The 121,896-nt window shown below is 40.5% G+C and overlaps 6 protein-coding genes across 9 annotated transcripts in view; 4 read left to right on the forward strand and 2 right to left on the reverse strand.

Annotated features, from left to right (window-relative positions):
- Positions 1-4,830, forward strand: part of LOC117822738 (serine protease 53-like) — a 10,939-nt gene extending 6,109 nt beyond the window's left edge. Inside the window, exons 12-17 of the mRNA XM_034697625.1 lie at positions 266-348; positions 443-593; positions 690-940; positions 4,226-4,362; positions 4,462-4,563; positions 4,656-4,830. Coding sequence (XP_034553516.1) covers positions 266-348; positions 443-593; positions 690-940; positions 4,226-4,362; positions 4,462-4,563; positions 4,656-4,703 — 772 coding nt within the window. The 3' untranslated portion in view covers positions 4,704-4,830. The remainder of the gene's footprint in view (positions 1-265; positions 349-442; positions 594-689; positions 941-4,225; positions 4,363-4,461; positions 4,564-4,655) is intronic.
- Positions 4,831-7,160: 2,330 nt separating this feature from the next.
- On the forward strand, positions 7,161-8,499 carry LOC117823457 (trypsin-1-like). The gene is made up of 6 exons (XM_034698665.1): positions 7,161-7,205; positions 7,300-7,450; positions 7,548-7,798; positions 7,892-8,028; positions 8,128-8,229; positions 8,325-8,499. The coding sequence occupies exons 1-6, from the start codon at positions 7,166-7,168 to the stop codon at positions 8,370-8,372; spliced, it is 729 nt and encodes a 242-aa protein (XP_034554556.1). The 5' UTR covers positions 7,161-7,165; the 3' UTR covers positions 8,373-8,499.
- Positions 8,500-10,434: 1,935 nt separating this feature from the next.
- Positions 10,435-11,779, forward strand: LOC117823456 (trypsin-1-like). The gene is made up of 6 exons (XM_034698664.1): positions 10,435-10,485; positions 10,580-10,730; positions 10,828-11,078; positions 11,172-11,308; positions 11,408-11,509; positions 11,605-11,779. The coding sequence occupies exons 1-6, from the start codon at positions 10,446-10,448 to the stop codon at positions 11,650-11,652; spliced, it is 729 nt and encodes a 242-aa protein (XP_034554555.1). The 5' UTR covers positions 10,435-10,445; the 3' UTR covers positions 11,653-11,779.
- Positions 11,780-15,204: 3,425 nt separating this feature from the next.
- On the forward strand, positions 15,205-18,056 carry mrpl17 (mitochondrial ribosomal protein L17). Of its 4 annotated transcripts, none has more exons than XM_034698668.1 (4): positions 15,205-15,329; positions 15,429-15,621; positions 17,471-17,539; positions 17,631-18,056. In XM_034698668.1, exons 2-4 carry the CDS (start codon positions 15,448-15,450, stop codon positions 17,883-17,885), a joined length of 498 nt encoding a protein of 165 aa, XP_034554559.1. In that variant the 5' UTR covers positions 15,205-15,329; positions 15,429-15,447; the 3' UTR covers positions 17,886-18,056. The 4 variants fall into 4 exon arrangements, with proteins under 4 accessions (XP_034554559.1, XP_034554560.1, XP_034554561.1 ...); XM_034698669.1 differs by having other exon boundaries at positions 15,233-15,329; positions 15,403-15,621; XM_034698670.1 differs by having other exon boundaries at positions 15,234-15,349.
- Positions 16,769-84,522, reverse strand: tmem145 (transmembrane protein 145). Its single transcript, XM_034698660.1, has 16 exons — positions 84,121-84,522; positions 56,406-56,480; positions 55,848-55,925; positions 51,919-52,005; positions 51,099-51,200; positions 39,943-40,027; positions 39,297-39,368; positions 36,441-36,509; positions 35,731-35,811; positions 35,335-35,413; positions 33,828-33,921; positions 30,987-31,159; positions 30,166-30,286; positions 29,606-29,794; positions 19,040-23,761; positions 16,769-17,793 (listed from the first exon to the last, which is right to left on the reverse strand). Exons 1-15 carry the CDS (start codon positions 84,229-84,231, stop codon positions 23,522-23,524), a joined length of 1,656 nt encoding a protein of 551 aa, XP_034554551.1. The 5' UTR covers positions 84,232-84,522; the 3' UTR covers positions 16,769-17,793; positions 19,040-23,521.
- A 1,778-nt stretch (positions 84,523-86,300) lies between these two features.
- lipeb (lipase, hormone-sensitive b) lies at positions 86,301-121,396 on the reverse strand. Its single transcript, XM_034698094.1, has 13 exons — positions 121,258-121,396; positions 105,783-106,024; positions 104,691-104,975; positions 103,110-103,200; positions 101,762-101,907; positions 101,180-101,365; positions 100,057-100,209; positions 96,683-96,827; positions 95,814-96,041; positions 94,424-94,609; positions 93,162-93,343; positions 92,110-92,376; positions 86,301-90,515 (listed from the first exon to the last, which is right to left on the reverse strand). Exons 1-13 carry the CDS (start codon positions 121,346-121,348, stop codon positions 90,111-90,113), a joined length of 2,607 nt encoding a protein of 868 aa, XP_034553985.1. The 5' UTR covers positions 121,349-121,396; the 3' UTR covers positions 86,301-90,110.
- Positions 121,397-121,896: the final 500 nt, after the last annotated feature.

Raw genomic sequence — 121,896 nt, forward strand, 5'->3', positions numbered from 1 at the left:
ATAAAACATATAAACATGATGAGATCAGTCAGCAAGTACATGTCAAATATAAAGTGCATTTTCATTTAAATGCTCAAATCCATGTTTGCACTTTTCTTGTTCCTTAAAAGATTTCAAAGAGCTACACGTGTGGTGTCCCAGTGCTGACCAGTCAGCACTCAAGCAAATATTTGCTTATCTACCCCCTGAATATCCCAGGATCCTGATTGGTTCAAAATAATCTTTGGGGTGTGTCAGTAGAGAGGTACAATCATATATAAACCAGGACTCCAACCCAAGTCTATTATCCACTAGATCACTCAGCAACCATGAGGTCTCTGGTCTTCATTCTGCTCATCGGAGCTGCCTGTAAGCACCTGAACTTCTTTAATTGTTGACTGGTTCTAGTTTCTAAATATTGTTCATTTGGTTGTTAACTAATTTGCCTCTTGTGTGTTTCCAGTCGCCCTTGATGACGACAAGATCGTCGGAGGGTATGAGTGCACACCCCACTCCCAGCCCCATCAGGTCTCTCTGCAATCTGGCTACCACTTCTGTGGAGGCTCTCTGGTGAACAAGGATTGGGTTGTGTCTGCTGCTCACTGCTACAAGTCGTAAGCACAATGTTTTCCTGAGGTGTAAACAGTCATTGAGCTTCCATATTTGTGTGTCTCTGTTTATCTAATCTGCTGCTCTTCTTCATCTCTTAGCCGCATTGAGGTTCGTCTTGGAGAGCACCACATCAGGGTCAATGAGGGTACCGAGCAGTTCATCAGCTCTTCCCGCGTCATCCGCCACCCCAGATACAGCTCCTACAACATCAACAATGACATCATGCTGATCAAGCTGAGCAAGTCCGCCACCCTCAACCAGTACGTGTCAGCTGTGGCTCTGCCCACCAGCTGTGCCCCCGCTGGCACCATGTGCAAGGTCTCCGGATGGGGCGAAACCATGAGCTCCTGTGAGTATTAATCCTGCATTGTTTCCTTCATATGTGAGTCTGTACTGCACTGAAGCACCAGGTTAATATTTATGTTTCTCTCTTCATTTTCAGCTGCCAATGGCAACAAGCTGCAGTGCCTGGACATCCCCATCCTGTCTGAAGAGGACTGTGATAACTCCTACCCTGGCATGATCACCGATGCCATGTTCTGCGCTGGATACCTGGAGGGAGGCAAGGACTCTTGCCAGGTATGTTATTCGACATTAAGGCAGCAATACAGCTACTTCTGTGTGAATATCCTAGCATGACTTTATTAACCTTTCACACATTGCACTCTCTTTTCTTAGGGTGACTCTGGTGGCCCCGTTGTGTGCAACGGTGAGCTTCAGGGTGTTGTGTCCTGGGGTTACGGATGTGCCGAGAGGGATCACCCCGGTGTCTATGCCAAGGTAAACCTTCAATATCTCTTTGAATTAAGAATGAATGCTGAGTGATAATTAATTACTGTTGTGCTAAAACCTTGTTCTGTGTCCACTGACAGGTCTGCCTCTTCAACGACTGGCTGGAGGACACCATGGCCAGCTATTAAGTCTGACCAAGTGATGACCATCTTACTCTGCTGCCTCTATTCTACCATTCTCACTCCAACGTTGTTGTCGAGTTTGAACAATGTGCAGCCATTTTCCATCTGAGTCAATAAAATCTTTAAATTCAAAGCATCTCCTTTTCCATTATTAATTTACACCAGAATATATGCTGTCTAACGTGCCACTGATACATAAGGTGGTTGAGTTTCCTGATATGCATGTTGAAGCAGCACAGTTTCATTCTTCACAAACAGGAAATCTGAAAAGGTCAGATTTTTTATAAAAGTGATATACAGTTGCATAATTACTCTGATGATTGTGTTACATTTCCCCTAAATGAGAACCTGAAGGACGGGTCACGGTTTAGGAGACCAACAAAATCACTGCACATAAATAAAAATTGAAAGAAATGATGGTCCCTTGTGTTTTCTGAAAAGTGTCAGTGGAGGAATGTTGCTCCATAGACATCCACTGATCTATCAAAATGATGGACTACAAAAAAAGGACCAAAAACAAAAGAGAAAAACAGGAGTGACTGATGGGGAGTAAATAAAAATACTGATAAATACTCACACTCAGACATTCATATAAGTTTGAAGAAACATAGCAAACTGATAGTGTTGACCTCAGGTGAACAAAAACTCACTGAACTGAGAAACTCAGTCTCCTTATATAGCCTCTGTCAGCTTATTGCCACCATCTGAGAGAGGACATCACAGGTACTCCCAATATCTGCTGATTAGTGAAGCAACCTGTGGACCAGATTTGGATCTCTTTCCAGACAAACAAAAACACTCTTATTAGATTTAAAATACTAGATCCAAAGTTTATATATATATATATATATATATATATATATATATATATATATTTAAACGCTGCCCGGTAAGGTGACCTTGACTGCTCTAAGCGCCTTTACATTACTTTTATAATAATTAATATAAAAATCATTATTATCATTATTATTATTATTATAAGTATTTTTATTTTATTTTATTTCATTTTATTCTATTTTATTAACATAACACTTGCCATTGTCCACTGTGTGATTAAATGTATTTAAAAGCCACATAATCCAAACCTCTACTGCAGAATCTCTATCATAGTTGTACCTCAATGCAAGTGCGTGTCCATCAGCCCGGCCAGGGGTGGCACTGGCCCCACCTAAAATCTGATCAGCCTCTCCAGGTGCCACTATAAAATCCTCATGACTTATGTTACTATTTGGGCTTTGTTGGAACAAGCTGGTGGTCATTTTCTATGTCAGTAAATCTAACACATGTTCATATGTTAGTGCCTTTAATTCCTACTTTGGACTAACATCTTCACATGAGGTCCTTGAAGAATAAGGCTAAAATATATATATGGTGCCACTCTGTTATGTTTCTTTTTGAAGTCATAATAATTCCACACGTAAGGGATAATGTGCCTAGCAGGTAGTTGTGGGAAATAAAATCCTGACAGGGTGAAGCAAGACCCTGACACAAAGCCATGTCAAGGTTAACATTACCCTAATATGTCCTGTACTAAACACTAATGCAACATTATTTTAAAGAGTGTCATCTGCAAAGGAAGATACCTTTTATCTTTCTATTGTATAACAGAAGTTGCAGCAACATGTAAACCATCTAATGCAAAGGAAATTGTAGCTTTTGTTCCTTAGCTAATAATTGATATAAAACATATAAACATGATACATGATGAGATCAGTCAGCAAGTACATGTCAAATATAAAGTGCATTTTCATTTAAATGCTCAAATCCATATTTGCATTTTTCTTGTTTCTTAAAAGATTTCAAAGAGCTACACGTGTAGTGTCCCAGTGCTGACCAGTCAGCACACGAGCAAATATTTGCTTATCTGAAACCTGGAAAATTTTCCAGGATCCTGATTGGTTCAAAATAACCTTTGGGGTGTGTCAGTGGAGAGGTACTATCGTATATAAACCAGGACTCCAACCCAAGTCTATCATCCACTAGATCACTCAGCAACCATGAGGTCTCTGGTCTTCGTTCTGCTCATTGGAGCTGCCTGTAAGCACCTGCACTTCTTTAATTGTTGACTTGTTCTAGTTTCTAAATATTGTTCATTTGGTTGTTAACTAATTTGCCTCGTGTGTTTCCAGTCGCCCTTGATGACGACAAGATCGTCGGAGGGTATGAGTGCACACCCCACTCCCAGCCCCATCAGGTCTCTCTGCAATCTGGCTACCACTTCTGTGGAGGCTCTCTGGTGAACAAGGATTGGGTTGTGTCTGCTGCTCACTGCTACAAGTCGTAAGCACAATGTTTTCCTGACGTGTAAACAGTCATTCAGCTGCCATCTTTGTGTGTCTCTGTTTATCTAATCTGCTGCTCTTCTTCATCTCTTAGTCGCATTGAGGTTCGTCTTGGAGAGCACCACATCAGGGTCAACGAGGGTACCGAGCAGTTCATCAGCTCTTCCCGCGTCATCCGCCACCCCAGATACAGCTCCTACAACATCAACAATGACATCATGCTGATCAAGCTGAGCAAGTCCGCCACCCTCAACGAGTACGTGTCAGCTGTGGCTCTGCCCACCAGCTGTGCCCCCGCTGGCACCATGTGCAAGGTCTCTGGATGGGGCGAAACCATGAGCTCCTGTGAGTATTAATCCTGCATTGTCTTCTACACATGCGAGTCTGTACTGCACTGAAGCACCAGTTTAATATTTATGTTTCTCTCTTCATTTATAGCTGCCAACGGCAACAAGCTGCAGTGCCTGAACATCCCCATCCTGTCTGAAGAGGACTGTGATAACTCCTACCCTGGCATGATCACCGATGCCATGTTCTGCGCTGGATACCTGGAGGGAGGCAAGGACTCTTGCCAGGTATGTATTTCAACATTAAGGCAGCAATACAGCTACTTCTGTGTGAATATCCTAGCATGACTTTATTAACCTTTGACACCTTGCACTCTCTTTTCTTAGGGTGACTCTGGTGGCCCCGTCGTGTGCAACGGTGAGCTTCAGGGTGTTGTGTCCTGGGGTTACGGATGTGCCGAGAGGGATCACCCCGGTGTCTATGCCAAGGTAAACCTTCAATATCTCTTTGAATTAATAATGATTGCTGAGTGATAATTAATTACTGTTGTGCTAAAACCTTGTTCTGTGTTCACTGACAGGTCTGCCTCTTCAACGACTGGCTGGAGGACACCATGGCCAGCTATTAAGTCTGACCAAGTGATGACCATCTTACTCTGCTGCCTCTCTTCTACCATTCTCACTCCAACGTTGTTGTCGAGTTTGAACAATGTGCAACCATTTTCCATCTGAGTCAATAAAATCTTTGAATTCAAAGCATCTCCTTTATTGTTATTAATTTACACCAGAATATATGCTGTCTAATGTGCCACTGCTGCATAAAGTGGTTGAGTTTCCTGATATGCCTGTTGAAGCAGCACAGTTTCATTCTTCACAAACAGGAAATCTGAGAAAGGTCAGATTTTTTATAAAAGTGATATACAGTTGCATAATTACTCTGATGATTGTGTTACATTTTCCCTAAATGAGAACCTGAAGGACGGGTCACGGTTTAGGAGATCCACAAAATGAATGCACATGAATAAAAATTGAATGAAATAATGGTCCCTTGTGTTTTCTGAAAAGTGTTGGTGGAGGAATGATGCTCCATAGACATCCACTGATCTATCAAAATGATGGACTACACAAAAGGACCAAAAACAAAAGAGAACCAGGAGTGACTGATGGGTAGTAATTAAAAATACTGATAAATACTCACACTCAGACATTCATATAAGTTTGAAGAAACATAGCAAACTGATAGTGTTGACCTCAGGTGAACAAAAACTAACTGAACTGAGAAACTGAGGCTGTTTCCGAAACGGCCTGCTACATACTACTTACTAATGTAGTAGGCAGTAGGTATTGCCTACTACATACTGCATTTGAATTTAGTATGTAGTATGACTGTTCTGTCCGATCTGTCATGCAGCATGCTGAGCCAGACTTCGCTGGATTTCCGGTTTCGGAAAGCGGAAGTAAACAACGGCGAAGCCGATAAATAAAATGCTTATTTAGCATCCATTTATGATTTAAAAAGTTAGGAAGTGGTTTATATGTAATTTGATAACTTTCACAGCACCCAAAAACGGATTTCCCCCCGTCAAAAAATGAGGAAAAAGAAAAAGCAGAACGAGCGCTGTGCATTATGGGAAACAGTACGCGAGGAAGACTGGTCCGATGCACACTGAGATATTTTCCCGAATCAGTAGACATCCGGGGAGTTTTGGCATACTGCAGATTTTGCTCTTGTTCACATACTACTTACTACATACTGAATTTTGGACATATCAGTACGTACTGCTAGTATAGTAGGCGATTTCGGAAACAGCCTCAGTCTCCTTATATAGCCTCTGTCAGCTTATTGCCACCAGCTGAGAGAGGACATCACAGGTGCTCCCAATATCTGCTGATTAGTGAAGCAACCTGTGGACCAGATTTGGATCTCTTTCCAGACAAACAAAAACACTCTTATTTGATTTAAAATACTAGATCAAAGTTATATATATGTAAATATATGTATATGTTTTTTTAAACGCTTTCCTTTAAGGTGACCTTGACTGCTCTAAAAGGCACCCTCAAATTACATTTATAATGATAATAATTATTATTATTATGGTTAATTTATTTTATTTGACTGTATTTTATTATTATTACAACACTAGCAATAGTCCACTTTGTGATAAAATGTATTTAAAAGCCACATAATCAAAACCTCTACTGCAGAATCTCAACATAGTTGTACCTCAATGCAAGGGCGTGTCCAGCAGCCCGGCCAGGGGTGGCACTGGCCCCACCTAAAATCTGATCAGCCTATCCAGATGCCACTATAAAATGCTCATGACTTATGTTACTATTTGGGCTTTGTTGGAACAAGCTGGTGGTCATTTTCTTTGTCAGTAAATGTAACACGTCCATATGCTAGTGCCTTCAATTCTTACTTTGGACAAACATCTTCACATAAAGTCGTAAAAGAATAAGGCTAATATATATACATATATAAACATGGTGCCACTCTGTTATATTTCTTTTTAAAGTCCAAAGACATACACACGTGAGGGATAATGTGCCTAGCAGGTAGTTATGGGAAATAAAATCCTGACAGGGTGAAACAAGACCCTGATGCAAAGCCATGTCAAGGTTAACCATCCCCTAATATGTCCTGTACTAAACACTAATGCAACATTATTTTAAAGAGTGTCATCTGCAGAGAAATATACCTCATATTTTTCTATTGTATAACATAGAAGTTGCAGCATCATGTAAACTAACTAATGCATAGGACATTGTAGCTTTTGTTCCTTAGCTAATAATTGATATAAAACATATAAACATGATGAGATCAGTCAGCAAGTACATGTCAAATATAAAGTGCATTTTCATTTAAATGCTCAAATCCATGTTTGCACTTTTCTTGTTCCTTAAAAGATTTCAAAGAGCTACACGTGTAATGTCCCAGCACTCAAGCAAATATTTGCTTATCTACCCCCTGAATATCCCAGGATCCTGATTGGTTCAAAATAATCTTTGGGGTGTGTCAGTAGAGAGGTACAATCGTATATAAACCAGGACTCCAACCCAAGTCTATTATCCACTAGATTACTCAGCAACCATGAGGTCTCTGGTCTTCATTTTGTTCATCGGAGCTGCCTGTAAGCACCTGAACTTCTTTAATTGTTGACTTGTTCTAGTTTCTAAATATCGATCATTTGGTTGTTAACTAATTTGCCTCTTGTGTGTTTCCAGTCGCCCTTGATGACGACAAAATCGTCGGAGGGTATGAGTGCACACCCCACTCCCAGCCCCATCAGGTGTCTCTGCAATCTGGCTACCACTTCTGTGGAGGCTCTCTGGTGAACAAGGATTGGGTTGTGTCTGCTGCTCACTGCTACAAGTCGTAAGCACAATGTTTTCCTGAGGTGTAAACAGTCATTCAGCTGCCATATTTGTGTGTCTCTGTTTATCCTAATCTGCTGCTCTTCTTCATCTCTTAGTCGCATTGAGGTTCGTCTTGGAGAGCACCACATCAGGGTCAACGAGGGTACCGAGCAGTTCATCAGCTCTTCCCGCGTCATCCGCCACCCCAGATACAGCTCCTACAACATCAACAATGACATCATGCTGATCAAGCTGAGCAAGTCCGCCACCCTCAACGAGTACGTGTCAGCTGTGGCTCTGCCCACCAGCTGTGCCCCCGCTGGCACCATGTGCAAGGTCTCCGGATGGGGCGAAACCATGAGCTCCTGTGAGTATTAATCCTGCATCGTCTTCTTCACATGTGAGTCTGTACTGCACTGAAGCACCAGTTTGATCTTTGTGTTTCTGTCTTCATGTATAGCTGCCAACGGCAACAAGCTGCAGTGCCTGAACATCCCCATCCTGTCTGAAGAGGACTGTGATAACTCCTACCCTGGCATGATCACTGATGCCATGTTCTGCGCTGGATACCTGGAGGGAGGCAAGGACTCTTGCCAGGTATGTATTTCAACATTAAGGCAGCAATACAGCTACTTCTGTGTGAATATCCTAGCATGGCTTTATTAACCTTTGACACCTTGCACTCTCTTTTCTTAGGGTGACTCTGGTGGCCCCGTCGTGTGCAACGGTGAGCTTCAGGGTGTTGTGTCCTGGGGTTACGGATGTGCCGAGAGGGATCACCCCGGTGTCTACGCCAAGGTAAACCTTCAATATCTCTTTGAATTAAGAATGATTGCTGAGTGATAATTGGTCATGAAAAGTGTGCTAAAACCTTGTTCTGTGTTCACTGACAGGTCTGCCTCTTCAACGACTGGCTGGAGGACACCATGGCCAGCTATTAAGTCTGACCAAGTGATGACCATCTTACTCTGCTGCCTCTATTCTACCATTCTCACTCCAACGTTGTTGTCGAGTTTGAACAATGTGCAACCATTTTCCATCTGAGTCAATAAAATCTTTAAATTCAAAGCATCTCCTTTTCCATTATTAATTTACACCAGAATATATGCTGTCTAACGTGCCACTGATACATAAAGTGGTTGAGTTTCCTGATATGCCTGTTGAAGCAGCACAGTTTCATTCTTCACAAACAGGAAATCTGAAAAGGTCAGATTTTTTATAAAAGTGATATACAGTTGCATAATTACTCTGATGATTGTGTTACATTTCCCCTAAATGAGAACCTGAAGGACGGGTCATGGTTTAGGAGACCAACAAAATCACTGCACATAAATAAAAATTGAAAGAAATGATGGTCCCTTGTGTTTTCTGAAAAGTGTCAGTGGAGGAATGTTGCTCCATAGACATCCACTGATCTATCAAAATGATGGACTACAAAAAAAGGACCAAAAACAAAAGAGAACCAGGAGTGACTGATGGGGAGTAATTAAAAATACTGATAAATACTCACACTCAGACATTCATATAAGTTTGAAGAAACATAGCAAACTGATAGTGTTGACCTCAGGTGAACAAAAACTACCTGAACTGAGAAACTCAGTCTCCTTATATAGCCTCTGTCAGCTTATTGCCACCATCTGAGAGAGGACATCACAGGTGCTCCCAATATCTGCTGATTAGTGAAGCAACCTGTGGACCAGATTTGGATCTCTTTCCAGACAAACAAAAACACTCTTATTAGATTTAAAATACTAGATCCAAAGTTTATATATATATATATATATATATATATATATTATATATATATATATATATATATATATATATATATATATATTTAAACGCTGCCCTGTAAGGTGACCTTGACTGCTCTAAGCGCCTTTACATTACTTTTATAATAATTAATATAAAAATCATTATTATTATTTTTATTATTATTATTATTATTATTATTATTATTATTATTATTATTATTGTCATTATTATTATAAGTATTTTTATTTTATTTTATTTTATTTCATTTTATTCTATTTTATTAACATAACACTTGCCATTGTCCACTGTGTGATTAAATGTATTTAAAAGCCACATAATCCAAACCTCTGCTGCAGAATCTCTATCATAGTTGTACCTCAATGCAAGGGCGTGTCCAGCAGCCCGGCCAGGGGTGGCACTGGCCCCACCTAAAATCTGATCAGCCTCTCCAGATGCCACTATAAAATCCTCATGACTTATGTTACTATTTGGGCTTTGTTGGAACAAGCTGGTGGTCATTTTCTATGTCAGTAAATGTAACACATGTTCATATGTTAGTGCCTTTAACTCTTACTTTGGACGAACATCTTCACATGAGGTCCTTGAAGAATAAGGCTAAAATATATATATGGTGCCACTCTGTTATATTTCTTTTTGAAGTCATAATAATTCCACACGTAAGGGATAATGTGCCTAGCAGGTAGTTGTGGGAAATAAAATCCTGACAGGGTGAAGCAAGATCCTGACACAAAGCCATGTCAAGGTTAACATTACCCTAATATGTCCTGTGCTAAACACTAATGCAACATTATTTTAAAGAGTGTCATCTGCAAAGGAAGATACCTTTTATTTTTCTATTGTATAACATAGAATTTGCAGCAACATGTAAACCATCTAATGCAAAGGAAATTGTAGCTTTTGTTCCTTAGCTAATAATTGATATAAAACATATAAACATGATACATGATAAGATCAGTCAGCAAGTACATGTCAAATATAAAGTGCATTTTCATTTAAATTCTCAAATCCATATTTGCATTTTTCTTGTTTCTTAAAAGATTTCAAAGAGCTACACGTGTAGTGTCCCAGTGCTGACCAGTCAGCACCCAAGCAAATATTTGCTTATCTGAAACCTGGAATTTTTTCCAGGATCCTGATTGGTTCAAAATAATCTTTGGGGTGTGTCAGTGGAGCGGTACTATCGCATATAAACCAGGACTCCAACCCAAGTCTATCATCCACAAGATCATTCAGCAACCATGAGGTCTCTGGTCTTTGTTCTGCTCATCGGAGCTGCCTGTAAGCACCTGAACTTCTTTAATTATTGACTTGTTCTAGTTTCTAAATATTGTTCATTTGGTTTTTAACTAATTTGCCTCTTGTGTGTTTCCAGTCGCCCTTGATGACGACAAGATCGTCGGAGGGTATGAGTGCACACCCCACTCCCAGCCCCATCAGGTCTCTCTGCAATCTGGCTACCACTTCTGTGGAGGCTCTCTGGTGAACAAGGATTGGGTTGTGTCTGCTGCTCACTGCTACAAGTCGTAAGCACAATGTTTTCCTGAGGTGTAAACAGTCATTCAGCTGCCATATTTGTGTGTCTCTGTTAATCCTAATCTGCTGCTCTTCTTCATCTCTTAGTCGCATTGAGGTTCGTCTTGGAGAGCACCACATCAGGGTCAACGAGGGTACCGAGCAGTTCATCAGCTCTTCCCGCGTCATCCGCCACCCCAGATACAGCTCCTACAACATCAACAATGACATCATGCTGATCAAGCTGAGCAAGTCCGCCACCCTCAATGAGTACGTGTCAGCTGTGGCTCTGCCCACCAGCTGTGCCCCCGCTGGCACCATGTGCAAGGTCTCCGGATGGGGCAACACCATGAGCTCCTGTGAGTATTAATCCTGCATTGTCTTCTTCACATGTGAGTCTGTACTGCACTGAAGCACCAGTTTGATCTTTACATTTTTGTCTTTATTTTCAGCCGCCAACGGTGACAAGCTGCAGTGCCTGAACATCCCCATCCTGTCCGACAGGGACTGCGATAACTCCTACCCTGGCATGATCACCGATGCCATGTTCTGCGCTGGATACCTGGAGGGAGGCAAGGACTCTTGCCAGGTATGTATTTCAACATTAAGGCAGCAATACAGCTACTTCTGTATGAATATCCTAGCATGGCTTTATTAACCTTTGACACCTTGCACTCTCTTTTCTTAGGGTGACTCTGGTGGCCCCGTCGTGTGCAACGGTGAGCTTCAGGGTGTTGTGTCCTGGGGTTACGGATGTGCCGAGAGGGATCACCCCGGTGTCTACGCCAAGGTAAACCTTCAATATCTCTTTGAATTAAGAATGATTGCTGAGTGATAATTGGTCATGAAAAGTGTGCTAAAACCTTGTTCTGTGTTCACTGACAGGTCTGCCTCTTCAACGACTGGCTGGAGGACACCATGGCCAGCTATTAAGTCTGATCAAGTGATGACCATCTTACTCTGCTGCCTCTATTCTACCATTCTCACTCCAACGTTGTTGTTGAGTTTGAACAATGTGCAGCCATTTTCCATCTGAGTCAATAAAATCTTTAAATTCAAAGCATCTCCTTTTCCATTATTAATTTACACCAGAATATATGCTGTCTAACGTGCCACTGATACATAAAGTGGTTGAGTTTCCTGATATGCCTGTTGAAGCAGCACAGTTTCATTCTTCACAAACAGGAAATCTGAGAAAGGTTGTTATTTTTTACAAAAGTGACACAATAAAGGTACAATCTCTCATCCTTTCAATAGTCCACTTTGTGTTTAAATGTGTTTAAAAGTCACATAATTCAAACCACTGCTGCAGAATGTCATATCACTTATGTTAAAATCGACTGTTCCAGCTCTGTTGAACAAGTTTGGAGTCATTTTAGAATTAAGCTAAGATATATATGGTGCCACACTTTTATGTTTCTTTTTAAAGTTAAAAGAATTACACACAAGGATCTAACAACTGTTTGACACGTAATTTATAGTTTTAATGTAGGAGGTGAAGACAGCAAGGGTAATTGCTAGTAATGTGTGTACCCCGGCATATATCAGTGCCTCAGTTGGTCCTATCCAATAAAAAAATTCAGTAGACACCTCTAGCTATAGGCACTGTGCTTTGAGACACTATACACAGTGAGATTATTGGAACATGTTGAGCTAAATGTTTGCACAACTTTCCTTTTGTTTGGTTGTGCTTTCATTTTTTTTCTTTCATGAAAAATGGACATTAACATTCATCCCACTCAGAATGATCGAAATGCTTCTTTGTCTATTTATGTCTGCAAAAACTATCTTCCTAAAGAGAGTCAATTTAAACCAAAAAGCCACTTATTTTTGAGCACAGAACACTAATTTACTTAAACAAGTTTAATGAAAATGGCTCCAATGGGCAAACTAAAAGCACTGCAGTTTTGTTTTCTATTCAGAAATAATACAAATTGGGAGGCATATTTTGAGTGAAGGACATGCTGGATGAAATTTCTTAAAATACTCAGAACACTGTAGAAACTTAACTAATACCCAACTCTATGTGACCATTTGTACTGTTTTAGTTTAAGTAATTATTTTTTGTATTAATTTAATTAATGATAATGTTGTTATACTTTATCATTAACCCACTAAAAGTACATTTATCCAAATACAGTTAATTTATCTGTTGCTAAATCAGTATTTATCAAGTGTTTTAAGCCCATTCTTCACTTAGGTTCTGTCATATATTGTTGTCATGCAAGACCTTATGCAAATCAAATTGATGGACTAGATCGGACTGAACCTGATCCAACCAAAGAGAAATGTTTACCATAAACTTTAGAAACAGTTGCTCTGCAAGGAAAGATTTCCCTGCAGTCATCATTATCAGAGGCCATAGTAAGTCTGTCTGTGAGAGAAGCTCCACCTGGACCTGCAACTGTGGACAAGTCAAGGTCAGGGCAATGATTATAACCTGTACTACAACAAATCCTGTGCTATACTCAAAGCAGGCCGGATCATGCCTCATACAAATATGAAACACAAGGTTTCAAAGTGTAAGTTTGGAACAGAACTGAGCAAAGTCTTTAAAGCATGATTCTTAGTTAAAGTGTGAATCTGTGAGTCTGTAAATCCTAGCTGGCAAACAGTGCACCATGCAGATCAAGCTAAGCAAACCTTCAAACTGTGTGTGTAGCCTGTAGCTCTGCCCTCCAGTTGTGCCCCTGCTGTCACGGGGTGAAAAGTCTCAGTATGGTGTGTTACTGTAAGATCCTGTGATGGATACCTTCACAAAGGCAAAGACTCCTGTCAGCTTTGTATCTCAGCTAAGTGCTGAGTAAGCAAATTGATAGTGCACCAAGTGCTACTTTAAAGAGTAGACAGGAACAATCTGACATTTTACAGTGGGTAATTCTGGAGGTCCTTTTGTGAGTGTAATGGTGAGCTGCAGGGTGTTCTGTCATGGAGCTTCGGGTGTGCATGGAAGAACCAAGCAGGTGTCTTTTCTAAGGCAGAAAATAAAACCCATAATAACCCTTTATTTCTTTTTCATGACACAGCAATATCTCCAAAGCCTAGCATGCAATAAGTTTCCAATATTCCATTTTCCATGTGTAATACCCTTTCTCTTGCATCATACTTATATTTTCACAGACTTGCTGTAGAGCATCGTGGCCACTTTACATCTGCTACAGCTATTTCGGTTCTGTCTGTGAAATTTTGCAGGAAATATTCCAAAATCATTTTAAAGAAAAGTGTAACATCCATATTTCTTATAAGCACTCTAGCACTTTCTTGCAGTAACAGTCAAATGACTGATGAAAATGAGAAGGGAAAAAAACTGATTTAATGCTATTAATTACTGCGACCAACAAAAAGAAATATGCTAATAGGGGCAATACAGTTATAGTTCAAGACACACAGCTGACAAATACTGTTGACATCAGCAGTCAAATTTATCACTATGAAGTGGTTAAAACCTGAGCCCGCTTCACTCAGTTTGTGGTTTAAGAAGGTTTCTGAAATGTATTTGATGGAAAAGATAACATATTCTGTGAGACTGCAAAGGGATGTGTTGGTTGGAAGGTGGAGCCCTGCCATGACTGTGTTGGTGAAGTTAAGTGCCCTTTTTTTTATTTCATTTATTTATTTACTTCTTTTTATTTTCATGTTTCTCTTCCTTCCCTTTTCTCTATGTATGTATTATTGTTATTTTTCTTTCTTCAAATCAATATATTTATTGAGTTGTATACACATTTTAGTGACAAAACAAATTGATGTGTGCCTCACAATCAAAGCAACCACCAACATTAAAACAAACTTCTTCTCAGACCAAAAGCCATCTTTTATGCATATATACATATATATATATAAAATAAAATAACATGGAAGGGTAATACACCTGTATGTATAATTTACTCTTATTTAAAGGTATTTCTGTTATGTTTGTTTATTATTATATTATATTTTATGAAACTATATATCAACAGAGACAGTAAAGATGTATAAATAACTGTTTAAGTTGCCTAAAACAAAATAAAAAGTAAGTTCTTCAAAAAAAAAAAAAAAAAAACCCAGCTGTTTGAATAAACAATACACAGAAAAACAATAGTATCTTTAATTAACAATAAACGACAATAACAAGAATAAAATACTGATATTTGCCATAGACTGAGTACTTGTATTTAGATGTCAGTCCAGCAGAGTCGATCCCGTGTTTTATGTCAGGACAGCTTTTATTGTGTGATTTATTTAATTTTAGCTCTGATTTTAAGGGTCTGTTTTATACGTTTGTAAGGTTTAAAAGCTGTTATTTCATTTCATTTTATATCGCTTCATTTTGCTTTGCACTTCTTCTTGTTTGTATTGCCCACTGTACTGCACTCTGTTACTTGTATTGAAAAGTGCCATATAAATAAAGTATTATTATTATTATTATTATTATCATTATTATTAATAATAATAATATTATTATTATATTCCCTCTCGTTTTACTCGATTCTGATTACATTTAGTTTAGCGGAACTGTCGCTCGGTGGTTCATGTCCCAGGTCGGACATGTTTGATGACGCACCAGTAATGACAGCCCCTGTAAACTCCACAGTACTGACTTAACTGACCTCAGGGTTTGTTCCTCCTTTGAGGTAACTCTCGTATGTTACAGGTAGATCTGGTGAGAACATTCACTCGGTGTTTAGAGTTCTTCAGTGTTTGTAGTTTGTCTTCACGTTTCTGACTCGCAGGTGAATCTATCCGGACAAGATGCGTCTCACGCTGCAAATGTTGATCTCCCATGGCCGGGTGGCCCGGAGGATGGGGATGGGTCCACAGTCCCGAATCAACATTCTGAGAAATATTCTTACGGGACTGGTCCGACATGAGAGGATAGAGACCACTGTGGCCCGAGCAGATGAAGTCCGCTTCTACGCCGAGAGGGTGAGAACGACCTCTGCATGCTGCCTGCTAACAGCTAGCTAACAGACAGCTAATGTTACAGCATGAGACTGACTGTAATGATCCAGTGAGACAGACTTACATAGTACACAGGAGGCTGGGCATTATTTCACTCTTATTATAGCAGTGAAACTCTAATTCCATGTTCATTTTCAAAACCACAAATTTTTCATGCAGTCAAGTTTATTTTTGCATTTGAATGAATCATGTGACATATGGATCTGTGAATAAAGCTCAGGCAGTATATGAAATAACATGTTCACCTTACAAATGCATCATTAAAAGTTCAAATGCTACAACATGTTAAATACTATGTTTGAATGACTTGAAAAGCATAATGACTGGTCATACTTTAAGTGTAAACATACTAACAGAGGTGTCAAATGTATTCACATTCATTACTCAAGTAGAAGTATAGATACTAGGGTTTAAAAAGACTTCTGTAGAAGTTTGAAGTATCAACACAAGCTTTTTACTCAAGTAAAAGTGTAAAAGTACAGATTTCAAAACTACTTAAAGTATAAAAGTAAAAGTAATGTAAGGGGGAAAAATATGCCATTAAGGACAAAAGCTTAGACTGCGCCATAGGGGCCTATAGTGCATGACCCCTCCTCCCAAAAAAAACATGTTTCTAGAGGCCATAATGACTATAATGTTATATTAATATGTTAATGTTGAAATATTTGGGTTGCCGCATTTATGCCCATTGAAAATGAATGCATTTTCATACAATGCAAATACATTAATACATTATATGTGCATTAATGTGTTTCATGGAGCGGAAGATAATGAGGCTATTTTTAAAATGTGAGGAGTAGAAAGAGGGTACAGTCCTCGTCGCAGGGGTCGCTGGTTCGATTCCCGACCGGTCGACCATTTCCTGCATGTCTTCCCCTGCTCTCTACTCCCCATATTTCCTGTCTCTCTTCAGCTGTCCTATGGAATAAAGGCAAAAAGCCCCAAAAATATAACTTTAAAAAAAAAAAGAAAAATAATTACTTCAGTTAAGTATAGATACCCAAAGTTTCTACTTAAGTAATGTAACAAAGTATTTGTACTTCGTTACTTGACACATCTACATACTAATGTTTAAAAGTAGGTTACAGAATATGATGGAAACACCACAAAGTTTAAGCTTGTGATAAGTGTTGGATTTATTGGATTCATTTATTCAGAGACGCATATATTAATTTTCCGCTCTATATTTGTATCCACTTTTACATTCAGAAAATTGTAATTGATTTTCTTGAGCTCAAGTCCAGTGCTGTGACACTCTCCACTTCTCCTTCAATTAAAAGCAAGTTTTTCATCTGGACTTAATTCAGCAGGATGTGCATACAGCTGCTCTCCTTTATGGACGCAGTTCAATTTCAATTCAGTCATCAGAGACACATTTGCATTTAAATCAAATTTTCTCCAGGAGTCCAAACAGCAATAACACTTTATACTTGAATAAGTCTGTAGACACCCAAACATTACAACCACATATGAATACGGAACAGCTCATTATGAATCCACAGACAACACTGTGCTGCTAAAACAACCTCACCTTTTCTGCTCCAAGGAGTTAAGTAAGACTTGAATGTAGTTTTAAAAGAGTTGTGCAGACATCTTTAAATATATTTAGCCTGATATAAATCGAATGAGTCATAAAAATGATTTACTTGCTTCATTATTATGCATCTAAATCACTTTAAATTACAATCATTGCCAACTTATGAACTGGCACTCACCAAGAGTATTTCTTAAGATGGTCTTACTTTCACTTTAGTCTTATTTATTTATTTTTTCTCTTCATCACGATGCTCACTCTCTCTATTCTTTATCCCAGCTGGTTGACTACGCCAAAAAGGGAGACACTGATGAGAAGGCGATGAAAATGGCGAGCTTTTGGATGACGGTATGTATCTGCTGCTCCTTCTGCCTCCCTTTTGAATTTCAAATAGTCGTCAGGAAGCGTATTCTTAATTGACTCTGCTTCCTCTCTTCAGGAAAAGGATCTGGTCCCAAAGCTGTTCAAGGTCCTCGCTCCACGGTTTGAGACTCAGTCAAAGGGCTACACGCGAATGGCTCGCATCCCAAACCGACAGAATCTGGACCGAGCCAAGATGGCTGTCCTGGAGTACAAAGGCAACCCATTCCCTCCTCTGTTTCCTGTGAAAAAGGAGAACGAACTCTCTCTTATCAACCAGCTGCTCAAAGGCTACAGAGAGGAGAAGGCACAACAGCTAGCTGCCAAAGCTTGATCAAAAGGAGCTGTTTGCAGATGCTGCAGACAGAGGCTTTCAGAGACTGATGTATTTCTTCAGCAAAAAGAACTGTTCCAACTCCAGAGTCGACAGAGGAGAGGAATGTCTCTGTGAAAGGACATTCATGAGTGGTTGTATAAATGACAATAAATACTATTTGATAACAAATTTGTGCCTTGTTTCTCTGAACACATGGTCAGCAGGTTGATCCTGCTGATGGCTAACACAACAGCAGCACTCTTCTTTTACATTCTAAAGGGTCATTCAGAAGTTTAGTTTTGCACTGTCATGGTGTTGGGTGTCACTTTTGAAGCAGCAAAGGCCAAATCAGATTAGGTCAAGTTTTTAAAACTCTTTAGAGTCTTAAATAATAAGTAGAACATTCAGAAAATCTTTTATATTTAATGTTTCCCACACAGGGATGACACCATGGTGGTAATGTACACCATTTGATGCATCCCATGCATCCACTATCTAAACCACTTATCCCATTAAAGGTTGCAGAGAGGCCAGAGCCTATCCCAGACCCAACTCGTTTGAGGCATGATGGCTGTCCAACATGAGTCTGGTTCTGCCTGAGGTTTCTGCCTGTTAAAAGGATGTTTTTCCTCGCCACTGTAACTAGCTAAATACTGCGATGTGCAATGCTCATGGTGGATAAAGATGAGATGAGACTGAGTCTTACCCTGTCTTGAAGTTGGGTCTCTGTTCATAATTTGACATAGAGTGGTCTAGACCTCCTATGTTTGTAAAAGCATCTTGAAAACGTTTGTTGTGATTTGGCGCTATACAAATAAAGATTGATTGATTGATATCCCAGCTGTCATTGAGCGAGAGGCAGGGTACACCCTGGACAGTTTGCCAGCATATCACAGGGCTAACATATAGACACAAACAAACATTATCAGGCAATGAAAAGTGACCAATCGACCTAACAAGCATGTTTTGTTTGGATCGTGGGAGAGGATCCACACATGCACGGGGAGAACATGCGTAATCACAGCTGCATGTAATCACAGCTGCGCGTCATCCAAGATACAATACATCTCGTTTTGTTCCAGTACTCATTGATAAGCAGTGAAATAGGGACTCCAACACTCCAATAGTGATGCCGTTTTCCAATACAGACACACAATTTTTATTTCACGTACCGATGTCGATGAGCAGGTTACTTTGATTTCAGAATGCAGGCCGCTGACTCTGCAGGTTCCAATGCTGCTTTCTCCGTCTTTATCCGACGATCCTTTCCACAGGTAAAGTCACAGCTTGCATCCACAAAACGTCCACTTTAAAGGGTGTTTTTTTTACTTTGTAGTAGCTGTTTGACTTGGTCAACTTACAAAACTTAAATCTCAAATCAAAACCCGGCCACGGGGCACGGGGAGAGTGGATCTTACACGGTGTCCAGATAAGTGTCAATGTCCAGCCAAGTATTCAGTGTTTTGGTGGTTTATTGTATAACAAAAGGTTCACTCAAACAAAAGGTAGCGTCTCTTTCAAATTTCCCGGGAAAAAAAACATTCACCATCCCCGGTGTCCGCCCCTCCTATCTTACCTACCCATATATATAGACATCACCCGGTGCAAAACTATCTACCTATAAAACTGAGTAACAAAATATACTAATACCCCTATGGCATCAAAGTTAATTACCTTGAATTTAATAACAATAAATAAATCAATTGATTAAAGTAAAAATAATCAAACACACGAAACAATGTAAATAGCGCCAACACTCCTCATAGAGGGGGACATGACCAGCCAAGTGTTTAAACCAGGATCCTTCATGCTTTGAGGCAACAGCACTAACCGCTGCACCATTGTTTTATTGATTCATAAAATACATGAAAAATGATCCCAATGCAAAATACGTCTTAGAAATCAGCATTACAAGAAGTTTGAAATAACAAAACAAACTATTTCTTTCCCTTTTTAATCTCTGCTGTGGCAGCAATTAGACTGAAAGCTTTTACAAATGTGGCCCGTTAATGCAGAATGAGCACAGCTGAGCAGTTTGTTGTGACTGCACAGTCAAAGAGAGGAAACTCACAGTCACTGAAATAATTAGGCTAGCCTACATCAGACTGTGACCAGCCTGGACTGTGTCCCTGTGCTGTTTTACTTTAATGGACTCTTGTAATGAGAACACACTCTAAATATGATTTACAGATATTACATTGACTCCTCTGGACATATGCCCCTGTCCTGTCTCAAACACAGACACCGCAGCCAAATAACACACACAGCCAGACAAGGCCTCTAATAAAACCATATTTTTTATTGTTTTGGCAAAAAGTGTATATGTACAGCATATTTAGAATCATCGTTTGACACCATTAAAATGCATTTGAACAGTGCTTCAGTGATGTGCTCTTAACCAGATCGCTCTGAGTCACCTAAAAGCTGTGCTCTTTTCTGTCATGCATACATAACCTCTTTTCTTCAACATCTCTCCCTTAAGTGTGTCTCAGTCCTATTGTTTTATGTCAATATACACACACACATTTTAAGCAGTGTTACAGTATCAGTAGTCCTGTCTTTAAGCTGAGTAATCCAGTGTCTTATCAGTCGGGTCATGGCAACCGTAACAATAGGCAACAGCAGACAAAATGGCAGACATGCCTAATATTAACCAGACACATAATCAGCAATAACAAGTAATACTCAAATTCAAGTATCATTCTGTTTCACGTTACACCTCTGACTACACTCTTACAAATTACACACCACAGTCCTAACATCTTAAAGTAGTCCATTACAGCGACATCGCCAGTGATAAATCTGTAGTATTCACCATAATCACATGGTGGACAATTTCCTGATGTCACGCACAAGGTGGGAAGCTAAATGCTACTATAATGTTAAACTGCTAGCTTATGGTTGTTACTCTTATTTTGTATTGCAAAGAAATGCAATTTTTTTTCACTTCCAAAATGATCAGCATCTTAAAAGTTGTTTCAAGTTAAAACCACACGGCAACCTGTGGTCTAAAAAATATGAGTCCAATGCGGAAGTGCTGAAAACTGCAGTTCATCGAGGATCCGCTTGAGGCTGGCTCCGGAAGTACCGGAAACCACATACACACCAATTCAAGAAAGCCGATCTTTACAGCAGAAACAAACATGTTTACAGCCTGGTACAAAAGATGAGTGTAGACTGGATAGCTCATTTCTCGATCGCCACACACTGTACGAGGTGTGAATTTTTTTCTAACGTGACAATTTCAAAGATATTGAGATTACGAGTCTTCAAATGAGAGGCACAGCTGACTTGATTGACAGGCGGGAACACTGTAGCCTCTTTATGTCACGATCGTTTGACAGCAGCAATATGGCTGCCGCTGCCGCTTGGCCTCAAAACAGTGCTTCAGAAACAGATGGGTGATGTCACGGATACTACGTCCATATTTTATAGTCTATAGCCAAAACATATTTGATACTACTACTAGCTAGCTAGCATTACTGAACAGCTAATATTAGCAGTCAGCCATTCCTTTGCTAAGTGGAACATTAGCTAGAAATGTATGCCATTCCTACTGTCCCATGTACCACTATTAAATTGTAACGTAAGCACTTAGCCAATTTCTTGCTAATGTTTAAGTTAGCTAGTGGCTGAATGCTAAGATTAGCTTCGTGTGATGGCAGCTAAAAGGGTTTTACTTATGTTGTTTTGACTCCCTGTTATGTACCTCCAGATTTAGACAAAAGTCACCAGCTCTTTAGCCATTGATTAATCTTGGAGTGGTGACATTTTCATAAATCATGGCATCACTTTATCACTTGCAGCGAGGCATGCAGCAGTACAACACAGCATTTGAGCTTCCCACCCGGAGTGTGATACGAGAGAAAAATCGCCTCCATGTGGAAAAAGTCAATAAGCTGAGTACCACCACTTTTATGAATCTGAAATCAGTGACGGATTAAAACGAAACAGGTACATAAGTTATTGTCTTTTCCCAGATATTTATAGGCTCTGAACTGCAGGAAGCTGGTGGTAAACTCAGTTTCAATGACACTCTCACATCTAATCAACTTCAGTGAATCAAATGTTAAATTACATCGACAAAGCATGACGTGTTCCCTAAAATGTCCGGGCAGCCAAAGATCGTTTTCAGACTTATTTACAGGCGTATGCTTTTGGAATACTACAGGATGTGGTGTGAATACATTTTCAAAGCAGTCGTATAAAGGTGACATCATCACGAATAAACAGACTAAGACCAGGAACATTAAAGTGCTCCATGCAGGACAGACAAAATGTACAGTTGTGTTGCTGTTTCACATTTCATCTACAAGGCTTTCTTTTTTTGTTATAGTTCAATGTTTGGGGGATATGAAACTAGTTCTATTCATTCAATTTTACACAATAAGATTAGGCCAACATCGATTCAGGTAGTTGACAGGGGTGAGGATAAAGTTAGAAGTATTTTTCAGAAAGGCAGCCTCCTGCTCTTCAGAGTGTTACAGTGGAGAGCCAAAGGTAGAGAGAATAAATCGATAAAGGTGTAGTGTGGTGTTTCAGTAACTTGAAACCCACCCCTGTCCTTGTGCTGTATTGCATCAGTACATTCACCAACGTCTACAAACACAGACATTTTTCTGCACTCTAGTAAAAATGGAGCCAAAACAAACAGCTCTTTCACTGGTTTCATATCGAGTTCAACAGCGCGAGAGGGTTTTTAATTGGAATTTATCCAATCGAAAAATATACTGAAGCCTATCGTATGTATTTACAAACGTATAGATTTCAATACACACAATAAGCCAATATTGTATGGTCACATGGAGTACATAGATCAGTTTTTTTTTGGACGGGATATACATTACAAACATGCGTGTTTTTACGAGTGCCCACAGTAAACGTGACATTTTACATTTACACATCAGCATATCAATCCAGAATAACCAGCTGCAATGAATTATAGAAGAATATAAATCAACTCAACAAACTCCATTTAGAGTAAATATCTATGCTTTATCAAAATGTGTCAAACATAAAAAATGTTTTTATTTTTGTTGTTTTTTACATAAATTCTTTAAATGTAATGGCATGAGATTATTTTAATGTCCACAGCACCAACTGGAATAAATGATGTGAAAAAAAAAACATGAAAACAAGTTTCCTTTTTTTAAAATAAAACTATATAGAGAAGTAGCTCTCTCCAGTTTTAGCTATTTACAAACTCTGTCAGGCATACCATCAATGCCTCATGAATGTTTGAACAAAAGTATTTCAAGGATTTTGTTCATTTCCGCCCTCGTGCACTGCTATCATTCTATTGCTCTGGCTACATCCACTTTGTCATCCTCCTCCCCGTGTGCCTTTTACTGGTCAACATTAAATATTTATTGCTTCTTTACTCTTTAACAAGCTCAGCACTCCTATCTCACTGCCATTCCCACCTCCACCCCCCCGGGTTATTTTCATTCATAGGTGAAAAGGTACCATTTAGGGAATCACTTTTCTGATGATGTCTCGTCTTCTTCCATCCAAACTTTTTTTTTTCGTCTCTTTTGTCTTTGAACAGAAAAACCTTGATTTCCACTCTGCCTTCGTCTTCACTTTGTATTGTCAGTCCGTCCCTTTCCCTCTCTCTCTCTCTCTCTCTCTGTCTGACAGTCTCTCTCTCAGTCTCATGCCTTCGTTCCAAATCCTCCTCCTCCTCCGCCCTGCATGCTGAAGTACTCGGTGAACGAGGGGAGCCGGGGCGGCATCGGGGGCGAGCGCGTGGCTAGGCGTGGGGGTATCGGAGGTGGCGGTGGGGGCAATATTGACGTCAAATCAGCTGCGGTGGTGATGATCTTCTGCTCGCTGTTCCTCGGTACCTCGGGTCCTTTACGGGCCACCGTCTCCTCCACTGTCTTCACCGGGTCCTGGAGGGAGGAGAGAGAGGTCGGTGGTTTTAAACTTTTGACTTCTCAGATTCTCTGGATGGAGGTCAGAGAAGTGTCACATGGGTCAGACACTGTTAGTAACACCATAAATACCATTCATCACAGCTTGACAGCTCCCCCTGCACACTCACCTGTGCTGATATAGGTCAGATTAAATTACACTTACGCAAGGTTACCTGACCTCCAGTTCACTTACTTTACTCTCCACAAACTTCAGATCATCAAACTGCTGTAAGTATTTACTGTACTATGGATCTGTATGTAAGCCTGGCATAAAGGATTAAAATGATTAGCAGATATACAGTGGGGCAAAAAAGTATTTAGTCAGCCACTGATTTTGCAAGTTCTCCCACTTAGAAAGATGAGAGAGGTCTGTAATTTTCATCAGAGATACACTTCAACTATGAGAGACAAAATGAGGAAAGAAAATCCAGGAAATCACATTGTAGGATTTTTAAAGAATTTATTTGTAAATTAAGGTGGAAAATAAGTATTTGGTCAATAACAAAAGTTCAACTCAATACTTTGTAACATAACCTTTGTTGGCAATGACAGAGGTCAAACGTTTCCTGTAAGTCTTCACCAGGTTTGCACACACTGTAGCTGGTATTTTGGCCCATTCCTCCATGCAGATCTCCTCTAGAGCAGTGATGTTTTGGGGCTGTTGCTGGGCAACACGGACTTTCAACTCCCTCCACAAATTTTCTATGGGGTTGAGGTCTGGAGACTGGCTAGGCCACTCCGGGACCTTGAAATGCTTTTTACGGAGCCACTCCTTCGTTGCCCGAGCGGTGTGTTTGAGATCATTGTCATGCTGGAAGACCCAGCCACGTTCCATCTTCAATGCTCTCACTGATGGAAAGAAGGTTTTGGCTTAAAATCTCACGATACATGGCCCCGTTCATTCTTCCCTTAACACGGATCAGTCGTCCTGTCCCCTTTGCAGAAAAACAGCCCCAAAGCATGAGGTTTCCACCCCCATGCTTCACAGTAGGTATGGTGTTCTTGGGATGCAACTCAGCATTCTTCTTCCTCCAAACACGACGAGTTGAGTTTTTACCAAAAAGTTCTATTTAGGTTTCATCTGACCACATGATATTCTCCCAATCCTCTTCTGGATCATCCATATGCTCTCTGGCAAACTTCAGACAGGCCTGGACATGTACTGGCTTAAGCAGGGGGACACGCCTGGCACTGCAGGATTTGAGTCCCTCTCTGCGTAGTGTGTTACTGATGGTAGCCTTTGTTACTTTGGTCCCAGCTCTCTGCAGGTCATTCATCAGGTCCCTCCGTGTAGTTCTGGGATTTTTGCTCACCGTTCTCATGATCATTTTGACCCCACGGGATGAGATCTTGCGTGGGGCCCCAGATCGAGGGAGATTATCAATGATCTTGTATGTCTTCCATTTTCTTACAATTGCTCCCACAGTTGATTTATTCACACCAACCTGCTTGCCTATTGTAGATTCACTCTTTCCAGCCTGGTGCAGGTTCACAATTTTCTTCCTGGTGTCCTTCGTCAGCTCTTTGGTCTTGGCCATGGTTGAGTTTGGAGTCTGACTATTTGAGGCTGTGGACAGGTGTCTTTTATACAGATAACGAGTTCAAACAGGTGCCATTAATACAGGTAACGAGTGGAGGACAGAAGAGCTTCTTAAAGAAGAAGTTACAGGTCTGTGAGAGCCAGAAATCTTGTTTCTTTGTGGGTGACCAAATACTTATTTTCCACCATAATTTACAAATACATTCTTTAAAAATCCTACAATGTGATTTCCTGGATTTTTTTTCTCATTTTGTCTCTCATAGTTGAAGTGTACCTTGGATGAAAATTACAGACCTCTCTCATCTTTCTAAGTGGGAGAATTTGCAAAATCAATGGCTGACTAAATACTTTTTTGCCCCACTGTAAATAGGATCGTTATACAAAAAAAATATACAGAATACACAGAAAAATAAGCAACTGTGAGCACATTTTATGGCTGCAAGTTATGATTACAGTCATTATTAGTTAATCTGGTGAAAGTCCTTTAACTGTTTGGTACAAAACTTAAAATAAATAAATAAATAAATAAATAGAGCTTGAGATCTAATCATTGAATATCTTATTCCATCAGGCCAGCTGTTTGAACCACAAAGATATTGAATTTTTCATAATGTGTGACTGGAATATTCTTACATTCTTCAGTCATAGCTCTGATGGTTTGGTTTAGTTTGGTTTGGCTTTAATCATAAGCCACTTCACAAACTTGAAGATACATTTTCTATTGATCAACTCATTCAATCATTGCAACTCTGCAAAACCAAAGTCATCAAACTGATGAAGCAATATATCGCTGTGGTGGTACTCGAGTCCAGGACTATTTTCAGGACTTTTGACTCTCCTGTTATGTTTCGGAACAAACTGACCCTTTTTAAAGTCTATTTTAGGCAATAAGTGCCTTCCAAACCAGCTAAATGCAACATAAAAATATCGGCAGCATGTGACAGAAGAGGTGTCGTGTTAATTTATCAGCATCACTTCATAAAAAATAAATCTAAATTAAAATAAAATAAACAAAAATCTATGTCATGTAAAACTATTGTATTTATATTTATGGCTTTCCAATGTACATTAAAAAAAGTTTTAACACTAACTTTAATGAAAAACGAGTGAGATATCCTCCACCATGATCTGTAATCAAAGAACACCAATGGACTAAATCTTGATTTAAATGTTTAGTAATTGAGTTAAAAATTAGATTTAAAAAAATGTATATCAGGATTTTTTGAGGGTTCTGACACTTTATGATAATTTAATATGCCCCGGGTCAAATTGACCCAGGAATATTATTGCTGTTCCAGAGAAACGAACATAACGGGAGGGTTAAACTCAAGCACTGGTGACTGTGACTTGTACTCTGACTGGTGCTTTCACTGCATTAGGACTCAGAAGATGAAGAGAGTTACGGTTCCCGAATACAAAACCTTAAGGGCAGGGGTCGTGTTGTGGAAAAATAAGAAGTTGCAATAAGTATTTTATTTTGTGCTTTTGGGGTTGAGAAAAGCGTGGTGGATGTCAAGAAATGTGTTTTAGCAATTGAGAAATACTGTAATAACAAAATCCAAAGAAAAGAACAAAATTCTGTTTTCTGAAAGATGCTGTAGGAATTATTACTCCCCACAGACATCCACTAATTCTATCAAAGCATAGATTAACAAAGGAATTTGGCCAGAAACAAAAAGTAAATGGGAGTGATTCATCAGGGGTAAAAAGATGATCGTCAAATAGCACAAATTCATTCATTCATTAATTCATCAAAGAAAGCCAACTGAAGGTGTTGACCCTCTTGTGAGAAGACCCATCTGAACAAAGAGCTCCAGCCTCCTTACATAGCTTCCCTCTGCTGATAGGCACCAGCTGAGGGAGAACACAGGTGCTCCCAATAACGACTGATTAGTGAGGCAACCTGTGGACCAGATTCGGATTTCTTTACTTCCAACCAAAATCCCTTTAATCTCAATTAGAACTCTCGATCCATAACAGAGAGGAGGACTCAGAGGTATTTATTGATAAAGACTGTTTCATTGTTTTTGTTCAGATTTTTATATCAGGCCCAAATCATTTATTCAGTGTAGCGCAAGTTGGAACGTTTGTTTGCCTGCCTGCTTGCTCATGGCACCTGCCGTCTTGTTCAGCTGCAGTTCAGTTACAGCAAATGCAAGCAAGAGCAGGGCAACATGTGTGATAAGTAAAAGAGACACCAAGGGAAAGACAGTGCTAAGGTTACTTAGACTGTTGACTACTGCTATTGCTGATTTCTAATGTGAATGGTAAAAACTAAAGTGACTCCACCACTGGTACAAAATGTTTGGTTGGTTAAAATTCAGATTAACAGCGGGTGGGCTGCAGCTATTTCTGAGTTCGTTGGACACCCTACAGTGATCCCTGCTCAGCAGAATCAATGAGTCTGTCTCCTCATGAATAGAGCCACAGTGCACATTTCCGCATGACGTACAGCGCTGTAACTTCAATGACAATTTTAATCTCCAGACATGCAGACAGGATCAGTCTGAATCTGGTATTAATAGATTAAATGTGTTTTCTACACATCAAAAAATGAACACACAGTCAGTTCAGATTCATACAGTTATATAATAACAATAACCAGGACTCAACTCAGACTCTGGTAAGAGGAGTTTGACTGGGAGGATGACTCAGACTGAACTCAGACTTGAACGCTGAGGACTCAAGACTCGTCTCAGACTTGTGGTTTGGTGATTGGACTGCCAGAACTAAAACATACAGTGATCCGCTATCATCAATCCCGGTGTAAGAGACTCAACTTTAAATGTGTGTAAAAAAATAATGATTGAGCAATGTGTTTTTCCTCCTGAGGCAAGTTTAAAAAATCCACAGCAGCAAATTGAAGCCTGTCAAGCTTTGATTTTGTCATACCAAATTCACTGTTTTCTTCTATTTTTAAATCATGTCCAAATTCAGGACATAAAAGAGCACTTTTCTTTTATCTGTATATATGTTTTCTGAAAAACTCAATCTGGCTCACAACCACCTCACAGAACAAAGACAGACTGCTGTGATGAGGCCACCATTCATCCTCCAGATCAAATACCACATAAAGTCTTCAGAGACAACACTGCGTTCCCTTTGTTTTCCCTCCAAACAACCCTGGTCCGCTGCGTTAACTCTCAGTGTCAATGCATGCAATCATCTGCAACTACATTTCTTTCACTTAAAACAAAAAACGAGACTGAGTGCATTTCATTTAGCATCACAGAGGGGACGCTCTTCATGCGCACCTTGATAACAGGCTTTGAAAGAATGAAGGCCACGTTGAAATCATGTTTAATTGAACTTTCAGCCGCCAGACTCTCACAGTGTAATTTGATGTCTGGAGCAAACACAGCAATTTTGTTGCTAGATTACTAACCAGAAGCTGAAGAACTGGAGACATTATTTCTTTTAACACTAGCCTGGAGACAAAAAACTATTAATTTGAACTGCTTTCCTTACACCACAATAGACAACTGGCTTTTTTTGTTTTTAAGTTTGCAGGTCAATTCATGATGCACTTCAAGATGCCTCAGTATTTGACAGAGACTGATAACTTTTATTTCTTTCTCATGGCTCTAGTTTAGTTTCCATGACTTTTGTCAACTCTGTAGCAAGTTCCTCTGTCATGCTGAACAATTCTTACTAGTGGCTGCATGTTGTGTCATTTTGTTTGAATATCCTGGGGTCTTCTTATTTATGTGCAGTATGAAAAAGATTCCAAAAGTTTGTATTTAATCATTATTCCTTTAAGCCTGTGTGTTTTCATATCTGTGTGTGTTTGCTACATTGTTCTGTGCTCATTGTCATTCACCTGAAGCCAGCAGAGATGAGAGGCAGCAGTTTGAGCCAAGAAATGTTCCTTAAAATCAGGTCCCCATACTACCTGTACTCACACTGATGCTTTCTAATTTTAGGCATCTATTTTGGATAAGACACGGGTTAATTTCAAGGTAGAGTCGACACAGTGAGGTTTGCATTCTAAAAGCTTTAAAAAAAAAAAAAAAAAAGTTCAGCTAAGAGGAATTCAATTTCACGAAGCAAACACTACAAATGGTTTGAAGGTGTTGAAACTGAATACAGAGACAGGCTGGAAGTCTAATTCTGGTACCTTTAACCTGTTTCTGCTCCTTCTTTTACTTCACCTGCTCAGAAATAGGGACAATTAAAAAGAGATTAATAATTGTTCTCACCTCCTCACTCTCTTCTGCTTTTTCAGCTTCTACAGTTCAAGTCCAGGACAAAAGAGTTGCGGTTTAAAAAGTGAAACTCACTGATTGGATGGAGAACAGTTCGGTGAAGTTGGGTTGAGAGTCTCCCAGGAAGGAGCTGTTTCCGTAAGCATGGTGGGGGAAGCTCTCTGCACCCTCGCCTCCTTTCGGACTCGACAACAGAATCCCGATCTGAGATGTCCGCACATGGTACGGGAAGTTCTTATTGGCTGCTGAAGGTCTTGTGATAATCTTAAGAGCACAAAAAGAGGAAGATGACCTTCACTTTTCCTTTCATCGGTCATCAATAGATACAGTTTATTGAGTAGATAATAGAAAAGAAGCACGAGTAAGAAGTGAGGAGTACAATGAAAACTGTGAGCAGATATGTAAAAGGACATTTGCGAGTGCGGTGCAGCCCATTAGTGAAGAACAGCGTGTCAAGAAGGTGAGGAGGAGGTAGATAATGATGTGTGGAGGAGACAATCAGCATGAGGCAGTTATGACTCAAGGATAGTGAATAATGTATGACTGACAATGGCAATAATGACTCTTGAATGTGAACTATGTAGAAGAGCAAGGGTCTGCAAGAGCTTTTGTTTGTGTGAGTGTGCAGTACGAACGAGGAAAACGATGTGGGCGTAGAGGTGGATGCCAAGCTGAATGCCGTTGACAATCTTCTCTCGGGCCCAGCGAGGAATCCCAAAGTTGGCGATCAGAGCCATAACAGGCACTGCGAAGAACCTGAAGAAGACAAGTGAGCCGATTTAGGATAATAGCGTGGAAAAAACACATTAGAAGAAGAAAAAAAGATGAAAAAAGAGTTTGAGGGTGAGAGGCGGAGAGAGTGGAAATAGATGTAAAGCACAGAGGGAGATAAAGATGGGAGGAGAGGCGTAGATAATGAGGCGGGAGATAGTGGCAGCAATGAGAGAGAAATACAGAGATAATATTAGTCTTTGTAATCTACTCTTCATTTCAAGCTGATGCTATTATACTGAGTGAGTGAAGGGCAGAGAAGCTAAGCTGCATATGTAGAGGACTTTTTCTCAGGGTAAATGAAAAGCACTACTTCCCAGTGCAAAGCTTTAAACTATCTGGCACATACATATACAGCAGCATAAATTATTCTAATGGAAGAGACCTCATCAGCTGAGGAAAAATAGATATTTTCCTCCAGCAATCATTCGCTCAAGTACAATAATGGAGCACTGAGGTTGGGCACACAACGTTGTAGAAGGATAGTGTAGAATAAACAACTTTTCATTCTCGCACCGCTAAAGCATCAGCTATCTCGTGCACATTTTTACTGAGCGGCATAAATTATTCAAATGGAAGAGACCTCAAACAGAGAAATGTGTATCTTCCTACTCCTGCAATCTCTGGCTCAGGTGCTAATATCCACACAGTTAGGGCAGCGAGGCAGAAGCTGAGCAGGTCTCACCATAGCGTGTACGTGGTGAAGAAAGGGACGTAGAAGGGCTGCTTCTCGGGGTAGTGTTTCAGGGAGACGAGCACGGCGTAGCAGAACCACACGTAGGCCAACAGCTGCAGGCCCATCAGTCCGTAGCCTGCAGGGCTGTCGTAGGCGTACAGCACCTCGCCGGGGTCAAAAAACTGGCACAGGAATATCAGAATCAGAGCAAGAACTGGGTCTTGTTGCCAAATAGGTTCATGTAGAAGTAATTTGTCTTGATGTTTTCAGTCCATGACATTCAACAGAAAATAAACAGCAATAATCCTACAGTCCAGGTACTTAAAAAGATTCAATCAAAAATATGAAAATAAAGGAATAACACACAAAATATGGTAAATGGTAAATGGACTTGTACTTCTATAGCGCTTTCTAGTCTTTCTGAGCACTCAAAGCGCTTTTACACTACTCGTCACATTCACCCATTCATACCCATTCACTCACTGATGGTAGAGGCTGTTATGTAGTGAGGCTGCCATCAGTGTTAACTAATCTCATTCGTACACATTCACACACAACAGAGGGAGCAATTCAGGGTTCGGTGTCTTGCTCAAGGACACTTCGGCATGAGACTGCTGGAGCTGGGATCAAACCGCCAACCTCCCGATTGATAGACGACCGACTCTACCCACTGAGCCACAGCCGTCTATGTCTATATATCTTATCAGTGTAATAAAACAGCTGAGTATTGTGTACAGGAATGTGGGTGAAGTTTCAAAGGGAGTGTGCAGTATTTAATGTATAGAATCAGCATTATTGTGCAATGAGCAGTGATAATAATCCAGATTATGTGCGTTAATGTAATGCATGGAGTTACACATGAAGGCTTAATGTGATAAAAGAATGTATCAAAGCATTACATTTTTTGCCAAATTTGAATTCTACTATAAAACAAGCTCAAGGAGAAACAGTCTGTAAGCTTTAGGACACATTGTAGTCCAAGTCCTAATTAATAAGATGGATGACTGGAGATTGAGCTGATGCGCTGTGATGACCGAGCCAAAGCTCTGCGCGAGTCTTTGACATTGACACTCCCTCTTCGCATTTAGGTCGTCACTAAGTGTGTGTGCAAGTTCCTGGATGTGTGCGTGTGTGTGTGTGTGTGGAGCCTTTCTTGCATCTGTGGACTCAAGATTGCATTTCACAGTCCGGTGACTGGATAGCGTTGACCATACAGGGTTACCCTTGCTACATAATGCATTGGTTTGACAGCCCGCTGTGGAGGAGCTTCTTTGGATCCGACCAGAGCTTGTCAGATTCCCAGCTGCAGGGCCTGGAGCCAGAAACGCTCCTCAAGTCTTCATTTCAGTTCCGATTGTAACCTAGTTTGTCATATTTTTAGCAGAGGCTCCCCTGAGTTTGGCTCTTTAATAGCAGGGAGTATGTAAGAGGGCAGACGGCAGATAAATCACACTGCTTCACATGCACATATTGCAGTGAGAGAGTTGCTATAGGCTCCTGTGTTAAATTTAGCCTGTATCCTTCTACTGCAATATTCCCAGTGGGTTGTTCCCACGCTGTATTCAAAGACTGTGATGCACTGTCCCTTAATCGACCATCATTACATGTGACTGTGTGGAGGCCTCTGCACTATGCAGAGATGTATGGAGCCGTTACTCTGCTAGGTGTGTTAATAATTCATAAGCTGGGCAGTATAATTAATGAGAGGAGGTCTAACAGCACACTGATAGGAGCTTTAAACCTCTATATCCAGGAAACCTTAGAGAAACAGTCATTGATCTATTATTGAGCAGAGTCATCATGGAGTTTATATTCAGGTACAGTAGTAAGGACCTCTGTACTCGTGTTTATGGTTAGAAGCTACCTGTCAGGATCCATAATTTGTAACTCATTAAAGATTTCTCCCCCCTTAACAATCAACTTGATGCAAATTTATATTAAACAATATATCAAAGTAATGAGTGAGCTGACAAGGAAAGCCATTACAGCCCACGTTGATCTGTGGGCCTTACTCTTCCATGGATCTTTATGAGATTATTCAAAAAAAACAAAGAGAGCAATAACACAGGGGCAGATACTGTGGGAAGACAAATATTGCACTCAGTCATTCTCGTGTAGCTCAAACGCTACTTTCAAGTCACATCTGAAGAGGAGGAACTTTGAAGTGTTGAGATGTTTAACAAGCTGAGGGTCTGAGTTAACAAAGATTAATTATCAAACTGGAGTAGGCTTTGCTTCAAGTCACTCTTATGATGGTCATTTTAATAGTGCCAAATTTAGAACGAGAAATAAAGATTTTATATATTTGTTTGATTTCCCGAATTGTTTGAGTTTTCTATGTCAGACAAAAAAAAAAATCATTTGATTGTTCCATTAGAGAGGAGTCTAAATTTACATGATAGAGGAAGAAGAAAAGAAACATCTTCACATTGGAGAATCTGAAACAAGTGAAGACTGGAAATAAAAAAAACTGTCAAAACTGATAATGACTTTTCTGCTGTGGGTGAAAATTACTGTTAAGTGTTTTTGCTTCAAATGTGGTGGCAAACTTTCGGTGCTTTCTTCTTTTATGTTTGACTGACAGGATGCTTTTTTTTTTTTACAGTTGACAACTTAGATTAAAAAAATAAAACAATGTGGCACAAGAATGGTGATACTGATTAGGAGAAGAAAGGAAAGAGTGAAGAGTCGACTGTACTGAAACTTTTTATGAAACTGTTAATGATTCAGTCGATTTTTAATCATTCAACTGTAACAAAAATAGAACAGAGTCGTGAAAAAGTCATTCAAAGTTGCAACCCCGGTGTTGAATAGAGTGCAGTGTTAAGTATTGTGAATGCAGTACCGTACCTCTGCCTCATAGATGAAGAGGATGATGTAGGTGATCGTGTAGACTGTCATGTAGATGCTCAACTTCACCGACCCGCTGTGACTGATCCTCGCCCTGACACACGTGCAAACAAACACACACGCACATAAGACGGCTTGGCGATCAAATAATACGTCAGCGGAAAATAAGAAACAAATCCACAAACAAACACTCGATATCATGCATGTTGTTCTGTACACACAGAGCAAAGACAGCTTAATCTAACTGCAGCTCTTCACAGCACACAGCACAAAGAACTGCTGAGATTGCTAAACCTAAAGAGGATGCAGCCTTATGGACACGTCAGGTTTTCAGAGGACTGCCCGCACTAACAAACAGAGAGAAAGGCTGCTTCATTTGCACAGCAGCAGTCAACAAATGGAAGAATTTCTGCATTAAGCCTCCGTCAAAAACACGCTTTGGCGCAGACTAATTCAACAGCAAACATCAGAGAAGAAATATCAAAGTTGTCGGGTAGTTATCTCCAAACTGTCAACTTATCACTTACTGCAGATAAACAGCATTTTTAAGCTTGATGGAGAGGCAGTTTTTAGTTTATTCACTGGGGTTTATAGAGGGTTTAATAAGTGAGAGAAAGAGAGAGAGATCATAGAATCTTCTGAAGCCAGAGGAGGATGTAATCCTACAGTCAAAAAAGCCAGCTTAAATCTTGCAAGCTCAGTTTTGACTACATGAGTTCAGTCTGGAAAACATCCGCAGAGATTTAATTGTGCCGGAAGCAGGACAAATCTTCAAACTACCGGCGCTGGTTCAGATGATGACTCACCGCGAATCAAAACTCAAAAAACTTTTGAACAGCCGTTTATTTAAGCTGTTCAGATTTGAACCAAAAAAAGAACCGAGACTGTGCCGTCGTCTCACATAAAACCGACTCAGAGTCGTACTTTTGGAGTGAGCTTGGCAGAAATTGAGCATCATTTCCAGAACAGCTGGCATGTTTTATAACCAAACTTTTGGATTGGAACTGGACAACGGGAAAGACAGCTGACGGTTCAGCAGAGAGGGTGTTTGTCCAGTCAGGTGTGAGATGGAGAGACGCTGAAAATCCAGCCAAGAAGATCATCCGTAAATCATCCATTGTGAAATGATGCACATCCCACGCAAATGTCCACGAAGCCTTGCCAAAACGCAGCGAGGGAACCACAACAATTGTCAGCTGGCTCTGCGAGGATAATGTAATCGCTCAGCTGATAGAAAAACACAAAAAAGCAGCATCAGTCGATTTCATTGTCCTGACGTATCAGGGGGGGTCGTCCAAACTGCGACATCCTGCCCACTAACTGACTTTCTGACTGACACCTTACATTGTCATACAGCGAGATAAGGTGTTGTGGCTGTGACAGCGCGGCCTTGACAGTGAGAGACGGTGTCAGAATAAACACACCCGTACAAAGTGACAGGCGGAGACAGACACACAAGGAACGAATCTACACACACATGCACACACAAAGAAGTGTGAACCCCCACCTGGTGACAGTGAAACCTTTGCCCAACAATATGAGCATGAGAAGGAAAACCAGGAAACTGATGGAGAACAGTAATTTCCCTGGAGAGAGAAAGTGAGAGAGAAAGAGGAGAGAGGGGGTAATTAGGCTGTGGTTTCCAAATCTGTAATATCAGAGGGGAGAGATAAAACCAGGTCACTAAACACACATAGAGACAGTGCACACACACACACGCACTCAATATTATGCAGGATCCTTACAATGCCTGTCAAACCTGCTATTGCACTCTCAAGCCTGCAAACATCTGTCATCCTCCACTTATTCATTCTGCCTGGGCAGAGTGTGAGTGAGGCAGCGTCAGTCCATCCATCCGTCTGTCTTTCAGTCATTCAGGTGCTGCTGCAAGAGAACAACTTACCCAATAGTTTCAGGCTGCCATTTCCAACTCCTTCCCTTGCATACAGGCCCCAGTAGACACAATGGAACAACAGGCTGAGCACTGCCAAGTGGAAAAAAAAGGGGAGAGAGGGAGAAATCGGAAAGTAAGAGAAAAGGGGTAGAGGGAAAAGAGGAGAGAAGAGAAAACAAAAGAGGGGGGAAAGGAATAGTACAGCATGTCAGAGAAAAGAAGTAATGAAAAGATGTAAAACAGAAGCGACAGGGAGATAATAATGAGGGGAGAGAACGAGAGCAAGAGAGTAGAAGAGAGGAGGAGTGGGATAGAAAAGAAGAGGAATTGATGAAAGGAGCACAAGGCATGAGAGAAGTAGGAGGAGAGGGTGAAAGAGAATTTTAGGGATGGCAGGAGAATTGAGAAGGGATTTGGAGAAGGGACAAGCAAGCGAGAAAGAAGAAAGCAAGATGGGGGTGGAGTGGGGGTTGGAGGAGAAGAAGAGTGGGGTGGTGTTCGTAAGTAACAGCATGCTCCATTGAACACTGAAGCACAGAACGGCTGTTTGCTATAGTTCCCATTCAGAGGCTAATAAGGGCGATAATATCTCGTCTATTGAAGCTGGGATTAAGGTATGAGATGATGCAGCCGTGCGAGGCTCATCTCGAGTGTGAGTGTGTGTGTGTGTGTGTGTGTGTGTGTGTATATATATATGTGTATTATGGAAGACATCTCACCTTCCACACCTGCCGCAGTCATAAACATTTTGTAGGTTGTGTGAAGAAGCTGTCTTCCCTTCAGATTGTCTGCAGAGGGAAAAAAAAGGAATGAGATAGAGGTGATGGAGTTGTGTGTGTGTGTGTGTGCGCTTGTGTGTGTGTGTCGGGGTAGAGATAAAAAGGATGGAGATATGCTAACAGATGGTGAAGGAGAGTGAGAGAGGTACAGAGAGTGGGAGACAGAAAAGAAAAAAATAACAAGAGAAGGGGCCAGATAAATGGGGGGAGCGGCCATTAGTATGCATCTATCTTGTGACGCCCGGCTCGAGATGAGGTATTATATATCTCCTCTGCTCGCTCTACCCCTGATCTGGCAGGAAATATTTTTAATGCGTATTTAAGCAGGCAATTTTACTACCAAACACCCCTACAAACAGCAGAGGCTCAGGGGGAAATTTACAGGGGGGAGGGAGGGCCATAAACACACACTCACACAGCTGCCCTGTGTAACTACAGGCCTAGCTGCTGAATCCTCTGTGATTTCCCTCAAAGGTACTTGAATGATAGCTGCCAAAGGAACATTCATCCCGAAATAAAACACCTGTCATCCTCTCTTGGCTTGAATGTTTAATAACCTTTTAAACAGTTTTGCCTGTCTCCTCAATTATCTGCAAATCCCTCTGACATTGCTAAAATTGTTTTCATTTAGGAAGAGGTAATGAGTTAAGTCCCACAAGGCCTTTTTCCAGTATTTGCTCAACCCTCTGCATTCGTTTTTAACTCCTCCTGTTTGCTTCTGACTCGCACAGGCAAATAAAAGTCAAACTCATTAAAACCGAAGCCTTCATGTCAGTTTATATTCCGATGACTCTGACAGAAGAAGCACACACATGAAGTTTAGAGACACAGCAGCTAATTCAAAGGCGTCACCCAATCTGCATAAAATCACAATGAGATTCCAGTAGAGTCTAAATGTGTATTTGCAACTCATTATGTAGTCTTATTTTACTGCAGTATGGAAAGCAAAGCGAGGAATAAACTCTCCATAACCCCCTGTGTGCTAAGTTATGAAAAGACTTCCGTTCGCAACTTATATTCTCATTTTTGAATACAAAACAATTAAATGACTCTGCAGGAGTTAATTTGAGGATTTTAGGAGCTATTTCTGCTCCGTTTTGGAGTTTAATACCAAGATTACATTCACTTTGAAGTCTAAACTTCTTCTCTCGCATACCTTTTGTGGTATCTCATAATGCAGCTAGCTTTGCTTTGAGATTTCTGCACTCGCATCAATAAAATGGACTTTAAAATAATTGAGTTTGTCCATTCGTCATTCCATAAAAACTTTAGAGCAATTGAAAAGCAAAGGTGTCCTTGTTACCCTGTATAAAGTAGGAATATTAGTATAGATTGTATAGAATGTTTTCAGAATTATAGAAACATAACTCAAGTTCTAGGTAGTATAGTGTGTGTGTGTGTGTGTGTGTGTGTGTGTGTGTGTGTGTGTGTGTGTGTGTGTGTACACCTTTATTATAGTGGAGAGGACAGTCGATAGTGTAGGAAGCAGGGAGAGAGTGGGGGGAATGACATGCAGGAAAGAGGCAGCACGCTGGATTTGAACCTAGGCCAACCGCTTCATGGGCACGCAGCTTAACCATTAGGCCAAGTCTACGCCCGACATTACAATATTTTTAAGGAATTATAGCAACAAAAGGTAGGGAACGATATACAAAGTCCCTCTCAAGTCCCATTTTGTCAAGTAAGTCTGTAGCAGAGCAGACTGTTAGCTTTAAAAAATTGAGTCTCAAGATGTAAACAGGGTTTTTACCCAGAGCTGAAGCACCCTAAGAGGTCTCCTCCTCATGCAAACAAACAGATCCAGCAGTTAAAATCATTAAAAACAGCCCCAGTGTTCAAATCATTAAAATCAGTACATAAAGAGTTTGAAGTTAAAGTCAATGATTTTCCAGTGGTGTTCATCGGACTAAAGAAGTCTACAGAGTCTGTGAGGTTAGCTGTGAGCGTTTCTGAGGCGCTCAGCTTGCTTTTTGGTTCAAATTCCACATTGTTTTCATTGTTCACAGGTTTTTACCATGAGCCAAAGACTCACAGAGGTCACCTCCTCTCCAGAACAAACAGACCCTTTGATTAAAACCAGAGAAAACACTGAATAAAGCGGTTTGATGTTACAAACAACACTCAGGCAGGGCTGTGGGACCTGTGGAAGACTTATTAAGACAAAAACAACAAATATTTGCAGCTTCATAAAGAAAGGACAAATTAAATTGAGCTGACAGAATTCTGGGCGGAGTTAAGTACGAAGAAAATGGGCTCTCTAATAAGAAGGTAAATTAACTGTTGTTGAGTTTGGAGAGAGGAAGTTTTATGGCTGCGGAGGAAAGTCTCACATGAACAAGGAGGCGGATGAGAGAGTTTTTAATTGTGGGTAACTCTTTGCTCCAAGCTTTTGTTCTCTCTGGCTCCAGGCTATTCGAGCTGTGACCTTGGTGTGACAAACCCGCTTCACTTAGCTTCAGGCTAACGCCACTTTCTCCATTCAACCGTTCACCTTTACATGAAAACCCAACCCTGCACTCACCATCCTCTGTCAGAACAGAGCAGGAGCAACACAAGAAGCAGGGGACACACTCTCAGCGGCCAGGAAAAATAGGCACATGCTTCACCTTTTTACTTATCAGGAGGAACATGAAGACTTACTCATCGGCCATCAAGAAAACATGTCTTTTTGTAATGCAGTCTATGAAAAGACCACTTAATGACTTCTGTGGGCTTTGAAATTCAGAGGAAACTAGCGTTTTTCAAACCAGGAGAGGGAGAGACAAAGACACAGTGAGTGGAAAAGACAGTACTTACAGGCAAAGTAGCATGAGAGGAGGAACACCATGGAGAAGATGACCAGGAACGTGATGTCCGTCTCTAAGATACCTGTGAAGAGGGGGCGGAGGGAGTCGGAGAGTGAAGCAGAATAATTGATGAGAAAATAGGACGGAAAAAAACAGAGAAAAGTGGGAAGAGGAGAAATGAAGGTGCAAAAGAGGAGGTGGAATTGAAACCAGAGGGTAAAGGAGTCAATGTGGTTCAGAGAGTATCGAGGTGGGAGGGGATGATCGAGGGAGAAGTAGAAAAATGAAGGAATGAAAAATCCAGAGAGCCAGGTACGTGATGAGGATATTGGATTAGTTAAAGAGCAAAGAGAGAGAGAGAGAGAGAGAGAGAGAGAGAGCGAGAGAGAGAGAGAGAGAGAGAGAGAGTTAGTTACAGTAGAAGAAAGAGAGAAAGAGAATTTGGGATGTAGGAATAATTTATTTAGAAGCTACTTGGGTCCCCTCTTTTCATCCCTTCCTCACAGTTCATCTATCATCATTAATTCATTCAGCCGTCCCTTCATTATTGTAATTTGTTCAGTTCAGTGTGCTTTATTGGCCGTGCTAAGTGGTGTTGGCTTGTGCCATCAGCGATTCGTTCAGTAATCTCTCTTTTTCTGTCTAATCACTCTTACCGAACTCATCTGCCGAGAAATGCTGCGTCCAGAAAGACTGGCCATTGGTCAGCTTCATCTCGTACTCCAGCTGCAAGCCATCGCCCTGCAGAGAGGAGAGGAGAGGAGAGGAGAGGAGAGGAGAGAGAGAGAGAGAGAGAGAGAGAGAGAGAGAGAGAGAGAGAGAGAGAGAGAGAGAGAGAGAGAGAGGAGGCAGGTGAGATTAAAAATGCATTCTCTTACATTGATCTGAACAAAATATCCATTAATGCTTAAAGCTGTGCCAGACAATCCTGCAGGTTAAAACGTCCATGAGAGGTGACTTTTAAGAGCTATATTCCTGGATGTATTATTCCTGTGACATTTTATCTTTTTCATTATGTATCTGGTAATGGAGACATTTGGGACCTTTTAAAGGAAGAAAAAAGAAAGACATTAGCTGGACTTGAGGCATCGTTTTACATGGAGATTGGTGCAATAGATCACAGAGACAGAAAGAGTCAAAAGTAATGAAGAGGAGAATGATATCAAAATCATATTTCATGTCATACTAGTCTTAATAAGTACATACTGATATGATGTCTCTACGTTTGACACTGTAAGATGTTGGCACTGCAGGTCATGATCTTCTGCATATTTCTATAGCTTTCATTGCACATGTAAGAGCCATATTCATGTTCATGTTCAAGCTGTGAACCACATTGATTATTGTGCCACTGGGTGTCGTTGTCTTGTTGATTAAGGGCACAGGTATAAAGGTACGTCACTGCCAAGGTATCAGATGTGTGTCTTGACCATAGACTGTAAATAAAAAGTCTTGACCCAGAAGGGCACATGGTTTTTGACCGCTGTGACGGCAGGAAGCATGGAGGAACCGCGTCTGAATTGTTTGTTTGTTCAATGAATGAAACTTGTGGATGCTGTTATGACTTTGTATGGTGTTGCAAATAAATGGATTGTTTTGTGCTGCAAAGCAGAGTTACGCCTGAAGAATTGTTATTGAAAATCTACAGTAAGCGGTATCGTATTGATAACCAAATGACAGTACAGCACGTCAGCCAAGTCATTCCCAGGAGTAAACAAAACACATCGGTAGCTTCAGCACTGGACTAAGCTTCTATAACACATATTGTACATCTGCAGTAATATTGTTTTTAAAACATCTCTAGAATTATTTAGAAAAACTGATCATGTTACTATTATATAGTAGTTTTTACAATTCTCTATCTCTGCATACAGACCTATCTACATACCCATATATATGTATTTATTTATATTGCATCAATCTGTCATAGCCACACCATAATCACACCATGTCAGCCTGTCACTACTGAATAACACTTGCTTACTGCCTATAATTACAACGATTTTCACCATGTGTAACATTTGTGTATAGCTTAAAATTCTATTCTTATTTTATTTATCTATTTTTATTTTTTATCATTACTTTATAAAAATGTATTCTATTTGTGCTCTATTATTCTTGTAATACTCTTACTGCTATGTCTGTGTTGCTGCAATAACAGAATTTCATGCCAGGGATCAATAAAGTATTATCTTATATTATCTTATCAAATCTTATCTTATCTTATTCTGTATGGTTTATTTTTGTCATCTCATTCAATAAGTTTCTTGACAGTTGGAGTTTAGAATTACTGAACCGTCACTAAATCAAAGTTCGATGAATATTCAAATGTCATATCTCTGTGTGCTAAGTGCTAACTAGCTTAAATGTAGCTCTATTTTCCTTCAGTGTTGATTGTTTTTTGGACAAACACATCAAGATAAAAAGGTTTTTGTAAACCTAATTGCGATCTGATTCTGATTCCGATGTAACTTTGAACTTCAGACCTCTTGGCATGTTCAGCAATCCTTGCAAGCTCCAGCCCTGAGGCAAGGCAAGGCAACTTTATTTGTATAGCGCATTTCATACACGAGGGCAACTCAATGTGCTTTACATTAAAACATTAAAAGCATTGGAAACATTCAGACAGGCATAACAGAAAATAACTAAAATGACAAATATAATGAAAAATAGAAAAGAAAAGGAAAATTAGAAATATGTTAAATATAAAATTAGGTTAAAGTGAATTAAAATAAGCTAAGATAGGAAGGCAATGGCAAATAAAAAAGTATTAGTCTTTGATTTAAAAGAGGTGAGAGTTGGAGCGGACCTACAGCTTTCAGGGAGTTGGTCCAGATATGTGGTGCATAATGACTAAACGCTGCTTCACCATGTTTCGTTCCTACTCTAGGGAATGAAAGCAGACCAGTACCTGATGACCTCAGAGGTCGAGGTGGTTCATAAAGTAGCAGCAGATCAGGTTGACCTCCAGAATCCCTCTTGGTGAAGTTTAGTACCTGATATCAGGTAATTAAAATTATTCAAAAACTTTATCAAACAATTGATGTGTGATTGTGCTACAAAGATTTGATTTACATGACATGACTTGACTCGGGTTACAAAATTACATCAATGGACCCACAAGACTCAATAAAGGGATCAATAACAGTAAACAGTATTGATTTTCAAGTTCTAAAAAATATGAAACTGGGTTTTGACCCCGTTCCTAATGTCAACACGTCAAACTGCTTTGACTCCTACACCATGAAACTGTCTGACACCACCAGGAGCAAGCTGCAGAGTCGTGATGGAAAATGTCTTGCAGTTCTTGCTTACTAAGATCATTGATTCATCGCATTGCAGCAAAACTTCGCTATTATTAACCCAACTAGTGAGTGAATTATGTCAGGGTTAGTTCTGCAATGCAAAAGAAAAATCCTATTCACATTTTAAGATTGAAAAAAATCCATATTTCCCCCAAACTGCGCTGATACAAAGAGGAAGAAAGAACTCAAATCCTCCTCGGGGAGGGACAGTCTTTTGGTTTGGCTGCTCAGTGAAATCATTCCACATAGTCAGTCGGTCCCCCCGCTGGTCTGTAAGAGCCTCAGGATCCCTCAGGTGTGTGCAGGAAGTTGGAGTAACATAAAGGGATGTAGATGAATGAAATGGAGAGATGGATGTATCATACTAAAAGTTGGTTCTGGTTCACTGCAGAGTATTCCTGTTTTTTATTATTAATAGTAAGAGTGGCATGTGTATCAATTATTTGTGGGGCTCATTATAATTATATGTCGATCAGATCTAATTGTTCTCACTGTGGTGTTATGAGAGAACACAAAAGAGAATATTTAGGTAGGTAAACATGCAAAATAAAAGAAACACTGAGAAAAAAAAGAGTGTACCTGTGTGATAAACCACTTAATTTTTTGGCACTGACACAAATAAAAAAATGTCAAATTGAAAAGAATGTAGGAGGTGAGAAACAGAGGGATGGGAAGCTGAGAATAAAAGAGGAGGGGGACAGAGATGGGTTGACAATCAGAGCACAGAGAGCTCATTTCACACACGCAAGTTCAAAGCTGAGATGGAGCTTGAGCTTGTTGCGTTGGAGCGGGGGAAAAGAGAGAGGGAGGAGATAAAAAAAAAAAGACTTTGATTTCATTTGGCAGCCTGAAACTCCATCTCACTCCCTCTATCAAAAAGGGCAAGAAGCATGGAGCGTGCACTGCCACAAAATCAATACAGACACAAAGAGCAGGGAGACAGAGATAAAGAGAGTGATAGATGTGGAGAGGGAGAAAGTTAAGAAAACAGGTAGAAAGGGAGGCAGAATGATGAAAAAAGGAGCAAATGCAAATAAGGGAAGGAGAGATGGATGTAGAAGAGAAAGGATAGATAAGAGGAGAAGCAGCTCTTAACACCGCAGGGATCCTCTCTCTGTGGGAGTGACAGGGAGGCACAGGATGATTTGGGCTGTTTCTCTTTGGTTTCAGTCTTCTACGTTTGATACACTGTACTGATTTATCACACTCTGAAGGTGTTCTCACCCAAACACCTGTGCAGTCTCGAACATGGTGTGCTCCCCTGGGCTGCAGATAACTGCATGTAAAAGGATTTCTGAGAGTCTTTTGAGAGTGTCGATCTTGTCTCAGGAAAGTTAAGTGTTGGGTTAGAGCTTACAGACCAGGGTATCCATCTGAGAGTTAGTTGGAAAATTGAGTGTGCACTGTCTGGTGTGACCCGGGCAGACACCCAGATATTAAATCAGCCTGTGAAATTAATGTCTGGCATTAACTAAAAATCTATAAAGTAATGGTTAAAATGATGAAGGCTGAGGCTGCAACTTCTTGATTTTGTGTTCTTCTTTTGACTCAAGCTCTTGAAAAAATAGATCCAAGAGTTTCCATAATCTCAAATTAAAAAGGAGTCTTGGATCTAATCTAAGATAACCCTGGTTATAAAATCAAGACCTTATTTCAGGCACTTCCTAAGACTTGAGAGAGCTCCTCCAAAGCCTCAGACTTTATCATAAAACTGTTTTCAGAGGCTATGTGGCACTAAACATGACCCTTCAATATGATGTTGAAAAAACTTTCAACAAAATTGTTGCTGCAAGGATTTAACTCTGATTCAGCCCTGAAATGAGGTTGCAGCATTCATTTTGTGCTGTATGGACCGGCCTCTGGGTTACCAGTCTAATTAATCATGACATTTTTTATCTGTGTTCAGGTCAGGGCCAGACAAATTAGCCAACAACAAACTCAAAACATATTTTTTTTAGGTGGACATTTCTATGTGGACTAGAGTTATTTAAATACCAGTACCTTTATCTGATTCATCCTTTCATGAGGCTTGAAATGGCTTCAAAATATCATCCAGGAAACCAGCAAAGGTACTAACTAGTACCATAACCAAGAAGCCGCCCAAAAATCTTCTTGCTTCAGGTAAATTATCATGTTTTTTAATTATCATTGTTTCACCATTAACACTGTGTGTTTAGATTTTTCAGTGATACTAGTATAATCAAGTAATGCTAATACTTAAGTCTGGACAGAGAGAATGGTATTGGCTCGACTATATGCTCCCGTTTTAGATGATTCAATACCATTATCTCTGCCCAGACTTTAGTATTACTCAAGTATGGGAGCATTAACATGTCTGTGGGCTAAACTCTCATTGTATGCTACAGCATTAGGACTTCTCTTAATTCAAACAAAGGCATAAAAACAACAAAAGCAGACCATGATAATGCAGATGTCTGCATACTTTGGCAGTGAAATGTAGAGTGTAGTATAATATGGCATTAAAACAGAGCAAACTGGGGCGCCATTGGCCTCGCAGTTTAAGTGCGAGCCCCATATAAAGAGTCCTCGTCGCAGCGGTCCCAAGTTCGACTCTCGGTCTCGAACATTTGCTGCATGATCTTCACCTGCAACAATCCCTAAAGCTGACCTCTCTCATTCCACTCGCCACTTTCAAAAAGGTATTACACCCCATAACTCAACATCACTGCACTTGCTTTTAAGGTGTTCATTCCTGTCATATGTTTGTATTGTATTGTTCTGTTTCTAGGTTTCTCTGTATGTCCTCTCTGTTTTTTGTTTTGTTTTTATTTATTGTCATGCCATTTGTGTTGCCTTTTCGCCCAGGTTGTTACTGCAAATGAGAATTAGTTCTCAATTGACCTACCTGGTTAAATAAAGGTTAAATAAATAAAAACTTTCCCCACTTTCTACTCTCCACGTTTCCTGTCTCTTTTCAGATGTCCTATCAATTAAAGGAGAAAAAATGCCACCAAATATAACAAACAGAGCAAACTATTATCTGAGAATATCACAAAACAATAATATTAAATTAAGCCATCAATGAGAATAATGTTATAATGTCATCAAACCATATAAAGGCACATTTTTACACACAGTTTTTTCACTGTACACATATTCTTGTGTGATAACAATGTGAGGAACAACATCTATAAATCTATTTCCCCTTAAAGGTGAGCATCTATCCCAGAAGACCCGCAGCTCTGTCAAATATTCTGTTATTATTTTCTTTTTTATTATTATATTAAAAAAGAGAGCAGGGTTTACAAACTGGCACAAAGGGATGTCAAATATTGTTTTCTTCCATATGTTCAAGGGAGCTATATAGTTTACAACTTTGTGACTGAAACCTGGACAGCAAACAGCAGATGTGGGTGTGTTCGTTCGATATAGATGAGTCACCTGCCAAGTTAGCAGCTTAGACGTGTTGGGCCATTTTAACGGCCTGCGCCAATTTCCAGCTTCCTTGGCTCCCTGCTGAGGTAATTTTACTCATTATCTGCTCTTCAGCTCTGAATAATAAAGCAGAAGTTGATAACAGCCATTCACAGATTGTCTTCTTTTTTCTGTTTTGTCATTTCAGTTTGAGGCCATATGAAGAAACGCCTCATAACAAGTCGCGGGATTGATAGCGAACAATGAAACATTGTTATTGAGTCTTTATGTTTCTGTTTATTTTCAATTAATGGTAATGTAACTTCTGTATTAGTGTTACTTATCAAAACAGGCAGTGCAAGAGACATGAATGTTGTTTGGCCTTAGAGACGATGCTACATCTGGGAAACATTGTGATGTATTATCATAAGAAAAGCAGCATGTAAAGCAAGCTGCAGAATAAAAGCTGCATCAAGCCTGATCATTTTATTGAACTTTGGTTGATCCGGCAGTTTAGCTGTCTGAAAACATTCATCCAGAGGTCTTCTCCTTTGTAATTTGTGATGAACTGGTTTCATTTATAATGACTGCCTTTATTCCTGCTGATAAAATAATGATTATTTGCCTCATTGTGGTTTCCTGCTATTATTAATCAAGTGAAACTGCTTGGAAATATTAAATAATCATCAACGTCACATTTTTCTGTCTCATGGAGGCGAGGCAGGGTCTGGGGATTCAGAGTAGACATCCTTTGGCTTTAACAGCTTATGAGCTAATACAGAGTTAGAGACACTTTAGTACAGGTAAAGGCAGAGATGGAGAGGAGATGAAAGGAGAAAGGGATAAGAGAGAAATAGGGAAAGAGAGGAAAATAAAAAAAAGCACATAAAAGACAGGGTGTAGGGAGAGGGAACGCGTGAAATGAGCGAAAGGCGAAGAAGATATGAGACCAGTGAGATGGCAAGATGGAGAGGAAAAACACAATTAGAGGCAGGCTGACAGAGACACAGAGAGGTAAATAGATATGAAATGGCGTGGAACGCATCACAGCTTGGTGACAGGGAGCTGAAAAAGAGGTGGACGTAGCCAAAGATTGTGAGTGACAGAGGTAGGAGAGATGGAGAGGTGTGAAAGGAGGCGAGGAGGCGAGTGGTGGGAGACGAGGGTTGGAAATTGGCTGCGGGGCTCGGCGTACATATGTCCCCGGGAGTTGAGACGAGCTTTTATACTTTAGTCCAACAGCATTAGGCAGCGTGTCTATCAGCAGTTGCTGGCGTGACACTCAACCACACACTGCAGGAAGCATCTTTTCTAATCATATCCCTCTTCAGCCAGCGCTCTGAACCAACAGCGCAAAAACAAACCCACAGAAGAAGAATCCTCTCTCACACAAGCAAGCAGAATCATGACCACAGGCATGGCACTGTTGTAACCCAGAGCATGACTCTGATAGGCAGACAGGCAGTGATACAAACTCAGCAGGAATCTTACTTATTTATCCTTATGTGCTTTTAAACACATGAAACACTGCACACATAAATAAAACACACACACACACACACACACACACACACACACACACACACACACACACACACACACACACACACACACACACACACACACACACACACACACACACACACACACACACACACACACACACACACTTCTTCCTGAAATCCGTCCTTGACTGAAGTCCTCAGCGTAGGAGGATGTATCATCATGAGGCTGAGCTGTCATTATATGAGCTCATGATTTCTTCACAGAGTGCCCAAGTCCAGCCTCACAACCACAAACAGCACACACAGCAGCCAGCACTCTCTCCTCACAAGCTAGCACTCAAACTCTGAATCCCGTTATAAAACAACAACAGGCTTAAAAGTCCCCAGAGCCAGCTAATCAATAGGCTACAGTGGAGTCCTTGTAAACCATGTTTGGAACAGTTTAAGCAGAAAGTCGCATATTAAGAGACTCTGTGTGCTTTGTTGTAAAAAGTGTTGAAGCAATAGAGACAGATAAAGCACTTCAAGGTGTCCACAGGCAATCCAGGGAGATCCACAGATACAAGATCAGGTGTGAGATAGGATGAGAGGGATTAGGAGGTCTGAGACACACAACATTAGGTAGTCCTCAATAAAATATTAGTTTTCTGGATTGCACTCTAAAAAGGAGTATCTTGGTCTTTCTCCATTGGATAATTACTTTAAATTACAGGGTTAATTTCCTTTCAATTTCCCCATTAAGACTACTTAAAGTCCGGACTTTAACCTGGTGCAAAATGTTGGAAAACACATACTGGGGCGCATATTATGCTCAAGTTGGTTTTAACATTTAAAAAGGGAACACAAAAAATAGCCTTAAAACAGATCTTCCACACAAACATACCCACGGTTCCCCTTCCTCTATTCCCCTTTATGCAATCATCAGCTCCCCAATATTACAATATAACTTTCTACCTGTGCTATGTTTGTTTTACTGTGCTATCTGCAATCTCAATTTTCTGCTGTGCATTAATTATTAACTATGCAATCCACATTGTTTTTTGTTTTAACTCATATGCACCTTTTGCTATGTTAATCAGGATCCCTCAATGCTGTGCATTATAGGCAAAGCATTTCTTAAATGTTTTGTGCAGTGTTTAATAACAACGAGGGTTCCTTTTTCTCTCTTCTTCTTTTTTTTCGAAAGTTTCACAAAGTTTTCCTCAGGAGGAAGCTTTCCTCTGTATGTTTTAGCCGAGGAACTAAATAATTATGTTCATATATGTTTGCCTGAGTTAATTTATTCTATATCCACGCACTACCAAGGAACATTACTTACACTTCCTAATTGTAATTTATCAGTCAGAAGTTTGGACACACCTTCTCATTCAATGGTTTTTACTTATTCTAATTATTTTCAACATTGTAGATTAATACTGAAGACATCAAAACTATGAAATAATACGGTTTTGCCATAATATGGATTACAACAGTAGTCAAATAGGGCTATCCACTGTGTACTAACCCTACCTCTGAACAACACAACTGATGGTCTCAAACACATTAAGAAGGCAAGTCATTCCACAAATAAACTCTTGACAAGGCTCATGTTAATTAGAAACCATCCCAGGAGACCACTTCATGAAGCAGACTGAGAGAATACCACTACTTTACAGAATCTAAAATATAAAACATATTCCGGTTTGTTTAACTCTTTTTTTGTTAATTACATAATTCCATATGTTCTTTCATTGTTGTGATGTCTTTGGTATCAATCTACAGTGTTTCAAATAATTAAAATAAATGCAAACCCTTGAATGAGAAGGTGTTTCCAAACTTTTGACTGGTAGTGTATGTATATTCATATGTATGTTTATATGTATGTGGAAGAGTTTGTGAATGTATATATTGCTGCTGGGCAGTTTTTGAGCCAGTCCCAGGAGAGTTTTTTTCTCATTTTAGATCACAAACTCTCCTGGGACTCATGTGTTGATGCTATTTTTTAAAAGGGGACAACAACGTGTGTATTTTCTTAGGAAATTGAGATATTTTAATGTTGACAACACGATTTGAACTTTAATTGATAAATCTTTCATTGAAAGCATTCTTTTTTAATGTATTGTATGCTGGTATGGTCATGCTACAATGTTACAATGTCATTTAGCAGACGCTTTTATCCAAAGCGACATAGATACGAGAACAAGAACAACACAAGCAAAGAGCTAGACAAGAGGAAACAAGATCAGTATGGGTAACAAAGTGCTTCAAGTCCATTTGGGTGCAGGTACTGCCAAGCAGTGTAAAGGCAATGCACAAAAGTAAATAAGGATTTTTATTTTTTTTTCTAGAATGAAGCAACCAAACCATTTAAGACTTTCCGTTATCATCATCAACAATTAACATCACCACAATAATGACCAAAGTACCAAGTGCTGGGTCACTCAAGAGCTGAACACAGATTCCCAGAGCAGGACAGTGCGAGTCAACTGTAGCTGGACGACATGATCTGCTTCTGGGGACAACAGTGGAGAACAGTCAAGCTAAGTGCATAGTGCTTCCTAAATAGCTGGGTCTTTAGCTGTCTTTTGAAAGTAGAGAGGGAAAAATGCTAAAATTATATATAAAAAAAAAAAAATAGGAAAAATTGTATTCATCACACCCACTTTCAGTGGAGTTTCAGCTACTTAAACTGTGCTGTACCACAAATTGCTTCTTTGAGGACATTAAAAGTTTTTGAAAATAAACTAAACTAAAACTCTCTGTCATTACACCACTGACCTCTGACCTTTAAATTGCCCCCAGGGGACAAATAGCGTTTTTTTTTAATTGAATTGAATTATATAACTATATAATTAAAAAAGCCCAATATATTTATATGTAGCTCTAGCGAAAGTTCAGACAGGAAGACTATAAAAGCAATCACAGCAGTTGTTTAACTCTCCTCTCCCTCATTCAATAGCTCACCCACTCCAGCTGCATGCTCCGGAGCTGGTTAATCAGAGGCGGCTGTCATCCAACAGCTCAGTGGCACGCCCTTATCGTCAGCCTATCAACTTTCTGCTGTCTTTTTAAATGTGTCTCTCACTCCTGCTAGTTCCTTCTTGCATTGATGGTGTGCACACCTCCACCTCCCCACCTCCACCTGGTCTCTGCAAAGTCTTCAATTCTTAGAATTCATCAACCACCACCACCAGTGTCAGAACTCTGGGGGGATTTCTTCTGCTGCCAAATTCACACATCCTACACTCACAAAATTATCCCCATAGAGTCCTTACGCCAAAGATTTCTGTCAAGTCTCATTATTCATTAAGTTGTAATAAATAACCTTTAATCTTCAAACTGTGTCTCTCCTGATTGAAATATATATTAACAGGGTATGTTCTTCGATCATTTATAACCCAAAGGAATAATCTCTCTTCTAGTTTTTATGGAGAGAGGTTCATGATGTAAAGATGATGATGATGATGTCCGTTATCTGAAGAGTAGCAGATAACAGAAGCGGTGACGACACAGGTGTGTTTGAGCCCCTGAGTCTGTTGGTGTGATAAGAGAGACCTATTGCCATGGAAACCGCCCGGTAGTACACCTGCCCTTATCTGGAGAAACAGCCAGCGGGGGGTCAGAATGGCATCAGAGGTCAGTGCTTACCCCACACTTGCTGAGAGCGATGTACCACCATCTCTCCCTCACTGAGCGGAAACTACGGCCGCCCACGCAGCTCAGAACCTCTTCGTTCCCGTCTCCCTCCACCTGAGAGAGAAGGAGAGAGAGAGTTATACCAGGGGGGTGTACAGGGAGGATGTTGTTATCTGAAAAGGCATCGCGTTTTGCCTCAGAGACACTCTGAATTATCACAGAAGAGTGGGAGACTGAAATATCAAGACACAAACATATTTCACACCCCGATATAGCCTGAAACGTGTCAACAAAATCCACTAACAGCCACAACAACAGAGTCACTCTGGCAATCACACTTCCTAATGTGATAAACAAACACATTGTGCAGCTTATTGAAAAAGAGACAAAGGGATTTCTTTTCCTTTAAAAAAGGTGTTGCAGGAGAAAAAGATCTTTCGGACCCTGTCTGGTTTGCTGGATGCATCATCAGGGGTGCAAATGTGTGAATCAGTAAAATGTTAGAAAAACACATTAGAGACCATTAGCTGCCCCTGTGTCTCTGTTTTTTTGTTTTCTTCTTTTACATATTTATGTTCCTTTTCACATCACAAAGAAGCATACAAGAGGAAAGATGAAAATAAGTCCAACAGTACGGTGATAAAATGGAATAATGTAGAGCTCTGTAAGGCATACTCGCTGTATATGACAACACAATGAGATACAAGGTCAACTTCAGTTACATCCTAAAGAACATCCCTGCTTCAGAGTCGGTTGAATTCTCAGTAACAGCATCCTGTGCTTGGTATGTGTGAGTTTGTGTAGACACTTGAGTGAGAGTGTGTGTGCTTACCACACAGCCTGACCAGGTGTAGCGCGTTGTGAGGTTGATGACTTGGTTGTTCTCAGGCCTCAGCACAGCTTCTTTCTGGTAGCAGTTCTGACAGAGGAGACACGATAATAAATATATGAACAACATTTAAAGCTGAAGTCCAGTTGTACTGTGTCTTTCTAATTCTCTCTCTTTCAGTATTAGCATATCACTTTTTTTATTACAGTAAAGCTCAGGAGAAATGCCCAAGCTTGTTGCATGCAGCTCCAGTTCACACCTACATTCTGTTGTATGAATATTAAGTATTAACCAAGCAGCAGGGAAACATTAGAGATTTTTTTCCAGGCAAGAAGCTAATATGTGTGTTTAATCAGAATGTAATTGTAATCTATTGAAGCCGCTGTAAGAGGAATTAAAATTGATATTTTTGGTCTCCTCTGTGATGGATTTCTCTCTGTGTGACTGCTCAATGAATCTTATTGCAAAATGATGCATAAAGGCTATGGTGTTTGATTTTGGGAGACTGACACAAAAATCGGTCCGGGAGCTGACAAATGGTGTGCTGTTTTTAGCTCTGCCGGAAATATACATAAATAATGTCCCATCTATCTGTCAAAAGATGTCAGCAAGAAGAATACACAACCAAAAGATGACACAGGCCAAGAAACGAAAGGTTGTTCTATTTTCTGATAGGACTACTTCAACGTGGATTTCAGTGTAGTAAAAAAACAATAAATAATTCTTGAGCTAAACTGTTTTCATTGAGAAACTCAATCTGCTTTAATAACACGACCGTGTAATAAATCCATCAGATGCTACGTGGTGATAAAATCACACAGGGCCGGCAAACAGCTCAGCTTTAAACTGGGGGATTGGAGAGTAAGTAACGTCGTCTGCCTACAGAAAGGGTTGCTTTATACATTATTTAGTGAATGTGAAAGCTGTTTAATGTTGATGTTATAGACTGTATGATGTTGAATCCCACTGTACCAGCTGGCTTTAGAGTATACAGCTGAATGCAACACAGATTAAGGATTCATGCATGCTGCTCCTATAGGTGAATATTGAATGAATCCACACTCTCTGCTTTTAGAGCTAAAGATCTCAGAGACTTAAAGAGCATTGAGATCAACCAGATGTGTGAGGTACAATGGATTGTAGGGAAAAAGTTTGTGAACCAACCAGATACAGAAATAACTTCAGGTGAATAAACTGCACTGTGTTAAATCTGAGGAAACAGGTGCATTTTTTATAGTTTTGGCTTGATCTGAACCCTTGAATGAACCTGATTTTGGATCTACAATTAAATGTTGGGCATACGTGCACCCTGTGGGGTGTTAAGATGTCTGAGTCAGCTTCGGACTGCAACTCAACACAGAAAAGGTTCAATGTGTGAGTCTTAATCCTTGGGAAGAAGTTCTGAGATGAATTGAATAATTTAAGGTTAATTTGAGACAAGATCAGTTGTGATTCTTTGTCCGGCGGGACAGTAAGACTCTGCAAGTTACGGACTTCAGAGAAGTGAAGGGGGCTGATTATTTAGAATAATCCCTCCTAATTTAAATAAATAATAAGACCCAACACTATTCATGATGTACGTTAAGTTACAAAAGTACAGAGAGAGAGAGTAGATCAAACATAACTGGCCGCATATAAAATGTAAATATTTGAAGTGTTTGCTGTATGTTTTTGTTGATTGTTACTGTTCTGATTTTTGTTTTTAACTCTGTACAGCACTTTGAATTGCTCTTTGTATGAATGGTGCTTTATAAATGCCTTGCCTTGATCTGTACTCAAGCAGACTGGATTTGAAATAAAAGAAGGGCTGTTAGGTGAAGAGCTAGCTCTCATGTTTGAGGGTTATTAAGTATTATTCAGCCATTGATATTCTGGGTTGAACAATAACAATTATAATCAGAGCTTCTTTTGCATGGACACGGTTGCATTTTAACAGTGCATTAATATAAACATGAGTTTGTTGTTTCTCAAACGTTTACATATGATGGATGTAAAAAGCCCTTTATCACTTTAATCACTGTCTTACTGAAGATCTAATGTTTTGCAGTATTGGCCCAAAATAAAGTACTGACCAAAATAGGGATGTTAACAATTAATCAAGTGTTGACTGATTGGTTGTGACTAGGGATGTACATTTTAAGTATTTTCCTTGATTGATTTTTGGAAATGTTAACGATCAATTATAGATTAATCAATAATAATAAATAAAAATTCTTATGTGAAATACAAAGCCAAATAAGTTTTTTCCACGAAAATTATATTTTCTACAGCAACACAATGCATATAACTGACGGTATTGAATACAGGTTCATGTTTAACACTGATTATCAACGATCAGGCTCATAAAAATATTCTCCGTGGACAGTCTTATAAATTCAAGGCTCATAATACAAACAGAAAAGTACTTCAGACTCAGTGTCCAGTTTTCTGTCTACTCATTTTTATTGAGAAAAAAAAAGATGTGTATTCGGTCCGGTGTCAGCCGGGAGCTCAACCGGGTCATAATCAGTCCAGCTGCAGAAAAGCCCCGACGGCTCTGATGTTACTGGTCTGCAAACATAGCATACTAGCAATTCCCACCAGTCTGTTGGATTTGTATCTAAAGGTGGAAATGTCCTGTTTAAAGTTGTCAACCTTCATGTCGTTGTTGGCAGCAGTTGCGCATTGATCCTCTTTAAAAAGTGGAGACCTGACGCACAGTCACAGCTGTGCGTAAAACCTTTAACAGCTGATTCACATCGAAACATGCTTTAATGTAAAACACCTCCCTGATAGCTGAATGTAATATGAGACTACATGATGTTTGTTCCACGTGAAAGAAAATTGAAAACAAAAATGTGAGTAATGTCTTAGCAATCAATTAATTGATAATCGATTAATTGTGTGCATCCCTAATTGTGACTCGAACACATTTTCTGTTTCAATTTTCTATCACGTTGAACAAACATCATGTAGTCTCATATTTCATTCAGCTATCAGGGAGGTGTTTTACATTAAAGCATGTTTCGATGTGAATCAGCTGACTGAAGGGCACAGCGGAGACGCTCAGCTGGGGGCTGCAGCTGAGTGACAGGTCTCCACGAGCACTTTTTAAAAAATCTGCGCTGGACTGATTATAACCCGGTTGCGCTCCCAGCTGACACCTGACCACCTACACATGCATTTTCTTCTCAATAAGAACAAATAGACAGAAAATTGGACACTGTGAGTCTGAAATATTTTTTGTTGCAGTAAATCCACATGTATTAGTCTGAGTCTTTTAACCTGCTCCACACGTTGATATTCAGCCTGTTTAACATTTTGTGCGCCTCAATATGATCTGTAGCTATTTAATAGTGTCAGTTATATACATTGGGTGGTGAAGTAAAATTTGATTTAGGTGAAAAACACATTTTCTGCATTGTTTTTCAATTATCAATTTTTCATTTAAAAAAACACGTTTTCCAATGATTTTTTGAATGATGAATTGATAATTGATGGTTAACATTTCCAAAGATCGATCATGGAAAATACTTAAAATGTACATCTCTAGTCCAAAAATTAAAAGTTATACAATGATCAGTTTCTGAACCAAATACAGATGTCTATCTGCTTCTTATCTCCTTACTGTCACTTCTTGTGGAGCAGCTTCACTTACAGGCAGAGCTCTCTGTGTTCACAAATATGGATTGCACCATCCTTGATCACTGCACGTATCATCAATAATAAATCACTGCCTGCGAGTGAAAGGCCTTTCAGGAACTGAGAAAGACAGCTTTGTTTTATTCTGAGCAGCATGTGATCCTTTAGTTCAAGCTAAATGTGAAAATTATCTAAATTGGAGTCACGGGGCTTTTTCATTAAAGCACTGACGTGCGATAAGTAAAAGGAGCAGTATTTCTCTTAATAATGGCCTGTCGAAAGAGATGATGCAGAGGGTGTCAGTATCTCACCTTTTCAGGCCTCTTGTACACAGCTGGCCACTGAGAGCTGTCATCAAAGTAGAGCAATATGTTCTGACAGCAGCGAGACTGCACCGAGGAGAGACATAGAGAGGGAGCAGAGCGAGTACATAGATCAGAGGAGGCAGTGAGATGGTTTGAGATTTATATGACCAAAACTGTTTCCAAAGTCTGCAGGCTATGACAGTAAAGCAACGCACGGGAAAAACAAGACAGTGTGGAGGAACAAAACAGACGTGTGGAAATATAGAGCAGGCGAGAGCAAAAGCAGGAGGAGGGGATAGAAAAAGAGGGGAGGCGGATACAGCAGGAAAAGCCAGAGGAAGGAGGAGGAGAAATAAAGAGATGGAATGGATTTAGGAGAGGTGAGAGGAAGGACAAAGAGAATGAGCGGAGGGAAAGAAACTTAAGTGGAAAAAGAAAAGTAAAACAATTATGGTACCAGAGACAAGAAGTGTGGGCAGGCTAAAGCAATTTCAAACAATAGATAAAAACAAACGCATGATACAGACACACACAGACGCACACAGCTACATCAAGTCGTCCTACCTTTGGATAGCGGAACCTGAAATCCAGGCGTCCAAAGTCGGTGAGAAAACAGAAGCGAGTGAGGAAAACCCAATCCTGTAGAGAGAGAGAGATGAGCAGAAACAATAACAAAGTTAAAGAAAGGTAGAAACAACATTCAAACTGTTTAAGCCTTTGGGCTGTATCCTATTTTAAAAACCCTAACATGCTCAAACTTCAAAGATAGCATGCTGTTGTTTAACAGACTTCATTTTAAACACAAAATAGGGATATAATAACAACATCGTCTGGATACTGTTGTGGACCTGTGATGGTGAGAAACAACAGGTCTTCATGGCAAACTACTATACTGTACTATCTACTCCGCCTCAGGTCAAGTGCATTGAAAATGGTGGACACCAGCGTTAATGGGAAGGGAGTACAGAGAGACACGTTTCAAATTATGGAAGCTCATATCTGATGTGTGGAAGCATGTTGTTTCCAAACGAAAACACATCATGCAGATGCTTCCAGGCTGCGGTGACCTACAAGTCGAGATTACAAGTATGAGAAGTCACAAATCATCACGCTGATAAGATTCAAGAAAATGCAAGGAATAAAAATCCAGCTAGGCCAAAAGACTCAATGTACAGCCACAGCTCATTTCTGTGGCTGACAACAAAGGAATTATAAGATTAGTAAACACACTGGAACCAAAGTATAACAGTATGCCTACAGCATGTACTCCAAGTCTTTGTCTTCGTACCGTTAGAGTTTGACATTGCTACATCGCCTACTCAAAACTACATAATCTTAGTAATGCATGCTAACATCTGGACCTGCTAGTTCTTAAGGTTTATGAATGGGACATGATCCAGAGTTGGAAATTCACCTTTTTGCAATCCAGGATAAGATGATACGTCTTAGGTTTGTTCTGTTTTTTTCAAAGAAGAGCTGAACTGGATGAACCTTATTCAGACACAGATTTATAAAGATTACCAAATCCAGATTACTAGTGCTCTGAATGAGACTTCTTACACTCTTTGTTCACAGAGGGCTCAGTAATTAACACACAAGAAAAGATCTGGGCATTTGCTATGGATTAATAGGTCCTGTTTGTTTTTCAGTGACATATTTTACAGAGACAAAAAGCACTGTTTTTTTTTTTACAAACGTTATGATTACCACATCTTCTGGTACTGATTCAGCAAGTCAAAAGAAAAAAAAATTAAGATGTCGCTAAAGTGTCAGCATCATTGAAATGTTTTTTGTTGACCTACTTAAAAGTTTCATTACATTTTGTTACTATATCCCAGTGGTTCCCAAACTCTTTCAGCGGGGCCATTTGAGTTCTGTCAAGGTACAACAACTGACAACATGCTGCTTCCTGTTATGGCTCTTTCAAAGTAAAGTTTGCTGGACTGCGTAACATTAGGGGACTTTTATTGTGAAGAGTTTGTCAGAAAGGTAATGTTAACCACTGAAGTAGCTCAACTACGATTAGCGACAGCAATAGTGAGTTAGAATATTTACAGTTGTTCATTTGGCCTCAAGTCAGAAACCATCAATCCTACTCATATTGGACCGCGGACTAACAAGTTGAAACACTCTTTCAAGCAGGTAGGGCCAATGTAACAGAGATGCAAATCCCTGCAGCGTTCGTTTAGCGTGGCTCTGCCCTGAGGTGTCTCAGGGTACAGAGAGAAGGAGGGTCCAATCTATGTTGTTGTCTGTCACATATTACTCTGCTAAGCTACTATGTTTACCTGACACTTCACTAGGGTTGCAAAATTCCGGAAATTTTCAAAGTTGAAAACTTTCCATGGGAATAAACGGGAATAAACCAGGAATTTATTAAATTGAAGGTTGGCTTAATAGGGAACTTAAATATAGTTGGGGAAAATATATGTTAGCATAATCCTGACTAAAACAACCAGATTTCATGTACAGTTGAATATCTATGCTATTCCTCAATCACATGCACATTGCACACTGCTTAATGTAGGGCTATTGAGGCCACGCCCCCTACATGAACTGTGCATTCCTCCATCACATGCACAGGTGATTTCTAGAATCCTGCAGAGGCTAGGCTTGAGAAGCTCCTTGTTAATTTTTGAATGGGTTAGGTCAGGGGGATGAGTAATATTTAACTCAACATTCAATTAAATAATTGATTGTTCAATAAAATATTGATAAAGACTTGATAAACTAACACTTGATAAAGTTCTACTTACAAATAAATCAGTTTTAATTGTATTATTTTGGATGGATGTCTGCTTATAACAAAATCAATATTTATGCTTGGATATGATACCTTTCCATTAAATTACCCTCAATTCACATTAATTCCTATTAATTCCCATGGAAAGCTTCTAATTTGAGATATTTCAAAAATTCCCCAGCTTAATTTCCCATGTGAAATTTTCAGACATTTTCCACCCCTTTGCAACCCTACACTTCACTTCTATCACATATATACATAGTTGGCCTAGTAAGCAATGCAGAACTGGGTGTATTGTTTTTATGAATCTGTGCCGCGCCCAACACCCTACAGTTTGGGAAGCACTGCTATAATCCAACCTGATCCATGTCTCTACCAGCATCAGGATAGTTCAGAATGATCTCAATCCTATCCAAAAGTTTAAATTTTACAAACTGGAATCTTTTGTCTGGATAAAAAACAAGATGGATTTTATTTATTGTATTTTAAGCAACCCATTTCACAGGTTGATCCGGTTTGATAGCTCTAATCTGATCAGATTACATTTTAACAATTTGTCCTGATTATTAACACTTAACAGTATGATGCTAAGGCTTAGAGGCTTGAAAGTATTTGATTTGAAAAGAATAAATCAAAATGTTGAACTGTGACCGATTCCTCAAAGATACTGTTGACTAATCTGTAGTGTTGGTCCCGTCTCAAATTAGTCTTATAAAGACAATTTCACAAGAACAGTGCAAAAAAGTTAGCAACCCTTCTCCCTTGGCAGGATAACCTAGAACCACATCCCACGTTGCCATGGTAACAATCAGTGACACTCGGAGAAAAGCATGGCTTGCAATTTGTGGTTTGATAACAAAGTGGACAAAGCAAAGAGAAAGAAAGAGTCTGCAGATACAGACAGATACAGATCCATACACTTCAACCACAAACAGCTGCAGAGAATCTGTCAGATGATTTTGTCAATCTAAGGAAACTATCCTGGCCTGATGATGAGTTCAAGTACAAGTACGTAAACTGCTTCAGAGAGAAATCACAGTGGCTTGGCTTTTCAGCAGGTGTGCACTGCTGACGTTATACTACTAAACATTTCTAGTGCAGCTGATACTCTTTGATATTTTTCCAGTTAAATGTCCTTGTAGCTGTTGAACTCTTCAAACCAGCCCCCTCTTCTCTGGTTGATTGAAGAAAGTTGGCAGTTTGACACGATTGATCATCCAGCAGTGTTTTTATGTTGAAAAGTTTTAATTTACCCAGAATTATGACGAATGAGTTCACCTTGAGTTTGAAAAGGACTAAACAGCTCTGTGGCTTTGGCACTAAAGGAAATGTCAGAGTACTATCCAAGGCTGTTCCATGTATGCCAGGATCAGAATACATGATGGTTTTTTACTGTCAAGGCTCCTCTGAGAATTTTTCTGTTGATTATGAAAAAGACTGAAATAAGTACTGATGTCTCTGCATGAGCTACAAAAGCAATTAGACCACCAGCTTAAAGACTGATTCTTATATGGTTATTTTCAATGCCTGAAACTAGGGATGGGCGATGATTTTTAAATATTTGAATATGCATTCACTTAGTAAAAATCGAAGGTTATAGATTTTCTCATTTTAAAAGTACAATTTTTCATCGTCTTTACCGGTGCCTGGAAATTCCCACCAGACAGTGGCTATAAAATGTCTTAAAGCTGGTTGCTAGCCGCATTAAGTAACAGAAGAAGAATGCTAACAGCTTTAAATAGCAAAAGAAGAAGAAAACATTAGCGACAGTCGCAGCGATTTTCTGAATCGGAATCTCACACTATTACACATGTATTTCCAGAGACTGAGCATGGCTGTAAAATGTAAACAATAAACAAACACACCATGCCGTGTCACAGACACACCGACATAAAGGTCGAGACAGACGCTGTCAGTGCCCACTACTACCCCACAAATGGGCTGTTAACGGGACAGGTGTGTGTGTGTGTGTGTGTGTGTGTGTGTGTGTGTGTGTGTGTGTGTGTCTGTGTGTGTGTGTGTGTGTGTGTGTGTGTGTGTGTGTTGGGGGGGGTTATTTGAATAATCCTCGAATAGATGCCAATGATTATCAAATAGTATTTTGGGTTGAAATGCCCATCCCTGCCTGAAACCATTGCAGCAGGGTAGATGTTTGACAGAGTGAGTTACAGCATGCTGCCAGAAAAGATTCGCCATGAGCGAAACATTTCACTGTCAGAATAAGGCAGGGTGACATTTTTCTGAGGTGACACTGCTTTAACTTGAACAGCACAAAACCAGCAAAGAAAGAACAAGAGGTACTGCTTCGAGCACAGGAGTCATTAACATCGACAGATACCGAGAGTTCCTCACAAGAGCTTCAAGATCTTCATCTTGTCAGATAAGGTAGTTATGGATAGTTTAACAATGACTTGCCAACTAGACATATGACATACAAGATGGTGGGCTCTAAACAGTCACAGCATCAACATTCACTGCCTCATCGTGTCAGTTGGAATGGGGGATTAGGGAGAAAAACTTTGTGGAAATAGGGGCAAACAATGAAGCTTGAAACTGTGTTCAATACCGTACCTTTGTGCCAAAACGTAACATGACATCACATGATAAATCTTGAGATATCTTAATAAGGGATGCACTGATCTATCACTTAAATATCCCTGGCAGATACACGCACAGACATTGACCCATCAGAGAATAATGTGTCATGCACTGATGTAAGCACCTTATCTTTATCAGCATATTATCGCACCTCATCTTTATCGCATCACTTTATGCTAACAAGCTAATACACCTAACAGCAGATTTACAGAGGAGGATTTTCATTGTGCAGAAGACTTCACCTGTTGGACAAACTGAATTGTTTTCACAGTCAAAACAAGGAATAAAATGTCATCTTTGAGACAGATCAGCAGCATGCAGTTTGTGAGACTTGTTCAATTTTAAGAGGAACCAGGAGGAACTAGTTGAAAAACATCAAATCTCATAGTCGTTTGAAAAACAGGCAGAAAAAATTACAACGAGGTAATGCAAAAAGCATCTTTGTCAGAATATGCTATCAGCTGAATATCTATTCTAAACAGTGGTGTCCCATCGGCCCTGATTTTCGTTACTGGTGAATCTCTAATTTCAATATGGATGAAAGCTGCGTTGTAAATGTCAGACAAAACCATTTGCTAAGAGACATGAGGAATTAAAGTGATAGACAGCATTGCAATGAAAAAGAAAGAGCGGAGGAGTCGAAACAGAAAGGTTTAGGGACAGTGAAAGAAAAGGTGGAGGAGAATTAAAAAACTTTAAGACAGTAGAGGGAAAGAAGAAGTGGAGAGAAGTAGTGCCAGGAGGGTAAACTTCTTGGGAGGGGAAACAGAGAGAGCATTAAGGGCCTGCTGAGCACATTAATAACGTAGAGAGTTGGAGAAGAAGAAAAAAATATCCATTCTTAATATAATTCAGCCATAAGCTCGGCAGCATGAGACCAGATAATAGTGCTGATGGTGTACTTCACCGCTCCGCTTGCATAAGGCACTGCAGCAGCCTCAGCATGGCAGCTCAGTCACTGGTGGTCTATATAAAAATATATTTATATGTTGTGTACAGCTGTGTGCAGACACATTCTGTAGATATAGATCATAGTGCTGAACGCAGCACTAACACCACATCACTTTTAGAATGTTTACACACACTTCTCTCTATCTGGAGAGCTGCCCGCTCTGAGTCGTCTCTGAACTGAGGCAGTCGGAATGAATGAAGAGTGTCCAACCAGAATGAGACGTCAAATCTTTAGGAGAAGTAATGGCTAGTCTGGCAAAATCACTGCAACAAATGACATTACATTTATTCAGACAAATGACACCAGAGAGAGACCGGCACTGGATTCAGTTCAAAAGACTACATTTCTGTGGTGAATGCTTTCTAGTTAATGTGAAGCCTCGCTGTGGTATTCATTCTTTTTAATTATTGTAAGTATCTAAAGTGCGCGCTTAACAAAGTGATTGTTAGACCACTAAAGCCTCTACATTTGTGAATGATTGAGAAACAGCTGAGCGATGTTGACAAAATTCAGATACTAATAGGGATTGGTATCAAGTACCAGGAAGTTTATGTTATGTTAGGATTATTAAGAGGTGTTTTGGAGATTTTATGCCTTTATTTACAGAAGTTAGGACGGTGGATACAGTAGCGATAAAACGATTCTTCGACGTAGCCACTAAAAATAGATGACAAAATGAGTTGCAGACAAATCAAAAAGTCAATAAGTCGTTGGTGATGTCATCAAACATGTTTTCATGCTGTGTGGACATACAATGGTTTTCAGGAGTTGAATTCCTGAGCAGTGTTGCACATGCAAAACAGCGATTGGGAAACAACAGGTAAAAAAAACATAGCAACATGGCGGGTACTGACCATAGACTGTATAAATAATGGACGTAGTATCCGTGGCGTCACCCATCTGTTGCTGAGAGCTGTCTTGAAGCCAATCATCGGCGGGAGCCATATTGGCCGAGTCTAAGTGTATTGTGTGGGCCAGAACTGGGCCAGACCAATTTTGCTATGTGGGACAGTGTGTGCCGATAGAGATAGCTCTTCAGACAGTAGCCGTTTTTTTTTAACCAGGATAAACATGTTTATTAATGCTGCAAATATCGGCTCTTTTGAATTGGTGTGTATGTGGTTTCCAGTGTTTCTGCAGCCAGCCACAAGCAAACGCTCGATGAACTGCAGTTTATAACACTTCCGCATGGGCTTTATATTTTGACACTAGAGGTTGCTGCATTTTACCAAGTGGTAACCTCCGGCCGCGAGAATTGAAGCCAATGCGGAAGTGTAAAAAACTGCAGTTTCTCAAGTGTCCACTTGAGGCTGGCTACAGAAGTACCGGAAACCACATACACACCAATTCAAAAAAGCCGACCTTTACAGCAGAAATAAACATGTTTACAGCCTGGTACAAAAAACAAGTGTAGTCTGGGTAGCTCACTCCTCTATCCACACATGCTGTACGTGGGGTGATATTTTTCATAAGGCAGCAATTTCGAAGATAATAAGATTAGGAGTTTTCCAGTATTAGAGGCACAGCTGACTTGATTGACAGGCGGGAACACTGTAGCTGTTGGCTAGGAGGCTCAAAGCCCACTTATTTACCTCATACTCGCTCAACAGACATTAGGTTGAGTTCCAATATGGCTCCCACTGACAATTGGCTTCAAAACAGCGCTTCAGACACAGATAGGTAACGTCACGGATACTACAACCATTATTTGGTCAGTCTATGCATTTGACGCAAAGCTGCAAAGAAAAGAGCTGCCTGAAAAACATGTAAACCAGACCTTGTTTCTAACGGGAGCTTGTTAGTAAAGCACAAGCTTTTGAGGGGAAGGCACGGTGACATTGAACTAATGTTCCAAAGATACGGCCACACTGTATACGTTTTATATTTTCAGTTCCTTGTCTTAAAATCTTTACCAAACCTGCTGTCAGAGGGCTTGACCCAACAAAAACAGACGTAAAGACCCAACAGAAATACGAGTAATCACTGAATAGTTGCCAGTGACTATCGAGCATTATTTTGGCTTGACATGCTTATCCCTTCTTTCCATAGGCATCGCAATTCTGCCAAACAGTCGACTGCCAGCCAAACAGCCAACAGGTCACTTCAGTACAGCAGACTACTTGCTTCTATTATTGGTTGTAATAAAATCGTATTGTCAACAAGTTGCGACTGGCTTTACCCTGTCCTCTCCTCCACCTCAGATCAATACAAGCATGAGAAAGATGCCTGTCTCTCTGTCTGTATCAACACAGAATCTGAGTGAGTGAATGTGAACAGAGGGGATGCTCAGCTGAGGGGACTACAGTGTTTGATTGATATTGGCAAAATGATTTTAGACAAGAGGAAATCTTGCAATTCACTGCACAAAGGTATGTGATCGTAAGCTTTGGAGAGTTTTCCAAATAATGCCACACAGACGAGCTTATTTAATGACCAAAATCAAACAACAGGCGTAGGAGTGAGCGGACGATTATCAGACTTATTTTCTGTGTCCTTATGTCTCTTGTGCAGTACCGTCTGATGCTTATAGCATACCCAAATATGAAGGATTTGTGAGGGACAGCTTGTCTGACATTTCTAAACTGAATGGTTTAATGTAAACACTGCTCTTATGAGAGTGTTCTGTTTGCCATTGTAACACTTGTATGAAATAAGCTGAAGAGAATACAGAGTATTAAACTCCACTCACAAACATTACATAAAGGACAAATACGAAATATGTAACAAGAGATTTCACTATGAAAAGAGGGATTCACATTGGAGGTTTACGTTGCATATAAACATTTGTAATCTAAATGCATTTTACTTGAAGCTGATACACTATGGAAATATGTGCCTTTTTCAAAACACTTAAGTCAATGTGCTACTGACTGTATGAGTTTTACTTCGTTTTTATAATTAAATCATGACAGATTTTCAAGTCTATAATGCGCTCTATGATTGCATGTTGGCCCAAAGAGGGAGAGGAAGGGAGAATAGAGAGAGCACACATGCATATGGACAAAGGTGCAGACCTGAAATGAGTGACAGATGTCTCATAGAAACGATCCTCCACATGTTGAAGGGGCATCAATTGATTCCCTAGGAGTAAGGATCCACTACAGTCCAATTAGCTATGGTACTGATGCCGGTATTGATACAATCCCATCCCTACATTATACAGTACATAGCTTTAAATACCAGGACTTTGGACCATATATTCCTGTGTAGATGCTGATACAAAGCTAAACAGAAGTTTTAGCATCAACTTTTATATTTGTTAAATCAACAGTTTAATGGTTTGTGTTTAACATGTATTTCTACATAACTAAATGTTCTTTTTAAATAAAAGTCAATGTTGTATTTCATTTGGAAATCAAGGTCCTAGAGTCTGGAGGAAGGGTGGAGAGGCAGATAATCTGAGGTGTTTGAAGTCCAGTGTTGGCAGTCTGTGATGATTTGGGATGCCATGTCATCTGCTGGTAGTGGTCCACTGTGTTTCATCGAGGCCAAAGTACATGTAGTCGTCTACAAGGAGATTTTAGACCACCTCCTGCTTCCATTGGCAGACAAGCTTTTAAGAAATTCAGATTTTCTTTTACAACAGGACTTAGCACCTGCCCACAGTGCCAAAGCAACCACCAAATGGTTTGCAGTCCACAATATTACTGTGTGTGACTGGCCAACCAACTCGCCCAACCGGAACCCGTAAAACGTGTGAGATATTTGTCAAGAGGGAGATGAGAAATACCCATCCTAAAACTGCAGACCACCCTGGGCTTCAATAACACCTCAGCGGTGCTAGAGGCTGATCCCCTTCAGGCCACATTAATGCAGTAGTTCCTCATAAAAGGAGCCCCATCCAAGTAGAACAGTGTACAAATAAACATACTTTCAAGAAGTGTGACATCTCTGCATTTTGAATCCTGTTTTTGATTGATCTTGGGAGATATTCAAACCATATGCGATACTTGCTTTCTGATTTTCATGAGCTGTAAGCCACAATCATCAAAACTTGAAACAAAAATGGCTTTCAATATTTCACTCTGCTCACAATGTGTCAAAATCATGAAAGTTTAACTATTTAAATTTTAAAGAAATATCAATTAATAATTAATTCTCATGATATTCTCTTATTTTTAGCCGCATTTTTATATGTAAAGACCAGACGATTAAGGTTTGCGAAGATTTTCAGGACAGTGCACTGTTTAGGAGTGATGTCATTGTTTTTTTTTAGTAGCATTTCTTTTTGGCAGTACACTTTGTAGACGGTCCCTGCCCACTCGCCTCACCATCTGCAGTGTATAGAGACCAATGTTATTAGTTATCAACGCCAGAGACGGCCTATATTGATGAAAATTACGATGTAGCGCGTTGTCTGTCTTACACTGATGGGAAAGAGGTATATTTTGTGTTTTTACCTCATTTTGTTAATAATAATAATAATAATTTTATTTGTAGAGCACCTTTCAAAACCAGGTTACAAAGTGCTTTACATGGGCAGCAAAATAAAACAGGCAGATCAACACACAAGTCAAGATAAAGAAATAAAACATATTTTAAAAGACGTGAAATTCCCCTAAAAGAACTCTAAAGGAATACAATTATTTTAAAATATATTTCTTAAGTTACAAGTTATTGATCAGAGAAGGTTGAATCTGTATCTTTTTAACTTTACCCAACTGTGTTGACATACTAATATGAATGCTATCCACATTTAGAGACATTAATATTTTCCAGTGCCTCATTCCGAGAAGGAAATAAAAGCAAATAGAATCCGAAAGCAGCGCCATAACTACCCACTGTGTAGTGACGATTTTGAATATGTGAACTTTTTTCATAATAATGAGATCTGGATCGTAATTACCAGATAATGGGTCTAATTTTTCTTTTCTTTGAATGTGAATGCAATGCTCTTCCGTAATTTCCTGCTCTGTACTGGAAATAGTTTAAATAGCATTACCCCTATCAAAATAAAATACAATTCAATTCAATAATCACAGCTGCATTTATATGGAAGGTTACAAATTGCCCACAAGAATCTCTTCTCCTCTTTCTTGCTAAACGAGCTAAAGGTTGGTTTGTTATTAATTCTTGATCTCAACCCAACCACAAAGCTCCCCATGCACCATTATACTATAATTACCTCTGCCCTCTGTTCTCCCTACATAAACAAGCACAGTAATTTCTGTGCTGAGAAATAAAGTGCAACCAGAGAGCAGTGTAGCGTGGCTCGCACCACTGCCTCCATATATCACAGCAAACAAAACCGCAGCCATATTTCAGCCACCTCCAGCCCGCTTCATCCCTCCGAGCCTCTGGGTGGGTTATAATTCATGGCAAACTCCAAAAGTCACTGAAGCCTGGGACGAGACTCGCTCCCACCGCCGCTGTGTGTCGACCTGGGTGACGCTTAAGGCTGTAGCCATGACAACCGGGGCAGCAGAGGGAAGCAGTGACCCAGGGTTGAATCCCTGGAGAGAGTAGAGAGAGGTGGTCTTGATGGGATGGTGGTGGTGTAAGGGGGGGGAGGGGTCATTTAACTCACCGCAGGCTCACACTGTGAAAGACCCTGTTGTTGCACACAGAGTTCCCCATGAGCATCTGCCACACACAGCATACTATAGCTGGTCTGTAACAAACACAAACGCCCACCCACACACACACTGTACCAAAAGTCAACCCCCCTCCCCAACCGCTTCATTATCGTCATAGCAACCACAGCATGCTTTAGTTTGCAGCTGCCATAGAAACATCAAAAGGCCAAGCGGTTCAGTGAAACAGACACAAACACTGTTTCTCTCGTCGGACTGTCCTTCACATCACCTGCTCAGTAACCCAGCAGCAGTAGAAACTTCAAACTGTTCTCACAGTCAGGATCTCCGAGCTGATAATATACGAGCTCGTTCTTAAGAGTCACAGACACTAGAAGACGGCACCATCGGCCTCGCTGGAGCAACTTTCTCAACAATTTATGAAGATGAAAGATCTTAGGGAATAAATCAGTGGGTCCGGAGATTAAACCAAATTTAATTAAAAGCTGTAAGAATTAATCTTTAATGAACACAAGTTTAACATTTTATAATATTAAGAGTAAATCTATACAACAGGGCTCCACAATAAATAGATATAAAATGTACTTGTTTATCACACTGCCATAGAAACACTGAACAATGTAACTGGACGTTGCATATTTCTTATATAGTGCACGTCTAGTCTACAGACAAACATCCTAATGACGCCTCCACTCTTCAAAGAAAGCTCCATAAGATGTCTGAGCCTGGCTGCAGGAGTTTTCTCCCCCTCAGCAACAAAGCATTAGTGAGGTCAGACACTGCTGTTGTGTGATAAATCCTGGCTCGCAGTCGGCGTTCCAGTTCATCCCAAAGGTTTTAGATGGGGGTGAGGTCAGGGCTTTGAGCAGGCCAGACAGATATTTCCTCAAAAAAACTCCCCAAAAAAATCTTTATCGACCTGGCTTTAGTGCATTGGGGTGTTTTTATGTTTGAAATGGGACAGCAGACATGGGAGAACCTTTTCTTCCACTTTCTGGCAGCTGCTTTACAAAATAAGAGCATAGATGAAAATATTGTTGTTTGCAACATTCAACTGAACCATGGGGAGCTGCCTCAAAACATCAACAGTTTCCATATGCTTCTGGCCATATAATGACAAACAAGTAAATGTGCTATATACTGTATATGTTGTTTAATGTCTAATAACATCAAGCATGAAACTTATTTTGCAAAAACTCAAACTAAAACATGCATTGAGAGTCCATAAGCCCTCACTGAATCAGGCCTAGCAGGATAGACTACAGTGCATGAGCATTGACAACAACTTCATGGCTGCAGTAAGAAATGAGAGAACAAACAGCGCCCGGAGACAAAACACAGACACTACCAGTGTTGGAATCAACAGCCTTAGATTTAATTGCTAGACATGGATCACCCTCTCTCGTGTGGAGGCGGTTTGGCTTCAAAAAGATGGATTTTGCTCAAAAGATGCCAATCTGCAGACTACATCAGAAAGCAGACGTCATTAAAGAAAGGTAGGCGACTTCCTTCTTTCACCATCTGCAAATTAAACACTGCACAGAATATCAAGCATATGAAAAGATTTGGTAGACAACGGCTGATCATGACTAACCAGGTACCAGTCAAAGAAAAACACAAGCAAACTTTCACAGAGTCCCTCAGCAAACAAGAGCCTTATGAAATCAGTCCCCAAAAGTATTGAGGTAATATTTGTCACAAATGCACAGCCGTACCGACAGTCCTCCAGAGGAGATGAGGAGGAGACTGGGGAGCTCTGGTCAACTCAATTATTTATCTAATTTTCAAATTTGTAGTCTTCAGATCAAAAAACACAATTCCAGTGATAACACTGGAGGTAGTTCATGTGTTTGAACAACACAGAAGGCCTTTCAAAACTGTATTACATGTGTATATTTATTTATTTCACTTTGGTTTGCAAAGTTAGAAAAGCTTAATGTTACCAGAACATAAATTCCAGTCTCATGCTCACATTGAGGTATTCAGGTTGATCATTTGGTACTGATCAGCTGATACCGAAGATCAAGTATTGATATTTAGTTTCCGTGATGTCACCCATCTGTTTCTGAAGCGCTGTTTTGAAGGCAATTGTCAGCAGGAGCCATATTGGAAATGCTGAACTAAACCTAACTTCTGTCGAGCTAGTGTGAGGTAAAGAGGCGGGCTTTGAGCCTCCTCGCCAACAGTTACAGTGTTCCCACCTGTCCATTTAGTCAGCTGTGCCTCTCACAATGGAAAACTTGTATTCTTAATATCATTGGAATTGCAGTGTTACAGTGTGCAGATACAGTGTGTGTAGTCTGGGTAGGAATGAGCGACCCAGACTACACTCGTTTTTTGTACCAGGCTGTAAACATGTATATTTCTGCTGTAAAGATCGGCTCTTTTGAATTAGTGTGTATGTACTTCCGGAGCCAGCCTCTAGTGGACACGCGAGAAACTGCAGTTTTTAAGACTTCCACATGAGCTTCAATTCTGGCAGCTGGAGGTTGCTGCTTGGTAAAAAGTTAGGCCCCCTGATACTGTTGATCGAATATGAATTGATGAAGAGAAAGCCTAATGGCCCCTTTGATGCTGCAACTCATTGACAGCAGCCACATGTGCTGCCATTAGGGTTGCAAAGGGGTGGAAAATATCCAGTAAATTTCCATGGGAAGTTAAGCTGGGGAATTTTGGAAATATTCCAAATTTGAAACTTCACATGGCAATTATGGAAATGTATAGGAATTAACTGGGAATTTAGGGTAATTAAATTGAAAGGTATCATATCCAAGCATAAATATTAGGGGTGAGTATTGCCAAGAGCCTCGCGATACAATACGCATTACAATTCCTGGTTCACGATAGGATAGTATCACAATCTATCACGATATCACAATATTGTGATATATTGCGATATTCTTCACAGTAAACTAAGAGAAAATAGAGATGGTGTAAATGTAAATAACACAATATCACTCAAAATTGAAAGGACAAAGTAAATCAAAACTATTTGATTGAAAACAACTTTTCCACTTTATTGTTTTTGAAATACTGAAGTTGTATTTTAGTTCCAACTCGGCTAATATGTGAATTTTTATTATTACAAAAATATCGATATTAAGAGTTAAAATATCGATATCATATTGGAGATGCAATATATTGCTGTATCGATATTTTTTCACACCTCTAAAAAAATGTTGTTTTGTTATAAGCAGACATCCATCCAAAATAATACAATTAAAACAGATTTATTTGTAAGTAGAACTTTATCAAGTGTTAAATATTTTATTGAACAATCAATTATTTCATTGAAGAACAAAAACATGAATGGTGAGTTAAATATTACTCGTCCCCCGACCCAACCCATTCAAAAATTAACAAAAATGCAATCCCAACAAAGTCCCATTCAAAATGTTAAATTAAGAGCCCCTCTCCCTCCAATAAAAGTCCCATTCAAGTCCCATATATTTTCCCCAACTATATCTAAGTTCCCTATTAAGAGCCAACATTAAATTTAGTAAATTCTTGGTTTATTCCTGTTAATTCCCATGGAAAGTTTCCAACTTAAAAAAATCCCAAAATTTTGCAACCCTAACTGCCATCCCCTTTCCCAACATATTAAAACCTGGCCTCACAACTTGTCTTGGTGAAACCTTCCAACACCTGTTAACAGGTGTGATGTGTGAAATCAGGGGAGTTCTCCTTTTAAAGGCCGACCACTGAGTCTAACAAGATGCCATCAACAAACAAGTAAACCAGTCCCAAGCTATCCAAACCAACGTCAACAACTAAACAAAGCAGATTCTAGTAAGCCAGCAAAGCTTTGGGTGGTCCTGTGTGTGTGCCTGTGTGTGCGAGTAGAGCAGAAAAGAGACTAAGCCCAGGAGAACTGCAACAGTAGATGAGTTGTCTACCTTAATCCGCTTTTAGTCTTGTCTTTTCCCACATGGCCACAGCATTGTGATGCAGCATCACTCAGGCACCTCATCAGCGTGTGAGCGTGTGAGCTTGAACCTGCGCATGAGTGTGCGCATACGAACATCTCATTAATTAAGTGCTATGCTTTGACGCAGTATCTGGTCAGTTCAGCATCCCTCTGTTTTATTCCCTCCATCTGTTCTCAATAAAAGTTTGTGTCCCTTCATCTCTGAAGCGTTCTGTCATTTCCGTCTCTTCTCTCTATCCTTGTTTGCTGGCTAAGCCTCATTAACATTTAATTACCAATCAGCTAGTCAAGTCACCCCTGGACCGCCGGGCTTCTCAATGATTCATTAGTCAGGGTTACACAACGCTGCTACACATAAACACACACAGAGACAAACACTCGAGCCCCGTCCCTGTGTATCTCTTTAGGTGATTCATATGAACACATACAGACTTTTTGCACATGCAAACACACGCATATACCAAATATAAACATCAAGGCTAGTATATAAACACATGACACCGATCCTTCACCTGCACACACACACACACACCTGTTGACTCACGTGGTTCCTGTATCTAATCTCGATGCCCTCATTAAAACGACATGCAGGGAACCTGATTGAGTTTGAAATACTACCCACACAAGAATCTCAAAACTTACTTCAATGTCAGCTTGAAGGATCTTTAACCAACTTTAAAAGTCTTGTTTGCTGAAATTGGAGATTTTCAGAAGTGGCATATTTTGAGATAAGACTTGACATTAATTAAAACAAGACATCACACACTTGGCCTCTTCACTGCAAGATCCTATTAAGTCCAGAAATCCTGGTAAAATCATTTATTTCAAAACTGCGTCGACATCCACCCAACATCCATCACCTTGTTTTTCCTCTGGAGGTGAGATGTTGAATTGGAGGGGGATAAAAGCCCAGTGAGCTGAGGCACGCTGATGAATATGGGTGCAAGATTTTTAAATTAGGAAAAGAACTTTCAAGGGCATCTGTTCGTTTTCATTAATTTTCAAAGGACAAAAGTTTAAACACCTTTCTAGTCTAATCCACAAATTTTCATTAACTGTGGAAGCCAAAGACTAAAGACATTACAACCTGTCTAAAGCCGCTTCTTTTTCTACAGCAGAATGAGTTCTAGTGCTGATTCTCTAAACCCTCACGCCACACTTCCCCGGAGAATGCAGAAACAAGGCTGGAGTGATTAATCATAATTAACATAACATTAATTCTGAGGACCGAACAACAAAACAGGAACATTCCTGGTGGCTCCCTGGTTGATAAACTCTCCACATGCTGCTGAGGTAATCTGAGCTTCTGCTGTGAGTAGGCTGAAGTCTTTGACGGATCATTAATTGCCTGGTTTGAGAAAAAAAGACAAGTCTAGGACAATGTCAAAAAGGAAGTGCACTTATTATCAAGGCCGCAACTAAGGATTATTTTGATAGTCGACTTATCACTGATTATTGAAATGATTAACTGACTAATCAGATAATGAACTGAGGCTCTGAATAAATGGAAATGAATGAAACTCTTCCTTAAAAAAAAAATGAAATTCAAGTCATACTTTTTACTCTGGTTTAAACAAAAACTGAACGAAGCCTTTTTTCAGGCAGGCAACGAAGTCAAACTCGACCCCTAGTACATCAGCTGCTCTTAACACCAGCCCATATTAGGGATGGGAATTTACCGTAATCCTTGTAATCAATTACCCGAATATCTTAATGAACGATTACTCGAGTACTCGCAATTCTTTTTTTTTTTTACCATAAACAAAAATAGATAAATAAAAGTCCGTCGGACACGGACCTACCAGACCAGGATTGTAGTAAGTTCTGCTGCCTTTTCTTCAGACATCTTTTCCACTCTTGTAGTTGTTGTTCTCCGTGATGGCAGCTTGTACTCCGGCTCGACTAACGCAATCAGCTCTTTGAAGCTTTCTCCTTCCACAAAACTTAATGGGAGAATATCTCCAGTTACCATTTTGGTTATCATCAGGCTAATCTTCTCCGCTCTGGTTTCATCACAACGACGCGTGCTAACAGGGCGAGCAAAAGACATGATGCGAGACTGCCTGTAATCTGTCTCCGGTGTGTTCTAAAGCTGAAGCCGTGGCCGGAGAAGTTGAACGTTTATATCCCGTTCATTATTTTCCTACCTAGTATATTCATTTAGGCGAAAACAAAAAGCACATGGTCACACATGTAACGCTGTATGATTATCTTGCCAGGTGCGCAAATAACAAAATGCTATTCGAATAATCGAGTACTCAAGTAACCGTACCCATCCCTAGCCCATATCAGCTGACAGCTCTGCTTATTACATCTACACATCCGATTGGTATGTAGCTAGGGCTGGGCGATAATTCCAGACAATAATTATCGTGATATAATTTTTCTCAATATAAATATAACAAATGTTCAATAAAAATGAGATATATTTAAACCTGTAATTACAACCCCCAACCACTGGAAAGAGAAGTGGCGCTAATGTACACTGTTGGAAACATAATCACTCTGCCCGTTACCCTTAGTAACCTTAATGGGGAGCCCACTACTCAAAACTCTACAAACTGTTACACAGTACACAATTTGATATATATTTGTTGTTAATTTAATCAAAGCATGGAAACTATATGAAAAAAAATTGAATTTATAAACTAAAACTTTGAAACCGTCAAAAATGAGGGATTCAGGAAGTTTATCAGAGAACTAAATTCAGACTCAAGCTAAGAAACCGTCTTCAACCTTTACTCAGGGACCAAAATCTACCTTTAAATTTAAATGAAATAAGGATTTGATATTTATCACCATAATTATCCACATCGACTGATATGTAAAATGTTAAAGTGAGAACATATTTTTTCAGTATCGCCCAGCTCTATAAATAGCAAAATAGGACGTTCTTTAAAAGTGCTTTAGCCTGCTGTTGCTGCTTCCCCTGCAAACTGCTTTACAACCTACCTCCACCCCAGCACCTCCTTTTATGCCGTGTCTGATTTTACAACACATTGTCATATGCATTGTCTCTGAGATTTTGTACCCTGGGAGGTCTTTGTTTTGTTTCATTTTGGGGGGGGGGGTTGTTGGCCTTTATTCAATAGGACAGCTGAAGAGAGACAGGAAATGTGGGGAGTTGAGAGCAGGGGGAAGACATGCGGGAATCGAACCGACGACCCCTGCGACAAGGACTGTAGCCTCTGTATGTGGGGCGCTTAGACCACCAGGCCATCAGCGCCCCTGTTGCTGCTTTTAATGTATGCACATGAGAGAGAGAGAGAGAGAGAGAGAGAGAGAGAGAGAAGGGGGGGGGGGGGGGTGCTCTCCCCACCCTGAGCTTTGGCATTCCACGTAGACACATGGAAGGGCAGGGAGCTCCCAGCACCGAGCCACACCCCCAAACATAACCTGTTGCATGCAAATACAGTAATTAACTCTCTTTGGCGAGAGTGGTTCTGACTGATCTCGGGGTTAATGTATGACAGATGGTTTTGCTTCAATGTGTCGTGTGGTTGCTATAGTAATATGGTAAGAGTTTGCTTTAATGTTTAGCAGTACGAGAGTGAAAAAAGAGATGAGGAGAGAAAAAGATGAAGTGTTCTTGGGGAAAAATTTAAAGGTGAGAAACTGAAAACAGAACTGAGAAAAGTGACAGCATTGCTCTCGCTTTGGACTGTGAAGCTGAATGTCACAGTTGATGTTTAAAAGATAGACTTCCAATCTGTCTTCTCTACAAATGCTCGTGCATTACTGAAATGCTCCCACGATAAGCAAGGTCCCTTTAACACATTTTACAGGCAATCCTTTTCTTTGCAGCATTGAGGATGAAATGCTCCTGGAACTTAGAAGTTTTAAGGACGTGATTGTGTTGCATCGGGTCGCCACTATTTTTGCTGAGTGTTGTTTACTTGTCTCTTCACGGTCACTGTTAAACATGTGCAACACCCAGCAGCTGAAAGAGGGGGGATGAAAGATGGCTCACTCAGCAAATCAGCTCTGAATACTTATGCTGTGTCTGCTCACACATGATGACCTAACAAGCTAGTTATTGACAATTAAATTCATCTGCAACTAAATTTCATCATTGAGTTTTGTCAACAATGTGAAATCCCAGTGTTCCTTGTGAAGAGGCCTTCTTAATTATTAGACCCAAGCTGTGATCATCAGCCTAAATCACAGAGTTTCTAATGGCAGAAATGATGTGCTTTTTACAATTTGTTTAGATATGAAACTTTTTACAGATCTGGGCTGATTAACAAAGCTATCGTTCATTAAGTAAGGCTAAAACTCATTGATCAGAGTCCCCTGGACTATTGTTCTGTTGTGGTTTAAGATTATTTAAAGATTTTGAGTTTAACTGCCTTGTCATTCTTCTTGTATTTTCTATTTATTTATTTTATTTTATTTGTTTCATTTTGTTTTCTTTTAATAGTAATGATACTTGCACTAATTGTATGGTCTTTTAAAATGTTCTTTATTTTGCACCTGTCCTTTGAGGTATTGTAAAGCAGTTTGTAACATAGATTTTGAAGAGTGCTCTATAAGTTATTATTATTATTATTATTATTATTATTATTATTATTATTATTATTATTAATTATTATCATTATTATTTGAAACTAGGGTTGCAAAGGGGTGGAAACTTTCCATGGGAATTTATGGGAATTGAGGATAATTTAATGGAAAGGTATCATATCCATAAATATTTGTTTTGTTATAAGCAATTAAACAATTAAAACAGATTTATTTATAAGTCGAACTTTATCAAGTGTTAAATATTTTATTGAACAATCAATTATTTCATTGAAGAACAAAAACATGAATGTTGAGTTTAATATTACTCATTCCCCAGACCCAACCCATTCAAAAATTAACAAAAATGCAATCCCAACAAAAAAGAGCCCCTCTCCTTCCAACAAAGTCCCATTCAACATGCAAATAAAAAAGCATCTTCCCTCAAGCTTCTCAAGCCTCTGCAGGATTCTAAAAATCATCTGTGCATGTGACTGAGGAATAGCATAGATATTCAACTGTGCTTGCATGAAATCTGGTTGTTTTAGTCAGGATTATGCTAAAATATATTTTTCCGAAATATATTTAGTTCCCTAATAAGAGCCAACCTTCAATTTAGTGAATTCCTGGTTTAATCCCGTTTATTCCCATAAATTCCCGTTTATTCCCATGGAAAGTTTCCAACTATGAAAATTCCCTGAATTTTGCAACCCTATTTGAAACCAATCAAACTGGAACAATAACACATCCGTCAAAATGTTAACAGTGGACATTGTCAAAAGACAATTTCGTATGCATCCTCTAACTCTTAAACATGTCCACAAGACAGAGCTTGGTGATTTAGAAATGGTATTATCAGATAGATGGTCCAGCTGAGGGCTTCAACTCTATTGTAAACAATACTCAGCACTGCCTGCAGCTCATGTGGTAAGCTTGTCAAAATGTTCAGTTCTTTGATACTTTTCAATACCCCGTGCTATAAAACGAAACAATACCCATTATTTTTTCTGCATCAAAACGCACCGCTCACATTTTCAACCTGAAGCTGGATGAGGGAGTGAAAGAGAAAAGGCTGAGCAGCAACAGGGGTCGATCGACACACGAGATAATGTAGCACCTTCCTGACTGCCGTGTCTCTGCTCCAGCCATCGTCACGGCCCCTACGCTGTTAAACTCTCCTCATTCATAGGCCAGCAAGCACTGATGTTTATAAGGCCCTCTTAGCATCTGAGAAAGACACACAGGTTATGTTTATGTCTGCTGCAGAGCGAGAGCAGAGGAGAGAAACAGCAGCGTTACCTGGACCCTCTATGTTTTCTATCAATCCCAACCTGCATGCTGTCTATGGGGAGCTTTCCGCACTGCACAATGAATGATGCCTTGAAAGTGTCCACATCTGTGAGATGAGAAAATACAGACAGAGAGCACACAGACTGCAGAAACATACATCACACACCTCTGCATTATGAATATAATAACTCAGAGGAAATATTCATTTTGGTTAAACGTTAAGCACAAGAGTTTATGTCTGCAGGCCACAAGGCATACATGTAGTGTGAATAACTGTATTCACAAAATCAATTTCAATCAGATTATCTGAACTTAAACAGTGTTTTTTTTTTTTACATCAACTGTATGATATAAACATGTTTTTGAGCAGCACCTCAGCAGGTACGATGAGGACTTTGCTTTTGGTGAAGTTGGCCATTGCTCTGCTGCGAACACAGTAGGGGTGTAACGATTCATCTACTCCATTGATGTATCAATTTATATTCCTATGATCCGAATACATCGGTCTGTGCTCGGCAAGTTGGCCTTCCAGACGACATATGTCGATCTAACATCGTTTTAAAAGGTAATAAATTGATTGTATTGATACTAGGAACACATTGGATTCAAGCACGTCAGACTTTGTATGGATGTGGGTTTTTTGCACTTTCAATGATAAAGACGTTAAACGTTACTCAATTCAGGCTGCCTGTCTGTCTGACACATAGACTGTATAAAATATGGACGTAGTATCCGTGACGTCATCCATCTGTTCCTGAGCGCTGTTTTGAAGCCAATTGACGGCTGCAGCCATATTGGAAATGTGGAACTCAACCAGGCAGAGTGTGACGTAGTGTGAGCCTCCTAGCCAATAGCTATGTGTTCCTGACCTGGTCAGTCAGTCAGCCATGTCCTTATTTGGGCAAAAAATCGAAATCTTAATATCTTCTGAACCGTCATGTTAGAAAAAAATTCACCCCCCATATAGTGTGTGCCATTAGAGAGATTAGCTTCGTAGGGCCAAGTATTTTTTTTAACCAGGCTGTAAACATGTTTATTAATGCTGCAAAGATCGTCTTTTTTTAATTGGTGTCTATGTGGTTTTCGGTGTTTCTGCAGCCAGACTCAAGCGGATTCTTGATAATTTTGCGTTTTTTAACACTTCCGCATGGGCTTCATAGTTTGAGACCGGAGGTTTCCGCTTGGTCAGACAACAAACCATAGCATGGCGGATGGCAGAGGAGAAGCCGGCGAGCGAGAAATTATCAAGCCACCATTGCGGTCCAGTGTGTGGAAACACTTTGGCTTTTGCAAAGACGAAGATGTTCTAAATAAGTCGCTCGCTGTTTGTAGGATATGTGAAGGTCAAGTAAAGTACCACGGAAACACGACAAATCTATCCAACCACCTACTAAGGCGCCATGGGATTGCAGCGCTCCCGCTGCAGCAGCAACGCAAGGTAACATCTGCTCTGCAAAAGCCTCAGGCCTCGCCAACAAGTTTAGTCAGAGACTAGGCCAAAACTCGGCTCGGCGATAAACATCACAGCAACAACAGGAATCTAGGACTGTCCAGTATCAAGGTATTTATTTCACAGTCACACTGATTGAATTTTTGGCTAAAAAGTTACTGAATCAATTTAAAGTCACTGAGTCGTTTCGGATCGTATTGTTCTAAATGAACCAATATCGTCCTTTCATCGTATCGGCAACCACAAATCGAATCATTGCTAAAAAGAATCGTTACACCCCTAACACACAGGCAAAACAGCTGGAGGAACAGTGTGGATTTACTGCCTTGCTCAGGGGTCCTGTGATGTCGGCCACAGAAGGAGAATAAACTTTTTGTTTCCTTCCAAGATTTCCCCAACTGGATTAAACAGAGAGACCTTCCTCTGACCTTAAAGCTGCTACTACTGTCCCTCAAAGGAACATTTTATCAGCGCCTCCACACACACCATGAGCCAGTAGAGCTAATTGCACACACAACGACCAGCCCAAATAAAGCCGCTGACCAGCCTGAAGCTCAGATGACTTTGGATAACTTTGCTCGTGTTTCTCTTTCTATCTCTGGTTACTTCGCAGCTACAACAGTTCATCCCTCTCTCTGTGTGGTGAATTACATTTGTCAATTTACAGCACAAACACTGCATCCATCGCTGCTGACAGTGATACACCTACAGCAGTGTCACTATGTGTGTGTGTGTGTGTGTGTGTGTGTGTGTGTGTGTGTGTGTGTGTGTGTGTGTGTGTGTGTGTGTGTGTGTGTGTGTGTGTATGTGCGCGCGTATTTGGAAGAGGGGATGTGGAGGTAGTGAAATTAGTGTGTGACCTTGGGGCAGTAATGGACAAGTAAGACTGATGATGTGTTAAACTGCACGCACACGCACACACACACACACACACACACACACACACACACACACATACACATACACATACACATACACATACACACACACACACACACACACACACACACACACACACACACACACACACTGTATCAATATGTCAAGCCTAGTGTTGGCTGATGTCATTCAGGACGCTGTGTTGTTTGCTTAGGTTGTCAAAATGATCCCAGACGGCTTCTAACGCCCCAGAATATGAAATTGACACCAGCCTTGTGGACATTTTTTAAGTGAACGATAAAGCTTGGTCTACATATTTTTATAGAAATGTTTTTTTTATATCTTATTAAAACATGTAAATGACACAGCAACCTTCAAACCTGCAAGCTACAGCATCTGAAAAGAAAACAGCCTCTTAGAGCTGCAGCAAACTGTTTGGGGACTTCTGGGTATCAAGCTTCCAGCGATGAAGGACTTCAGGCCATGACTCCCTTTCTCATGCACTGTCATTGTCTGTCACATGCTACCTAGCAACTTTAGGAGCAAGAATCAGTTGTCCTTAAGAGGCAATGTCAAAAAGCAGATTGTAAAGCACACTCAAACTCAGCTGTCCGATTATAGAGATGAAGGAGGGTTATTCCCTGGCTTTCTTTCTAAATACCAGGTGTGTCAAATACTTCATTCTGATTGGTTTAAAACCCCATAACAACGCTTATAATTCTCAATACCAAGATCACACGTTGTACCCATAGACTGTATAAATAATGGACGTAGTATCTGTGATGTCACCAATCTGTTTCTGAAGCAATTGTCGGTGGGAGCCATATTGGAAATGCTGATCTCAACCTAACTGCTGTCAAGCAAGTGTGAGGTAAAGAGGCGGGCTTTGAGCCTCCTAGCCAACAGCTACAGTGTTCCTTCCTGTCAATCAAGTCAGCTGTGCCTCTCATAATGGAAAATAAGTAATCTTAATATCTTTGAAATTGCTGTGTTATGAAAAAATGCATCCCCCTCACAGTGTGTGCCGATAGAAGAATGAGCTATCCAGACTGCACTTGTTTTTGTACCAGGCTGTAAACATGTTTATTTCTGGCTTTTTTGAATTTGTGTATATGTGGTTTCCAGTACTCCCGGAGCCAGCTTCAAGCCGACACTCGAGAAACTAAAGTTTTTAACACTTCCGCATTGGTTTCAATTCTCAAAGCCGGAGATTGCCGCTTGGTTGTACCAAATCAATCCAACAAAGGGAGTCAGGATATATCTGCTAAGTTTGTAATCTCACTTCTTCCTATTGACAATGTAGAAGCATGGAAACAACATGGAGGGTATTTCATTACTATTCTCAGTTTATTTGGAGAGCACAAAACTTAAGATATGTGTATAAGGACTGCCCAGTCAAAGTAGGGAAGAGGAGGAAAATAATATAACACAGAGACGAGCGAAAGAGACGTTGACCAAATTGAAGAAAACAGACTCTAAGTAACCAGAAACAACAACATGGTGTGGGCATAGACCGTATAAAATATGGACGTAATATCTGTGACGTCACCCATCTGTTTCTGAAGAGCTGTTTTAAGGCCAATTGTCGACGGCAGCCATATTGCTGCTGTCCAGCGATTGTGACGTAAAGAGGCGGGCTTTGAGCCTCCTAGACAACAGCTACAGTGTTCCCGCCTGTCAATCAAGTCAGTCAATCTTTGAAATTGCCACGTTCGAAAAAAATTCACCCCCCTCACAGTGTGTGCCGATCGAGAAATGAGTTATCCAGACTACACTGGTCTTTTGTACCAGGCTGTAAACATGTTTATTTCTGCTGTAAAGATCGGCTTTTTTGAATTGGTGTGTATGTGGTTTATGGTACTTCCGGAGCCAGCCTCAAGCGGATCCTTGATGAACTGCAGTTTTTAGCACTTCCGCATTGGACTCATATTTTTAGACCGGAGGTTGCCGCTTGGGTGTGGGATGAGTCAGAAGAGAATGCCAACAGAACAGTAACTGGACAGAGGACCTTATACAGGTGCTGCTGTCATTTTCTCCTTCTGTTATGAATGCTACCAAAAAGAAACACTAATGTTTCAACTTTACTGTGAATGAAACATTTGATGTGATATATTAAATTAGAGCAGGATAAGACTAAACATTGATGAAAGTTAATTTTTTCATTCGACACGTATGTAGGCTGAGAAGAACACCATTGCCACCAAAGCATGAGCAACCGTTGAATCTTAGGAACTTTTTCGATGCATAAAGAATCGTTTTTTAAATCTATAAGAGCATCTGTAGATGAATACTTAGTGTGAACTTTTTGGTATCTTCAGTTGGTTGCCGGGAAATGAGCAGGATAACGTATAGTAGGAGGGTGTTATGTGAAACCAAATCCTGACAGGGTGAGACAAAACCCGGCACTGATCAAATCCAGTATTGCATTCTTCGTTGAAACCTTAGCCCTTAAAATATAGTTTTGCCACTCAGATGCAGATTTGCAGGTTGTCAGTGTTTCATGCTGGCGAATTGAAAATCTTAAAATGCTGTGTTAATTCAACTAGACAAGCAAACTAAAGACAGCAACACAAATCTGTGAAATTCATATGACACACTTCACTAATGTCCTCTTCTTAAGATTCAAATATTAAATTAAAAAGGCATGTTTACTGAAACTATATCCTCATTTACTGCAATGGATGTCCTTAGAAGAGTCTCACTCTCTCCCTCACATACACACACGTACACACATACACAAACTTGGAACTTGCCCAGTTGAACCTATTGCCGGCCACTGAGCAGCTCCAGTGGAGCAGGTGCAAATTCAGCGCTGCATTCAAGGGCATCTCTACAGCAGTGATGGATGGATGAGCGCCTCAAGTTCAATTTATCCATTCAGATCCACATCGTCATTCTGATGGGCATTCAAACTGGGGACTTCAATCTCATGGTTCATGACTCATTTCTAAATTGAATGTAATCAGAGTTCAGGGACTGTTGGAAAAACAAGTCAGCAAGGTAGAGAGAGAATTAGAGAATGTTTGCTCAGATTTCCTTCTGACTCGTAGACTTCCTTTTGGGGGATGCATGAGTGATGTGATATACTGGTCCTCAGAAGCATTATTTCAATGTCTGTTTTAATTTGAATTGTGGCAACGTATGAAAATCAGCAGTCTTGTCATCACATTGTCAGCCAATAAACTAGTGCAACAGCCTCTTGTTGTGTCAGTCAGTTATTAAGAAGCTCCTATATAGAGATATTAGATGTCAATAGAGCTCATGGGTACACAACAATCTGACATATGACAACAATTTCATCATTTATGCCTCAAGCGAAGTGAAAAATATAATTTGCTGGTTTGATTAAAAAAGAACAAGTGAAAACATTTCTTATAGTTCAGTCTGAACAAGGATTGTGTATACGCCTGTTTGCTTAACATTCATTTTCTTCAACCCTGGGAAGATTGTCCAAGCTTGGCTGACCCCACAGATTGAAAGGTCAGATGTGTCCTCTGTTGTTTTGGAGAGATAAGCTCTTTGGCTTCCTCTGCACAGCTTGTGCAGGATATCCAACAGAATTAGCATAATGTTCAAAACGAGCCTGAATAATTTAAATTAAGGCTCATTTGCCTTCAGTGTTACAATAGAAGGCTACTTTGTCTGCTGTCCTGTCTCGTTGAACTCACAATAAAATGGTAGCTCTTCTGCAAAACTCGTGTGTGTCAAACTTGATCCACAAACTCGTGAATACCGAGCAGAGCTGAGGAACAGCAGGTGGTGTTCTCTTGAATTACAAAGAGCGACAGTATCTGCTGCACAGAGAACATTTCAACTCAAGAAGAGCTCGTGTATGCTAGTCGATGCTGATCTGAGTGAAACAGACCTAAAAAACCCTGACCAGGCTGGACTGAGCCCACAAAACCAGCAGTGCTGCGCCTCAGAAGACGTATGACGCACACCTGTAACAGCTCCCCTAATCATAACCAGAAATACAGCCTCCGATTTACATTTCAGCCCGGCAACAACATCATGCACGTGAAACTGTGTCTGTGTGAGGACGACAAGCAGAATTTCTGCAAGAGAATCCATTGGTCGTCGTGGACTGGTGGGGTGCCGCTTACTGGGGCTACAATAAAGCCAAAGACTGTCATAATGAGGGTGAAATATACGCCACAGATAGGAAACACGCTAATGGCGCGTAATAGCCAAAAAAAAGAACACAACAGAGTGTGTTTGCTGCAAATATCTAATGCAACTTCAAGGTGAATAAGAGCCAGCATCTCCGGGTACCCGCTGCACAGTCCACCAGAGACACCTGCGTGCAGATACGCAGTCCAGAACCTGTCCCCCCCGCTCCTGCTTGGTGTCATTGTCGCAAGTGGCAACTCCAGAAAGAGGTGAAAAAGAAAACAGCAGCACTCACCTCTTTCGTGTTGACGATGCCTTTGACGTATTTCCCGAGGACAGAACCCACGCAGAGGACGCTGGACAGCACAGCCAGGCACAGGAGTCTCTCCCCGACCCTCACCTCCATCTTTCTCTCTCCCCCGCTGCCTCTCGTCTGCTCTCCGGGCTCTCTGAAGCCTGCTGTCTCTGAGCGGGAGCGCGCACGGAGGAGTGCGAGGAGGATGGTGGAGGAGACCGGGCGCGTGGACGCTGGTTCCTCGCAATGTGTGTGTGTGTGTGTGTGTGTGTGTGTGTGTGTGTGTGTGTGTGTGTGTGTGTGTGTGTGTGTGTGTGTGTGGCCCCCTCCAGCAGATGTAGCAGGATGGTGGATGCTGTGTGTGTGTGTGTGTGTGTGTGTGTGTGTGTGTGTGTGTGTGTGTGCGTGCGTGAGTTTGTGATGGTTTGGGAGGAAAGGGGTGGAGGAGGAGGGGGGGTTGAGTGAGCGCGCTCCCGGTTCCGCTCGTGCTTTGACAATGCGACACGTCCACACATTAAAAATGCCATCGCTGATCGCAATCATGTTTTCATTAGAGGTCACACACCTCTAATGAAGTATCACTCAGACAGATGATGCCTGGCCTTCTGGCTCAAATCATTTGAGAACCAAACAGCAGGATGTATTTCAAGATGAGTATGGTATAACTAGCTGTATTACTCCTGAGTTGTATAGAAATTAGTCATAATGAAACTTACCTGCAGTCCTGTTTCCATGCAAAAACAGCAGTCCAAGAAAATACTTATTTCATAAGGCACGATGTCTCCCTGAGGGAAGTTCACAGGATGTGGGACTTGTTCTTAAAGTATCTGCAGGAGCTGGACCTTAGGTGATTACCTTTTTGGCAATTTTCAAAAGTGATGTTTAGGTCGGCAGACTGACCAATAACATTGAATTATTTTTATTATTTATCTATTTACTTAATTATTTATATACTTTATTTTGCTATTTATGTATCCATATTAATTTGTATACACTTCTCTATATCATTTACATTTTAATATAATATGTACTATTATTGTTGTTGTTGTTGTTGTGTCACTGTCTGTGTGCTGTCTTGGTTTTGTGTTGTTTGCATTTAACAAAATGTCAATAAACTTATCTGTGAAAAAAAAGAAAACAAGGCACAATGTCCACAAGTTTAATACCTGCATACAAAAAAAGTTTAATCTAAGCTAATGTAAAGAAATGTCAACAAATGTGTAGTTTTTGAGCTTACTTCATAATTATGGAGTTAGATTTTAATAAGCTTTATCTTATAGTTGGTCTATTATAATCTCATTATGCTAAACTTTTTTTTTGTTGGTAGTTGAGGCATATTTTTCACAAGCTAATCCAAAGATTCAATCCTAATTCTTGTCTACAGATTAGGTAGAGCTCTCTGGGTGTTTTTAAAAGTAAACTTTAGACTTACCTTTTCAATCTAGCTTTTAATTTGGAGTAATTCAAGTTTAGCCCCGGACAGCATTATTATTATAATCAGTGCTTTAACATTTATTTATCTATATATTTCTTGTATTTATCTGATCTTTTTAACTCTACCTTATTTTTTAAACTTTTCTTTCTAGTCTTACTTGTTTTATTAATTTAACTGTATTTATTTTATTTTAGTATTTTATTTAGAATCCTGCCTTTTATAATTTCACCATTACTGTTGTTTTCGGTCTCTCTATTATTTTGTGAAGCACTTTTGCCTGCATGTTTATATGTATGAAAGATGCTATATAATTAAAGTTGAGCTGAGTTGAGGTGTCATACATATATGAGTGAAGAGGATATTTCCATGAGAAGTTTGTTGGAGTGCAAGCAGTATCACATGGGAATACAAGTACCTCAAAATTGGGCTTATACTTAAACTTTCCAATTCTCTGCAGCTTTATAAGTCACATAGAGATTTGTGCCATGTGTTTTTTTATGTATATGATCTGACACTTACTCAAGTTCAGACTCATTAAACATTTAGGATAAAGTTAAGTTGTAGGTATTCATAGACTTATATCATCATATTTTAAAAAAATAATCAAAAGTCATCAGACAACAAAGATCTTGTCTGCTATATCAAATTAAAGTCTCTATTTCTTATCCACTGTGACTTTTAGTTAACCTTTAGCTTGATCAATGCAAAGGAAAGGTTAGTTCATGAGCTCTAGCACAACAGTGGGTTCATGGGAGAATATATTTATTTAGATAAAAATCAACAATGGAAGAAACCAGCCTAGACAACATTGTGGTATGAGACCTGCAAAGAAAATGCAGTCAAATCAAAAATGCAATCAATCTGATTAACAAATCTTAAAGTAAAAATATCTACAATGTTTAATATACATCATATTTTTATTCACAGGTTTGCACTTATGGTGATCTGAATAAAACAAAGCTTTAAAATTCAAAAAGTAAACTTAAAAATGCTGTGTTTCCAGTCTATGGCTTGTTTTGTTTTTTTTAAAGGCTTATATATTCTACATCAGAAATGCAATTTACAGTGCAGAGCAATTTGCATATGGATAGAGGCTGTGACACTCGCTAGCACCTACATTTTCAATAATACCTTATGAGAGCAAACACTAAACAGCAAGAATGCCAATCTAGCTGCAGACTTTGGTGCTTATTGAAATTTAGACCACAGCTGTAGAATATCAAACACACAGATAAAATAAGTATTCTTATAAGGAGACATTTCTGAGGAGTGGTTCGAGGTCAGTCGAATGCATTGATGCATGAGTGAAATAGTTCCGTCTCTAGGTTTGGTAATTATAAAGTCCAGCCTTGAGTAGAGTAAAACATAACTAAACATCTGAGACTGTGGAAACAAGAACTGTGCAAGGAAACATGTTGTGATGCTGGTGTGTAACTGCATAGCTTTACCCAAGACCTAAATAGTATCAGCAGCCAGCTCATACTTGTAGCAGCATTGCTTTTTTTTTTTTTGCATTGCAAATAAAAAATAAAAAAAAATCAGCCCTGGGCAAGGAAAATCTCAAGTAAGGAAAACTTTCGAGGAATAAAAACTGCAGAGGTACGCTGTTCAACCTGATTATTGAAGGACTAAACAAAAAGAAAACAGCTTTACACTGAAACAACTGGTATGCACTCTCAAGGGCATTTTGTGGTTGTAAACTGGGTCTGTGGATCATCAACAATGAGACGCTATGAAGCAGCAACTGTAGATTGAAACAATACTACAACACACATTCAAGCTTTCAGTTACAGGCAGCATAAAAGCATCAGTGGAACCATAGTAGTTCCAGGAATATGTAAAAAAAAAAAAAAAGAGGTTGCACCGACTACTCTATCTCTCCAGTACACCAGATGGGCTCTCTGGTGCATCACCTGCACCCAGGTTGGCCTAAAGCATGAGTGGTCATCAAGGGTAAGAGGCAGACGGAGGTCAAACAACAGCAAGTGGGTGAAGTTTTGACACATTTGTTTGCAAGTAGCTAACATAATTTATACAACAAAGTGCTTATGGCCAATCAACCCTGCTGGGCTTCATGAGCGAGGAACAAATAGGACAACAAGTCAATGTTTATCACAGGAAAAAAAATAAAAAAGGTTGACCCACAGGGAGAGATCGCTCTAAAAAAAAATGATGATTTATACTACAAATAGTCTCTTGAGTGTAAAGTGCCATTACTGTCTTTATGTGAACACACAACACAACACAAAGAGGCGCACCCAAGCCGTGCAAGCTTGTGTTTCTGAAACACCTCTGAGACAAATTGGATCACACGCAGACTCTATTTTAGCCACACACAGGCACCATGTAAAGTAAAAATAAACATGCATAGGAACTCAAGCTTATACACTCGCACAGACTGACAAATTAACTACTGCAAAAGTGCAGAGTGAGCATAAACAGCTGCTAGTAAAGCAAGTACAAACTTCAGCCCATCATCTCCAGGAGGATGAGTGTATTACTTTCTTTTTCTTCACGGTCCTGGTTCTCTCCATCAATCTGACTAAAAATATTGCAGTAAGTACTCCGAGCTGACAGAACTGAGCATGGTCTAATCCTGTAGCATGACTTTGCTGCTTAAAAATCCTGCTCTTCTACGGGTGGGTAGGATTTTTCACTCACAGCTTCAGCTAAATCCTATTCATCACACAGCATCTCTCTCTACAGACCTGGCAACCCAAGCCCTGTTACCAGGCAAGGGCAGGACGGTGACAGTTCCAGCATTGTTGGCATCTATATTTAGTTGGGCCTGATAGAAGGAGTGACCCTCTGAAGGACATTTTTGTGTACTTTAAAGTGCTTCAGTGGCAACTCGCTTCAAAGGAGTGTCCTCAAGTTTATTAAAAACAAAGTCGACTAACGAAGGAGATGAAGGGGAGCTAAACTAATCTAGACCACCAGCTGTTTTTTAAGTTGGCCAAAATACAAGTTCAGTGGCTTCATGACACTCCTCCAGTCTATTTTCCTTGAGAGGATCCTGGAGCATTGCCTAAAAGCCTCCGATTTGTGGAAACAGATTGTCAGGCAGGAGATACCCCGCATGAAGAGAAGTGGTACTTCTGACACACAGCTTACTGTGCAGAGAGGTGGTGAGCAATAACGCCTGGTGAGGAACAGGGGCAATCTGAGAGGAAATCAGTGCAGTGGAGTTAAAAATGAGTATTGATAGCTGAGGGCCGGGCTTTCTGCTGCTTCTTGCTCTCACTTCCTTTAGTTGAAAGGAGTAAATATTGAGCAACAGTTCCTGGTCTTGAAATAATAACACAAAAATACTGTGATTGTTCTTAAAAAGCTTGTCAGATGGGACCAAAGCTCTCCAGCTAGGGTCTTCAAAACAACTCAGTGCGTCGTCATAAATTCATCGTAGCAATCAATGAAATGCAATCTTTGCATTATTAATACCAGCACTACGAAAACAATGTCTAAAACAGGCAGCATCTCTGGAGGGCACTGTGTCCCTGTGTTATATTCTACATCTTCTTTATCCTGTCAGCATGCAGCACTGAGAGCAGGATATGATTTCAACTGATAAGTCCAGGGATGTCAGGGAAGCTGTGCCAAAGAAGCAGAGGTAAATATGGAGATCATTCAAAAAACATGGAATAAAACAGCATAAGATAACATTAAACAAACGTAATAATATAAAAATCAACATACAGCCCTGTAGTGATTCAATGATTACAATATAGCAATACAAAAAGATATAAATAAAAAGTTTAACTACTGCATAGGTGTTGCTATGTATGATTAAAAAACTGCAACAGAATAACTAGAAACGAGTGAATCAATTCTTCCAGTTTAGAGCCTTTTAGTCGGTTGTGTTTCGCTCTGTAATTGTATTTAGCAGAGTCAACACACTTACTATCCACAAAGTGAGCTATATTGACTGCCAAACTGGCGTAATAGAGAACACAATGAGGAGTTATTAGTCTGATTTAGAGAGGCTCCCTTTAGGACAAGTGGCCATTTTGATAGGATGGCTGTGTACAGAAGCATATAGTGTGCCTGCTGCCGTCTGATTAGGATCTCAAATGACTGCCTTAGCCTGGATGAATCACCCATTCAGGCCGCGTCTCGAGACTCTTCTGTTCTGCTTTGTGTCCGAGCCTCCACTGCCTAACGGCGACTCTGTTTAAGTATCTGTGTCGCATGTGTGGGTGTGTGCAGGTCTTTGATCTGTGTTGCTGCTAAATTACCATTTGATTTGAAAACACGACTGTCTTCTGTGGGTGTGTTCGTTTTTGTCTGCCAGATTTGCGTCGGTGCATGACGATGCAGACAAGTGGATAGAAATGTAAAGCAGAGGAGGTTGCATTTCGCTTTGCTCCTTTTTTTTGTCGTCTCTCACTAAACTGGGCAATCTCCTAGACTGCCCTCTCCCCTTTAGTGTTTTAGGATGCTTTCTCTCTCTTCTTTTTTAAGCATTGCACTGCCTAAATTTATCTGACTTTCATTTGCTCTTTCTCTTTTCACTCCTCAGGAGAACTGCAGTCCTTCTGTTTTTATCTAACCTTATTTAAGACCCAATGCCACCAGCATCAGTGTTATTCTGGGCCTCAACGGCTACTAAGCCCTCCCCATCAGATATTTTATCCGCTTTCTCATCAGTCAGCTCCACTTCCTCAATGGGGCAAACGAAGAGAGAACTGGCTTCCCCAGAAGAGGTCGACACACCCCTATCCGTCCGCTCCAGCTTGCGGTGCTTGCGCGGCTCCGGGGGCGAATTGTTCTGGGTGAAGACGGCGCGGATTCTCTCCGCGCAGACGTTGCCAGCTTCTCTCGTCTCCCTGGAGAGCTGATATAGGCTGAGAAAGCCGTGGGGGAGGTCGTCCACCACGCACAGAGTGACAGGCTGGTCTATGCTCCTCAAACGTTTGGCAAACATCACAGAGTCATCCAGCATGGGGTCCAACGCACAAGCCTGAGAGATGGGAGGAGAAAAAGAGTGAGAAAAAGGGAGGAAAACAAATTAGGATTCCCTTCAGACATGTCAAGAATCTTAATTAAGGGATGAAGAAAAGGAAGCCAAGCGTCCCGGTCTCTTTTGTCCCAGCTTTCTTTACATTCTCGCTGACTCACTCTAGGCACTTAAAAAGCAGTACCAATTTCCTCATTTTCATATTAACACTCTTTTCACAAGAGAGCAGGCGTCAACCCCCAAATCTTTGCCATCACACTCCGTCTCACTCTCTCAGACGGAAATATAAGCAGTGAGTGTACCGCACTCTGTGCTCTTATCTCTTAACATTTAGAGGATGCCATTTTCTACCTACTCAATCCCTCAATCTGCTCCTCCCTTCTCTTCGCTATCAATACCAAACAATCCTGGTCTGCTCTTGGATGCTCAAACACAAGTATGATAAGCTCACAACTTGAAAGAAACATGGGAACGATCAATTTTCTCCTAAAGTCAACTAAATATAGACGGCTGCAAGTGGCTCTTTAAAGTGCTGCTTGACACTGCACTTCAACCTACGTGTTTTTAACCATGTTCTGTCAATCATATTAAACAGGACCAAGCCATTAAATGATCTTAACAGGAATATTTAAAAGAAGGATCAAAAAGGATCAAATGTGTGTATGATGACAAACCTGACAGATCAGTCAGACGGCCTTTTGGACTGCAGAGTCAGTACGACCTTGACATCCTGCTTTTTTTGCTTACAGGTGGAGTACGTGTCCACTTCCTCACTACAAAACATTGTTTGAGCTACAAGTGAATGAAGGGGGTGTCTATTATGAAAGAGACACAGAGTGCAGGAGTAATAATGAAAGTGACTCCTCTCCTCTTCCTCGAACAATGAGCAAATTAAAGGAAGAAAATGCAAAAAGCAAATCAACTAGCACCACACGGTCATCCTTTTCTCTTTTTTGTTATTACTGAGTTCATTTGTTTTGAAGAGTTGGAGGACTCCACGGATAAAACTTCTCCCATTGATATTAATACAAGTGATAAACACAGAAGGAGCATTAATTTAAACAGCTACAGTAATATTACCAGCAGCCTTTCCCCGGGCTATGATATATGTCCACAGAAGAGCATGAGTGGGTCTGATATTTAGTATGTACTGCTTGATTCTGCTTTTTATTGTTTGAATTATCTTCAATAAAGAAATCATAACTCATTCATGGGGGCTGGTTTGGCCTTGCAGTTAAATCGCATGCCCCATTTACAGAGGATATAGTCATCCAGGTTTGACTCCAGCTGTTCGCAGCTTGTCATGCTACACCCTCTCTTCCCAGCTTCCTAATTTATCCACCATCCTCTCTCTGAATAAAGGCGTATAAGCCCAAAAATGGACTTAAAACAAAAGGATTCAACCTTCAAATCTGCCAAAGGCAAAGCATGTTAATGAAGAATATCTCAATGATTAACTAATGAGTGAGTTTTATTTATTTCTTCATCAGGGCACTCCTTAAACTGGCAGTAAAATCAACATGTGTTGGAATAAATCAATGTTGTGAGCATATTCTTTGCATTTTTGCCTGCTTTGATGTCAACTGCTTCTTCTTACCACAAGGTGCACAGGTGGAAGCCCTTTCAGCATGCTATCAGGAGCCAGAAGAGGAGAGCAGAAAGGATCCTTGAAGACAGGAGAGACCTCCACCCTCATCTCAGCCAGCTGCATTGAGCGAAGAGGCTCAAACCCCAAGGGGAACTCCCTAGGGTGCTCCAGCTCTGATCCCTCCTCTGCAGCAGGGGGCGGTATAGCCACTGATGACAGGTCCCTGGAAAAGCAGGGGTCTGCATCCTTGGTGAGGTAGAAGCTCACATCTTCTGGCTGTATAAAATAAGAGATAGGAAATAATTCAAGTGAGTTTGGACAGCACTGTGTGGTCAAAAGGAGAAGGCACGGTCAAAAATACGAGAAATAAGAAATATCTGACAGGGAACTAGATTAAAATACACACACACTACTTTGTCCTTGTGAAAATGTTCAAAATACTTTGGCTCAGTGCCGGAGAGCCTTGGCTGAACAATCCTCGTTTCAAGGAGGAAAAGCAAATTTAAAATCCTACATCACCTCTGCTTGCTATTTTTCCCAAGCAAGTCACTAATCCACTCCGCCTGTGTGAAAATACATCCGAGGATAATCTGCAGTACCTTGCCAGCACACGCACAAACCAGAAAGTTTTGATATCCAGTCAGCATTTTCAGGGGGAATCTGTTTGAGGTATGGTGACATAATCTCAACTAAGTTCAGATACATTAAACATGCACATCACAGCAAAGTGTGCAGCATTGTGTGACAGACGGCCAAAATATCTAGCTGCTGATGTTTTCTTCGTTTTTTAAAAACGTCTACAACGGCACACTAAATCCTTTTTATACAAGCTGTATGAAAGCAGGAATGAGTGGATCACTGATAGGAGTCGGGTGAAATATCTCTTCACTTTGCACTATGAAGATCATCAATTTACTGACCTTTCCCTCATCACCTGATCTAACTCCCACAAGAATCCTCACTTACAGCTCAACCCATACATCTCACACACTCTCTACTTCCTCTGATCATCAAGTGAAAGCAAGCTAATCTTAATGTAAACATGGTGAAGCGTGACGTACGGCTCGCTCAGACAGCGGCGGTGAGTTGTGAGAGGTGGAATTGCTGTGGGATCCCAAGTCCTGACAAGTCTGGCTCTTGACAGATAATTTCCGTGTGGGGAATTCTGAGGTCTCGGAGGGTACAGGGGGGTCAGCGTGAGGAGAGGAGATGGAGGCTTCTGAGATGCTCTTCCTCACGGTGCCTAAGAGGAGAGATGAAGAGAGGAGAAACAGAGTGATTTAAGAGACATCTGGCAAAAGTTACATCTAAATACAAAATGAGTGCATTAAAAAGTAAAAACTAAACACACTAATTACAGTAAATGCTCTAAAAAAGGACAAAGATGCCACTCAAAAAGACGCCACTTGAATTAGCTTCGGGTCAATGGCAGCTGGAGGACGCAAGGAAAAAAAACCAGCAGTGATAGTACACAAGCACTTCACTTCTTCCACAGATTCCACTTATCATACGTCCTCTGGTTGACAGCCAACAGTTAAAAGCCTAAAATGCTAATTGGAATATATCAGGAAGAAGAGAGGAGAAGTGGGTGGAGGAAAATTCAAACAGTGCTGTCATGGTGATATCATCCTCCCGCCCTGAGCCGTCAAAACACAGCTGTAAGAGTCGTCGTGGCTGGTCTCTTCACAAAGCGCTTGCAATCTCTCATCTCTTTAATAATGAACCATCTCTGAGCCATGATGGCCTTTTAATAATGCACACCCAACAATGACATTCTCATTAGTTTGGGCTTGCAGCTGTGGGGGTGTCACCTAGCTAAGGGGACACCAGGGAAATTACGGTTCGCCACCAGATTTACGGTGGCGACAATTAACAATTACTGTCAAAGCCCTGCTGCTCCAAAGAGGTGAATTGATATGAATGGAGAGACAGGAGTGTTACGTAACAGAGTGGGACAAAGTCGTAATTGGTTAGTTGATGATGAATAAACAGGATCCATGACTGCAACCTCCTCCATATGGGATCTAAATGAACTTAGGGGCATTTGATGTTGTTGCAATCATAACACTTAAATAAATCGTCTCAATTAAAACTAAAAACATGGGCGGTAAAAACAAACACAATCACTCAGTGTGGTTTGACCTGAACTTTCAGTGGATACATTTAATCAAAGACAGAAAAGTATGGCATCTGTAGAAAACTTTGAACTCAAAAGCAGCCAAGCAAAACACATTCATCGCCCACGTCTCATCTCCTGTCGCCACCTGACTGCACAAACACGCACAACACACACATCCATGCACAAAAGCAATAGCCGGTGTACCAGTGGCTCCTGGTGGCGCCTCTGCAGCTGTGCCAGGAGATGATGTTGCTCTGTTTGCATCCAGCAGAGAGTGGATCCAGTTTGAGGCTCCCTGTCGGAAGTCTCTCAGCAGCAGTGCCGTGTCTCTTTTTACCATGCTCAGCGTGCTCACTTTTTCTATCTGCGTCTCCGTCTGTGGATCACTGCCTGGAGAGGGGGAAACGCGGCGGAAGAGTCAGAAAGAGGAGGACAGATGCACAGAGATGAGAGTGACTTCCCTATTCATCAAGTAAAGATGAGAATCAGGGAAGATTGAGAAGCAAAGCGTAAATATGCTGCCATGCAACATTTTGTTTTACAGAAGACAACATAGAGCAGTGACAGGATGAGTGAATAGAAAATTATATGTGTTTTAATTCAATAATTAAAAGGGGGGAAAATGAAAGAAAAGCATAATTGGCAGATTTGACTGACTCAGTGTTCCTCACCTTCTTTCTCAGCTGTAATAATTCACAAACGTGGTTTCTGCTTGAGTGTTTTTTGTGTATAATCTTTGCGTTTGCAGGTTGAGTTGTTGCAAGTTACTTTCTCAGATAAGATGCAGCCTTGGTGTTGACGATTCTACTGTAATGTCTAATTGTAATAGTGAGGAACAGCTTCTTTCCTGAGGCCGTAAGACTGCTGAACTCTGGTGGTGCTCTGTAGTCTCGTCCGCACCCAGCTGTACAGACTCTGACATGAACAGTACAATAAAACGGACTACCTCAAAACTTGCACACTGTACATTTGCATATGCAATTGCACTATGACATAAATAACCCAATCAGTCCATGCACAATATTTATATTTGTACTTATATTTTTATATTTATTACTAGTGTCTTCCTTTAATTGTGTGTTCTTTGTGGCTTCATACGGGACCTGAGAAACGGAAATTCGTCCCATATCATGTGACAGCTTGTATTGGTATGACAATAAAAAACCTTGAATCTTGAATCTTGTAATCTATTAACAGACAGTGCAGACATGGGCTGATTGACCTCAAGCTCAAACTGTAACAGTTTAGCTCATGACTCAGCTGTTTTTGGAATTGGAAAAAAACTTCAGGCTTTTTGCCATGCTTAAGTGTTGTATTAATTAATCTAAAAGACTAGAGTGTATTAATAACATAGAAATAACTGTTACAGCATGGGGAAAATATCATTTATGCCACACAAGAAGCTGTGGGTGTTATTTACTGTTAATAAATCACCAACTGAAGTCCAGACTAATAGATCAAGTGCATGATTGATGTGGAGCAGATGGCAGAGCATGCAGAACTGCTTGAAAGAAAAAGATAGAAGAAAACAGATCTAAACTCGCCAGACAAAACAGAGTCCTGGCTTGTTTCTTTTAATAACACGCGCTCTTACCTGCGTAGGCGCTGAGACACCTGGAGAGCACACTGAGAGGCAGCAGGGGATCCATAAGTGTTAGCAGACGAGAGGGCGACGCGTAGGCTGTCAGCAGGGTGGCCGGGTAGGCTGCCACGATGCCATCTGGCATACGAACACCAAAGGCAGTGGCGCGCATCGTCACCGTTACACACAGGTTGCCTCCTGCACTGTCACCAGCCAGACACACTTTCTCTCCCGTCCAACCTGCGGAGATAAAAATAGGACAGGTATGATAGGGTGGAGGAAAAGAGGAGAGGAACCAATGATAGCTCTGAGGGAAAACAGAGAAATGGAACACTTAATAAAAGGTGGAAAGATTGAAAAAAAAAACACCCACTGGGACGGTGAAAATAAAAGACAGTGTGACAACCATCAAGTTACAGTGCCTTTCTCTCTACAGTCCCACTGCTGAATATTTGGCTACAGAGAGGAAGTTCTGTCTCACCGTCTCCCTCACGGCACTCATATTGTCTGCTTGTACTCTCACACTAACATAATGCATTGCGATCACTGTTAATTTGACACGGTGTTCTTCAGCAGCCGGATGTTCCCGGAACAGACGAGACGCCTTTTTTCTGCGTTCATTGTAAGCATCACAATTTGTGGGATGATACAGAACAAGGGGTACGCTGCAAGACATTGTGCTGCAGCATGATTACTTTCAAAGTGATGAATGAATTCTCTCGGGAGGCATGGGGGAATGTAAGTGGGGACTTACAGATGCTCATTAATTCTAATAAACCACTTTCTTTTACCTGCCTTATGTATCATTTCAACTGAGCATATTTTTTCATTACTGTTAGACAAAGTACAGAGGAGATAAAACAGCGTCCGCCTCTGTGTACCTAGTAGATGGTGGTTTTTTAGAGCCCAGCAGTAGGCGTAGAAACACTCCTCCAGAGCCCTTGGGAAGGGGGCCTCAGGGGCTAAAGAGTAGTCCACTGACAGGATGGGGACGCCGAGGTCCTGGGACCAGCTCTTCAGATAAGGCTGCAAAAGAAAGAATACAAGGGTACACAGAGGGGTGAACATCTGATGGGGAAAGAACAATCAGTTTCACAGTGAATACATAATGTGTTGTTAAATTTATGAGAACAACAGCAGCAACAATAAAACACAGAGGCAGTGAGACGGAGAGACAAAGAAATGTGGTGGGAGAGAGACGCGTGGGTGTTAACGTTAAAGAAAGGAGGATAAAAAATTATAAGTCCTTCTGATTTCATCTGTCTGCTTTCAGGATTACTGTCTAGACAAAGAGAATGAGCATTGCCCTCACTGGCACCTCCGTTCCCCATCTTTGTACACAGTCATAACAGGTGGCCACCACATGTTCCAGTTTGCTGGGGGGGAAAAGGACAAAGACAAGGAGGTGGGATGGTTGTGGATTCACAGGGATTCAAAGTGCTGAGTGTCTCCCTTTTTTCTTTCCTCCACAGTCAAGCTGTGTTTACTATTCTGATGCCAACCTAAGGCAAGTACTCGACTTCACAGCTGAATTGCACTGACCTTGAAATAGGAGAAAGGCATCGAAACTTGTCATGAAAAATAATTATTCCTTCCACAATGCATTCATCCTTTCTCCTCTGTCTTTATCTTCTCTCAACAGGTTTCTGACGAGCTGTGACAGCGCTGTCGCTTTCACCGCCAGCCCTCCAATCACAATGCCAGGAAAAAGTACAGTGTGTCTGTGTGTTTGCTTGTATGACGGCTCGCCGACCAGTGAGTCAATATAAAAAATAATAATCAAAGGAACAGCTTCAGCAGTCAGCTGTGCTGTCTTAAGGCCCAACCTGTCATAATACATCTCAGAGTGAGAATGACGACATGACAAGCGTGCATGCCGCTCATGCACTGATCATGTCAGTGTGGGGATGGAATCAGCAAAGATAGGCCAAAGGTGTGAGTGTGTGCACTTGTGTATGAGAAAGAGCCATTGTTGCAAGGCTAGAATTAGTGTCAAGATGTGGTTGAGTCAATGTGCAGGACCGTCAGTTAGTTAGTTTATCATCCGTCTGCATAAAAAGGTATGGACTCACAAGAAACCGCCCAACAAGCAGAGACGAGGTGTGTGTGTGTGTGTGTGTGTGTGTGTGTGTGTGTGTGTGTGTGTGTGTGTGTGTGTGTGTGTGTGTGTGTGTGTGTGTGTGTGTGTGTGTGTGTGTGTGTGTGTTTGTGTGTGTTGTTGATCTGGGTACATAGCTAGCTAATTTTACATGACTCAGGAAATGCTTCTTCTACACACATCTACACAAAGAAAACCTCTCACACCAATTCAGAGAGTCCCAGATCTGTTCTCGTAGCAGGAATTAATGAGAGCTGCAGTCCTGCTCATTCTTAGACAGGCAGCGCAGTTAATCTGAAAGTGTAAACCTCTGCTGGCCAAACACTGTGTGGGTGTGTGCGTGTGTGTGTGGTCCGTGTCCAAATTGCCTAATGCACAGATGCCAGCGCATCCACCCCTGTGATCTCAGCATCATTGAGCACCGAGGGCACTAAAAAGCTCCCGCCACTGAAGGACACTGAGTGACAAAAAAAAAGGATTCTGTAAGGTATTCCAAAGATTGAGAGAGAGGGTATTTAAAAAAACAGAGAGCCCAGAAGAAGAAGAAGAAGAAGAAGAAGAAGAAGAAGAAGAAGAGGAAGGAAGGATAGTCTGACAACGCTTCCATTAGTGCCCGGGGTAATCTTTCTCTGCAGGGTTGTACAGTTCCGTGTTAATTCAACATGACAGCCCAGCTCACTCTCTTCTCTGATTGCTCCTTCTCATCCACTGGTTGCTACACTGCTGCAGATCAAGGATGCCCATGTCCTTGGCAATTTCACAGAGTCCTGTCTTGTGGTAGCTGCAAGTAGGCTGATGCTATGTAAAGATTGCACACAGCTGAAGATGACTAGATCGGCGTAGGACCAACAAGGAGAGGCAAGGGAACAACTTGAGATGAACCCACAACAGGTACAACACTTCCCCTACATTCTACACACTGGAATGAATTGGAAAGTCTTTGAATAAAGTCTAGAGCAATGACAAAAATACAATCCAGGTACATGACCTGACTGTCAAGGTTGTGGGGACCTCGCTGGACTGTACACCAATATGTTATCTCTTTGGTACAGAATTGAACAAAACACTGGATCCCACACATACGAAGAGGATTGCTATGATATCCTACATAGTGAAGAAATGTATCCTTCTCAGATGGAATCAGCACAGACCCCCTACATTTAACCTGTTCGAACAAACTTTGAATGAAACCTTACGTCTGGTACAACGCACATACACTCTGGAAAACAAAGGAGATGTTTTCCTAAAAGTTTGGCAGCCGCTTATGGACCTCTGACATCCACCCAGCATGGCTGGCCATGCTTGGACTCTGAGTACAAAAAGACAACGTAATATGACCATGGTTTATGTACTTGCACTTATTATTTGTACTTATTATAATGTACATATTTGTGTTTTACAAAATGTTTTTAATTTGTTTTATTTTTATTTATTTATTTATATTTTCCTCTTTTTCCCCTCTTCTTTTGACTTTCCTCTCGTGTTTGTTTTTCGTCTTGTATGTTATAAAATGTTGAAAATGAATAAAAAGATAATTGGAAAAAAAATACAAATCCAATATAATATTTCCCATGAGGCCTAGGTTTAATTGTGTGTCCCTCTTCTTTTCAAGCAGATTAAAATACATGTAGGTCATACTCTCCTCCTCAGTATGTAAAAAATAAAAAAGGTGAGACGACGATGAAGGGAATTCTGGATTTAGGTCTAAATGATTGATATTAAAAAGAACAGAGAGCTTTGTGTGAATATAACAAGTTAAGAAGGCAACTCAGGGAGGAATCAATACAAAAATGAACGACCACATTAACTGGTAACCTCTCTTCTTCTACACTGCCAAAGCTTAAATTAGCTGGGGTTCAATCACTGAGAAGAAGTTGAAGGTTTAGGGAAGTGAATGACTCACTCACTACATGATCACTGTTGTGATGGCTCTATGAGTTGAGTCAGATGTCTAATGATAGAGTTGTAGCGATGTCTTGTTTCTTTGCATTTTTGTTTCATTGTAATTATCAAAAACTGGTGGATTATAGTCAAAATATAACCTGGTACAAGCATGCATAGTCTTTCTGATCCAGTTTTTCTTCCAAGGGGAGGGGAAATGTGTGGCTTTTTATAAGTTAGGAAAAACTAGTCTGTGATTGAAGATTCCAATCTCACCTCATGGGACTTGGATGTCTGTGCTACAAAGCCTCCACCATGGAAGTGGATCAGGAGACAGGGGGATGGGGGGAGGCGTTTGGTCTTCAGCCCCAGCGATAGAGAGATGGAGCCCCCCTCCGCGCGTGAGAGAGATAGCAGAGCCTCGCTGTCCTGAAGAGAGAGAGAGGGAGAGAGAGACGGAAAAAGAGGATTTCAAGTTTCACAGAAAAGTAAACAAAATCAGATGATTTGGTCAAACACTCCAAAAACATCCCATGATGACAGTGACATGATGACAGACAGCACTGTTTGCATTATTCTGATAGATGTTCACATGCTGTGTACAGTGCAAACAAAGCCTTGTTTTCATTGTTATTATATGCCATTGCTAGTGTTCGCAACAGGCCTCCTTTGAGAGAGGGATTAACTAGCTGTTCTGCAGCAGCTTGCTGCCAGCATTTCCTGCGCCTGCATGAACGCACACTAATTCTCATTCATTTACAGAAACAAGGAGGAAGGAGAGCGGTGTCTGAGAGGGAGGGCTTCCGCTGATGCAAGCTCGTATTTAGCAACAGTAAAAAGGACACTTTTGTGTTGCTGGAGCGTGATCAATGGCTTAAAGTGTTTGTTGATGGCACTTGGTTTAGTGCCAGGCCTGCAAAGTAAGGAGGAGAACAAGCTCGGGGAGAAGAGAAGGAGTCTCTTGAGAGAATGTGGTCAGGGAAGTGGGGAGGAGGGAGATGAGTGATACCTTGAGTGATACCTTGAGTGATACTTTATGACAGAGTAAGAAGGAGAGGGGGAGATAATAAGAGGGATTAAATCTATGAGGATGAGTCAAAGCTTTCTTGTACTCTAACAAGAAATTCAAGAGATGTTTTACATATAGTTTGAACATTTGAATAACTTGTAGGGGAGGTAAATACACATAGTTTAAAAAGAAACAGACGAGGAAACTAAAACAAACAAGGTCACACAGGAAATATTTAGATAAGGTACAAGGAGTCAGTGTGAAACAAGCACTCAGTAAATACAAAAACTAGTCTGGTGTTGCATAAAATAGAAAATAATGAAGCTTTTTTATTTTGTTGCATTTTTCACTTGTGGCACTTTGGAGTGAGCAGAATAGTAATTTCAGTACCTGTCCTTCACGCAAGTCATAAGAGATGAGCCTCATCTGAACAGGAGCGGGCCCGAGGTGCGCTGACGGTGGAGTGATAGTTACAGATGCTTTGTGATTGGCCGCCAGGGGGAGGTCAAAGGCCATGGGGGGTACAGAAAGGGCCCGGTTCACCTTGACAGTAGTGGATGTCATACTGGCAAGACTCTGGAGGGAGGGAGGGAGATAATGGAGAAAAAGTGAGAACGCTATGGACCAGTAGAGAGAAAGTGTTGGACAGAAGGCAGAGAGAAAAAGAGAAAGAGTGCAAGTTACAGAGCGAGGCAGGCCACTGGAGAGAAAGAGAAACCGGATGAATAAATCATGAATCATTGAATAAATTGAATTCCACTCTATTATTACCAGCGGCCTGTGGGCCAAAATGCATAATGATAGACAAGGTACTTTTACCAGAGGAAAGTAAAATATCCCTGAAACAATTTTTAAATTAAAACAGGGCAGAGCACTTATCTTTGTGCATGGATCAGTGGTGACATCTGTAGACTACTGATAGCTCACAGATAGCGAGTGTGTGTTAACAAGATGCATTAACAGTCGACTCACTGAGAGGACTTCAGTCTCGGTGATGTTCCAGAAGGATTTCCAGAAGTGGACGTCCAGGTTCTGGGTGATGCGTTCAAATTCTGCCCCTCTCAACTCTGGATCGATAGCGTACTTTCCTGAGTTGAAGAAAGAGCTGGCTGCTACACCTGAGAAAGGGATAAAGGACGACAAAATGAGAAGGGTGTACTAACAGGCCGGGTACTCCTGAGACAATTTAATGAAAAAAATGAAATATGGTTAGAAATAAAAACGACAAGGATGGAGGGTGGAGGGTGGAGGAGGGGTGATGATGTGTATGGTTGAAGAGGGAGAAAAATGGAATTGAAAAAATGACTGGCAGGCAAAAGTTCAATAACAGGGCAATAAAAAAGTAATTTCACAAAGTCAGAAAGAGTAGGAACATCAAAACTGCAGAGCGGGCCTGCACCCTTGGACATAAAACAAAAACTTTTGAAAACATACGCTTAGTGAGAATGCAAAAGATGGAAGGTGGAAGGATTGAACACCAGATAGAATGTCTGTTTAGAAGATTCAGGGTGCTACAACACAGCAAACCTCAAAGAAGCAGCTACAGTAAAGCACCACTGTGAATCAGCCTTAATGCACTCACAGCACGATAATCATACTCTCATGTAGGGGGTGTCTGCTCTACTATGTTACTGCTATGTTGGAACGGATCAATATCAAGGAAATGACTTGGTTTCATACCACTGCAATAAATCAGGGATGTGCAGTGAAGAAAAGGAAAGAGAGTCACACTCAGATAGCTACAACTTCAATCTATAAACTACAACACAGGCACAAGAGAGCTGAAGCAGTTAACAGAGCTGTATGCTAAACTGTTCAGATAAAAGAAGCTGCAAGACAGAAGCAACTCTTTCACACAGTCTCATAGCCTGAGGTCACCACAGAGGACTATGATGAAGGGGAGAGAGGGTTCCAGTACACTCACCGTATGGTGCAATACCAGGTGCCTCCGCTGTAGTGCAGCAGAGAGCACAAGAAACCACAAGAGTTAAATGATTCCCTTTCAATGCCAAATATCATGTGTGCGTGTGCATGTATGTTGAGACCGTGTTTATAATAGTGCATGTTCTCCGATCCCTGCCTCTGTCCATAACGGTGTGCATGTTCAAAACACTCTGAAATATAGAAGAAGCATCACGGCTAGCCCTGGAGAATCCAAGGGATGAAAGAGCATCTCGAAATCTAAACACAACATCAAAAGGTACACAGTGAGGGGGCCAAGGAGCAATGTAGAAGAGGCGTGGGGATGAGTATGGCCTATGAATGAGAATGAAGTGGCTGAATGATGAGAGGGTACAGCTGCAGACAGACCGGTGCTGACCTATTCCTGACTGATGCCGTCTGTAGTTCTCTCCAAAGGCTACAAGCCCGATAGCGATGGTCTGTAGACAGGGTCGGATGGCTGGAGTGAACTAGGAGGGGGGGGGGGGACAAAGAAGAAATAAACTCAGTAAAAGACTTAGAATAAAAGCAACTAATATCAACGGCACTTAGGAAACAAGATATTAAAACAGGTATTCAAATACAGTAAGAGAAACAGATGATGGGATATCAGAATATCAGAGGAGTATGAGACATTATAAATTGATGCCGACTGCAGTGGAGAGGTTTCATCATTTTTCCCTTTAGTTTGGTTTTGACCTCGGTCCACTGAGGGTTCAGCCTCTCTCGTTAAGCTCAACTGAGAACAGACACTATGGCTGCACAATCAAATCCTTTACGCGCTACATTTTACCTGCAGGTCTGAGCAGCAGGAGTCATCCTTGCCTCAGTATTACTTTCCTGGCCTTTACTTATTACACTTCTTACCTCACTCTCCCCCTTTTTATTATCTATCCCTGTAGACACGGGTGTAATGAAGAGGGTTATACGAGCACCCGGTGACTGGCACAAAAATTGTTTCTCTCTTCTAACATCAGCATGTCACTTTTTTTTTTTAATGAATACCCTTTGGCTGATAGGCTACAGGAGACTGTGCCTTATGTGAGGAGCTTTGCTCTGTGCATGACAAGCCCTAATACTAACTATAGAAACATCAGGAGAGGCAGAATGTTGTATGGACCACAAGATTGGGGGTACTTTTGCCAGAATTGGAAACGTGAGTACATTCAGTTGCTTGTTTGGATGATTTAAAGGAGAGTTTGCAGATTTGATGTTACCCTTTCATTTTTCATCTGATTCCTACAGCAGCTGAATTTTCACCACTTTAAGTAATGATACACTTAGTATCTATTTACTCTGTCGCATGGCAGGCAACCCCTCCCACCCGTCTCACAGCCTCTTCAGCCTGTTGCGATCAGGAAGGAGATAACGCAGTGTCTGGGCCAGAACCAGCAGACTGAGGGACAGTTTTATCCATCAGGCAGGCAGGCAGGATGCTGAACTCTCTACCTGTTTTGCCTCCTCTTCCCATAGTGCCCCCTTCACAGACTTAACTTAGCTATTTCCTATATTTATCTGTTGTTGTCATTGCTAGGGTCTGAGAGAGAAACCTAAAATCAAATCCTCTCTATGTCTGGTGCATACTGCAGTTTTTGACAATAAATCAATCAATCAATCAATCAATCTTTATTTGTATAGCGCCAAATCACAACAAACGTTATCTCAAGACGCTTTTACAAACATAGGAGGTCTAGACCACACTATGTCAAATTATGAACAGAGACCCAACACCAAGACAGGGTAAGACTCAGTCTGACCCCACCTTAATCCATCATGAGCATTGCACATCGCAGTATTTAGCTAGTTACAGTGGTGAGGAAAAACTTCCTTTTAACAGGCAGAAACCTCAGGCAGAACCAGACTCATGTTAGACAGCCATCATGCCTCGACTGAGTTGGGTCTTGAAAGACAGATAGAGGGGAGCAATAAAGAAGACTTTGAACTTTGAACTTTATCTCACCTGGAAGCCAAGGCAACGGCCGTAGAAGCACCCCTTGTGCATGGAGGAGTATTCACGGACGAAGCTCTCGCTGAGGCCGCTTTCATCTTGAAAAAATAGGTTGCCATGGCTGTTGTCGTGTAGCATGCGCTGAGCCAGGTAAAGGAGGGCTCGCAGCTGGCACAGAGCGTTGCAGTAGGCCTCCATCTCCCCCGCGTTGTGTGCTGTCCGGAAGAAGATGCTGCGGCGGTTTGAGGTTATGTAGCGCCCCTTCTGGATGATGTGGAGTAAGCAGCAGCGCACCAACTAAAGAAGTATAAAGATAATGACAGTGAATTTGGATGATTTGGAAACATCTACCTTTGCTGTGCTGCATTTTCTATACACCAGAGTTGGCTTGACTTGATAGAGACTTAATTTGATAAATATGAATCTCTTTTTAAAGATGGAAATGTAAAGAGACACTTTCTGCTTTAACAGAGAGAATAAAATTTCTTTGATTATTTTTAATTATATGTGTTTTGGGTCTGCTTGAATTGACTGAAGATTAAGTTATTAAGCTTGATGGGGGAAGGAAGAAAAAGAGGTGTATGATAACAGGCCAGAATGCAAGCATGTGAAATGCTCACTGCTTCACCTCAGTGTTACAGATTAGTCAAAGTTGCAGTGTGGGGATGAGAAGGATTATAAATGTAGAAATTTGGAGGCTTGAAAACAGAGCAGCATTCATTTACTGCCCTGCTAGACTCATTCAGTTGTGGTGGGCTGCAACTACTGAAGGTCATGATGTTTCATCAATAACTGTAGAAGATAAAGGACAGTGAGTACAGTTGGGTTGGATATTCTCCAGCTGGAGGGATTTATCTAACCTGATTTGCAACATAAAATCAATCTGTAAAACAAATGGACTGACCTTGAAACAAAGCAATATAATGGCACACAGGGGCTGCTGAGCCATTTCTCACAGTGTGGGCAGAATATTGATAAAAATGTGTTGCGGTATGAGGGCTTACTTTCTCAAAGCTGAACTCAGCTGATATGAGAAGACAGACACAAGACTCCAAGACTTTACTATCTGCACACACATAGACTTCAAAACATCCCACAGCCTACCTTGACCAGGGAGCGATAGCCGTTGGCAGGTATATGAGGGTCAAAGTCAAAGTGATGGTAAACAGCAGCAAAGCCGGAGACGACAGGCTCTAGACTGCGCGCATGCTCCTGGATCAGCTTCATGGTCTCCACCAGGCGCCGCGCTGCATCGCCCTGCGACCCTTTGGCTCCTCCTGAGAAGAACGTGGCATTTTCTTCGCACACGCTGTACAGGGCAGCAAACACTGCCTTGGTGTCCATTACTATGACAGAGGAAAAGAGTTGCATTAGAGAAGGTACAACAGGAAAATTCCCCTTTCATCAGACTGAGCTTGTATCCCATTAACACCCATTGATCTCACCATTAATCATGCCGCCTTTCTGACCCCAATGCATGCTGTAGTTCAGTTTCAGACACTGCCATTATTCCTGCTGTGCTCAAAACTTAGCTGCTATCTTGAACTGCAAGCATAAAAAGGAGCAGCCTGATCCCTATTCTGCACCATGACCACACTCTTTATCAGCATGTCGACACTACACCAGCCCAGGTGGGATATCATGAGATATATCCTACAAAATGTTCTCTCACTTCTATTAACTAATCCCGCACAGCCAGGCGAATAGAGGCTCATTGATTGAAACGTGTTAAGCAAGCCTTGAAATTAAATGATGTAAATCCGAGCTAAGCAGCCAAAATCCGCAGAGATCTCGGCAGACACGCATGGAGCAGGAGGAGAAGGCAGAGGCCCCTTTGCTCACGTCATGCTGCTGGGAACAAACCAAGATTAGTCATACACTGACGAAAAAACATAAACACACTCACATAAGAGTCCCAAAGGGAGGTATACAGCTGTGTGTGTTTATCAAGTGTGCCTATATCTCTGCCTTATTGCAGCATAACAAAAGATCCAGCACCGCCATGTCCCTGATGGACTCCTGCTGCTGGAACTGAGCTCGCCTGCCACCTGAGACCTATGTTTCCACAACACCAAGTCAGGGAACCAGCTGGTACTTACTGTATAGGGTGACTGGCGCGCTGAGAGACAAAGAACACGGGAGAAGAGGGAGAGGGCATGCAGAGAAAGAATAAAGGAGAGAAAACAGACACAGCTGTACTTTCCTGACCGATATGAACATGAGAGATTATGGGCGGGGGGAGGCAGCCATAAAAAATAATTACAGACTGACATGAGTGTGTGCTAAAAGAATCTTGAAGTGTCACATTCATTTGTTCATTTATTTGTGTTTTTTTAACCAAACTATATATATTTAATTTATGCATTTTCAAGTACAGTACGTTTTTCTCTGATTTAAAAAAAATATTCTCTTGATTTCTTTATTTCTTACTTGTTTTTCTCCTTTTTACTTTTTTTTAATTCCTAGTAAGTCAGAACTGTCAATCATATGGCCTTAATTGGTCTTTCTGCCTAGGTTTTGATACACTACATAAAACAAAGAAACAAATGAAATCAATTAAAAATAAATAAATGAGAAATTGAATATTCAGAAAACATAGAAAATACATAATTAATAGGCATTTCAAAGAATATATTAAAAATAAATATATGAAGAGTTAATTTGCAAAAACAGATATCTGTTTTTATAAATTTTCAAAAAACAAATGTCTTTTTAATATAGAATTTTAAGTTACTTTTTAAAGATACCTCTGATTAGTAATGTCATTTTGACTTAAAGGAAATCAGACTTGCAGAGTCAGTCCCTCATTTTATTTCATTACTCAAGACACACTTTTATCGTAAAGCTTTTATTTTGTGAATTTATTTTAATCTTTAACATTTTATCTCTGCTTTTACTGTCTGTTTGCTTTTATTGCTTCTCTGCTTTTATTGTGTTTTTATTATTATGTGAAGCACTTTGTTACTTGTATTGAAAAGTGCTATACAAATAAATAAAGGTATTATTAGTCAAAGCAACCCAACTTCAATTGATTGATAATACCTAAAGCTAGTAATAGAAAAAAAGTTTTTTGAAACATTTTTTAAAAAAAATTCTGCAAATTAACTCTTCATGTACAGAAGTAAATAAAATAAAATAATTACAATGATGTCTTATTTATTTGTTCATTTATGTGTTTTTTTATTTCCTAAGATAAAATAGAATAAAATATAAATTAACAAATTAATAAAAGTAATACATGTGCTTATAATTTGTTCAGTTTTTTAATCTAGATTTATTTACTTATGCAACTCTAATAACCCGCAGTGGATACAAGGAAGACAGACATATTCAGTTACTGAGAAGTGCTAAGCGTTCATATTGCAGGACTAATGTGTACTTAGCTGCCATAGAGGGATGGAAGATAATAATCAGTTCAAAATTACTCTTAAAGAAAGACTCTGCTGTGTTTGATCATCTTCCATTAGATCATGTATATCTTTTGAAAATCGCAAATGACATCAGACGACTCTGGACTTAGCGCTCACCTAACCGCAAACTTTGCCCAAAGCGGCGTCTCGGGATGTGGAGCAGAGGTTGCCATTTCAATGCTAGAATGAAATATAGTTCTGAGGGTCAAAGAAATAATGGAGGCCTTATCGCACAATTATTCTGCTATTACCTGCCATTCAGGAAGAGTAATGGGAGAGGCAATTTCAGTTTGCAGGGAAGAATCACAACACCCTGACATTTATCAGCTGGATGACTTGTCTCTCACACTCACACTCACACTCACACACACACACACACACACACACACACACACAAACACACACACACACACACACACACAAACACACACTTTGCATAAATAGACTTTTCAGCCATTACCTCCCTTCTTATATTCCTGTTTGTCTATGCTCACCCTCTTATTTTACTGGGGACAATCCCTTCCATTCACTACCAGGCGAGTTATTTCTCTGTACAAATATTTTCACTCAGTTTTTCACAGTAAAAGTTTATGGAGGGATAACTGAATACTGTGAACTAGAGCTGGGCGATAAATAGATAATGGTTATTATCGTGATTACATTTTTCTCAATATAAATACAACAAATGTTCGATACAAATGTTTTATATTTAAACCTGTAATAACATCCCCCAATCACTGAAAAGGCAGGGGTCGCTAATGTGCCTTAAACGCTAGTTGCCACTAGGGATGCAAATTTCAAGTATTTTCCGTGGTCGATTTTTGGAAATGTTAACAATTAGTTATCGATTAATCATTAAAAAAAGAACGTAAACATTTTCCATGTCAAAAAGAAAGCCAAATGCGTTTTTTTCCCTGAATCAAATTTTCCTTCACGACACAATGTATATAACGGACCATATTGAATATCTAAGGATTGTATTGAGGTGTTCAAAACGTTAAACACGCTGAATATCAACGTGTGGAGCAGGCTCATAATCTCTGCGGACTTACAGTTGTATCAGTGAAGGCTCAGACTTCAACAAGGGAACTGAACAGAAACATATTTTAGACTCACAGTGTGCAGTTTTCTGTCTACTCGTTCTTATTGAGAAAAATAAGCATGTGAACACGGTCAGGTGTCAGCCGGAACGTAACCGGGTCATAATCAGTCCGGCGGTGGAGAAAAAAAGCGCTTGTGGAGACTTGTCACTCAGCCACAGCCCCCAGCTGAGTGTCTCCGCTGTGCGCAACAACTTCAGTCAGCTGATTCACATCGAAACACACTTTAAAGTTAAAACACCCCCCTGATAGCTGAACAAAATGTGAGACCACATGATGTTTGTTCCACATGATAGAAAATCGAAACAAAAAAATGTGTTCAAGTAAGTTCCCAAAAATCAATTAATCATTACTTGTTTAATTGATGACATCCCTAGTTGCCACCTAACATTGGACAGAAGAAGAAGACGGCATTGAATAGCCTTTCATGTCACAGGGTAAGAGGTAGGCGGGCTAAAGGATAGTAACTTCACAAAAATCTCATCTTACACAAAATACCTGCTTCCTGTTAGCATCGTCAAAAATGAGGGATTCATGAAGCTGCCTTTAAATTTAATTGAAATAATAATTTGATGTTTATCGTGATAATTATCGATCTCAACTGATATGAAAAATTGTATCATGATAAGATCTTTTTCAATATCGACCAGCTCTACAGCAACAAGATTTCATCTGCATGTTTAGGAGTAAACAAACTAAATTCAGCCCTCTTAGATTATGCTAAAATTAACAGAGACATCAAATCAAATCTGGATAGAAGTTCTGCACAGCTGGTACCAGAAAGCACACCTCATTCAAACACAACCAACTCTGAACCAAAGTATAAGTGATAATCTGACACACAAAATCTAACATAAGGCAAATGTTGCCAATTCATCCACATATCTATGTCCAGTCTGTTTTAATATTTAGCAAACAGGGACCCCCTACATATGTGAGATGTCGCAACAGGGCCCCCCTGGTCAAAGTCCCAATGAAACCTGAGGCACCTTTTTGGCACAGACGTCAACTAAAGCTGTTCTACAGAGCCAAATGAGCGAGCTACATGGAGCAGTGTGTGTTGGGGGTTGTTCTTCGACACAATATCATGTTCTTTCTACTTCTGCAAGCTTCATAAAGCAGCCAGAGGCCTAATTTCACATCGCTTTAACCATGTGAAAGGAGTGCTTGATCTAACATACAGTGAAGTTCATCACATGACATCAAAAGGGTTATTCTGCACTGATACAGGACTTTTTAATGCTACTGGACGGTGAGGTTATACAGCGTAAACAAATTGCTATCAGTCTCCTTAAACCAACTCCAAGTGTCTTGTGACGTCTGATGACATTTGTCGAGATTGACGGTTAATTGATGAGTAAAAAAGGAGCAGATCTAAGAGAGAGAGTTTCTAGATGACTTACTGGAATGAGAGCTGCAAAAGAGAAACACCAATGAATCTCAACTGGTTGAAACAGTGGATGTCAGGTCGGCTCCTACAAATATTTAGGCGTCCACCTGGATATTACGTTCAGCTGGGAGGCCCACATTGATAACCTGTGTTCCTGCATACAGCAAAGATTGTACTTTTTATGTCGGCTCAGGGTGTATGGTGTGAATCAGCAGGCTACGTTTTTGTTTTATCAGGCTGTACTGGAGAGTATTATTAGGTATGGGATGACAGCATGGTATGGTAACCTCTCTGTTCAGCTCAAAACCAACTCTCTCGTCTGGTGCAGACTGCCATGAAGGTCATAGGGAAGACTGGCAACCCTTCCCTTCAGGCCATTTATGAGCAGTGTGTTCTTGGGCAGGCTCAGAGAATACTTGGAGACCCATTGCACATCCTTCACTCTAAGTATGAACTTTTACCGTCTGGAAGAAGGTACAGAGTCCCCAAATGTAAATTTAATCGTTTTAAAAACTCCTTTGAGCCAATCTCCATTAGAATTTTAAATATTAAATAGCCTGTTAGGGTTGGGACAGTGTTATGGTGCTCTCTCTTTAAGAGTATGCTGTGTGTTGTATGAATGTGTACTATTTATTGTACTTTTTCATATTTATCTATGTGTTCTTGTGTCATTGTGGTGATTTTTGTAGGAGCAGGTAACATGTGCAGCAGTCCCTACGGGGACAATAAAGTACATCGTATCGATGTGAATACCAGTTTAGGTGGTTTCTACCTTTACAAGACTGTACAGGTTGGCAGAAGGGAGGGATCAGGCTGGCACACACTATGAGTAAAGCAGAGTTTTCCATCCACTCATCCAGTAAAAACATGATTCATTCAGATTCATCATAAAGATCAATGATGGGAATCAACGACACTCGCATCATGTCAAAACAATTTCACAGCCAGCGTCAAACACGCAAATAAAAACAGTTGGTATGTTGCTTCATCTCAGGATTTGGCAACAAACCGGCACCTTGCACCGTGTGTGTGTGTGCGAGTGAGTGTGAATGTTCTGAATTGGACAAGTCAGGAAACAGTTACTCAATGTGCAACAACTCAGCTGATTACGTCAGCATAAATCTGGAAACACCACGAGAGAAGCACAAAGACCATCTAAAAATACACACATTCATCTGGCTGCTTAAACACAATCTGCAATGTGGCCTGAGGGGACACAATGGCTGCCTTGGGCAAGCAGGACACACAAATACCATGCTGCAGGACCAGCTTTAGCAGTCAGACCTGCTTGGGCCGGCTGCCAGACTTCAAATTGCATTGCTTAATTAGAGCGGGGGGGTACAAGTCTCTGAGCTGGGCGCGCTGATAGGCTGCATGTTGACAAGAGTAAGCTAGGCGTGAACTTTATGAACCCCTGGATCAGCATAAGCTGCTCTAAACCTTGCTTAATGATAATGAAGCCAGTGCATATTACACCCCTGTCTTACTGCAGGGAGTATATCATATGCAAATAGAATGCAAATGAAGCAGTGCGATCTTAATGGAGCGCTCACTTAAGGGTCCAAATTGGCCCAGTGATGACTTCACCTTTGTTTGATGGGAGGATAAGACATCAAACAGATTAACAAGGAAGTAAGAGAGAGTAACACTATGACAGCTGTCAACTTACAATCAAAAGGAGGAACAAAGTATGATCACTCACTTCCCTTATCAATCATTCAGACTTTATTTATAAAGTGCTTTTCATACAATAACATTGTAACACAAAGTGTTGTATATAAAAACAACCTACAATATAATAAATTAAGAAAAAGATCCCACCCCCAGTCCGACACCAAACCCACCCCACAGAACACAATATATGCAATCATAAAAACAATAAAAATAAAATAAAAAAATAAAAAGAAGTTGCTGAACGAACTGAGGAAATGCTGTACTTAAAAAATAAAATAAATAAGTACATATATAAATAAAGTAGAATAAAAGTGACAGAAATTTGAACCAGATAACAAATAAATAAATAAATAAATAAATAAATAAATAAAACTGATAAGAATAAAACTCAGTTAAAAGTGAGACTAAAAGGGTAGGTCTTGAGTTTTCTTTTAAAAATATTCATGCTCTGTGCAGCCCTCAGATCTTCAGGTAGGGTGTTCCACAGACGTGGGCTGTGTAAAAAGCTGCCTCACTGTGAGTCTTTGTTCTTACTTTTGGTACCATTAAAAGTCCACTACCTCAAGACCTGAGGGCTCTCGCTGGCTCATATGATAAAAGCAAATCTGATGAATAAGATGCTCTCTATTGCTCAATCAAACATGTTTACTACAAGCTACCTTTCTCAGTATCCAAACACGTGGCTCCATCAGACCCAACCACCACCACCCCTCTTTGTAACTGCCACAGGAGTCATCGTAAACCAGCTGAAACTATTAAGTTCCACCTGGTCTCTCCACATTAAAGATGAATGACATTGAGCATCAATAAGTCATGTAGAACAACACACAGCAGCAACATTACAGATATATAATGACTCCTGCGGGGCCCAGAGTACAGTGTGAGCTGAGTGTTGACAGAAAACAACCTGCTTCAGGGATAGCATGAACGTGGACTAGCTACAGGAAGGCGGAAAAAAAGTGAAAGTATTTACCAGCGTCTGAGTTCAAGGCTTTGTCCTTGTTTGTCTCCTCTCTTCCACGAAAGCAACGAGAGCATGAGGGAGAAGAAAGATAGAATGAGAGATAGGGAGGGAGGGTAAGGCAGAGAGCCTTAGTCTGCGACTGGTTTTGTTGTCCCTCGTCTCTAGGATGACATTCTTCCTCTATCGCCTGGTCGTAGTCAATTCCTCCCAGAGGCACTGAGTCGCCCTCTTTCTTTTCTCTCTGCTCGTCCCTCCCAAGCCTCTTTAAAACAGAGCTGAGACGCTGCAGACAACTTCAGCACAGTTAACTTTCTGCTGCTTTTTGCTATTGGCTGTTCAGCGTGCAACTCCCTGTGACCTTCAACCTAATTGGCAGATCTTGTAGTGACAGACAGACATTGGCAGTGGCACAGCCGTTATGAGCTGTGATCAATATTTCGACAGTGACGTTTTTCTAAGATTGCATCTTAGGGGCTTTTTTTCCCCTCCTGTTTATTGAGGGCATAAACCACATGACATAAACACATACTGCAGTAAAAGCAGTAATTATCAACAGGCTTTCAAATTAGAAAAATTAATAAATAAGGAAAGACCAAATAGAGCGAAAATGAAGTCTTTGAAATGCATTATATTGTGTCTGAAATAACTGCAAAAGGAAGAAAAACATCTGATACTGTTTGATAAATCCACTTGTGATTTCAAACTTAGCAACATTTTTTAATGATCCCATCAACATTAAACCATTAATGGCCAAATTCCACCAGATTCCGTGTCCGGTCCGTCTCCGATCCGTCACAGCACCGGGTCTGATAGGTTTCTATTCTAGTCAATGTGTTAACTTCCACTGGATCCTACGGTGGCCCTGAAGTGCAAATCTCTACGGCTATTCAGAAAACACAACGGCAATTCAGAAAACACTAACACAGGAAGAAGTAGGTACCCTCGAAAAGCGTGGTGGATGTCAAGAAATGTGTTTTAGCAACTGAGAAATACTGTAATAGCAGCATGTACGTTGTTGCTGGCGGCACTCATATTTGGAAAACATGTAAACCATGTTCTTCCGGGTCAAAAGGATAGACCAGTCCAATCAGCGACGAGTCATGTCCCACGCGGGTACCTACTTCTTCCGGTTTGGTTAATGTCGCAGTGTTTTCTGATTTGCCGTTGCGATTTGCACTTCAGGGCCACTGTAGGATCCACTCTGTTGCATTCCGGCTGCGTCCCTGATCCGGCAGGTCAGAGCCCTTCGGATCAGATACGCAAGACTTCTATTTTTGCCGGATGCCGGAGTTTGACGCATCATTTCACACAGAGCAGATCGAGCGTGACAGGAAGTCAGGCACCAAAACAACATTAAAATATACATTTTCAGAATAAAACACTGGCTGTTTTCGAAACGGCCTGCTACATACTGCATTTGAATTTAGCATGTAGTATGACTGTTCTGTTCGATCTGTGTTGCAGTATGCTGGGCCAGACGTCACTGAATTTACGGTTTTGGAATGCGAAAGTAAACAATGGCCAAGCTGATAGAGAAACTGCTTCTTTAACATCACTTTTGATTTAAAAAGTTAGGAAGTGATTTATATGGAATTTAATAATTTTCACAGCACCTAAAAACTGAGTTCCCCAAGAAGAGAAAAGAAAAAGCGGAACGAGTGCTGTGCATTGTGGGAAACAGTATGCTAGGCAGACTGGTCCGATGCATACTATGAAGTAATCGGCAGATCGTATTTCATTTGAATACAACAACAAACCATCATGATGAGCAGAGCCAGGCCTGGAGTCAACACGTAAGAGGTTTTCAGAGGACAATAAAGACAACATGGATGAGAAGAGGAGGAGGAGAATCCTTGATTCAGTAATTACCACGGGAAAACCTCGGTCACGAGTCCAGTTGTCGGGCAGCCCTGCTCTGAAAACGCAACCAGTGAGTGTTGACGGACAAGAGAGCATAAAGCCGGACCGCAGTGGATCGAAGACAGACCAGGACACGGATCTAGTGGAAGTCCCGTGGTACAGTGCAACTCCCACACACATACACTGTGTATTTAAGGGACATATTTTAGTGCTGAATGTTATGTAGTCATGGTTTTAACAATATTTGCATACGACCTTTGAATATTTGTTTGCAGAGGAAACTTGGGAGTATCTGCCAACTACTGAGAAAGTTTGGGCGATGAATACAAAACATGAACAAAGTGTGCAAAAAATAAGAGAGTGAAAATGTTATTTTTCCAGGGGGGACAGAATGACCTTAGTTCAGACTTCCCTGCTGATTTCACAATTGAATGACCCCTAACACGAGGAGCTGAGACATGACATTTCATCCAGAGAGAAACAGAAACAACACAAGAACACGGAGACGCTACATTTAAACTCTGATTCAAAACATCGATGTTGTTGTTTGAGCTGGTACTGTTAGGTTGGTGGCTGTGAAGTGCAATACAAATTTACAGAGGATGAAACTATTTTAAAGGGTTGGAGACAAATTTGCCATTCAAAAAACATTATTACATTTCATAAAACAGAATTACATTAAAACACTTTTACTAAGGCCAACACAAATTTACATTCAAGAAAAGAAATTTACAAACTCAGAAGTACTTTTACAAGTGACGAAACAAAATTACAAACTGCAGATTCTAAAGGAAAAAGAATGTACCAATGATTTTCAAAATTAAAGATGTCTGTAGTATAAAGGTGTGCAACAGCCAGGGAATTAAGTCGACATTAACAACGCTGTTCCCACTTAAATATTTTGATTCAGACTGATAAGATCACACCATAGACTGTATAAATAATGGACGTAGTATCTGTGACGTCACCCGTCTGTTTCTGAAGCGCTGTTTTGAAGCCAATCGTCAGTGGAAGCCATATTGGAAATACTGTCAACCTAACTTCTGTAGAGGGAGTGTGAGGTAAAGGGCTTTGAGCCCGCTTGCCAACAGCTACAGTGTTCCCGCCTGTCAATCAAGTCAGCTGTGCCTCTCATGAAGGAAAACTTGTAATCTTAATATCTTTGAAATTGCCACGTTATGTAAAAAATTCAACCCCGTACAGAGAAATGAGCTATCCAGACTACACTGTTTTTTGTACCAGGCTGTAAACATGTTTTTTTCTGCTGTAAAGATTGTCTGTTTTGACTTGGTGGATTCTGGTACTTCCGGAGCTAGCCTCAAGCAGACACTCGAGAAACTTTGGAATTTCAAAATAAATGTATATGCTAAATTTTCTATGGTTTTTATTTTCAAATTCCAAATCAGATATTGCTGTGATTGGTGGAAACACATTTTCTAGGTGTTCTCTTATCAGTCTGAATCAAAATATTTAAGTGGAAACAGGGTTGTTAATGTCAAATATATATTAATTTCTTAGCTGTTGCACATTTTCACATTACAGAAGTCTTTTATTGAAAATCACTGGTACATTCCTTTTTCGTCAGAATCTGCCATTTGTAATTTTGTCTCAGGACTGGTAAAAATGTTCCGTCTCTTGTACAATTTTCTCATTGTTTGTGAAAGTGTTTCTGATTTTGTAAATTTGTTTTCTTAAATGTAAATTTGTGTTGGCCTTGGTAAAAGTGTTAAATGGAATTAGGTCTTATTGAATGTAATAATGTTTTCCAAAATGTAAATTTGTCTCCAACTTTGTAAAAGTGTTTCATCCTTTGTAAATTTGCCTTTCACTTCCCAGCCATCGTATGTTAGTCTGTGTGTAGTCCACTGAGAGAGTTGCGTGTTAGGCCTTTTCCTTAAAAAGACACTGTATAATGCACAACAGGAAAAGGACAAGTGTAATAATTCTAAGCCTCTTTCTTAAAAAATTTGTGAGACAGTTGCTTCTATTCGATAGGACCAAGAAAAACAAGAAAAAATGGCTACTGCTGCAACAAAGACTACCACCTCTGTCTGTGGACCGAGCTCTGACCCACTGAACTAAACCAGCAATGCCCCAATGCTGGCTTTATTGATTCAGTTTCAGGGTCCTGTTATAGTTCTTGCTGTCCTGGCTCACTCTCTCACTTGTTGTGATTTTCTGGGACACTTAATGAAATTATCAATGAAGCATCTGCACTCATCTTGAAGCTCCTGTGGGGAACATTCATGGTGTGTCAAATTTGGTGCCCCTTGTGGACAGACTGGGATGATTTATCAATTTACCAATCTCATCCTGTATGTGTGCATTTATTTTCCTGACAAATAAAAGCATCCATCTTTGTTTTAAATGTATAAGTACAACTCACTACATCCCTTTGGCATGGAAGTTATTGAAAAGGCTGTCAGTGCAGCATGCTGTTAATTCCCTGGCCTGTCACTGAACCCCAAGCAGGAGTAATTTGTATGTAAAACAACAGTTTAGAAATAATCCAGCTCCTCTCTGATGGTCCTGTTTGCTTTTGTGCCTCATATGGAGACATCAGTATTCATTTCAGTCTATTTCATTGCCCGCCAAAAACTTCTCCCTGAGCCCTTAAAGGAACTCGTCTTACCTGTCTTACCTGACTCTGTCTTACTTGAGGCAACCTCCCGTAACAAGTCTGATCATTACGAGTCATGTGGGCTCATGATTCATTAAGGGCTGATCAATAATCTGACACTGATGCACCTCCATTTGATCTTTCAGTGGCTCCTACTACTTTCTCTTCACGACACGACTGTTACTTTGTGACTTGGCACTATGTCTCTGTCTTCCCAGGTCCTTGTTTATGATTCAGAACCACAAACTATTGTAACCATCTCACGTCTGAATCACACCAATTTTTCATACTGTGTATGTTTTTAATAACCTGGTGCAATTTTATCTGTGCAATAACTTACCTTACTATCTATTCATAAGATAAAAGTGTACATAGAAGTGCTTTATTTCATTTTATTCTAACCTTTATCATTACTATTATAATTATTTAGGGATGCACCGAAAATTCGTTTTTGGCCAAAATACTTTTATCACCAAAACAACTCGTCCAAAACAGAATGTTGTGATGACGCAAGCAAAAACCGCGGCCAGTACGCCCTTGTCTGGATAAGGGTCAACATGTCTGCCTCTGTTATTCCTTTAATTGCAGCACTAAAGCGTCTTCTAAGCAAAGAGGTTGAGACAGACCACGAAGTGAAAACACGTTTCACTGAGATCTATTTGGATCCTTTGCACTTCATTGTGACTGTACTTGACCCTCGTTATAAAGATCATTACTTGGATGTGGGAATAAAGCAGCGCCCACGAGAAATGATCCAGGCCGCGAAGGATGCGGAGAACCCACTTGGAGACGGAGAAGCGCACAGCGCAGGAAGGAGAACAGAGCGCAGAAAAAAGGACTCGTCTCTCTGAACCAGATGAGGGGCATGCACCCTCTTGTCTGATATGTTCAATGAGATCCTTGATTTTAGTGAGGTTGGCACACAGTCATAGCCATGAATGCAATGGTAGGGGAGACCGGGGACAGTTGTAACATTTTTGACATTTCTGTCTATAACTTTGAGCTCTTTCAATCCAGTGTGTTCAAACTGCTATACAAACTAGCAGCAACTAAACTGAGCATGTGCAGAGTGAATCAGGTGATTCATAACTTGTTCCTGATTGGAGCAAGAGCAAGTGTTACAACTGTCCCCAGTCTCCCTACTAATAATTGGCAGAATAATTTATTTCAGCGTTTCGGTTTTCGGCCTTGGTTTCCTCATTTTCGGTTTACGGTTTCGGCCAAGAATTTTCGTTTCGGTGCATCCCTATAATTATTATTATTATATTTTTAACTATGTAAGTACAATTGTTGTATTCCTCTGTCCCATGTTGTAAAGCCCTGGACCAAAAGAATTTCCCCCAATGGGGGATCAATAAAGTATATCTAATCTAATATCTACTCTACCTTACTCTGCATAGTTAAACAAGCAGTTGTAAGGAAGACTTGTTTATTTTTTTAGTTAGGTCTTTAAATAGGTCTTGTGTACTAAAGGACGCAGACAAATATTTGTCAGGAAGAACTTGCTGTTTTGAATACATGACTAAAACATGAGTGTTTTGGTCATTTCTACAAAGAGTAGAAGGAGGTGAAAGTTCCTCTGTTACAGACCCAGAAATGAAAACTCGATTTTCACTACATCTGTCTTCTGTCACGTATGTCCTTTAGATGTTCGGTCAGTCATCTTGAACTTTGCCTTAATATGTGACACTCTACTAAATGCCTTGCCTATAGGAAGCAGTCTTTAAAAATAGCAAACTCGTGCAGTGCTCAGGCAAAGAGGAAGCGACAACAGCGGGGGCTCGGTAGTGTCGTGTTGAGGCTGTGACCCTTCTCCTAGACAGAACACCTTCACACACACAAGGCCAAACTGAACAACAGGAAACTAGCAACAATGAGCCTCCGCGCCCCCTACAAGTGAAGCAGACAAGGTTTCCTTTTAGTTTATAATGCACCAACTTGGATTAAATAGAAGATTACAAATTTGATCTTCAGGTCTAATTAGAATTGAGCATGTTAGCAGCTTCATGCAAGATTTAGGATTAGGTTTAAACTCCTCTAATCTCATTACACAGGCCCAAGTCTAATAGAAACACCCTATTCATAAAAACACAAGTGGGCATGTTTTAATATTGTGCTCAAACTGACAACATGTGGCATTTTGTTGGTTTCCTGTTAACGCTATGGGAGTCCTGAGTGAGACAGTGGTTCATTGAACAGCAGATTAAAGCAACAGAGGGGGTTTGTTTAGTCACAGTAATATCAGCTCCACAGTGCCACAGGCAGCATCCTGTTAAGTCTTTCCTTTTCTCTTTTTCTTTTTTTTACAGTCCGCCCATTCGTCGTCCTGTGTCAGCCTGCTCTCATTTCACACAGACGGCCCTGATCTACCAATTCACCTAATCGATTTAAGCACAGAGGCTTCCATGTTTAACACTGGGGACGGAAGGTTAATCTAGTTACACTCCTCCATCCTTTCCCTTCCCCTCTTGTTTAAGTTTAGAGTACCTGTTCTGGTGTGTCCAGTCAGTGTCAGCGGCTGAGGTTAGGGGCACAGAGGGTTGAAAACGTGAATAGAAATGTAGCATGGAAAGGTGTATTTCTAAGCAGTGTCTAACCCTGACATTACTATAACCGCTATGACTAGGGTTGCCAACTTTGTCACTACTAAATAAGGGACAGGTGCACGGTGCCATGGTGGTGTGAGCATGATGTGTGAATTCAGCGTATATTCATATTCTGATTCAACTGGGAATGCAGAAAGTGTGTACAGTCCCTTTAATCCTTACTTTATCATTGTGTAACCTCATATGAATAAACCTCAAAGAAACCACAATTTGGCTCTTTACATTTAAAAAAAAAAACAGGCAGAAGAAAAATTTAATGCAAAAGAGGATTATGACTCAACAAATGTACTTTTTCCATGGTTACTTTTTGTTGCTCTTGACTGACTCAAGCAGTCTTTTGTCCTTTTGCACAGCCAGGGAGAAGCCCTTACATGACAAGTCACAGTTTACAGATATTTGAAGTTCATTTTTGATCAGCTCTGTGCTGCATCTGTTTCTTGAGTCAGACCATTTAATGGCCATCAGAGAGAAAATCCTCTCCACACTCTTTTTGCAGGTGTGATTGGCACATGATCCACTGTGGTTTTATCTGATGTAGGCTCTGTAGAGTGCAGTCTGATGTACTTACAAGAGTTAATAGTCAATATACAGGATGTCCCAGTTAATACAGGACAGTTGGCAACCCTAGATGTGACTAACGGTACATAATACACGTTACTGTATATAGCTATGATGTATCTATTTAACTAGAGGCATGTCAGTAAAGGGGGATGCACAGGTTTTCAGATGCAAATGTCCTCAGTGCTTCCTCGTTTTGACAATCACGAGATCTGAGCAGCTGAGACAGAACCAGCGGCTTAAATCCGAGCACTTCACTCGGGCTACCAGAGGCAAGCTAGCTGCTAACGGACGCTAACGGGAGGTGACAGCTCAGGAGCGTCCAGTAAAAGGGGACGTAATGAAAGTGAAAAGCGACAGTGACGAGGTCAGCGTGACACAGAGAATGATAACTCACCAACTGGACCCTCTTTGTGTTTCGACGAGCGTCTCCCATTCACACTTTTCTCAAACCTGCTACTCCCACCACCCTTCTTGCTCGACGCCATCTTCGCCCACTCTGTTTATGCACCGCCTCTCTCATCTCTGCTACATACCTGCCCGGAGCGTGGAGGCCACGCCCACTCCAAACATGGAATGTAGTGTATGGCTGCGTCATTGTCCAGTAGCCAATTGCGACACGAGTAATCCACAAGGGTCCGCCTCCCTGCTTCGGTTTTACAGTTTGGCAAAACATGTGAGTCCTTGTTCATTCACCCAGAGTTCAGGGTTATAAACAGTGGTGGACAAAGTACTCAGCTTCATTACTTAAAAGCACTATGAGGAGTTTTTCACCAGCTGAGAAAAAGACTGAAACCAACTCTGAGGCCTCTTTATGACCTTCAAAAGCAAACAAAACCATAAACAACAATACTGATACCTTCTCTGTTGTCATTTTTAATGCCTTAAACCACTCAGAGGGGGTAGGTGTCAGACCACATGATTGACATTTGGCTTTAGAAACATCCTTTTTCGTCTGTTTTCATGGCAAACAATCACATTGAGTGATACATCTGGCTGTACAACAGGGTGAGGTTTTTGTTGAAAACACTACTTT

Source organism: Notolabrus celidotus, chromosome 12 (assembly GCF_009762535.1).
Source record: "Notolabrus celidotus isolate fNotCel1 chromosome 12, fNotCel1.pri, whole genome shotgun sequence".
Lineage (NCBI taxonomy): Eukaryota > Metazoa > Chordata > Actinopteri > Labriformes > Labridae > Notolabrus > Notolabrus celidotus.

Bases quoted from the DNA above. Each gene is read 5' to 3' on its own strand.
- LOC117823457 (XM_034698665.1), top strand. From the start codon at position 7,166: ATGAGGTCTCTGGTCTTCATTTTGTTCATCGGAGCTGCCT. The intron at 8,029-8,127 runs GTATGTATTTCA...CTCTTTTCTTAG, and splicing joins GAGGCAAGGACTCTTGCCAG to GGTGACTCTGGTGGCCCCGT. The intron at 8,230-8,324 runs GTAAACCTTCAA...GTTCACTGACAG, and splicing joins ACCCCGGTGTCTACGCCAAG to GTCTGCCTCTTCAACGACTG.
- LOC117823456 (XM_034698664.1), top strand. From the start codon at position 10,446: ATGAGGTCTCTGGTCTTTGTTCTGCTCATCGGAGCTGCCT. The intron at 10,731-10,827 runs GTAAGCACAATG...TTCATCTCTTAG, and splicing joins GCTGCTCACTGCTACAAGTC to TCGCATTGAGGTTCGTCTTG. The intron at 11,510-11,604 runs GTAAACCTTCAA...GTTCACTGACAG, and splicing joins ACCCCGGTGTCTACGCCAAG to GTCTGCCTCTTCAACGACTG.
- mrpl17 (XM_034698668.1), top strand. From the start codon at position 15,448: ATGCGTCTCACGCTGCAAATGTTGATCTCCCATGGCCGGGTGGCCCGG. The intron at 15,622-17,470 runs GTGAGAACGACC...TCTTTATCCCAG, and splicing joins TCCGCTTCTACGCCGAGAGG to CTGGTTGACTACGCCAAAAA. The intron at 17,540-17,630 runs GTATGTATCTGC...TCCTCTCTTCAG, and splicing joins TGGCGAGCTTTTGGATGACG to GAAAAGGATCTGGTCCCAAA.
- tmem145 (XM_034698660.1), bottom strand. From the start codon at position 84,231: ATGGAGGTGAGGGTCGGGGAGAGACTCCTGTGCCTGGCTGTGCTGTCC. The intron at 33,922-35,334 runs GTGGGGGTTCAC...CACGTGTGTCAG, and splicing joins AAAGGTTTCACTGTCACCAG to GGCGAGGATCAGTCACAGCG. The intron at 31,160-33,827 runs GTACGGTACTGC...TTCCTGTGCCAG, and splicing joins TCTTCATCTATGAGGCAGAG to TTTTTTGACCCCGGCGAGGT.
- lipeb (XM_034698094.1), bottom strand. From the start codon at position 121,348: ATGGCGTCGAGCAAGAAGGGTGGTGGGAGTAGCAGGTTTGAGAAAAGT. The intron at 103,201-104,690 runs GTGAGATAAAGT...CCCCCCTCCTAG, and splicing joins GCCGTTGCCTTGGCTTCCAG to TTCACTCCAGCCATCCGACC. The intron at 101,908-103,109 runs GTCAGCACCGGT...TCCCTTTCTCAG, and splicing joins ACGGCATCAGTCAGGAATAG to GTGTAGCAGCCAGCTCTTTC.